The sequence below is a fragment of the Ranitomeya variabilis genome, chromosome 3 (genome assembly GCF_051348905.1).
Source record: "Ranitomeya variabilis isolate aRanVar5 chromosome 3, aRanVar5.hap1, whole genome shotgun sequence".
NCBI classification, from domain to species: domain Eukaryota; kingdom Metazoa; phylum Chordata; class Amphibia; order Anura; family Dendrobatidae; genus Ranitomeya; species Ranitomeya variabilis.
Genome location: NC_135234.1, coordinates 747,736,422 through 747,880,600, shown reverse-complemented (window position 1 = coordinate 747,880,600; position 144,179 = coordinate 747,736,422).

Here is a 144,179-nt window from a genome sequence, read left to right as displayed (position 1 = left end):
CAGCTACAAAGGGAGGTTTTCCACAAGGGAAAACTTGTCTCAAACTGGTGAAAACTCCAATTCCCCCTCCCGGGCAAGACGGTCAGATCTAGGATGTGTATTTCAGGGTTAGTCATGTGTATTTTACTCTAAGTAACCATGGAGATGGGAGATTGGAGAGTAATAGATCCAGCAGGTTGGGAAGTCCCGAGGACACTGGTAACACGCTCCGATATACCTCCTCGGTATACCCATAATTGGTCACACATTCTCTGGTGTCTATAGCATCCATATTGTCATGAAGCCTCTGATGTCATAATAACACTTAACATCGATGGGTTAGGGAACCACGGTGGGATCAAGATAAAAGAAAACGTTAATAAAGTATTTAGGGGGGACTGTTGAGGAGAGCCATAAGATCAAATACTTAATTAACCTCAACACATAAGGTAATTGAGAGAAACAACCCATAACATGTATTGTTTAACCTTACATAAGTTTTCCTCAGACAAAGTAAGACACTTAAGATGGCTGCCATCTCCTATACCAGAGCCATGTGCTCTGGTATCCAAGATGAACAATGAAGACACTGAAGATGGCTGCCATTTCCTGTTTCACCAGACCGTGTGGTCTGGTATCCAAGATGACGCCCATCCTGATGACCTCATGGATCCACCCACAGCGACGCCCACCCTGATGACCTCACGGACCAACCCACCTTGATGACCTCATGGATCCGCCCATGGACTTGCTCATGCCCAACCCACTAACCAATGGAATACATCCGATCACTCCCATTTTAGAGCTAACCGAGCCCCCTTACAGGAGATATATAACATTGTGTTTGACTAATAAACTTCCCTTCTTGGAGCTGTGCCATACATTGATCAAGGAGAGTTACAGCTGACTGTGTCTGGTGTATTTCTTTAGTGCACATGATCAATATCCATTAGGCCAGGAGTAGGCAACTAGAGAATTGAACATTATATTATTTGTTCAACCCTAATACTTATACACCGGAGACCAGAACTGTGCACAGTATTCTAAGTGTGGTCGAACTAGTGACTTGTATAGAGGTAAAATTATGTTCTCCTCATGAGCATCTATGCCTCTTTTAATGCATCCCATTATTTTATTTGCCTTTGTAGCAGCTGCCTGACACTGGCCACTAAATGTGAGTTTGTCATCCACCCATACACCCAGGTCTTTTTCATTGACGGTTTTGCCCAGAGTTTTAGAATTAAGCACATAGTTATACATCTTATTACTTCTACCCAAGTGCATGACCTTACATGTATCCCCATTAAAGCTCATTTGCCATTTATCAGCCCAAGCTTCTAGTTTACATAAATCATCCTGTAATATAAAATTGTCATAATAATGGTAATAATTTTATTTATATAGCGCCAACATATTCCGCAGCACTTTACATTATAGAGGGGACTTTTTTTTTTTAATGGGTCACACAGGGATAGTTAGGTTAATGCGTTGACATGGTAGGCCAGTCTGAACAAATGCATTTTTAGGGCACACTTAAAACTGTGGGGATTGGGGATTAATCAAATTAACCTGGGTACATTCCAAAGAATTGGCGCAGCACGTGAGAAGTCTTGGAGATGGGAGTGGGAGGTTTTGATTATTGAGGATGTTAACCTCAGGTCATTACCAGAACAGAGAGCTAAGACCTTAGGGTCTTCCTCTGTATTGATTATCCGGCAGAGTTTAATGTCATCTGCAAAAATTCTAATTCTACTCTGCATGCCCCCTACAAGGTCATTATAAACATGATAAAAAGAAGTGGATGCGTCATCTACATCAAGAAAGACAGGAGGATGGTGATTGCGGGGGTAGATGAGACACCAAGCAAAAACAGTGACGCCCATTATACTGGATCATGCAGTATAGAGGGATTATAAAATATATTTTTGGGATATGCAGAGAGGGTTGGGGCTTTATATACCAGTTGATGAACTACAGTAATAGAGGTGTAAGAGATGGCGGCCTTCGTTTATATTGCGAAAACCTGGTGACAGGTTCCCTTTATTAAAGCATGCTGACTATTTGCAGCCACCACTAGAGGGAGTCCATGAACTCATTGTATACTGATTTACCATTGCGTTCTATGTATAAACTGTATGCAGTAAGCTTCTAAGCTCCATCTAGTGGTGACTTTGGGTAGCAAGCATCTCAAGACTGTGCTGGAGCTTAGTGTCACAGCTAAAGAATATTCCTTCCATTTGCAGTTCCCTTGCAGCCCGCATTAGGTTTCCCTTCAGCAGTTTTCAGTATTTTACAACATTTTCCTGTAACATAATGCTAACACAACCATACTTAAATCTGAGCATCGTGTACTGACATCATTTTATAGTTAGGCCATAAATTTTCTACTTTTTATTGAATAACTGAGTGGGTTGAAAGAGATTATGAAAAAAAAGTCTTCTAGTTTTCATTCTAGTCCATTGCTCATCATGATAATGCCTTCATTTGAAAAGGAAAGAGATGCAATACCAGATACAGTGTACGGCTATAAGTAATGCCATTTATTTATTTTTTTACTATTATTTGTTTTTTAAAGCCAAAGACATTTAAAGAGAACTCATCAGTGTTTTATCAGCAGCCAATGAACCACGGTGACCTCTCTCCAGTGAGAAAAAGTCTCACGGTGCACTGCAGTTCAAATTCACTACAGTGAAATTCTCCCGGTCAACTTACTGACTTTTTCTCGGTACTGAGGTCACTGCAGTTCAGGGGCCCTGCTGGGGACGCAGCCTCAGTGACCAGAGGTAACCTCGCTGATGTCACTGCTAGTCACTGATGCTGCGCTCGCAGCAGCTCATTCATCACTGGTTCTCAGCCACAGTCGCATCTTGCTACCGTCCAGGTTGAAAACTATTAATCCACAGACATAGATTACGGCATGGGCAGAATGCCTGACAGATGAGGGATATTGTTGTTTTTTTATTTTTGTTTTATTACAAGAGAGGAGATATTCAGTGGAATGGGCGTTAGGTGTGTCTTATACACGCCTCTCCATTACTAAGCTGTGGGCTTGAGGTCACCTGACAATACAAAGGTGACATCAACCCCACAAATATGAACCCCACTTGCCACAGCTACAGGGCAAGTGGGAAGAACCGGGCAAAGCGCCAGAATTGACGCATCTAATAGATTTGTCTTTTCTGTTTGGCTGTAATCTGCTATTTTTAAGCTGGGGTGGCCAATATCCACGGCCCCTTACCAGCCTGTTTTTTTAATTATTTATTTAAATAATTAAAAAAACATTATGGGATTCCTTCTATTCTTAATAACCAGTCTTGCTAAAGGAGACAGCTAAGGGCTGCAGCCTGCAGCTGTCAGTTTTGCCTGATTGGTTATCAAAAATACAGGGGAACCCACAGAGTTTTTTGAAATTATTTATTTGCTTTGTAGGCCCAGCTGATGAATACAATAATAATGGATAGGTGTCATAATTGACGCCTCTCCATTATTAATCTGGCTTAATGTCACCTTACAATAGCAAGGTGACATTAACCCTTCATTACCCCATATCCCACCGCTACACAGGTGTGGGAAGAGTGGCCAAGTGCCAGAATAGGCGCATCTTCCAGATGTGCCTTTTCTGGGGTGGCTGGGGGCAGATGTTTGTAGCCAGGGGGGGCCAATAACCATGGACCCTCTCTAGGCTATTAATATCTGCCCTTAGTCACTGGCTTTAACACTCTGGCGGAGAAAATTGCGCGGGAGCCCACATCAATTTTTTGCGGGATTTAACCCTTTAATTTAATAGCTAGAGACCCCAAATTTTACACAGAGACACTTGTTACATTAGTAAAGAGGAATATGTAATACAAGAAGGGATTTGAGATGGTTTACTGTATGTAACCATGTCTCATATCCTGTCGGGTTTGTGCAGGAGAGAGGATAAGCCGGCAATTGAATTACCGGCTTTTCTGCTATCTAGCACTGAATTAAATATAAATATATATATATGTGTGTCTCACTGACATTATATATATATATATATACCGTATTTTCCGGCGTATAAGACGACTTTTTAACCCCTGAAAATCTTCTTAAAAGTCGGGGGTCGTCTTATACGCCGGGTATTGCCTTGCCGGGTGTATATGGTGGGTGGGGGGGGAGTGGGCCTGATGACGACGAGGGGGCGTCTCACAGGAAAGTGAGTATCCCCCATTACCTCATTGTATCACTGCAGCGTGGGGTCTCTGCTGGGAGCGGCGGCGGCTGTGCTGTGGGGCAGCGGCTCCTCTTCTTCAGTGTAGGGCCTCTGTGCTGCTGGGCGGCGGCGGCGGCTTATCTTCAGGCAGTCGGGGCTCCTCCGGTATCTCCTTAAAGCCCGGAGGCCCTGCCGGCAACTCCATCGGTGCAATGCAGTGGCCTCCGGGAACATGGCCGCTGCTCAGATTCAGATCTGAATCTGAGCATGCGCCGCCCCCAGCGGCCATTTTCCCGGAGGTCACCGCATAGCAGCAATGGAGCTGTCTCCGGGAAAATGGCCGCTGCTCAGATTTAGATCTCGTCTCCCGAGATCTCGGGACGAGATCTGAATCTGAGCAGCGGCCATGTTCCCGGAGGCCACTGCATTGCACCGATGGAGTTGCCGGCAGGGCCTCCGGGCTTTAAGGAGATACCGGAGGAGCCCCGACTGCCTGAAGATAAGCCGCCGCCCAGCAGCACAGAGGCCCCACACTGAAGAAGAGGAGCCGCTGCCCCACAGCACAGCCGCCGCCGCCGCTCCCAGCAGAGACCCCACGCTGCAGTGATACAATGAGGTAATGGGGGATACTCACTTTCCTGTGAGACGCCCCCTCGTCGTCATCAGGCCCACTCCCCCCCCCCCCCAAAAGGCACAAAAGTCACCGGCCCTATAAGACGACACGGTTTATAAGAAGACCCCCGACTTTTAAGAAGATTTTACATTTTAACTGGAAAAGTTGGGGGGTCGTCTTATACACCCAGTCGTCTTATACGCCGGAAAATACGGTATATATATATATGGAGCGCCCCCAGATGCAGGGCCGCGGGGTACTCGGTACCGGGCCCCTCGGTCTCAGTTCTGGGGTTGTCACGGTGGCTAGACCCGGTCCGTGACCCTGCTAAAGGGCGTCCAATGAAAGGTGTGATGATGGTGCGTGGTGCAGGTCGCGATGAATAACGATGACACAGGGTTGCAGTCTCTTTACCTCTTTACTGAAGGCTTCAGGATCCGCAATCCAGTGTACTGCTAACAGGGCTGGCTGAGACCGGCCGGTCCGAAGGCACATCCAGAATTCCCTTTGCAGGTGGAAATCAGTGCCTACCTTCTAGCGCCTGTGTGTTGTAGTACCTCCCTGCTGAGCACCACGGGATAGTCCTCACAACTGTTGTGTCTGTTTCTGATGTTCTCCTCTCACAACTCGTATCTATCCTAATGTTCTTCTCCGTCCCCCAGATGATATGGCTAGGACGCACCCGTATAACGGGTAGGCCTAGAGTTCTTCCGGGACCCTAGAGTCGCCCCTCTCCCACAATTGCCCCCTATGTCTGCTTAGGTGATTTAGGTGAGACAGCCAACCTAGAATTAACTGTCCTGCCGCTGTTTGAAGTAATGCTTGGAGCCCAGTACTTCCTCGGCGTTCCAGCCACCGGCTACGCGCCTCAGTAGGATGTTGCCTCGATCTTATGGCACGACTCCTACTGGCTTTATCTCCTTTTTGCTGCGATCTCGTTTCTCACTTCTCCACAGTAAACCTCGCTTCTTTTTCCTTTCTTAGGATGCCACCGCATTCGAGTGCAGGCGCGGCTCCGTAACGTTCTGTTCTGTTCGCTAGGCCACTGTCAGGATCCCACCCCTGACAGAGACCTCCCTGAATCTTCCCCCGCAACACCCTCTGCCACAGGATGTTGCCTGGTTCCAACCCAGTCAGCTTCTGACTAACTTCCTATCCGGCCTCCAGTTTTACCAAATTGTGAGGAGTGGCCTAATACATAGAACCCTTTGCTCCCCCTGGTGGCCAGAATGTGAAGTGTAAAGTGAGTCTGTGACACCTGGTCAGGTGAACTCCTTAAGTGCCATCAGACGTACCTTCACTCCCCTTAGTGGCAGAGCGTCAGTACTGCAACGACCAGGACTCTGGGGCGCTGCATATACAGTATATAGACTGTATATATGTTTTTTAGAATATTTGAGCCGATGGATCCATGATATGTCCATTTTGCAAGCCGTTCGGAAGCCATACGGATGCCATACGAATGACACACAGATACATTTGTGCATAAAAATCGCATCCTCGCATTGAATACGGAACAGTGTTTTGGGACAGTTACTGTGTATTACGGCCGTAAAGAACGGACCGTATTTTCATACGCCTAGTGTGGCGCCGGCCTAAGAGTCATAACTAGGGTTGAGCGAAATGGGTCGGCTATTTTCAGAAGTTGCCGACTTTTGGCAAAGTCGGGTTTCATGAAACCCGACCCGATCCCTGTGTGGGGTCGGCCATGAGGTCGGAGATCTTCTGAATCTGGTATCGGAATTCCGATACCGAGTTCCGATATGTTTGCGATATCCACATTTAAGTGTAAAATAAAGAATTCAAATAAAAAATACTGATATACTCACCTCTCCGACGCAGCCTGGACCTTACCGCTGGTAACCGGCAGCCTTCTTTGCTTAAAATGAGCGCGTTCAGGGCCTTAGATGACGTCACGGCTTGTGATTGGTCGCGGCCGCCCATGTGACCGCCACGCGACCAATCACAAGCCGTGACGTAATTCTCAGGTCCTAAATTCCTAATTCTAGGAATTTAGGACCTGAGAATTACGTCACGGCTTGTGAAATGTCGCGTGGCGGTCACATGGGCGGCCGCGAGCAATCACAAGCCGTGACGTCATCTAAGGCCCTGAACGCGCTCATTCTTAAGAAGGAAGGCTGCCAGAAAGAAGCAGGGCGCGTCCGAGGGTGAGTATATACCTAATAGGAATATACTCACCCTCGGCTTCTTTCCGGCAGCCTTCCTTCCTAAGAATGAGCACGTTCAGGGCCTTAGATGACATCACGGCTTGTGATTGGTCGCGGCCGCCCATGTGACCGCCACGCGACCAATCACAAGCCGTGACGTAATTCTCAGGTCCTAAATTCCTAGAATTAGGAATTTAGGACCTGAGAATTACGTCACGGCTTGTGATTGGTCGCGTGGCGGTCACATGGGCGGCCGCGACCAATCACAAGCCGTGATGTCATCTAAGGCCCTGAACGTGCTCATTTTAAGCAAAGAAGGCTGCCGGTTACCAGCGGTAAGGTCCAGGCTGCGTCGGAGAGGTGAGTATATCAATATTTTTTATTTTAACTCTTTATTTTACACATTAATATGGATCCCAGGGCCTGAAGGAGAGTTTCCTCTCCTTCAGACCCTGGGAACCATAGTATCCCATTGCACTGCATCGGGTTTCCTGTTTCGGCCGACCCCGACCCCGACTTTTTTATAGGATCGGCCAATTTCACTCGAAAGTCGGGTTTCGTGAAAACCCGACCCGATCCTATAAAAATAAAAGTCGCTCAACCCTAGTCATAACATTTGTAGGAGGGCTTGTTTTTTTGCATCACAAGTTGTACTTTTAAATGATTCCATTCATTTTATCATGTTACTAAAAATGTGACAAGCGGAGAAAAAAAATCCAAGTGTGGCAAAATAGCAAAAACAAAAAAGCTCAAATCATCAATTGCTTTTTTTTCTCTTTTAATTGAGTTGATTATACAGTAAAAGTTACCCAGTAACTGACTCTCCAGGTCAGTATGATTACATCAGTACCAAAAATATTAAGTTTTTTTTATGAAAGTGGTGAAAAAAAAATTAGTCAGAAGAAAAATTTTGCTGGTGTCGCCATTTTCCAATACCTGAAATGCTTTCAATTTTCCGGTAATGTAGCTGTGTGAGGGATTACTTTCTGCACCCTTTGTTATGGTTTGCGGAATGCACCGAATATATTTATTGATGTGATTGGTGCGTTCACAACCCGGGATCCACCGTGCAGGAAATATCCTGCCGCTAAGTAAATGGCAGCACTATATGGCGGTATTAACCAGCTCTGCTAGCTTCACAGAGCGGCCGAGAAAGCAAAGCTCTGTGCCCTGTTAACTCACAGAGACACAGGCTAACTACCCAGAAGAGAGCAGTCAGTGGTCATGCATGCACACAACACTCCTCGCCGGAGGTGCCAGCATTCTAGGGGCTTATTTCAGCCGGGTCCCTGAATACTCTCATACACAATCTCCTCGCCGGAGGTACCAGCATTCTAGGGGCTTATTTTAGCCGGGTCCCTGAACACATTCACGCACATGACCACAGTGGCGCAAAGCATGTAACTTAGAAGATACTAGCGCATGGCCATGTGGCAATGTGAGCCTTAAATAGCTGCAGCACGTACAGGACCTTCCAAAAGAGGACCAATGGGAGACTGCTACAGAGCCTGCATACCTACAGGACCTTCCTAGAAAGACCAATAGATTTGGCTGCAGTACCTGAACATGTGACCCTTGATCTCCACTGAAAGATCTTACCCTGGGCATGCTCAGTGTGTGTAAAGCAGGACTTAGTCCCAGGAAAGCCTGTTCGCCGTAGATCAGTGCAGGGTACAATAGCAGAGCCTGGAGAGGCAGCAAAAACCCTTTGCACTGAACCAGACTCAGTGAGACGCTGGGACCGACGTCTCCGCTGAGCAGGCTCCACTGCGGCCGATGGAGAATGGGAGACCGCAGCAGACACGGATCGAGATTCCCCTTGTGCAGCAGAGGAAACTCGACTCCTAACATTACCCCCCCCGCCCCCTAGGGCCCCCCCCTCCCTGAGCCTCGCTACGCTCAAAAGCTGCAATGAGCAGCGAAGCCCGAATGTGCTCCACAGGCTCCCAGGTTCTATCCTCAGGAACGTGACCCTTCCAATCCACCAGATAAAATTTCTTGCCACGTACCACCTTGCACCCCACGATAGCATTCATTCACCTCAAACTCATCCGTGGATGAACCCGATGTCCCGGCAGATGACTCAGAAACCCGGGACAAAAGAACGGGCTTTAAGAGGGAAACGTGAAAGGTATCGGTGATACCAAGGCGTGGAGGAATAGCCAAACGGTAGACCACAGGGATCACCTGTTCCAGAACCTTGAATGGGCCAATGTAGCGAGGCGCAAACTTAGTGGACTCAACTCGCAGCCTGATGTTACGGGCGGAGAGCCACACTAAGTCGCCAGGAGCAAAGGTCAGAGCGGGGCGCCGGTGAGTATCAGCCGAGACCCTCATTCTCTCCTTGGAGGCCCGGATGGCATCCTGTGTGCGGTCCCAGATGTCACGTGCCTCCACCGCCCAGTCTGCCACCCTAGAATCGGTGGATGACACGGGCATGGGCACAGGGACACGCGGATGCTGGCCGTAATTAAGGAGAAAAGGAGTCTGACCAGTGGAATCGGCTACGGCGTTGTTCAAGGCAAATTCCGCCCAAGGTAGCAAGGATGCCCAGTCATCCTGCCTAGCAGAGACAAAATGTCGTAAGTATGTCACCAGAGTCTGATTGGTTCTCTCTACCAACCCATTCGTCTCGGGATGATATGCAGAGGAGAGATTCAGCTCTATGCTGAGTAAACGGCAGGCTCTCTCCAAAACCGAGACGCAAACTGGGGACCCCGGTCGCTGACAACTTTATCAGGCATTCCATGTAAGCGGAAAATATGTTTAATGAACAACGCCGCCAAGGCCCATGCAGAAGGTAACCGTGGTAGCGGCACCAAATGCACCATTTTCGAGAAATGATCGGTGATGACCCAAATGATGGTACAGCCGCGAGACTTGGGCAAACCCACCACAAAGTCCATCCTGACCATCTCCCAGGGCCTGTCTGCCACTGGCATGGGGTAAAATAACCCAGCAGGCCGTTGCCGTGAAGACCGATTCTGGGTGCAGGAGACACACGCCCGAATATAGTCCCCGACGTCACGGGCCATATGCGGCCACCAGTACGTCCTCGCCAAAAGCTCAGATGTCCTCTTGGTTCCAAAATGTCCACCTACTCTGGATGAGTGAGCCCAAGAGAGAACCTCCGGTCGCAAATTCGCTGGTATGAAAGTCTTGCCCGGGGGCATGGACTCTAGCGAAACCGGAGCCACAGTTCTCAGGCTCTCAGAGGGGACAATAAGCCGAGGCTCCTCATCCTTCTCCTCAGATGACACTACGGAGCGGGAGAGAGCGTCGGCACGAATGCTCTTCTCCCCAGAGAGAAAATGGAGAGTAAAATGGAACTGGGAGAAGAACAGGGACCACCTGGCCTGGCAAGAATTCAGCCGCTGGGCCATCTGTATGTACACCAAGTTTTTGTGGTCAGTGAATACTTGGAAGTGAAAGCGAGCTCCCTCCAAGAGGTGTCTCCACTCAGAAAAAGCCAACTTCATTGCTAGCAACTCCCTGTCCCCGATGGAATAATTCCTCTCCGCTGGTGTGAAGGTCTTGGAGAAGAAGAAGCAAGGATGCTTCCGACCTTGAGCATCCTTTTGGAAAAGGACTGCTCCATTACCAATGGATGAGTCATCCACCTCCATTATAAATGGCTTATCTACATCGGGGCAATGTAGAATAGGAGCGCTAGCTAAGTGTGACTTAATCGAAAGGAATGCCTTGGAGACATTCTCCGACCACAACTTGGGATTTGCTGCCTTTTTGGTGAGGGCAACCAAGGGAGCTACCAAAGTTGAAAAGTGTGGAATGAACTGGCGATAGTAATTGATGAACCCCATAAAGCACTGCACCGCTTTAAGTGAATGGGGTTCCTGCCAGTCCATCACAGCCTGTAGTTTGGCAGGATCCATAGCCAAACCCTGGGCAGAGATGATATAACCAAGGAATGGCAAGGACTCCTGCTCAAACACACACTTCTCCAACTTGGCATAGAGGGAGTTTGCCCATAAGAGATCGAAGACTTTGCGAACATCTCTCCGATGGGAGTCAATATCTGGAGAGTAGATGAGAATATCATCCAGATAGACTACGACCGAGATGGTGAGCATCTCCCGGAAGATGTTGTTCACAAAGTCTTGGAAAACGGCTGGGGCATTACAGAGCCCGAAGGGCATCACCAGATATTCATAGTGCCCATCCCTGGTGTTAAAAGCCGTCTTCCTCTCGTCCCCCTCACGTATGCGAATCAGGTTATAAGCACCCCGCAGATCTAATCTAGTAAATACCCTTGCTCCCCGTAGCCTATCAAAGAGCTCAGATATCAGGGGTAGTGGGTACTTGTTTTTAACGGTGATGGCGCTAAGACCCCTGTAGTCAATGCATGGACGTAATTCTCCACTCTTCTTCTGCACGAAGAAGAACCCAGCCCCAGCAGGTGACACTGACTTCCTAATAAAACCTCTTGCCAGATTCTCTTGGATATACTGAGACATTGCCTCCGTCTCTGGGAGAGATAACGGATAGACTCGACCCCGGGGAGGCTCACCACCAGGCAAGAGATCGATAGGACAGTCATAGGGGCGGTGAGGCGGAAGGGTCTCCGCAGCCCTTTTTGAGAACACGTCTGCATAAGGCCAATAGTGCTTGGGGAGAGAGGAAAGATCTGCGGGTACCTCAGTTGTAGCAACCTGAACGCACTCCCTCTGACACCTACCCTCACAGGATTTACTCCATCCCAAAATTTTCCCTGAGGACCACTCTATATGAGGAGAATGAAAACGAAGCCAGGGTATTCCCAACAGGACCTCACCATCTCCCTCAGGAAGGACCAAAAGATAAATAATCTCCTGATGTGACGGAGATACAGAAAGAGTGAAAGGGATGGTTTGGTGTGTAATCTGTGAAGGTAGTGTCGTCCCATTTACCACTCGAAGGGTTATTGGCTTGGCGAGCATCACCAGGGGTATTGCATGTTGCTGAGTGAAAGTGGATGACATAAAATTACCCTCCGCCCCAGAGTCCACGCAAAGCTCTACCATAAGAGTGGATAGGCCTATGGTAATTGTCCCCTTGAAGGACAATTTTGAGGTAAACGTCGCCGTGTCTATTGTACCTCCTCCAACTGCCACTAGACGCTGACGTTTCCTTGACCGCTGCGGACACTTGGAGGCAAGATGTCCAGACTGCCGGCAAACATGACATACCTTAAGGGCACGAGCGGCCTGGGACTTAGACCCCGCTCGCGACCCCTCTATGGCCTCATGTGACTAGGGCGCCTGGACCGGAGATTCCAAAGGTCTGGCGAAGGTGGGAGCCAGACGAAACCTCTGCTTACACTGGGCTCGCTCCAACCCTCGCTCGTGAAAACGAAGGTCTATGCGAGTTGATATAGATATGAGCTCCTCCAGTGTAGCGGGAATCTCCCTAGTGGCCAAAGCGTCCTTCACATGGTCAGCCAGCCCCCTCCAAAATACTGGGATGAGGGTTTTATCTGACCACTCCAACTCAGACGCTAAAGTCCGGAAGAGAATGGCAAATTGGCTGACCATGGTCGAACCCTGAGTCAATGCCAGCAGTTGGAGCGCCGTATCATGGGTGACTTGAGGTCCTACGAAGACCTGCTTCAGAGTGCCCAGAAACCGAGGAACACTCTGCACCACATGATCGTTGCGCTCCCACAGCGGCGTAGCCCACTCCAAAGCTCTGTCCGACAGGAGAGAAATTACAAATCGCACCTTTGCCCGCTCTGTGGGAAAACGTGCAGCCAGGAGCTCGAGATGTATACCGCACTGGCTCACGAATCCCCTACAGGACTTACTGTCCCCAGATAATTTTTCAGGCAATGGAAGGTGGGATAAGGTCGGAACAGAGGTGGCAGTGGGTAAAGCTGCTGCAGCCATGCTAGCAGCCTGAACAGCAATTGCGGTAACATCCACCGCCGAGGTTGCACGCTCGAGAGACGCCAACCGGCCCTCCAGCAGCTGGATGTACCCCTGCAATCGCTGTTCGTCCGCCATTACTTAGCCAGATCCTGGAGCTAGTATACTGTTAGGGTTTGCAGAACGCACCGAATATATTTATTGATGTGATAGGTGCGTTCGCAACCCGGGATCCACCGTGCAGGAAATATCCTGCCGCTAAGTGAATGGCGGCACTATATGGCGGTATGAACCAGCTCTGTTAGATTCACAGAGCGGCCGAGAAAGCAAAGCTCTGTGCCCTGTTAACTCTCACAGAGACACAGGCTAAAGGCCATGTGGCAATGTGAGCCTTAAATAGCTGCAGCACGTACAGGACCTTCCAAAAGAGGACCAATGGGAGACTGCTACAGAGCCTGCGTACCTACAGGACCTTCCTAGAAAGACCAATAGATTTGGCTGCAGTACCTGAACATGTGACCCTTGATCTCCACTGAGAGATCTTACCCTGGGCATGCTCAGTGTGTGCAAAGCAGGACTTAGTCCCAGAAAAGCCTGTTCGCCATAGATCAGTGCAGGGTACAATAGCAGAGCCTGGAGAGGCAGCAAAAACCCTTTGCACTGAACCAGACTCAGTGAGACGCTGGGACCGACGTCTCCACTGAGCAGGCTCCACTGCGGCCGACGGAGAATGGGAGACCGCAGCAGACACGGATCGAGATTCCCCCTGTGCAGCAGAGGAAACTCGACTCCTAACACCCTTAGGCCAATATTTTTGTTGATAACATTATGGGGTTGATATGATGTTTTATTCATTTTTGCAAGATGTAACACATAATTATGGCGTGTTGATTTTTTTTTTCTGCTGCTTACTGTTTATATTTTGATTTTGATAGATCACTTTTATGGACATGAAGGTACCACATATGTGTATTTTACGCTTTTTTTCTTTCTTAATTTTTAATTGGGAAAACGGCGGGGGGGGGGGGGTGATAGAGACTTTGTTAAGTTTTTCTGATCTCTTAAAAAAAAAATAATTATTTTTTACTTTTTTTTGTAGTCTCCTTAGGGTGCCAGAAACTGCTATGCTCCAATCGCTTATACTATATAGTCAGAAATACCACAGTATTGCTTTATGTAGCAAAAATCACAGTCTCCAATGAATGCCAGCCACTGGTTGGCTTTCATCGGAGTACCATCATGTCAGGTACGCGGGTCTCCAGCAGACCCCCTAGCTGTCAAGCAATTCATTGGCACCCAGTGTTCACCTTGGATGGTTAGAACAGACCCCTGGGACACACGCTGTAAATGTTACTGTCGCGGATTAAAAGGAGCATTTAACAGTTTAACAGCAGTGGATGGAGCTCTGATCTACATGCAACTGTTAGAGGCAGATGATGGCTAAATAACACAGCCATCATCTGCTGGAAAAGATGTGGGCTCATTAAGTCAGGGAGCCTACATTAGATGTTCCATTACTTTCCAGTACGTCAAACATTGGTAAATGGTTAAAAAGTGGAAAGAGAAAAGAAAGAAGACAACAATCACCTCCATCAATTATTCAAAGCGCCTCTTCCAAAGCTTTGTGGGTTCCTGCTCATCTCTGCTTCCATGTTCCATCTTGACAAACAAGATGTGCAATGCAATTTCTACTAAACCAATCACTGGCACAGAAATGACCCACTTTGATCCAGTGTTATGCTCAACAATCATTTTTTGGGTGTTAAGAGGGACCAAGAAGCAGAGATGGCTAGGAATCTACAGAGCATCAGAACAAGAGCAGCGGAGGATCGGTAGAAGTGACTTCTGCTTCGGTTTCTTCTCATTCCACTCTTAGTTGACCAACTGGGAATCTGCTGTAAAGAGGACCTGTTTCTAGGTAACAAATAACCAGTTTTTGCACGCACAGGATCCGCTGGGGAGTGTCTTTAGGCTGCTCAGCATTATTATCATGTGAGCACCGCCCACTTGTTAACCCCTTCACGCCACAGCCCTTTTTTGTTTTTGCGTTTTTGTTTTTCACTCCCCTTCTTCCCAGAGCCATTACTTTTCAATTGTTTCTTCAATATGGCCATGTGAGGGCTTTTTTTTTGTGGGATGAGTTGTACTTTTGAACAACACCATTGGATTTACCATATTATGCACATGAAACAGGAAAAAAAGTTCAAAGTGTGGTGAAATTGCAATAAAAGTGAAACTCCACTGTTTTTTTTTAATTTATTTTTTACCATGTTCACCAAATGCTAAAATTGACCTGCCATTATGATTCTCCAGGTCATTTTGAGTTCACAAAAACTAAACATGTCTAGGTTGTTTTAGATTTAAATGGCAAAAAAATCCAAAGTTTGTTAAAAAAAAAAAACAAATTGTGTAATTTTCCGAGACCCGTATCATCTCTATATTCTGTGATCTCGGGCTGGGTGAGAGCTTCTTTTTGCTCACCGAGTTGACATTTTTAATGATACCATTTTAGTGTAGATGCGATCTTTTGATCGCCCATTATTGCATTTTGACTTTTTTTTTTTGCTACGTCGTTTACCAATCAGGTTAATTCTTTTTATAGCTTGATAGATTCTGAACGTGGCAATATCAAATATTTGTGTGTTTGAGTTTTTTTATTGTTTTATTTTGAATGGGGCAAATGGGGAGTGATTTGAACTTTTTTTTTTTTTACATTTTTTTAATTTTTTGCATGCTTGAATAATCTCCATGAATGATATACTGTATGTACTCGAGTATAAGCCGACCCAAGTATAATCCAAGGCACCTACTTTTGCCACGGAAAGCTGGGTAAGTGTGGTTTCCCACTCTGAGGTAAGGAGGGAACACCACCCAGGACTCTAACACATCAAACACACACCAGTTCATTGGGGGCCCCTGGGCGTACCCTTAGTCTCATCCCAGGCTGGATAGGAATGGGTGATGGGAGTGGGTGGGGTAGGTAGACTAAGGGAGGAGCTAATTAGAGGAGAGTCAGTCAGAAGGAGGGAGGAGATGGAGTGAAGCAGACGTGCAGAGTAGAAGCTCCCTGTCAGAGGGAGCTAGAGAGAGAAAAGGCTAAATAGAGAGAAAGATTGCAGATAGTGATAGAGGAAGAAGGGGTCCTAGGGGCACGGGAAGTGAAGAAGCCACCCGTGGGGGCCTGCATCCAGATGGGAGGGACCAGTTTGCAGTCAGGGGACCAGCCCCAACTTAGTGGAATACTTCAAGTTCATAGCACCAGGTGAGCACCACCTGAAATATATATTTTGAATACCCACCGGATAAGACCCTATTTTGCGCTTATTCCTCCTGCAGTTTTATTCATTGAATAGTCTCCATAGGAGACTAGAAACTGCAGTTGTCTGATCGCCTCTGCTACACAAAGGTGATGATCAGATCGCCTGTGTGCAGCAGAAACGTTCACTTACTATGAGCGCCAACCGCTGGGTAGCACTCACAACAATCGGGCAATGACAACCTCAGGGGTCTCTGCAGACCCCCGGTTCTCATGACAACCTATCGGTGACCCGCCTTCATGTGACATGGATGCCGATGGGTGGGATTAGTGATGCGCTTCCGGTACAATCACATTAAATGCCGCTGTCAGAGATTAACAGCGGCATTTAATGGGTTAACAGCCGCGGGTGGATCGGGATTCCACCCGCGGCTGTTAGAGCGACATTTCAGCTATTCAAAACACAGCTGACATGTCTTGGGAAAGATGTGGGCTAAGTGCCGAAGCCCACATCAAAAGGATGAACATGACATGCGCCGTACATGTACGAAACATGTTGTGAACGGGTTAAAGACCATAAAAGTATCACTGAATAAAAAAAGTCTATATCTCTTAAGCTGTATGGCGGATTTGAATAAAACAAAAAACAGAATACTCAGAGAAGAATCAAGACTAAAACAAGAGCAAAAAAATGATTATTTTTGCCTCATTGACAGGTCCATGTCATCTATAAAGTTTTGCTGTCATGTTAGGACATATCCAAGAAATAAAGGGGTTAACATTACAGCAATTCCATTTAGGGCAAAGTGCAAATTAAAAAAAAATTCCCATTAGCAATTATAGTTATAATAATTTTTAGAGTCATTACTTAATAAAATAAAAAGAGCGCCTCTCTGCTTTCTGTATAGAAGCCAAAAGTTCAAGAGCTACAGTAGTTATGTGGCTGAGGGCTGTCGCATTATTCCTCCGTGTGACCGCGGGCTTGAGCATTTATTTACTGACACATTTCCATAATCGAGAAGTGAATTAATTGTGTTTGTAAAGGGTCTTGATGAGAAAATAAGACAATAAATCAGACCCTTTATTTTTAGAAGCCTTTCTAGGACAGCAAATGTAATAAACAGTAGTCCTATGTACCGTATGCCCTCATATATCAGTGTGACTAACAATCACACTCCACGCCATTAGCAGAATTGTTTGCAGCCTCCTAATCTTTGCCAGGTGTCCTACGCATGATGTAGCCACTTTGTCCATTAAGTCTCGGTGATACATAAACTTGGGTGTGTTATATAAGTACACAGACCAGAGATTATCACAGTCCATTATTGGTGAAGTGAGCTGTCAGGTTCCAATTTGTAAGGTTTAGTAGTTTACACGAAAGTATACAAAAGTTACTAAAGATTTGTCCTATTAAAGGGAATCTGTCAATGGTTTTTGCTTTGTCATCGGAGAACAGAATGATGTAGGGGCTGAGAAGCTGTTTCCAGCAATATATCACTTAATGGTCTGCTTGGTTCAGTTTTCATACAAAATCCATGTTTTCTCTGCTGCAGATCTAGCAGAGCTTGAATGCTGAGCTCTGCATAACCCCTCCCACACCACTGATTGGAAGCTTACTGTGGACATTGTCAGCAAGCAGCCAATCAGTGGTGTGGGCGGGGTTACACAGATTAGACTGACTCTCTTGAACTCAACAATTAGTCCAGCAGTGATAATCTCCTGCTGATATAACACTGCTTATTTTAAAACTACAGCAAGTGACACATTGCTGGATTCAGACTCTCTGCCTCTACATTATGATGTGGTCAGACTAAATAGCAAAACCGGCTGACAGATTCCCTTTAAAGTGTATGGGACTGGGATGCAATACCAGGTACAGCCACCATTAGGTGTATGGTGCCACACTTATTGAACAATGCAGAGGATTGTGGGAATTAATGTTCAAATTTCCCATTGATCTGATATGAATGATCTATCCTAGGAATAGGACATCAATTTTAGGGAACCAGAAATTCCCTCTGTGATTGTATTGTTGAGGATAGACCTCCTGACAAAAGAGACTGCAAGAGCCGAAACCTTTAAGTTAGAGTATATTACATACGCTTGTAAATCAGTTGTCTCTGCTGCCCCCTATTGGAAGTAGCTAGCCTATGAGCCAATGATTGACCCTTTAAGGAGCTTTCCAATATGACTGAGGAATTTCCGCCAAGCCAAAGTCTTCTTCAAAAGGAAAAAAACTCCCATCTGTAGAGAACTGTTTCAGTCAGTGGAGAGAAAGGTAATGGTTGTGTGAGAGAGACCATACTCTGTCCTGACAAGGAGGAAGAAGCCCTGGAACAGCTGTCTACAGAGGGGTCTTTCTTGCTTTTGACTTGTAATCGTGCAGCAAGGCTCATTATGGAGTCACATATTGACTTATAAGGTAACCAGCTCCAATAGGTGACACTATATAGATTACTTTTTTCTATTTGAAAATTAGAACATTTTCATACCTTTTCCCAGAGAACATTGCTAGGCCTGTAAGACCCCCAAAACTAGCTGTCAGCCCCCATCTGAGCACTAATGTATTTGAGTCGCCCATCAGGGCCGTGGGGTACTCGGTACCTGGTCCGGTACTTAAAAGGATGTGTCACAGTGGCGGTGACCCGGTCCGTGGCCCTGGGCGCCCATGTTAAAGGAAAAGTCCTTAAAGGCCAGGGATCCCGTTGAATAGATGGAGGATGGTGAGTGGTGCAATAAAGAACGAAGGACACAGCTGTCCAGTCTTTTTACCTGGTTTACTGATGGTAGCAGGTAGCCACAGTCCAGGGCACCAGATCACAGGTACAGGCAGGGTCCGGCCGGCTTGGAAGCGAGTTCAGAGTCCAGCTTTATCAGGTGGAGTTAAAAGCCTTCCTCTAGCGCTGTGTTGTTATAGTCCCTTACTGCCTATGGCTTTGTAGCAAGGTCCTCTCAGTTATCAGAGTATGACAGGTGACTCAAGCCTTTTTACAGGGTTTCTATCACGACCCGGGCTCTATGTGTCACTGTGTCTCCTGGGTGTTAGGGTGAACAGGTGATGTATATTCCAGCTGTCCTGCAGGTTTCTGCTATGTGTCTTAGAGTCCCACAAAAACCTCGGTCTTCCAGCTACCGGTGTCTGCGCTCAATAAGGGATGTAGCCTAGTCCCAGCTATTCTCCCCTTTTGTCACACTCCTGTGCTTCGCTCTCTGGCATGTTAGCTAAGGGCTGTTCTTCCTTCTGTATCTCGCTATCTAGGAGCTGCAGCACCTCAGGCTGTACGGCCCCTCACCTGTCCTTCTGCCTCAGACTGCTCGAGTCTGCTGTCTGGCACCAACTAACTAAATCTTCCCAACTGCGTAGCAACTGCCTAGCAACTAACTCCTCCTCCCGATCAAAGAGAGAGCAGCTCCCCTGATTTTGGGTGTAGAGCTCCCCCTTCTGGCCTGAAGTCAGAATGGTGTTGTATGTGCTAATTACCTGTTAAAAGGAATCTTCCATCGCTTCCAAGTGTGACATCACTCTCCCCTTGAGGAAAGCAATGCCACTGTGACAACCAGGACCATGGGGAGTCACACTCCCCCCCGTTAAATCCAGTACTCCCGGACTGGGAAAACAAAAAGACAATAAGTGGTTAAAGACATATGCAAACATTATAAAATATGCATTACAATATGTTATGTAAACTTTTCTTCCCTTTATGGGAGGCTGTTTTCTTAAACGTTGCAGGAACATATATACAAGTGCAGAAAATAACTTTGCTTCCCTTTATGGAAGGTTTCCTTCTTGAACGTTACATAACACAAATGCAAACATTTTTCAGGTGCACAACATTACATTAATAACATTTCTGCTTCTTGTTCTAGGGCAGGTCCTCAGGTCTGCATCCTCCTGGACTGGAGGCCAGCTGGATCTTCTCCTTTGGGGCACTTGCCTGGACTGCACAATTTTGGTTAAGGGCATAGTCCCGTATACTGTCCTACACCTTCTGTTTACATCCAAAGAATCTCATTTTTACTATTTCTGCAGTGCGATTGTCAAAAGTGTCTTTCAGTTTGGCTAATATTTGCTCATCAGTTCCTTTTTCAATATCCGGCCAGGATTTTACTTCTTTTTGAGCTGCACCAATTAATTGGTCAGTAAGGATGCTGACTTTTTGTTGTTCCAACAGGGGGTACTGTTGTGAATTCCGTTCTCGAACTCCCTCCTGTGGTCATGAATGGTACTTCAGCGAGTTCTGTCCGTGAACTCCCTCTGGTGGCTGTGAGTGGAACTGCTGGTTCTTGAGGTTGCTTCCTCAGCTGCCCTCGTTTATTGCCAGGCTGGCTTCTCTATTTAACTCCACTCAGATCGTTACTCCATGCCAGCTGTCAATGTCTCAGTACTGGTTCAGATCTCTCTTGGATCTTTCTGATGACCTGTCTACTCCAGCAGAAGCTAAGTCCCTGCCTGTTCAATTATTGTTCATTGTGTACTGAATATATTTCTTAGTACTTGCTAAGTTCTAGTCCAGCTTGCTATCATGATATTGCCTTGCTAGCTGGAAGCTCTGGGGTGCAGAGTGGCACCTCCACACCTTGAGTCGGTGCGGGGGTCTTTTTACACACTCTGCGTGGTTTTTTGTAGTTTTTTGTGCTGACCGCATAGATCCCTTTACTATCCTCTGTCTATTTAGTGAAGACTGGCCTCCTTTGCTAAAACCTGTTTCATTCCTGTGTTTGTGACTTTCCTCTTAACTCACAGTCAATATTTGTGGGGGGCTGCCTTTTCCTTTGGGGAATTTCTCTAAGGCAAGGTAAGGCTTTATTTCCTATCTATAGGGGTAGTTAGCTCTTAGGCCGTGAAGAGGCGTCTAGGGAGAGTTAGGTACGCTCCACGGCTATTTCTAGTGTGTGTGATAGGATTAGGGTTTGCGGTCAGCAGAGATCCCACTTCCCAGAGCTTGTCCTGTCGTTTGGTTTAACCATCAGGTCATTCCAGGTGCTCCTAACCACCAGGTCCATAACAGTAAAGCTGGCCCAAAGTGTTAATGCATCTCAATAGAGGGATAAGAGAAGTTCTGAGACCATTTTTTTTTCTCTGCAGTGTGTTTTGTCTTTCTTTTCCCCTTAACCTCTGGGTGGTTCAGGACTCAGGTGTAGCTATGGACATTCAAGGTCTGTCCTCTTGTATGGATCAACTCACTGCAAGGGTACAACGCATTCAAGATTATGTAGTTCAGAATCCGATGTTAGAGCCTAGAATTCCAATTCCTGATTTGATTTCTGGGGATAGATCTAAGTTTCTGAATTTCAAAAATAATTGTAGACTGTTTCTTGCTTTGAAACCCCGCTCCTCTGGTGACCCCATTCAGCAAGTAAAAATCATTATTTCTTTGTTGCGTGGCCACCCTCAAGACTGGGCATTCTCCCAGGAGATCCTGCATTGCTTAATGTAGATGCGTTTTTTCTGGCGCTTGGATTGCTTTATGACGAGCCTAATTCTGTGGATCAGGCAGAGAAAATCTTGCTGGCTTTGTGTCAGGGTCAGGAAGAAGCGGAGGTATATTGCCAGAAGTTTCGAAAGTGGTCTGTGCTTACTCAATGGAATGAGTGTGCCCTGGCAGCAATTTTCAGGAAGGGTCTTTCTGAAGCCCTTAAGGAAGTTATGGTGGGGTTCCCCACGCCTGCTGGTTTGAATGAATCAATGTCCTTGGCTATTCAGATCGATCGGCGCTTGCGTGAGCGCAAAGTTGTGCACCATTTGGCGGTATCCTCTGAGCAGAGGAGTGAGCATATGCAATGTGATAGGACTTTGACCAGAGCTGAACGGCAAGAACACAGACGTCAGAATGGGCTGTGTTTTTACTGTGGTGACTCCACTCATGCTATCTCTGATTGTCCTAAGCGCACTAAGCGGTTCGCTAGGTCGGTCACCATTGGTACTGTACAGCCTAAATTTCTTTTGTCCGTTACTCTGATTTGCTCATTGTCATCCTACTCTGTTATGGCATTTGTGGATTCAGGCGCTGCCCTGAATTTGATGGACTTGGAGTTTGGCAGGCGCTATGGTTTTTTCTTGGAGCCCTTGCAGTATCCTATTCCATTAAGGGGAATTGATGCTACGCCTTTGGCCAAGAATAAACCTCAGTACTGGACTCAGTTGACCATGTGCATGGCTCCTGCACATCATTAAGATATTCGCTTTTTGGTGTTGCATAATTTGCATGATGTGGTTGTGCTGGGTTTGCCATGGCTACAGGTCCATAATCCAGTACTGGAATGGAAATCAATGTCTGTGTCCAGTTGGGGTTGTCAAGGGGTACATGGTGATGTTCCGTTGTTGTCAATTTCTTCTTCCACTCCTTCTGAAGTCCCTGAGTTTTTGTCGGATTACCGGGATGTATTTGATGAGCCCAAATCCAGTGCCCTACCTCCTCATAGGGATTGTGATTGTGCTATTAATCTGATTCCTGGTATTAAATTTTCTAAGGGCCGACTTTTCAATTTATCTGTGCCAGAACATGCCGCTTTGCGGAGTTATATAAAGGAGTCCTTGGAGAAAGGGCATATTCGCCCGTCGTCGTCACCGTTGGGAGCAGGGTTCTTTTTTGTGGCCAAGAAGGATGGTTCTCTGAGACCGTGTATAGATTACCACCTTCTCAATAAAATCACGGTCAAATTTCAGTACCCTTTGCCTCTACTGTCTGATTTGTTCGCTCGGATTAAGGGGGCTAGTTGGTTCACCAAGATAGATCTTCGAGGGGCGTATAATCTTGTGCGCATTAAACAGGGCGACGAATGGAAAACAGCATTTAATACGCCCGAGGGCCATTTTGAGTACCTGGTGATGCCATTCGGGCTTTCTAATGCTCCGTCTGTGTTTCAGTCCTTTATGCATGACATCTTCCGAAAGTATATGGATAGATTCATGATTGTATATTTGGATGATATTTTGGTCTTTTCGGATGATTGGGAGTCTCATGTGAAGCAGGTCAGAATGGTGTTCCAGGTCCTTCGTGCTAATTCCTTGTTTGTGAAGGGGTCTAAATGTCTCTTCGGAGTTCAGAAGGTTTCCTTTTTGGGCTTAATTTTTTCCCCTTCTACTATCGAGATGGATCCTGTTAAAGTTCAGGCCATTTATGATTGGACTCAGCCTACATCTGTGAAGAGCCTTCAGAAATTCCTGGGCTTTGCTAATTTTTACCGTCGCTTCATCGCTAATTTTTCTAGTGTTGTTAAACCGTTGACTGATTTGACCAAGAAAGGTGCTGATGTGGTGAATTGGTCCTCTGCGGCCATTGAGGCTTTTCAGGAGTTGAAACGTCTTTTCTCTTCGGCCCCTGTATTGTGTCAGCCAGATGTTTCGCTCCCTTTTCAGGTCGAGGTTGATGCTTCTGAGATTGGAGCAGGGGCTGTTTTGTCCCAAAGAAGTTCTGATGGCTCTGTGATGAAGCCATGTGCTTTCTTTTCTAGAAAGTTTTCGCCTGCTGAGCGTAATTATGATGTCGGCAATCGGGAGTTGTTGGCTATGAAGTGGGCATTCGAGGAGTGGCGACATTGGCTTGAGGGAGCCAAGCATCGCATGGTGGTCTTAACGGATCACAAGAATCTGACTTATCTCGAGTCTGCCAAGCGGTTGAATCCTAGACAGGCTCGATGGTCGCTGTTTTTCTCCCGTTTCGATTTTGTGGTTTCGTACCTTCCGGGTTCTAAGAATGTGAAGGCTGATGCCCTTTCAAGGAGTTTTGTGCCTGATTCTCCGGGAGTTCCTGAGCCAGCTGGTATTCTTAAAGAGGGGGTAATTCTGTCTGCCATCTCCCCTGATTTGCGGCGGGTGCTGCAGGAGTTTCAGGCTGATAGACCTGACCGTTGTCCAGCGGAGAAACTGTTTGTCCCTGATAGATGGACTAGCAGAGTTATCTCTGAGGTTCATTGTTCAGTGTTGGCTGGTCATCCTGGGATTTTTGGTACCAGAGATTTGGTGGCTAGGTCCTTTTGGTGGCCTTCCTTGTCACGGGATGTGCGTTCTTTTGTGCAGTCCTGTGGGACTTGTGCTCGGGCCAAGCCCTGCTGTTCTCGTGCCAGTGGGTTACTTTTGCCCTTGCCGGTCCCGAAAAGGCCCTGGACACATGTTTCCATGGATTTTATTTCAGATCTCCCTGTCTCTCAAAGGATGTCGGTCATCTGGGTGGTTTGTGATCGCTTCTCTAAGATGGTCCATTTGGTACCCTTACCTAAATTACCTTCCTCCTCCGATTTGGTTCCATTATTTTTCCAGCATGTGGTTCGTTTGCATGGCATTCCGGAGAACATCGTGTCGGACAGAGGTTCCCAGTTTGTTTCAAGGTTTTGGCGGTCCTTTTGTGCTAAGATGGGCATTGATTTGTCTTTTTCTTCAGCTTTCCATCCTCAGACAAATGGCCAAATCGAACGAACCAATCAGACTTTGGAAACCTATCTGAGATGCTTTGTTTCTGCTGATCAGGATGATTGGGTGACCTTCTTGCCATTGGCTGAGTTCGCCTTTAATAATCGGGCCAGTTCGGCTACTTTGGTTTCGCCTTTTTTTTGTAATTCTGGTTTTCACCCTCGTTTTTCTTCAGGGCAGGTTGAGCCTTCGGACTGTCCTGGTGTAGATTCTGTGGTGGACAGGTTGCAGCAAATTTGGACTCACGTAGTGGACAATTTGACATTGTCCCAGGAGAAGGCCCAACGTTTCGCTAACCTGCCGTCGCTGTGTTGGTCCCCGACTTCGTGTTGGGGATTTGGTTTGGTTGTCGTCTCGTTATGTTCCTATGAAGGTTTCTTCTCCTAAGTTTAAGCCTCGTTTCATTGGTCCTTATAAGATTTCGGAAATTCTCAATCCTGTGTCATTTCGTTTGGCCCTTCCAGCTTCTTTTGCCATCCATAATGTGTTCCATAGGTCGTTGTTGCGGAGATATGTGGCGCCTATGGTTCCCTCCGTTGACCCTCCTGCTCCGGTGTTGGTCGAGGGGGAGTTGGAGTATGTGGTGGAGAAGATTTTAGATTCTCGTATTTCGAGACGGAAACTTCAGTATCTGGTCAAATGGAAGGGCTATGGTCAGGAGGATAATTCCTGGGTTGTTGCCTCCGATGTCCATGCTGCCGATTTGGTTCGTGCCTTTCATTTGGCTCGTCCTGATCGGCCTGGGGGCTCTGGTGAGGGTTCGGTGACCCCTCCTCAAGGGGGGGTACTGTTGTGAATTCCGTTCTCAAACTCCCTCCTGTGGTCATGAATGGTACTTCGGCGAGTTCTGTCCGTGAACTCCCTCTGGTGGCTGTGAGTGGAACTGCTGGTTCTTGAGGTTGCTTCCTTAGCTGCCCTCGTTTATTGCCAGGCTGGCTTCTCTATTTAACTCCACTCAGATCGTTACTCCATGCCAGCTGTCAATGTCTCAGTACTGGTTCAGATCTCTCTTGGATCTTTCTGATGACCTGTCTACTCCTGCAGAAGCTAAGTCCCTGCTAGTTCACTTATTGTTCATTGTGTACTGAATATATGTCTTAGTACTTGCTAAGTTCTAGTCCAGCTTGCTATCATGATATTGCCTTGCTAGCTGGAAGCTCTGGGGTGCAGAGTGGCACCTCCACACCGTGAGTCGGTGCGGGGGTCTTTTTGCACACTCTGCGTGTTTTTTTGTAGTTTTTTGTGCTGACCGCATAGATCCCTGTTATCATCCTTAATGGCCGAGGATCACGAATAGACCAGCAAGTGAATAAACTAAGGACAAGCTCTAGGGAGATGGTAACTGGACTGATCGCAAATCTGAACCTATCCAACACAAATAGAGGTAGCCGGTGAACGTGCCTAAAAAAATCCTAGACGTCTCGAGCCAGCCTGAGGAACTAGCTACCCCTAAAGAGAAAGAAAGACCTCGCTTGCCTCCAGAGAAATAATCCCCAAAGATATAGTAGCCCCCAACAAATATTAACGGTGAAGTAAGAAGAAGGCACATACGTAGGGATGAAATCAGATTCAGCAAAAGAGGCCCACTAGTACTAGAAAGAAGAAAATAGAGCAGGGGTCTATGCGATCAATAAAAAACCCTTACAAAATATCCATCCTGAGATTTCAAGAACCCACGCACCAACTAATGGTGTGTGGGGAGAAACTCAGTCCACTAGAGCATCCAGCAAGCGAGGGAATCACATTTTAGCAAGCTGGACAAGAAAACATGATAAACACTGCTGATCAAAAAATGAGCAAACAAAACTTAGCTTGTCCTGGATGGACTGGGAGCAAGATAGTCAGAAGGAATCTGAGTTGCACTGATTACATCGACAGCCGGCAACAAGTGAAAGCAAAACAGAGCTATATAGGAACCTCCCAGAGGATAATGAACCAGCTGATAGCCAGAGACCAGCAGGATAACAAACAAAGCCACCAGGGGGAGCCCAAAGCAAAAGTCACACCATACCACCAGTGACCACAAGAGGGAGCCTGAAAACAGAGTTCACAACAGATCCCTTTACTATCCTCTGTCTATTTAGTGAAGACTGGCCTCCTTTGCTAAAACCTGTTTCATTCCTGTGTTTGTGACTTTCCTCTTAACTCACAGTCAATATTTGTGGGGGGCTGCCTTTTCCTTTGGGGAATTTCTCTGAGGCAAGGTAAGGCTTTATTTCCTATCTTTAGGGGTAGTTAGCTCTTAGGCTGTGAAGAGGCATCTAGGGAGAGTTAGGTACGCTCCACAGCTATTTCTAGTGTGTGTGATAGGATTAGGGTTTGCGGTCAGCAGAGATCCCACTTCCCAGAGCTTGTACTGTCGTTTGGTTTAACCATCAGGTCATTCCAGGTGCTCCTAACCACCAGGTCCATAACAGGGTACATCTGAAATAAGCTGCAGAGTCTTTTTTTTAAGTCATTAAGGGTGTGGGACTCCCCTGGATATTGTGGCAGCCAGGCTACTCCTGGTATATAGGGCATGGATAGTAGCCTTATAGGAGCTGTTATTGTGGTTGGGTCTGGCCTATTTGCAGGAACTGCGGGGACTGGTGGCCTTATGGGGCCCGCTTTTGCGACCACTGCTGGGCCTGGGGGCATCATGGGACTTGCGGCTGCGACCACCGCTAGTTCTCCTCACAGGTCCGACATTTTCATTCCCCCATGCTAACCTTCAGTTTGGCTGATGTCTCTCTTCCGGAGTCTGCATCGGTTCCTCCTGTGCTCGGTTAGTCACTCTTTCTGGTCCTCCGTCCAGGGCTTTGCAGCGTCTTCACTTGCGATTCTCACTTCAGGCTCTGCCCACAATGGCACACCCCTCTCTTCCTGTGCTCCTCATGGCGCTCTTTCTGGCGGCTGTTGGCAGTTATTTTGAAAACAAAGTGCGCGCACCGTGTGATGGGGTGATGGCGGCAGTCGTGGTGTGACGCAGTTATGGTGATGTTTTGATGGCGATGTCCCAGAAACCCCTCAAAGTCTCTGGCATACAACTTAATAAAGTCTCTCTTTTAAGCACAGTCTTTTAGGCGCACAAGACCCGATTGCTGGGTCAGTTCAACCTGTTCATGATGCCAAAATGAGTCACCCGTCAGGGCCGTGGGGTACTCAGCACCGGGTCCGGTACTTAAAGGGATGTGTCACGGTGGCGGTGACCCGGTCCGTGGCCCTGGGTGCCCATGTTAAAGGGAAAGTCTTTAAAGGGGTTTGTAAAATAATAAATGTTCGTGACCCCACCTGTGGTATTCGGTCAGGGGTGACCAACGCTGCTTAAAGGGGTCTACTGGGATGATGTTATGGCAGCAGGGATGATATGGCTTCCCACAGGTGAAGCTGGGTCCCCAGGGCTCCCGATGAATAGATGGAGGATGGTGAGTGGTGCTGCAAAGAACGAAAGACACAGTTGTCCAGTCTTTTTACCTTGTTTACTAATGGTAGCAGGTAGCCACAGTCCAGGGCACCAGATCACAGGTACAAGCAGGGTCCGGCCAGCTTGGATGCGAGTTCAGAGTCCAGCTTTATCAGGTGGAGTTAAAAGCCTTCCTTCTAGTACTGTGTTGTTATAGTCCCTTACTGCTTATAGCTTTGTAGCAAGGTCCTCTCAGTTATCTCTGTCCTTTGTGTAAGTGGGACACAAACCCGTATGACAGGTGACTCGAGCCTTTTTACAGGGTTTCTATCACGACCCGGGCTCTATGTGTCACTGTGTCTCCTGGGTGATAGGGCGAACAGGTGATGTATAATCCAGCTGTCCTGCCGGTTTCTGCTATGTGTCTTAGAGTCTCACAAAAAGGTCAGTCTTCCGGCTACCGGTGTCTGCGCTCAATCAGGAATGTAGCCCAGTCACAGCTATTCTCCCCTGTTGTCACACTCCTGTACTTTGCTCTCCGGCACATTAGCTAAAGGCTGTTCTTCCTTCTGTATCTCGCTATCTAGGAGCTACAGCACCTCAGGCTGTACATCCCTCACCCGTCCTTCTGACTCACACTGCTCCAGTCTGCTGTCTGGCACCAACTTACTAAATCTTCCCAACTGCGTAGCAACTGCCTAGCAACTAACTCCTCCTCACGTCCAAAGAGAGAGCAGCTCCCCTGATTTTGGGTGTAGTGCTCCCCCTACTGGCCTGAAGTCAGAATGGTGTTGTATGTGCTAATTACCTGTTAAGAGGAATCTTTCATCGCTTCCAAGCATGAGATCACTCTACCCATGAGGAAAGCAATGCCACTGTGACAACCAGGACCCTGGGGCGTCACATATACTGTATGCTCATTTACCCTTATTCTATAGGAGAATGAATATACACTTGACTCCACAGTATATGTTTGAATGAGTTCATGACCGGCCCCAGGTTTTCATGTGCCTCGGGCAAAAGAGTCTCACTGGGCCCCTTTAACATATACTACGATTCATTATGCACAGATTTCACTGACTCCTTTCATTACATGAGTTATATCTATTGTAAATTCTACAATAGTTCAGAAACTGAATAGTATAGTCCTCCATACAGTATTATTGGACACCACATAGTGCTCCATACAGAATAATGAGCCCCATATATTGCTCCATACAGTATAATGGTCACCATATATTGCTCCATACAGTATAGTGAGCCCCATATAATGCTCCATACAGAATAATGAGCCCCATATATTGCTCCGTATAGAATAATGAGCCCCGTATATTGCTCCCTACAGTATAATGGTCCCCATATATTGCTCCATACAGTATAATGGTCTCATATAGTGCTCCATACAGAATAATGAGCCCCATATATTGCTCTATACAGAATAATGAGCCCCATATATTGCTCCATACAGAATAATGAGCCCCAAATATTGTTCCATACAGAATACTGAGCCCCATATATTACTCCATACAGAATAATGAGCCCCATATATTGCTCCATACAGAATAATGAGCCCCATATATTGCTCCATACAGAATAATGAGCCTCATATATTGCTTAATTCAGTATAATGATCCTCATATATTACTCCATACAGTATACTGAGCCCCATATAATGCTACATACAGTATAATGGGACTGATATAATGCTCTTCACACAGTATAATGAGCCCCATATAATGCTCCATTAAGGATAATAAGCCCAATATATTGCTACATCAGTATAATAAGTCCCATACAATGCTCCAAACAGTATAATGGGCCCCATATAGTGCTCCAAACAGTATAATGGGCCCCATATAATGCTCTATACAGAATGGGCCCCATATAATGTGCTATACAGTATATGCTGAGCCCCATATATTGCTCCATATGTAATTGGCCCCATATAATGTTCCATATATATTGGGCCCCATATAATGTTACATACTTATTGGGCCCAATATAATGCTCCAGCATATGATGAGCCCCATATATTGCTCCTTATATAATGGGCCCCATATAATGCTCCATACAGTATAGGATGCCCCATATATTGCGCCAAACATAAAAAAATAATAAAAATGAAGTACTACTCACCTCTCCACGCTGGCCGCAGGTCCAGACTTCTCAGCACTGCCGTCTTTCACCTCCCTGCACTGTGACTGCTCAGAGCAGAGAGCGCGCTGTAATGATGTCATTGCGCCCTCTGACCTGAAACATCACAGAGTCAGAAGACGTGGGAAACACCGCAGAACTGGGAGAGGTAAGTATTGCAAGTACCAAGGCCCTGAGCAAGCAGGGAAGGGCCCACTTGTGGGTACTGGCACCGAGCCCCCATAGCACGCCAGTGTCCTTAACAGCGCATAGGCCCCCTGCCTACTCAGGGCCCCAGCACTTGCCCGAGTGTGCCGGGTGCTGATGCCAGCCCTGGAAGAGTTAGAGAACGTTTGCCCCATAAACTGGGGAGTCTACCTCAATTTGCAGAGCTGAGTGAATGAATGGAGGCCCTATGTCCATTTTTTTCTATGGGATCTGGCATTAACAGTTACACTTATGAATAACTGAGTTATTTTGAGTAACATAAGCTATTCTCGGTGTCTTCTCTTGTAGGATACATTAATTTTAATTACTTTTTTACATTTAATGGTTTCTTACACTATACTATACTACATTAAAAAAGCAAAAATTAAGTCAAATCCATCTTGCAAGCGGCAGCCCATCCCCTCCCTACAACGGGAAGTCCGAGCTCCTTGGAGACAGCAGAACATTTCTGCCACAGCTGATAAATTGTCTGATGAACATCCCAAGTGACAAGTCTTCTTAAGCTTCAATTACTGTACATTCATTCTCGATTTCATGTGATGTCTTTGTACTTCAGAAGCTATCACTGTTTTCTTGGAGATGAATGGTGGCAGACACCTGCTTGGTAAATGCTTTGTCAGTATATACTGTACATTGTAAAGGTAGAGTATATAACTGATGTATACTATCGCTTACAACATTTTTACAGCCCAAAATTCCTCATCTTAACAACAAACTAACAAAAAGTGCATTGTACTTTGTCTCGCTTATGAATAGCGCTCCCTGTGGCCAGACATGGCAGTGCAAACGAAAATATTAATATTATAGACCAAAACCGAACGATCAATCTCGTAATAATGGTACCACATGGACAATTATCCGCAGAACATCAAACCCCGAGATGGGGGAAAAAAAGGAAGATTTATTTATAGTATCACAAATGGTAACCTTATTAAACATTAAATGTATATATTAAGCGCATGGTGCTCAGCTAAAAGGCAATGAGAATACAGGACACTGTGCTGTGTTGAAACCTACAACGTCCCTTACAATATTTCAGGTGTGACCTATGGAAGATGTTAAATCAATCTTAGTAATGCAGGTGTATCCTTTATAATTAGCAGAAGATATATGTCAATATCTACAATATCTGCATTCACAAAGATGAAGGCATAGATAATATAGAACAATGAGCTTAGAAGTACAAATATAACTGATAGTGATGAGCGAATATACTCGTTACTCGAGATTTCTTAAACACGCTCGGGTGTCCTCCGAGTATTTTTAGTGCTCGGAGATTTAGGTTTTTTTGCCGCAGCTGAATGATTTACATCTACTAGCCAGCTTGATTACATGTGGGGATTCCCTAGAAACCAGGCAATCCCCACATCTACTCAGCCTGGCTAGTAGCTGTAAATCATTCAGCTGAGGCGATGAAAACTAAATCTCCGAGCACTAAAAATACTCGGAGGACACCTGAGCGTGTTTGAGAAATCTCGAGTAACGAGTATATTCGATCATCACTAGGGTTGAGCGAAACGGGTCGACCATTTTCAGAAGTCGCCGACTTTTGGCAAAGTCGGGTTTCATGAAACCCGACCCCTGTGTGGGGTCGGCCATGAGGTCGGCGATCTTCTGAATCTGGTATCGGAATTCCGATACCGAGTTCCGATATGTTTGCGATATCGGAAATCGGTATCGGAATCCACATTTAAGTGTAAAATAAAGAATTAAAATAAAAAATATTGATATACTCACCTCTCCGACGCAGCCTGGACATTGCCGCTGGTAACCGGCATCTTCCGTTCCTAAGAATGAGCGCGTTCAGGGCCTTAGAAGACGTTACGGCTTTGTGATTGGTCGCGGCGGCCCACGTGACCGCTCAGCGACCAATCACTAGCCGTGACGTAATTCTCTCAGGTCCTAAATTCCTCATTCTAGGAATTTAGGCCATGAGAATTACATCACGGCTTGTGTTTGGTCGCTGAGCGGTCACGTGGGCCGCCGCGACCAATCACAAAGCCGTGACGTCATCTAAGGCCCTGAACGTGCTCATTCTTAAGAAAGAAGGCTGCCGGAAAGAAGCTGAGGGTGAGTATATTCCTATTAGGTATATACTCACCCTCGTACGTGCCCTGCTTCTTTCCGGCAGCCTTCCTTCTTAAGAATGAGCGTGTTCAGGGCCTTAGATGACGTCACGGCTTTGTGATTGGTCGCGGCGGCCCACGTGACCACTTAGCGACCAATCACAAGCCGTGACGTAATTCTCATGGCCTAAATTCCTAGAATGAGGAATTTAGGACCTGAGAGAATTACGTCACGGCTTGTGATTGGTCGCTAAGCGGTCACGTGGGCCGCCGCGACCAATCACAAAGCCATGACGTCATCTAAGGCCCTGAACGCGCTCATTCTTAGGAACGGAAGATGCCGATTACTACCAGGGCTCGTCAGAGGATGAGTATATCAATATTTTTTATTTTAATTCTTTATTTTACACTTAAATATGGATCCCAGGGCCTGAAGGAGAGTTTCCTCTCCTTCAGACCCTGGGAACCATAGTATCCCATTGCACTGCATTGGGTTTCGCGTTTCGGCCGACCCCGACCCCGACTTTTTTATAGGATCGGCCGATTTCACTCGACCCGACTTTTGAGAAAGTCGGGTTTCGTGAAACCCGACCCGATCCTATAAAAATAAAAGTCGCTCAAACCTACTCATCACTAATAACTGATAATACTAAATATATTCACATGCCCTATGCCTTAGTCATCTTAAATAGATGCAGAGTGCAAATAGTATCAAAAGTAAATGATTAGTTATAATGATCAATACCTTAGGCCATAGTGTGAATAAGGTCAGTATCAGGGATCAACACAGCAGGGATCCACTGCACCTCGACGCACGTTTCACTCTTTGGGTTTCGTCAGGAGGAGTGGCTACTAAACTACTGGGCTCTTTAAACAGTATAAAGTAATTTGAACAAATTAAACCTGCTGTCACGGCGCACGCCCGCACCCTGCAGGCTCGATCCACAAATCCACAATAGCAGAGAAAACTGCACCTGAAGCAGAGTATATGTAAATGACCTGGCCCCCAGTCATTCAAAACAATTCTGTTGCCTAATTATACATGAGGAGGGATCAGTTGAAGTACCATGTGTTACACTAATCCAACTCCTCCCACAGTAAGAACCCATGATCGCAGAGGCAGAATCAAGTCTGCTATATTATAGAAAAGCATATCCAAGTCAAAATAACAATGAAAATCCAAATATTATTCAGCAATCAGACTATGTTTTCCCTTAATTACATATTTTCAGTTTCAATCAGGTCATATACAAGACATAAAAAATGCATAATCAGCTTGACTTTAATCTACAGTATTTCCATCTCCACTTTATATCACTAATCAGATTATGACATCAGCAGTAGAGATGAGCAGATGAGGCAAAATTCGAAATCCCTAGTTGATGTGGTTTTTGCTGGGGAATTCAAGAATTTAATGTCCCTTATTATGCTCTGGGGTCTCCCAGAACATGAGAAACGTTATATGTAAATAAAAATTTAAATACAAAAAGAAATCCTCATACTCACCTTACCACTCACCTCTACAGCCCCTCCATTTACCATCATCCATTCGATTAATAGCATCTTCTAGCGTTCGATAGCATGTTCTTTGTTGGATTGAACCTTCTGATCCCCCGCGGCTCACAATGAAATCTCCAGGCCTTTCACACTAAGCCTGGACTTTCAGCGCTGATGGGGCCAAGGGGGGTTCAACACAACCATGGAAAAGGTCATGATACCATGACATGCATTGTGACCTTGAGCACACATGCACAGAACTGTCCCATGGTAGAGGTGAGGACATGGGACTCCTGTTCTGGTAACTGGTTGGGCCCCAGAAGTCAGACTAACAATTTTCACATATCTAGTGTGCAAACCACTGTAAAGAGTAGCTGTCATTTAAATTTGATTTAATAAATCAATAGTGTGAAAAGACAGTATTTTATCTTAATTAACTAGACTTCTATTTTCAGCAAATCAGGGGAAATAGACTGTTATTTATATGTTGACTTTTGAATGTACGTGTTTCTTTCTGGTTGGTCAAGAAAACACAGACTTTTGTTTGCATGAGCCTGTAATATCGACTTTTAAGCTGACTTTGTTGTAACATATTGTGTGTTAAGGTTACCCCAATGACCATGGGAAAAAAATGCAAAACGGACTAGCTCTCGGGTGATGGAAACTAAGGTCGACCGTGACCTGAACCTGACCCAACACTTACAGTAGCCGAGGGATGTACCTACGATGCCCTAGACACCACGCGCCAGCCGGAGATCTAACTACCCCTATAAGAGGAATATACAGGCCTGTCTTACCTCCAGTGAGGAACCCCCAAAAGATGATAGTAGGCCCCCACAGATATTGACGGTGAGTTCAGAGGAAATGACATACGTAGGATGAACAGCAGATTTAGCACAGTGAGGTCCGCTTACTAGATAGCAGAAGGACAGGAAAGAGTTACTTCACGGTCGACCTAAAAATCACTATTCAAAAACACCATCCAGAAATTACTTTAAACTCCAGTGACAACTCATGCCACTGGAGTAGTAATTTTCTGTCCACAAGAGCTTCCAGCACTGAAGAGTCACATTGCAGATAGCTGGACAAAAATAGCAAAACAAGAAACAAAATTCAACTTAGCTGAACTGGAACTTGAGGCAGGTGAATGCAACAGAATGCTACTAGCACATTGTTGGCCGGCATGTGACTAACAGCCAAGCAGCCTTAAATAGGAAACTCCCCAAGAGGGTGGCGACAGGTAATCAGAGATGGAGGAAGGCACATAAGAGACACTACCATAACAGACCACCGGGGGAGCCCACAAACCGAATTCACAACAGTACCCCCCCCTTAAGGAGGGGGCACCGAACCCTCACCAGAACCACCAGGGCGACCTGGATGAGCACTATGAAATGCACGAACCAAATCGGGAGCATGAACATCGGATGCTGTCACCCAAGAATTATCCTCCTGGCCATAACCTTTCCACTTAACCAGATACTGAAGTTTCCGTCTGGAAACACGGGAGTCCAAGATCTTTTCCACCACATACTCCAATTCACCCTCAACCAACACAGGAGCAGGTGGATCAGCAGAAGGAACAACCGGTACCTCATACCTCCGCAATAATGACCGATGGAAAACATTATGGATATTAAAAGATGCTGGGAGGTCCAAACGAAAGGACACAGGATTAAGAACCTCCAGAATCCTATAAGGGCCGATAAACCGAGGCTTAAACTTAGGAGACGAGACCTTCATAGGAACAAATCGAGAAGACAGCCACACCAGGTCCCCAACACAAAGACGAGGACCAATACGCCGATGACGATTAGTGAACTGTTGAGTCTTCTCCTGGGACAACTTCAGATTGTCCACAACCTGTCCCCAAATCTGATGCATCCTATCAACCACAGCATCCACTCCAGGACAATCCGAAGACTCCAATTGACCGGACGAAAACCGAGGGTGAAACCCTGAATTACAAAAAAATGGAGAAACCAAAGTGGCAGAACTAGCCCGATTGTTAAGGGCAAACTCTGCCAATGGCAAAAAGTCAAGCCAATCATCCTGATCAGCGGACACAAAACACCTCAAGTAAGTCTCCAAGGTCTGATTAGTACGCTCAGTCTGGCCATTAGTCTGAGGATGGAATGCAGACGAAAAAGACAAATCGATACCCATCCTGGCACAGAACGTCCGCCAAAATCTAGACACAAACTGAGTACCCCTGTCAGACACTATATTCTCAGGAATACCATGCAAACGCACCACATTCTGAAAAAATAGAGGAACCAACTCAGAGGAGGAGGGCAATTTGGGTAAAGGTACCAAATGAACCATCTTGGAAAAACGGTCACAAATCACCCAGATGACAGACATCCTACGAGAAACCGGAAGGTCAGAAATAAAGTCCATAGAGATGTGCGTCCAAGGCCTCTTAGGAATAGGCAAGGGCAACAACAACCCACTGGCCCTAGAACAGCAGGGCTTGGCCCGAGCACAAACATCACAAGACTGCACAAACATGCGCACATCTCGAGACAAAGAAGGCCACCAGAAGGACCTAGACACCAAATCCCTGGTGCCAAAAATTCCAGGATGACCTGTCAACGCGGAAGAATGAACCTCCGAGATAACTCTACTGGTCCAATCATCAGGGACAAACAGTCTACCAGGCGGACAGCGATCAGGCCTATCCACCTGAAACTCCTGCAAAGAACGCCGCAGGTCTGGGGAGACAGCTGACAATATCACCCCATCCTTCAGGATGCCGGTAGGTTCAGAATCACCAGGCGAGTCAGGCTCAAAACTCCTAGAGAGGGCATCCGCCCTCACATTCTTGGACCCAGGCAGATATGACACCACAAAGTTAAATCGGGAGAAAAACAACGACCAGCGCGCCTGTCTAGGATTCAGACGCCTGGCCGACTCAAGATAAATTAGATTCTTGTGGTCAGTGAGGACCACCACCTGGTGTCTAGCACCCTCAAGCCAATGACGCCACTCCTCAAACGCCCACTTCATGGCCAGAAGTTCCCGATTTCCCACATCATAATTTCGCTCAGCGGGCGAAAACTTTCGGGAGAAAAACGCACATGGTCTCATTACTGAGCAGTCAGGATCTTTCTGCGACAAAACTGCACCTGCTCCGATCTCCGAAGCATCCACCTCAACCTGGAACGGAAGTAACACATCAGGTTGGCGCAACACAGGAGCGGAAGAAAAGCGGCGCTTAAGCTCTTGAAAGGCCTCCACAGCCGCAGAGGACCAATTAGCAACATCAGCACCCTTTTTGGTCAAATCAGTCAAAGGTTTAGCAATGGCAGAAAAACCCGCTATAAATCGGCGATAGAAATTAGCAAAACCCAAGAACTTTTGCAGACTCTTCAAAGAAGTAGGTTGCATCCAATCACAAATAGCCTGGACCTTGACAGGGTCCATCTCCATAGATGAAGGGGAAAAAATATATCCCAAAAAGGAAATTCTCAGAACTCCAAAACTACACTTTGAGCCCTTTACAAAAAGAGAATTAGCTCGCAAAACCTGAAAAACTCTCCTGACCTGTTGAACGTGAGATTCCCAGTCCTCCGAAAAAACAAGAATATCATCCAAATACACAATCATAAACTTATCCAGATATTCACGGAAAATATCGTGCATAAAGGACTGAAAAACGGAAGGGGCATTTGCGAGACCGAAAGGCATTACCAAATACTCAAAATGGCCTTCAGGCGTATTAAATGCGGTCTTCCACTCATCCCCCTGCTTAATCCGCACCAAATTATACGCACCACGTAGATCGATCTTAGTGAACCACTTAGCCCCCTTTATACGAGCAAACAGATCAGTCAGTAAAGGTAACGGGTACTGGTATTTAACTGTAATCTTATTCAAAAGTCGATAGTCGATACAAGGTCTCAATGAACCATCCTTTTTACCTACAAAGAAAAATCCTGCCCCTAGTGGAGACAACGAGGGGCGAATATGACCCTTTTCCAAGGATTCTCTGATATACTCCCGCATAGCAGTATGTTCAGGTACAGACAAATTAAACAAGCGACCCTTAGGAAACTTACTACCGGGGATCAATTCAATAGCGCAGTCACACTCTCTGTGGGGAGGGAGAGAATCAACTTTAGGCTCTTGAAAGACATCATAAAAATCTGACAGAAATGCTGGGATCTCAGAGGGAGTAGATGAAGAAATAGGAACCAAAGGTGCATCCCCATGAATACCCCGACATCCCCAGCTCAACACAGACATAGATTTCCAGTCCAAGACGGGATTATGAATCTGTAACCATGGTAATCCAAGCACTAAGACATCATGTAGGTTATATAATACAAGGAAACGAATAATCTCCTGATGGTCTGGGGTGAGACGCATAGTCACTTGTGTCCAATATTGTGGTTTATTGCTAGCCAAAGGTGTAGAATCAATACCCTTCAGGGGAATAGAAACTTCCAACGGCTCCAAATCAAACCCACAACGCTTGGCAAAGGACCAATCCATGAGACTCAGAGCGGCGCCAGAATCCACATAAGCATTCACAGTCACAGATGATAAGGTACAAATCAATGTCACGGACAAAAGAAATTTTGACTGCAAGGTACCTGTAGAAAAAGATTTATCAACCTTTTTATCAACCTTATTTATACGTTTAGAGCATGCTGATATAACATGAGCTGGATCTCCACAGTAGAAGCACAACCCATTTTTGCGCCTGTAATTTTGACGTTCGCCTCTAGACAAAACACGATCGCATTGCATATGCTCCAATGCCTTTTCAGAGGTCACCGCCAAATGGTGCACAGGTCTTTGCTCAGAAGACACCGCCATATGGTGCACAGGTTTTTGCTCAGAAGATACCGCCATATGGTGCACAGATTCTTCCTCAGAAGACCCCGCCATATGGTGCACAGATTTGCGCTCCCGCAAACGCCGATCAATCTGGATAGCCAATTTCATGGCATCATTCAGACCTGTAGGCACAGGGAACCCCACCATGACATCCTTCACGGCATCAGAGAGACCTTCTCTGAAATTAGCTGCTAAAGCGCACTCATTCCATTTAGTAAGCACCGACCATTTACGGAATTTCTGGCAGTATATCTCAGCTTCATCTTGCCCTTGGGAAAGAGCTATCAAGGCTTTCTCAGCCAAAATCTCTAAATTAGGTTCTTCATAAAGCAACCCCAAAGCCTGAAAAAACGCATCTACATTTAACAACGCAGGATCCCCTGGCGATAATGCAAATGCCCAACTTTGTGGGTCGCCGCGCAGTAGAGAGATAACAATTTTAACTTGTTGAGTCTGATCACCAGCAGAGTGAGATCTCAGAGACAAAAACAATTTGCAATTTTCTCTGAAACTCAAAAACCGGGATCTGTCTCCGGTAAAGTATTCAGGCAGAGGAATCTTAGGTTCAGACATTGGAGCACGTATAACAAAATCTTGTAGGTTCTGTACTTTTGTCGCAAGGTTATTCAAACCCGCAACTAAACTCTGTGGATCCATGTTTCAGATGGGTGTAACCCAAGCATTCAGAGGTTAAGAGGAGAGGAGAAAAAAAAAAAGGCTGAAGACTGCAGTTTAAGCAAGGAATACAAATGATCAAACTAAGGTGCACTTTCAAACACAGAAAAAAAAAAAAAAAAAAACCTTTTCTTCTCCTTCCTGCTTTAGTGCATATTTTAACACATAGATTTTTTATAGGCCGGCCAAACTGTTAAGGTTACCCCAATGACCATGGGAAAAAAATGCAAAACGGACTAGCTCTCGGGTGATGGAAACTAAGGTCGACCGTGACCTGAACCTGACCCAACACTTACAGTAGCCGAGGGATGTACCTACGATGCCCTAGACACCACGCGCCAGCCGGAGATCTAACTACCCCTATAAGAGGAATATACAGGCCTGTCTTACCTCCAGTGAGGAACCCCCAAAAGATGATAGTAGGCCCCCACAGATATTGACGGTGAGTTCAGAGGAAATGACATACGTAGGATGAACAGCAGATTTAGCACAGTGAGGTCCGCTTACTAGATAGCAGAAGGACAGGAAAGAGTTACTTCACGGTCGACCTAAAAATCACTATTCAAAAACACCATCCAGAAATTACTTTAAACTCCAGTGACAACTCATGCCACTGGAGTAGTAATTTTCTGTCCACAAGAGCTTCCAGCACTGAAGAGTCACATTGCAGATAGCTGGACAAAAATAGCAAAACAAGAAACAAAATTCAACTTAGCTGAACTGGAACTTGAGGCAGGTGAATGCAACAGAATGCTACTAGCACATTGTTGGCCGGCATGTGACTAACAGCCAAGCAGCCTTAAATAGGAAACTCCCCAAGAGGGTGGCGACAGGTAATCAGAGATGGAGGAAGGCACATAAGAGACACTACCATAACAGACCACCGGGGGAGCCCACAAACCGAATTCACAACAGTTGTGCTGTTGTCCTGGATGACTAGAGACACAGGATAATTGAACAATGATGTTTGCTGATATGTTGATTACATATTGCCCAGGCCAGCTAGTTTGTTTACTTGTAAAACAAAGGACTAAAAATTATGCAAATAGATTACATAATCAAATAATGTGAGTTGGTCTCGTCACCATTCTTCCCCTTTACCGGTGAATGATGGTTTGAAGAATAGTTGTGAATTATAAAAAGGGCATGTATGCCTCTGTAGCATGAGACATATATACATAATATCATCCAGACATACAAACATCCAAAGAACCAGAGACTCTTTACAAGACGGCAGCCAAGACATCATGGCTCCATCACGAGGATCACAGATTTGTCATTCTACTGGATGTCAGCTTAGGGAACCATGGCGTAGGCAGTAAAGAATACAGATGTGCTCCATTGACCATCACTGAACTATGGGTATGTTTGGGGGTAGTCAGGAATTAGACCCACCAGTCGCCTGAGCCCGATAGATACATTTGTGAAAGCCAGGAATGGGACCCACCGGTCATCTGGCTCCATGGAGATGTTTGGAGAAGCTAGACCCTATGGTCAACTGGCCTTGTACCTCAAAGGACTGTCATCTTCCTAAGCTTGTGTTTACCTCCTCTTTGTGTGCATACCACAGGTGGGGTAGTTGACCCTGGAAGCTCTGAAGTAACTGATGCTCTTATCCTGGCGAGTCAGCGGATGAATGAGATTCTGTAATTTGCACCATATTGGATATTTTGCTGGGATTGTTCTAAGTGTTATTTGCCTGTTTTGTGGTTCAATAAAGTATTGCCACACTGTTTTACCTTAACCCTGTGTTGTCTAAGTAGTATTGTACCCACAATAAAAAGAGAATGGGCGCTCGGTTGGAAGATCCCTGATCCATGTGGTTTCGGCTAGCGGACTAGGGCACCCCTGGAACCCCCGTGTCTCCACAAATAGCACATATGACAATACTGTAATAAACTTTGCAATAAATCTTATCAGAGAAATTTGCTTCTTTCTACTTCTCAACTAATCATTTATTCTCAATTGAGAGGTAAATTCTGCAAAATCTCTCTTTGGCTGGTTTCATATTTGCGTTTTTTGGAGCTGCGTTTTAGCGCAAAAAAACGCATGCGTTTTTTTTCCTATATTTAACATTAAAAACGCATGCTTTTTTTGTATGCGTTTTGCCGCGTTTGACGACGCATGCGTCGTTTCTATGCTTGCGTTTTGTTGCAGAAATGCAACATATAGTAATTTCTAGAGGCGTTTTTTTGCTGCAAAAAAAGCATGTGTTTTTTTGCCGCAAAAAAACGTATTGCTGTCTATGTAAACGCATGCGTTTTTAAGCACATGCGTTTAGTTGCATTTTAAACTCATGCGTTTCAATAGAAAAAAACAAGAATACACACTGATAAGCCACCCCCACCATCAAGGTGATAAAGGGATCCAAACCCTAACCCTAACCCTAACCCTAACCCCAGGGATCCTAACCATAACCCTAACCCTAACCCTACCCCTAACCCTAACCCTACCCCTAACCCTAACCCTAGGGATCCTAACCATAACCCTAACCCTAACCCAAACCCTAGCTATTTCTATTTATAGTGGGAAATCTAGATGATTTTGATGATTGGCAGCTGTCACACACTTCTCATCATGCGTTTCAAAAACGCAAACGCATGAAAAAACGCATGTAAACGCGTCAAAGCGCCGCATTTTTTTACCGCATGAGAAGACGCATGCGTCTAAAAAATGCAGCGTTTGCACGCATTTACATGCGTTTTTTTCACCACCTGTGTTTGCGTTTTAAACGCTGCATTTTTAAACACAAATGTGAAACTAGCCTTTAATGAATAAAGACTTTCCCATTACTGAGATAGGAGATGACTGTTGATGTCCATAAAAATGAATAGTGGGGGGACAAAGTAGGAGGAAAGTAATGTGTGGTGGACCGAACACGTTTGCCCATATAGTGAAGATATTTAATTCGCAAAGTGCTCGTACATTTCAGGTCCTCCAAAGGTAGAGTCACTCTTTATAGTTGATGAATGGGAACCCCCTCTATTAGCCCCAAATTTATCCATTAGGTATTTTAATATAGATCTTCTAAATTAGAAAACCATTTAAAGTTTTCTCTATTTAAAGTGAATTGCAAATCTCTTTACAGTTAAAAAACTTTTTACATTTTTAGCAACAGAACTTGCATATTGTAATTTAATTACCTTTAACCAATGTGACTCCTGATAAATTGGATCTTCAGAAATAAACTTGTTTCCTGGGCTACCTTTTATAAAAAATTGTTTTCCTCCACTATATGAAAGAAAATGGATAATGAAACATTATTACTCTTGCAAAAAAATGAATTGTGAGTCGTAATTTCGCATTATTTTCTATGTTCTCATTTTCAATTGCTTGTATGTTATGAAAAGAGACAAAAGCAGCAAAGAAAGAGAACACAATGGTAAAATTATAAATTACGTCAGAAGTTTAATCTAACATTAAAGCTGAAAGGTAAAAAGTATATATACGGTCACTTCATAGTGTCGAGCTCATAGCCATTAATGCTAGGATAAAGCACTCAGGTCATGACTTTTGTAATGGCCTATTAGTTCTTGCCTAAATAGTTAAAGGGGTTGTATAGTTTTGAAAAACTCTTTTACTTACCATGTTAATAGAGATGAGAAAAACCAGTTTGAGGCTAAACAAATTCCCCTTTAACTCTTACAAAAGATTTTTGATTTTCCGGAATCCAAATTTTTGTAATTTGCTCCAAGCGAATATAGCAGAAAGGCAGCTAGATAGTATTCTGCTGGCTTGTAGAGTGCTGGAAAAGAAGTACAAAAATGGAGAACTAGTATACTCACCACACTTCTCCTCCTGCCTGGTCCAATTACCTCTGGCTCTGGTCTCTTCTGATCTGCATGGCAGGCGGTCATTTTCTGCATGTTCCTTTACTCTGCGCCAATACTTTCTGTGCTGAGTAATAGTTTAGTTTAGTACTGACTCAGACGCAGGAGGTGTAGGAGTAGATACGGATTCAGACACTGCAGATTTAGTACTGATTCAAACATGGCATGTTTTAGAGATAGGTACAGATTCAGACACTGCAGGTTTAGACATAGGTCCTGAGTCAGACATGGCAGACTTTGAGAGAGGACCTGATTCAGACTCAATAAGTTCAGGGAGAGATTCAGATTCATGCACAAAAGGTACAGGGATAAGCCCTGATTCAGACACAACAGGTTCTGGAAAAGTTCCTGATTCAGACACAACAGGTTCAGGGATAGGTTCTGATTCAGACACCACAGGTTCAAGAATAGGTAATGATTCAGATATAACATTGCTACTGTCTCTAATGATCTACTAACAGCTAAATCTAATGGTCACTATTCCATGCTAATTCTCTTGGATCTCTCTGCAGCATTTGACACTGTGGATCATCAGCTCCTCCTCACTATGCTCCGCTCCATTGGCCTCAAGGACACCATTCTCTCCTGGTTCTCCTCCTATCTCTCTGACCGCTCCTTCACTTTTGCTGGTTCCTCCTCCTCTCACCTTCCCCTTACTGTTGGGGTTCCTCAAGGATCAGTCCTAGGCCCACTCCTCTTCTCTTTGTATACTGCCCCTATTGGACAAACAATCAGTAGATTTGGTTTCCAGTACCATCTCTATGCTGACGACACCCAATTATACACTTCTGCTCCTGATATCACGCCTGCCTTTTTACAAAACACCAGTGATTGTCTTACCTGGTCATTTCCTCTGGCTATAAAATCTGGCCGGACCTTCTCTTCTTTGCTAGTGATAATGTCATGCCAGTAATAATAATAATAATTTATTTTACATAGCACCAACATATTCCGCAGCGCTTTACAACTTATAGAGGGGACTTGTACAGACAATAGACATTACAGCATAACAGAAATCACAGTTCAAAATAGATACCAAGAAGAATGAGGGCCCTGCTCGCAAGCTTACAACCTATGAGGAAAAGGGGAGACACGAGAGGTGGATGGTAACAATTGCTTTAGTTATTTGGACCAGCCATAGAGTAAGGCTCGGGTGTTCATGTAAAGCTGCATGAACCAGTTAACAGCCTAAGTATGTAACTGTACAGACACAGAGTGCTATTAACTGCATAAAGTGTATGAGAACATGATGCGAGGAACCTGATTATGGTTTGAGGTTTTTGTTTTTTTTCTGATTGGGCCACACAGGTATAGTTAGGTTAATGCGTTGAGGCGGTAGGCCAGTCTGAACAAATGCGTTTTTAGGGCAGGGAGGTAGGCTGAGACCAGGGAGGAGATGTAGGGTGGTGCTGAGCCATGGAGTGCTTTGTGGATGAGGGTAGTAGTTTTGTACTGGATTCTGCAGTGGATGGGTAGCTAATGTAATGACTGGCACAGGGTAGAGGCATCGGTGTAACGGTTGGTGAGGAATATGATCCTGGCTGCAGCATTCAGGACAGATTGGAGAGGGGAGAGTTTGGTAAGAGGGAGGCCGATTAGTAGAGAGTTACAATAGTCCAGACGAGAATGAATAAGTGAGACAGTAAGAGTTTTTGCAGAGTCGAAAGTAAGAAAAGGGCGAATTCTAGAAATGTTTTTGAGATGCAGATAGGAAGAGCCAGCCAGTGATCGGATGTAGGGGGTGAATGAAAGCTCGGAATCAAGGATGACCCCAAGGCAGCGGGCATGTTGCTTGGGAGTAATGGTGGAACCGCACATGGAGATGGCAATGTCAGGCAAAGATAGGTTAGTAGAGGTAGAGAGCACGAGGAGTTCAGTTTTTCACAGGTTCAGTTTCAGATAGAGGGAGGACATGATGTTAGAGACAGCGGTAAGACAATCACTGGTGTTTTCTAAAAAGGTCGGCGTGATAACAGGAGAAGAGGTGTATAATTGGGTGTCGTCAGCATAGAGATGGTACTGGAAACCAAATCTACTGATTGTTTGTCCAATAGGGGCAGTATACAAAGAGAAGAGGAAGGGGCCTAGAACTGATCCTTGAGGAACCTGTCATGATCTCTGCAGGCAGAGATCATAGCAAGCCTATAGAGGGACAAGCTCTCGGAAGATGGAACTATACTGACCATGAACTAAGCCTGCCGCGCAACTAGAAATAGCCAGGTAGCATTTCCTATTTATAGCTAGATGCCCAGCTCTGGCCTAAGACCTAAATAGCTAGCAGAGGGAAATATAAGACCTGGCTCACCTCTAGAGAAATATTCCAAAGAAGACAGTAGCCCCCCACATATAATGACGGTGAGTTCAGATGAAACAACAAACGCAGCAGGAAAATAGTCTTAGCAAATTTGAGGTCCGCTTACTAGATAGCAGAAGACAGATAGTATACTTTCATGGTCAGCAGAAAAACACTAACAAAACACCATCCAGAGATTACCTTAAACTCTGGCATTAACTCATAACGCCAGAGTAGCAATCCCTGATCAACGAGAGCTTTCCAGACACAGTAACAAAACTTCAGCTGTGAACTGGAACAAATAGGCAAAACAAAACATGGACAAAAGTCCAACTTATCTAGTAGTAGTCTAGAAGCAGGAACAAGCACTGAGAGGCATCAGATAACATTGTTGACCGGCAAGAAACCACCAGAGAAATGAGCTTAAATAGCGACACCCACTACTGATGGAACCAGGTGAAACAGGAAAGAGGATGACAAGTCCAATTCCACAAGCGGCCACCGGGGGAGCCCAGAATCCAAATTCACAACAGTACCCCCCCCTCAAGGAGGGGGCACCGAACCCTCACCAGATCCACCAGGGCGACCAGGATGAGCCCTATGGAAGGCACGAACAAGATCAGAAGCATGAACATCAGATGCATTGACCCAAGAATTATCCTCCTGGCCGTAACCCTTCCAGTTGACCAGATACTGGAGTCTCCGTCTGGAAACACGAGAGTCCAAAATTTTCTCCACAACGTACTCCAACTCACCCTCAACCAACACCGGAGCAGGAGGCTCAACTGAAGGTACCACAGGTACCTCATACCTGCGCAATAACGACCGATGAAAAACGTTATGAATGGAAAAGGACGCAGGGAGGTCCAAACGGAAAGAAACAGGATTAAGAATCTCCAATATTCTATAAGGGCCGATGAACCGAGGTTTAAACTTAGGAGAAGAGACCCTCATAGGGACAAAACGAGAAGACAACCACACCAAATCTCCAACACAAAGCCGAGAACCAACACGACGATGACGGTTGGCAAAACGCTGAGTCTTCTCCTGGGACAACTTCAAATTGTCCATAACCTGCCCCCAGATGTGATGCAATCTCTCCACCACCGCATCCACTCCAGGACAATCCGAGGATTCCACCTGACCGGAGGAAAATCGAGGGTGAAACCCCGAATTACAGAAAAACGGGGACACCAAGGTGGAAGAGCTGGCCCGATTATTGAGGGCGAACTCTGCCAATGGCAAAAAAGCAACCCAATCATCCTGGTCAGCAGAGACAAAACACCTCAGATATGTCTCCAGGGTCTGATTAGTCCGCTCGGTCTGGCCATTAGTCTGAGGGTGAAAAGCAGATGAAAAAGACAAATCTATGCCCATCCTAGCACAGAATGCCCGCCAAAATCTAGACACAAATTGGGTACCTCTGTCAGAAACAATATTCTCAGGAATACCGTGCAACCGGACAATATTCTGAAAAAACAGAGGAACCAACTCAGAAGAAGAAGGCAACTTGGGCAGAGGAACCAAATGGACCATTTTAGAGAAACGGTCACAGACCACCCAGATGACAGACATCTTCTGGGAAACAGGCAGATCTGAAATAAAATCCATCGAGATGTGTGTCCAAGGCCTCTTAGGAATAGGCAAGGGCAACAGCAGTCCGCTAGCCCGAGAACTACAAGACTTGGCCCGAGCACAAACGTCACATGACTGCACAAAGACTCGCACATCTCGTGACAGGGAAGGCCACCAGAAGGATCTTGCCACCAAATCCCTGGTACCAAAAATTCCGGGATGACCTGCCAATGCAGAAGAATGTACCTCAGAGATGACTCTGCTGGTCCAATCATCCGGAACAAACAGTCTATCAGGCGGACAACGATCCGGTCTATCCGCCTGAAACTCTTGCAAGGACCGCCGCAGATCAGGAGAAACGGCCGACAAAATTACTCCCTCCCTAAGGATACCTGTGGGTTCAGAATTACCAGGAGAGTCCGGGTCAAAACTCCTAGAAAGGGCATCTGCCTTAACATTCTTAGAACCCGGTAGGTATGACACCACAAAATTAAAGCGAGAAAAAAAATAAAGACCAGCGCGCCTGTCTAGGATTCAGGCGTCTGGCAGTCTCAAGATAAATCAAATTTTTGTGGTCAGTCAATACCACCACCTGATGCCTAGCCCCCTCAAGCCAATGGCGCCACTCCTCAAACGCCCACTTCATGGCCAAAAGCTCCCGATTCCCAACATCATAATTCCGCTCTGCGGGCGAAAATTTGCGAGAAAAGAAGGCACAAGGCCTAATGACGGAGCAGTCGGAACCTTTCTGCGACAACACTGCCCCAGCTCCGATCTCCGAAGCGTCAACCTCAACCTGAAAAGGCAGATTCACATCAGGCTGACGCAACACAGGGGCAGAGGCAAAACGGCGCTTAAGCTCCTGAAAGGCCTCTACAGCATGAGGGGACCAATTAGCAACATCAGCGCCTTGTCTGGTCAAATCAGTCAGTGGTTTAACGACATCCGAAAAACCAGCAATAAATCGGCGGTAAAAGTTGGCAAAGCCCAAAAATCTCTGAAGACCCTTAAGAGAGGAGGGCTGAGTCCAGTCACAAATAGCTTGCACCTTGACGGGATCCATCTCAATGGAAGAGGGAGAAAAAATATACCCCAAAAAGGAAATTTTCTGGACCCCAAAAACGCACTTAGACCCCTTCACACATAAAGAATTAGACCGCAGAACCTGAAAAACTCTCCTGACCTGCTGGACATGAGAGTCCCAGTCATCAGAAAAAATCAGAATATCATCCAGATATATTATCATAAATCTATCCAGAAAATCGCGGAAAATATCATGCATAAAAGACTGGAAAACTGAAGGGGCATTAGAAAGACCAAAAGGCATGACCAAATACTCAAAGTGGCCCTCGGGCGTATTAAATGCGGTCTTCCACTCATCCCCCTGCCTGATCCGCACCAAATTATACGCCCCACGAAGATCAATTTTAGAGAACCACTTAGCACCCTCTATACGAGCAAACAAATCAGTAAGCAATGGCAATGGGTATTGATACTTAACAGTGATCTTATTCAGAAGCCGATAATCAATACATGGTCTCAAAGAGCCGTCTTTTTTTGAGACAAAGAAAAACCCAGCTCCCAAGGGAGAAGAAGATGGACGAATATGTCCCTTTTCCAAAGACTCCTTTATATATTCCCGCATAGCAGCATGTTCCGGCACAGACAGATTAAACAAACGACCCTTGGGATATTTACAACCCGGTATCAAATCTATGGCACAATCGCACTCACGGTGCGGAGGTAACGACCCAAGCTTGGGTTCGTCAAAGACATCTTGATAATCAGAGAGGAACTCAGGGACTTCAGAGGGAATGGACGACGAAATAGAAACCAAAGGTAAGTCCCCATGAATACCCTTACATCCCCAGCTCAACACAGACATTGCTCTCCAGTCCAAGACTGGGTTGTGAGACTGCAACCATGGCAATCCCAGTACCAAATCGTCATGTAAATTATACAGCACCAGGAAACGAATAATCTCCTGGTGATCCGGATTGATACGCATGGTTACTTGTGTCCAGTATTGTGGTTTATTATTAGCCAATGGGGTGGAGTCAATCCCCTTCAGAGGAATAAGAGTCTCCAAAGGCTCTAAATCAAAACCACAACGATTGGCAAAGGACCAATCCATAAGACTCAGAGCGGCGCCAGAGTCAACATAGGCGTCCGTGGCAATGGATGACAAAGAGCAAATCAGGGTTACAGACAAAATAAACTTAGACTGAATGGTGCCAATGGAAACAGACTTATCAAGCTTCTTTGTACGCCTAGAGCATGCTGATATAACATGAGTAGAATCCCCACAATAGAAACACAATCCATTCTTCCGTCTAAAATTCTGTCGCTCGCTCCTGGACAAAATTCTATCACACTGCATACTTTCTGGCGTCTTTTCCATAGACACCGCCAGATGGTGCACCGGTTTGCGCTCCCGCAGACGCCTATCAATCTGAATAGCCATTGTCATGGACTCATTCAGACCTGCAGGCACAGGGAACCCCACCATAACATCCTTAACGGCATCAGAGAGACCTTCTCTGAAAGTTGCCGCCAAGGCGCACTCATTCCACTGAGTAAGCACAGACCATTTACGGAATTTTTGGCAGAAAACTTCAGCTTCGTCTTGCCCCTGAGATAGTGCCATCAAAGTTTTTTCTGCCTGAAGTTCCAAATGAGGTTCCTCATAAAGCAAGCCCAAGGCCAGAAAAAACGCATCCACATCGCGTAACGCAGGATCCCCTGCTGGCAATGAGAAGGCCCAATCTTGAGGGTCACCCCTGAGCAAGGAAATCACAATCCTAACCTGCTGAGCAGGGTCTCCAGCTGAACGAGACTTCAGGGACAAATAAAGCTTACAATTATTTCGGAAATTCTGGAAGCTAGCTCTATTCCCTGTGAAGAACTCCGGCAAAGGAATTCTCGGCTCAGATACCGGAGCATGTACCACAAAATCTTGTAAATTTTGTACTTTCGTGATGAGATTATTCAAACCCGCAGTTACACTCTGGAGATCCATTATTGTCAGGTGCACACAGAGCATACAGAGATTAGGAGGAGAGAGAGAAAAAAGACTGCAGCAAGGCAGACTGGAGGAAAAAAAAAAAAAAAAATTCCAGCAGACTTCTTATAACTCTCCTTTCTCAACCTGGGTCTTTAACACTTTATTGGCCGGTCAAACTGTCATGATCTCTGCAGGCAGAGATCATAGCAAGCCTATAGAGGGACAAGCTCTCGGAAGATGGAACTATACTGACCATGAACTAAGCCTGCCGCGCAACTAGAAATAGCCAGGTAGCATTTCCTATTTATAGCTAGATGCCCAGCTCTGGCCTAAGACCTAAATAGCTAGCAGAGGGAAATATAAGACCTGGCTCACCTCTAGAGAAATATTCCAAAGAAGACAGTAGCCCCCCACATATAATGACGGTGAGTTCAGATGAAACAACAAACGCAGCAGGAAAATAATCTTAGCAAATTTGAGGTCCGCTTACTAGATAGCAGAAGACAGATAGTATACTTTCATGGTCAGCAGAAAAACACTAACAAAACACCATCCAGAGATTACCTTAAACTCTGGCATTAACTCATAACGCCAGAGTAGCAATCCCTGATCAACGAGAGCTTTCCAGACACAGTAACAAAACTTCAGCTGTGAACTGGAACAAATAGGCAAAACAAAACATGGACAAAAGTCCAACTTATCTAGTAGTAGTCTAGAAGCAGGAACAAGCACTGAGAGGCATCAGATAACATTGTTGACCGGCAAGAAACCACCAGAGAAATGAGCTTAAATAGCGACACCCACTACTGATGGAACCAGGTGAAACAGGAAAGAGGATGACAAGTCCAATTCCACAAGCGGCCACCGGGGGAGCCCAGAATCCAAATTCACAACAGGAACCCCAACAGCAAGGGGAAGGTGAGAGGAGGAGAAACCAGCAAAACATACAGTGAAGGATCGGTCAGAGAGATAGGAGGAGAACCAGGAGAGAACGGTGTCCTTGAGGCAGATGGAGCGGAGCATAGTGAGGAGGAGCTGATGATCCACAGTGTCGAATGCTGCAGAGAGATCCAAGAGAATTAGCATGGAGTAGTGACCATTAGATTTAGCTGTTAGTAGGTCATTAGAAATTTTAGTGAGGGCAGTTTCAGTAGAGTGTAAAGAGCGGAAGCCAGATTGAAGAGGGTCGAGAAGAGAGTTATCTGAGAGATAGCGGGTAAGACGGGAGTGGACCAGGTGTTCGAGGAGTTTAGAGATGAAGGGAAAATTAGAGACAGGTCTATAATTAGCGGCACAGTTTTGGTCGAGGGATGGTTTTTTAAGTAATGGATGTATGATGGCATGCTTAAATGAGGAGGGAAAAATACCGGAAGTGAGAGAAAGCTTGAATATTTTTGTTAGGTGAGAGGTGACAGCCGGGGAAAGGGACTGGAGGAGATGTGACAGAATGGGGTCACTGGTGTAAGTAGTCGGGCGAGAAGATGCAAGGAGTCCGACTACTTCTTCTTCTGAAAATGGCTCAAAGTCAGAGAGTGAACTAGATGCAGTGGGGGAGGGAGGACAGTGCATGGTATGAAGAGATTGGGAGATGATTTCCTGTCGAATATGGTCAATTTTTTCTTTGAAGTAATTGGCCAGATCGTCAGCGCGGAGATCCATGGTTGGGGCCTGCTCTCTTGGGTTGAGTTGGGACAGAAAAGTGTCAAAGAGACTTTAGGGTTATTTGACAGTGAGGTGATGAGGGTGTTGAAATAGGTTTGTTTGGAGAGGTGAAGGGCAGAGTTGTATGTTTTTAGCATGAATTTATAATGGATTAAATCTTCGGGTAGATTAGATTTTCTCCACAGACGTTCGGCGCACCTGGAGCACCGCTGCAGGAAACGTGTTTGCAGCGTGTGCCACGGTTGTCGCCATCTGTGCTGAGTTGTTCTATGTATAGGAGGTGCAGCTTCATCCAGGGCACTTTGCAGGGTTTCATTGTAATGCTTCAGAGCAGAATCAGGTCATGAGATGGAGGAGATTGGGGCCAATGAGGACTGCAAGTTCTTCATAAGTTTCTGGGTGTTAATGGCCTGTATGTTTCTATAAGTGTGGAAAGTGGGGGTGACCTGAGCAGGATGGCAGTTCTTGATAGAAACGCAGGCAGACACTGAAGGCTGTTATTGAAATGTATAAACATACTAACAAGTATAATATATAATATAACCAGTAGTGTTGAGCGATACCGTCCGATACTTGAAAGTATCGGTATCGGAAAGTATCGGCCGATACCGGCAAAATATCGGATCCAATCCGATACCGATACCCGATACCAATACAAGTCAATGGGACTCAGGTATCGGACGGTATTCCTGATGGTTCCCAGGGTCTGAAGGAGAGGAAACTCTCCTTCAGGCCCTGGGAACCATATAAATGTGTAAAATAAAGAATTAAAATAAAAAATATCGCTATACTCACCTCTCCGACGCAGCCGGGACCTCGGCGATTGTAAGCGGCAGCGTTGTTTCTTTAAAATTCGCGCTTTTACTTGCTTACGTGAATTCCCGGCTTCTGATTGGTCAGGGCGGCCATGTTGCCGGGACTCGGACCAATCACAGCAAGCCGTGACGAAATTACGTCACGGCTTGCTGTGATTGGTCCGCGTCCCGGCAATATGGCGCCGTGACCAATCACAAGCCGTGACGTCACGGGAGGCTGGACACGCGCGCTTTTCAAAATAAGCGCGTGTCCAGCCTCCCGTGACGTCACGGCTTGTGATTGGTTAATGGCGGCCATGTTCCTGGGACGCGGACCAATCACAGCAAGCCGTGACGTAATTTCGTCACGGCTTGCTGTGATTGGTCCGCATCCCGGCAATATGGCGCCGTGACCAATCACAAGCCGTGACGTCACGGGAGGCTGGACACGCGCGCTTTTCAAAATAAGCGCGTGTCCAGCCTCCCGTGACGTCACGGCTTGTGATTGGTTAATGGCGGCCATGTTGCCGGGACGCGGACCAATCACAGCAAGCCGTGACGTAATTTCGTCACGGCTTGCTGTGATTGGTCCGCGTCCCGGCAACATGGCCGCCCTGACCAATCAGAAGCCGGGAATTCACGTAAGCAAGTAAAAGCGCGAATTTTAAACAAACAACGCTGCCGGTTCCTTCGCTGAGGTCCCGGCTGCGTCGGAGAGGTGAGTATAGCGATTTTTTTTATTTTAATTCTTTCTTTTACACCTTTTTACATTAATGTTGTTTCGATACCGATATCCGATATTACAAAAATATCGGATCTCGGTATCGGAAATTCCGATACAGCAAGTATCGGCCGATACCCGATACTTGCAGCATCGGAATGCTCAACACTAATAACCAGCCTATATATGGAAAAGTGTGGGACACACTATTGCTAATCTGCAAAACCACTAAAAAATAGTGCCATAGTCCAAAACCATAGAAGAAGTTTATTGAATAAATATAAAAATAGACATAAACAAGTTCAGCAAGGTAGGGAGCGTGGGACAATCAGACCTCATGGAAACAAAGAGCAAAGAAGTGTTCCCCAAGAGCTAATAAATAGATAGAACCATACATGGTATACATATAGTATATGGTGGGCTCACATATAGACATACACCACAGTCTGTAATTATATCAAGATCACATTACAAACAATGAAAAAGTAACAAAACATAGTCGTGTATAAGTATATATAATGCACCCATAGCCATGTGAACATACCGCTATGCAATGGGGAATCACGCCAGCTCCTGCCCACCCTGACGCGCGTTTCGGTAAAATCCTTCCTCAGGGGGCTTGATAGAGAATGAAAGAAGGTTGTGGTCAGAGAGCAGGAGAGGGGAGTTTGTGAACTCGCCCACTGAGCAAAGCCAGGAGAAGACCAAGTCAAGGGAGTTTCCATCTTCATGCGTTGGAGAGTTAGTATGCTGGGAGAGGCCGAAAGAGGAGGTTAGAGATAAAAGGTGAGAAGCAGATGGGGAGAGGGGAGAAGCAATGGGGATGTTAAATCACCCATGATAAGGGTGGGGGTGTCACAGGAGAGAAAGTGTGGAAGCCAGGTGGCAAAGTGATCCAGGAACTGATGAGAGGGGCTGGGAGGACGATACACCACCGCCACTCGCATAGAGAAGGGGACGTAGAGTCTGACAGCATGGACCTCAAAGGAAGGGAATACAAGTGAGGGTACTTGGGGGATAATTTGGAAGGTACATTTGGGTGAAAGGAGCAGACCAACGCCTCCACCTGCTCTGTTGTCTGATCTTGGGGTATTAGAAAAGTGTAGTCCACCATATGAAAGAAAACACCAAATAATATCCCTTACAGGGTCATGAAGGGTAAGATATGACAAAAACCAAAAGAAAGAACCTTCACTCAAAGACCAAAAAGTTGTAGAAAAATAACAATTGTTTATTAGAAACAGACATACACAGAAATAAAATCATGGTAGAGATCACCAGTGCAGAAACAACGGTGGGACACACACACGGGCCTAACCTCAATACAAGCATATACACAGCAGTAATACAAAGTAACCTACAGCCTGAAATAGTGAATACATATATCATAAAAGAGCTACATGTGAGATATGTAATTACGTACAATAAGGTGCTGATGTGCAATAGTGCAATAAATGCTACTATATTGTGCTAATGTGCACTAGTGCAATAAATACTGTTACACATAATAAGCTCAGAAACATAACAACCTAGGCTGAGGTAGATAACCAGAAGACATATTGTAAGTATATACTTGGCACAAATGTGCAATACAATGTGTAAGTATAGTTGCCAGGAGGATGAACCCGGGGACCCACCACACCCGACGCGCGTTTCGCACGGAAATGCTTCGTCCATATGAAAGAGCAGCAGCAGCGGTGGTGTCTGACTACTGGATCCAGGTTTCAGTAAGAGCCAGGAGATTAAGAGAGTTAGAAAGGAAGAAGTCATGAATGTAGGAGAGTTTATTACACACAGAGCGAGAATTCCAAAGGGCACAATTGAAAGAGACAGAAGGCATGCATGGAATATTAATAAGGTTAGAGGGGTTTCCGAGTGTAGCAGTTGGGAGGTTTGACTGGCTATAACATGGGGGGCCGGGGTTGGGAGAGATGTCTCCAGCAACTAGGAGAAGGAGGATAGAAAGAGTGAGCAGATGGTTAAGTGATTTGTAAGAGCGTCTCTTGTGTTGGATGGTGGGACTGAATGGATCTGCGCTGTTAAGCAATGTGAACAGAGCAAGAGTGCTATACATAGGAGAGGAGAGGACAGAGGGGCCGATATGGATGGAGTGTAAAGAGTTTATGCAAGGGCGGTGAATGTGAGTGAATGCAGCAGCCAGGATATAGATTATACAAATACATATGGTGAGTATTTGTTCTGTTTCAAATCAATAGGGAATAGATTTAGTTTTTCTTACCTGTCTCCTGCCCTGTCTAACTGCCATGTTATAACTGCCGAGTACTTAGAAAAAGTACTTTGAATAAATGTACACGAATAATAGTGCACGAATGCATCCCCAAAGTATGTCTACATTTATAGAAGGCTAGCTCTTAGATCTCACTTTTTTTTTTTCCCCTCTCGTTACCAATCAATCTAACTCAGTTGAGACAGCAGGACACAATAAATGTAGTGATCAGATAAACAAATGTCCAGGTCTACATGGATCATAAACCGCTTTGAAACAGTTATGTGATCTCTCTGCATAAGGACAAGCAGAAGTGAGTTAAATATATATAAACAAAAACAATTGCGTAATAAAATGGCTAACATATATAGATATATGCAGGATTCAATGCCAAAGATAGAATGACTCAGATACCATTCAGACTGCTTGCTGTCGGGGAATGGAGCAGTAGACATGCAGGATATTTCAGTTCAGAGACTGAATGATAAGTTTACCATTCAGACTGCTTGCTGTCAGGGAATGGAGCAGTAGACATGCAGGATATTTCAGTTCAGAGAATGAATGATAAGTTTATCGTTCAGACTGCTTGCTGTCAGGGAATGGAGCAGTAGACATGCAGGATATTTCAGTTCAGAAACTGAATGATAAGTTTACCATTCAGACTGCTTGCTGTCAGGGAATGGAGCAGTAGACATGCAGGATATTTCAGTTCAGAGAATGAATGATAAGTTTACCATTCAGACTGCTTGCTGTCAGGACTCAGCTGATGTATTGACAGACAAGTACTGGCGGACATGGGTGATGTACAGGCGGGCATGGCTGACCCTCTGGCAGGCAGGCGGGCATAGTTCAGACTGGAGGGACAGGAACAGTTTCGGGAAGAACTGGGATACGGGCAGGTATGGATAGGATACAGAGACGGGTGGGACCCAGTCCTCACTGGATGAACAGGAACAGTTTCAGGAAGGACTGAGACACAGACAGGTATGACTGGAATACAGGGATGGGTTCAGACTAGGAACTGTTTGGGTTCCTGCAGAACTGGGCCGACTTCTCAGTGGGATACAGGTTCTATGCTAGGGATGGGCTGCACCTCAATGGGGAAGGTGCAGCTGTGCTGGGGGAGAAAATGGCTAGAAGGTTGGATGAGTGTTTAAACTAGGGATTGGGGGGGCGGGTATTCAATTTACAGGAGGGGAAGATAGTGCAGATAGAGACCTGGGCACAAATAAGGAAGTTGAGGGTGGCGGTGGCATGGGGGGTGCGGTTAAAACAATTCATAATTTAAGTAAGAATAGAGGTGCAGAGAGGAACATCAAGTGCATGTATACTGTTGTGAACTCTATTTCTGGGCTCCCTCTTGTGGTCACAAGTGGTACTGTGTGAGTGCTGTCTTTCTGCAGGTTTGTGACTGGCATCAGCTGTCTCGTTATATGTGGGCTGGTTTCCTATTTAAGCTCACTTGGACTCTCAGTCGATGCCTGCTGTCAATGTATTCAGTGCTATTCTGATTCCTTCTGATTACCTTGCTACCAGTCTCTTCAAGAGAAGCTAAGTTTCCGTTTTGTTCATTTTTTGATCATCAGTGTTCAATATGTTTCTTGTCCAGCTTGCTAATATGTGATTTCCCAGCTTGCTGGTAGCTCTAGGGGGCTGAGTTTCTCCCCCCACACCGTTAGTTGGTGTGGGGGTTCTTGAATTCTCAGCGTGGATATTTTGGTAGGGTTTTTTACTGACCGCAAAGTTCTCTATCTGTCTTCTGCTATCTAGTATTAGCGGGCCTCATTTGCTGAATCTGTTTTCATTCCTACGTGTGTCTTTTCTCCTTACCTCACCGTTATTATTTGTTGGGGGCTTCCTATATCTTTGGGGTTATTTCTCTTGAGGCAAGTGAGGTCTTGCTTTCTCTTTAGGGGTAGTCAGTTTCTCAGGCTGCATCGAGACGTCCAGGATTTTAGGCACGTTCACCGGCTACCTTTAGTGTGTTTGGATAGGATCAGGTTTGCGGTCAGTCCAGTTACCACCTCCCTAGAGCTTGTTCTATGTTTAGTTACTTAGCTAGTATTTCCTGTGATCCCCAGCCACTGGGATCATAACAGTATACTAATGCCAGAAGCCTCGCCAACAAAATGGACGAATTAGAATTAATGTTGCTGGAGCATAATTATGACATGGTGGGGATATCTGAAACATGGCTGGATGAGAGCCATGACTGGGCTGTTAACTTGCAGGGCTATAGCCTTTTCAGAAATGACCGTACAGATAAGCGAGGGGGAGGGGTGTGTCTATATGTAAAATCGTCCTTAAAACCCATCCGGCATGATAATATAGGTGAATTTAATGAAAATGTAGAGTCCCTGTGGGTGGAGATAAGGGGAGGGGGAAAAATAATAAATTACTGATAGGGGTTTGTTATAAATCTCCAAAAGTAATGGAAGCAATGGAGAATATCATCGTAAAGCAAATAGATGAAGCTGCGACTCAAGGAGAAGTCATTATTATGGGGGACTTCAACTACCCTGAAATAGATTGGGGAACAGAAACCTGCAGTTCCAGCAAAGGTAATCGGTTTTTGACAACTATGAGAGACAATTACCTTTCACAACTGGTTCAGGACCCAACAAGAAGGGGGGCACTGCTAGACCTAATATTAACCAACAGGCCAGACCGCATAGCAAATATAAGAGTTGGTGGTCACTTGGGGAATAGTGATCACAAAATAATAAGTTTTCATGTATCCTTTAATAAGATGTGTAGTAGAGGGGTGACAAGGACACTAAACTTCAGGAGGGCAAATTTCCAACGGATGAGAGAGGATCTTGGTGCAATTAACTGGGACGATATCCTGAGACACAAAAATACACAAAGAAAATGGGAGACGTTTATTAGCATCCTGGATAGGACCTGTGCACAGTGTATACCGTATGGGAATAAACATACTAGAAATAGGAGGAAACCAATATGGCTAAATAGAGCTGTAAGGGGTGCAATAAGGGACAAAAAGAAAGCATTTAGAGAATTAAAGGAAGTGGGTAGTGATGAGGCATTAAATAAATACAGAAAATTATATAAATTCTGTAACAAGCATGTTAGGGCATGTTAGGCTATGGGTTGAACTAGATGGACTTAAAGTCTTCCTTCAGCCTTAATAACTATGTTACTATGTTTCTGGAAGGACAGGGATACAGACAAATACTACTTAAATATGGGAACAGATAGGACCCTTTTCAAACTGGACAGACAAGGAACCGCAGGTGCAGTACAGATGCAGAGATGCAGGTGCGGTACAAATGATTAGCCGCAGGTGGGGTACCGGTACAGGGCCGCAGGTGCGGTACAGATGCAGAGCCGCAGGTGCGGAACAGATGAAGAGCCGCAGGTGGGGTACTGATACAGGGCTGCAGGTGAGGAACAGATGCAGAGCCACAGGTGCGGAACAGATGAAGAGCCGCAGGTGGGGTACTGATACAGGGCTACAGGTGAGGTACAGATGCAGAGCCACAGGCGTGGTACAGATGCAGAGCCACAGTTGCAGTACAGGCATGAAGCCACAGACACGATCAAGCATAGGACAATAACGAGGACAAGTACACACAGAACAGACAGGATAGAGTTTACACTAGACAAATACCAGGACAGGTAAGAGCAGGACAGACAGGACCAGATTCACACAGGTACTTACAATGAAGTAGCAAGTTTACACAAAGATCATTAACGTTGTACAGAGACAACAGAATAGAAATAGGTACTGACTGAGATACTGCAGGGTTTTTTTAGATAAGTGTCAGTACAGATACTGCAGGTTTTTAGAGATAGAAAGAGATTCAAACACTGCAGATTTAAGGTGTAGGAACAGGGACAGACATGGCATGGAAGGGAAAGATGCAGACTTAGATATCAACAGGTTCAGGAATAGGTACTAATTCAGACAAGGACAGACACAGGTACAGGTTCAGGATTCAGGACTTAGACCTGGGTACTTAGACCCCAGGGTGGCTGAAACAGGAAAGGTCAGTTACAGGTACAGACGCAGGGTACAGGCCTAGGTATACAGCCCCCAGGGTGGCAGAAACAAGAACAGAAACACTACAGGACCTGGTAACTCAGTAGATGCACACAGACTGAAAGAGAGTGTTGCTCAAGCACCTTCTCATTGGTAGAGGTGCCTTAAGTACCAAGTGCCTCTTAGCAATTGGCTGGGGAAACATTAGAAATGTGCACACTGTCTCTTTAAGAATAAGGAAGGGCAGGAGCAGCCGCCCTACGCATTCAGCCAGGAAGTGTGCACACAGCAAGAAGAGGGCATGGAGCTCACAGCAAACAGAGAACAGAACTCACTGCATGGCCAGGTGAGGTAAGTCAGTATATCTGCTGGTGGGGATGGAAAGCCATGCCATTATGCTGTGTCCCCCTCATTTTTGACAACCAGCCAAGCTAAAGCAGACAGCTGGGTGATGGTATTTTCAGGCTGGGAAGGGGCCATGGATATTGCCCCTCAACCTAAAAATAGCAGACCGCAGCTGCACCAGAAAAGGCGCATCTATTAGATGTGCCAATTCTGGCGCTTTGCCTGACTGTTACCACTTTCCCTGTGGTGGTGGCAAGTGCACTGTAGTTAATATTTGTGGGATTGATGTCATCTGTTTTATGGCCACAAATTAGTAACAAAAAGTTATCTATAAAAGGTGTTCAATCCATTACTAGCCCCATAGTCAGATAAAGTGTAAACACACAGTCAGATTAAAGTGCTTTATTTGCAATAAAATACACACCATTTTACTTAATAATAATAATAATAATAAAAACAACAATAACCCTCACCTGTCCGACATTCTATTCCATGCTGTAATCCATGTCTGCGATAAATAGGTTTCAACCTGGATGGTGCAAAGATGCGACCGTTCAGGCTGAACACCATGGGAGTGTGAGCTGCTGCGAGCACAGCATCAGTGACTAGCAGTGATGTCATCTAGGCTACCCCAGGTCACTGAGGCTGCAATCCCAGCTCACTTCTCTCTGAGCAGGGCCCCTGAACAAGTCTCATAGTGCAGCGCTGAGCTCATTGAGTTCACCGCAGTTCACCATGAGAAATGAACAGTAGAGATAAACAGCAGGGACTGATGTAACAGTACTGAAACCATGGAAGAGTGGAAACTGATTAAACAGTACTGGAACCATGGAACAGTAGAGCTGAATATCAGAGACTGATGTAACAGTACTGGAACCATGGTACGGCGGAGCTGAATAGTGGAGACTGATGTAATAGTACTGGAACCATGGAACAGTGGAGACTGATGAAACAGTACTGGAATCATGGAACAGCTTAGACTGATGTAATAGTTCTGGAACCATGGAACAGTGGAGACTGATGTAACTGTACTGGAACCATGGAACAGCTGAGCTGAGCAGCAGAGACTGATGTGACCGTACAGGAACCAAGGAACAGCAGGGTCTGATTTAACAGTATTTGAACCAGCGAATTGTACAGTGGTAACTCATGAAACAGTATTGGAACCAAGTAACTGGAGAGCTGAACAGCATAGAAGACACATGTAGAAGTGCAGACACAACATTTAACAAGATAGCACAGTGATTGCTTGCAGCACTATATGAATACTAAGGAGGTGTTCCAAAGCCTAAGCCGGGCTGTATTGCTGAGGGAGATGGCATCACAAGGGCATGTGATTTGTTAGGCTGGGTTCACATTAGCCCTCGGGGGCTTTGCGGAGGGCTGCGGACGTCCTCCGCTAAGCCCCACCTACTACCTTATAGTTCTGCATGCGTCCTGCGTGCCTATCTTTAACATTGGGTATGCAGGACATGCAGATGTATTCGGATGTATGCGGATGCTTCATTTTGATGGCGCATCAAAACAACGCATCCGCAAACATTGGCATACATCCGCATGTCCTGTGTACCCAATGTTAAAGATAGGTACGCAGGACGCATGCAGAACTATAAGGAAGTAGGCGGGGCTTAGCGGAGGACGCACGCAGCCCTCCGCAAAGCCTCCGAATGCTAATGTGAACTTCGCATTACAGCTGCAGCCAGGAGGGTGAGTTATATATATATATATATATATATATATATATATATATATATATATATATATATATATTTCAAAGGTTCTTACATTTGTTTCTACTTTTCCTTTTTACATCTATTGAAATGATTGGGAATTTGGGACCATTTAAATCCATCTGAGTAAAAAAAAAAACTGTTCCAATGAAATCTTTATTATTTATAGAATAAGCCACCTAATGTCAGTGTTAATCCCAGAAACGATACAAAAGCCATCGAATAACCTAGAGAATAAATATATTACACCCAAACCGGAATATAAACAGAAAAACAATATCTCCATGTTTCAATTTATATTCATAGCGTTGAAAGTGCGTAATTAAAAGTGATTAAAGCCAATTGTGAAAATTGATATTGCCTACAAAATTGTCAGCCTTATTATTGAAGTAATTAATTGGGCATCTGGATATATACAATTAAATGCAGCATGGGCTCTTCAATCTACCTCGGCAGCATTTTTTGACACACTTCCCGGCTATTGAATGTAATCTGTTTTTCTAAACCGGCAAAAAAAAAAAAAAAAAACATATCCAAATTCTTTGCCAACGTAGTAATTATCCAGCATATAGCTATCTATCTATTTCACAATGCACCTGACGCCCACCTGCAGCCTGGCAAGCAAAAAATATCATCTACCATCTAAAATGGAAAGCTTGACTGTCCAGCTGTGCTTACCCTGTATTCATATTCTACGTAGCGTGCGTTCGGATAAGTCCGTCTAATCACTGTGCACACTCCAAAATAGAAATGCTGAAGATACTTCCAGAATCTTTAATAAAAAAAGACACATTTATAAACTGTGTGAATACGTAGCCGAGCTGCTCCGGTTCCAGAAAATAAGTAGCCGGGATCAAAAAGGTCTCAAATAAGGGATTTTGCACTTCTGCAGTAAATGTAGTTCCGCAATGTTTTGTGTTGTATCAAAAATAAAAGATTTTAATTAGTCTGTGAAAGCATTTACTGTACGACCTTGGACTTTCCAATGTTTTCTAATCCCGGTGGATTAAATGAAATGTTTTTAAACAATGAACAAAAGATAAAAAAAAAATGTAAACAATTAGCACTAATTAAACTAATTAAATAAATGTCTTTTCAGATAATCCAGGCACGTTTATTGATAGACTATTTTCACACCAAACTTTTCAAAGAGGTTTTTTTTTTTTTTTAACATATCTGCTCTAAAATACTCAGCAAAAAAATAACTTAAAACCTGTTTGGAGAACTCTTTCTGCTAATTTGGGAAATCTGCTCTGCTGTTCATATGTAAGGACATGGCGGGGACCCTCATGTTCCTTCTCTTCCATTAACGCTGTTCACCTGTGTCACATGCGGCACCCTGATATTTTACTAATATTTTGCTGTTGTGTGCACTGTAATGTATTTGTCATGTACTGTAATGTGATGTAATGTACTTTAGCTTAGGGATAAATTAGTAAGTAGTGCAGGACCATAGGGGGATTAGAATAGAGGGGGCACAGTAGACATAGAGCATATAATAGATAGAAGTGTTAGTTAGATACAGGCAGCATAGGGGTTAAGTAGATGGGATGAGTCACACAGCAGAGCAGCACAGAGCAGGGAGGTATAGGACAGATACTTCCTGGTTCTGTCAGACGCCCGGACAGCTTGCCCTTGGGCAGGACGTGTGAGCAGAGTGTGTTGAGGGAGGATCTGAATTGATCCTTCATGGTTAACTCAGTGATTTCCGAATTAATCTACAGGGCATTGCCGGCAACTGAAAATGACCAGACGGAGACGTGTGCCTCTGTATAGGTTATCGAGCAGATCCCTGGCCCCCGTTTTATTGTGTATCGCTTTTCATAATCATAGAAATTATACTTTAACCAATCAGCATAAGATCACGCTCACAGTTCTTAACCTATAAGAATGCAGGTAAAACTTAACCTATGAGGATACAGAAAAACCGGAAACTACATTTATGGTCATGTCTTCTTGGCATAGAAAAACACATACTAACAGGTGCCTCAGTCTTGTATAGCGATACACCCCCGAGTCCCGTCCCTGGCTCGAGTCAGAAGACTCAAGGTCTTTATACCAATTATGAACCATAGCCTAGTTGAATACCAGGCTTGTGAACAACAAGATAAAGTTATTTCATGGCCGCTGTAACCTTTTACCTAATTAAATAACAGAATTTATCTTTAAACAACAAGAAAAAATGGAGTCAAAAGCACAAAATGGAGAACCTTTCATAATTTGTTCCTTCACAAGTGTAACAGGCCATGGAGGATAAGTCTGCAGATACTGTAAGGGGCCTCCAGGCTGAGAATCATGCAGGCGATCGCCAGCTTACTAAAGAACCATTCCAAGGAAGGATCCAAAGCTAGCGGCTGAGATTAGGAGGCAGCTGAGTCGGCGTGCCCATTACCCTATAACTCATAGCCAGACCAGGGAAGCGGCAGGAAGCTGATGGGCCTGGAGCACGAGTGGGACAGAGATTGTCCAAGGAAACTGGTTGATCCAACTGGGACTTGCTCAGCCATGTATGAGCAGCCAGGGTCTATTTAGTTAAGTTTTTGCCTGGATAAGGCTAAGGATTTTGTGTTTATGTTTTTCTTTTTGGGTGCCGTGCAACCTGTGGAAATAAACGTCCCATTGTTTTAACACAAGAATCCAGTGCCTGTGTGAACGCTACCTAGATCCTACCTAAGAGCGTGAATTCCTGTAATGCTTAAGGATATGGAGGAGATCGAGCTCAATATGGATTAAAAAATTTATTGAAATGCATTAAAATAGTGATAACATCACAAAAAATATACCAATCAGCATGCAGCACCCACGTGTTTCTGGTGCGTATAGCACCCTTAATCATGGTGAATATTGAATTTTAAAGTCATCTTGGATGAAAACCTCTTCCAGAGTGCTCTGGGTCTCAGACTTGGCCGAAGGTTCACCTTTCAACAAGACAATGACTCTAAGCACAAAGCTAAAATAACAAAGGAGTGGCTTCAGAAGAACTCTGTGACCATTCTTGACCGGCCCAGCCAGATCCCTGACCTAAACACAATTGAGCATCTCTGGAGAGACCTGAAAATGGCTGTCCACCAACGTTCACCATCCAACCTTACAAAACTGGGGAGGATCTGCAAGGAAGAATGGCAGAGGATCCCCAAATCCATGGGTGAAAAACTTGTTACATCATTCCCAAGAAGACTCATGGCTGTACTAGCGCAAAAGGTGCTTCTACGCAATACTGGGCAAAGGGGCTGAATACTTATGACCATGTGATATTTCAGTTTTTTTTTTTAATAAATTTGCAAAAATTACTACATTTTTTTTTTCAGTCAAGATGGGGTGCAGAGTGTATATTAATATGAAAAAAATGAACTTTTTTGAATTTACTAAATGGCTTCAATGAAACAAATACTGAAAAATTTAAAGGGGTATGAATACTTTCCGTACCCACTGTATATGAGTTGCAGGTTCGGTGTCAAGTTCTGGTACCCGAATCGAACTTTGGACTCAAATTTGGTGGAACCCGATGAACTTGAACTTCCATGGGTCCGCTCACCCCTACTGTGCACATGTTCCAACTCTTGTTATGTTTTCTAAAAGCTTCAGGCTACGTTTCCACAATCCGGAACGAGCATCACTTTGGAAGCTTCCAAAATGCTGCCTTGTACTGCATGCAGGAACTATGCAGATTTCCCGCCTTCAATACATTCTATTGATTACATTTCTATTGTGGAGACTTGTGTCTCTGGAAAAATTGACATGCTGCGGTCCTAGAAGATACGGCGCATGTCAGTTTCTGCGGGTGATCCACAGCTGCACATAGATGCATAGTGGATATGGGATTCCTAGAAATCCCATTCACTATGCTGTAGCAATTCCTGAACTTGGGCACATATCCTCAAGGTTCTGAAAATGTGCAGTGGTTAAAAGAAGAAGCATTTTCATTCCCCAGGAAACCACCTGCTAGTTATAGATTGAACTGTAGAAGAAAGACACAAAAAAAGGGGAAAAAAAACAGCTCAACAATACAACGATATGTCCACCGGAACTCGGAATATAGTCATTGCCATGGATATCAAATGATTAAGGATATAAAGGAGATCCAGCTCAGTTTTTCTTTTTTAATAAATTTGCAAAAATTTCTACATTTCTGTTTTTTTTCAGTTGAGATGGGGTGCAGAGTGTACATTAATGAGAAAAAATGAACTTTTTTGAATTTACCAAATGGCTGCAATGAAACTAACAGTGAATAATTTAAAGGGGTCTGAATACTTTCCGTAATCACTGTCATTCATTGGGGACCCGAATTTTAGTGGTATAAAATGGCTGTAAATTGGTTATAGTAAGGGCTAGGGGGGCTGAAAAAAAGCAAAATGGGGGAAAAAGTAGGACATTTGTCATGCAAACAAATGTGAATAGGAAAATTACTGAAAATAACAAACAATAAAAAAATAATAATCTTGAACCAGGAGGCAGAGGTCCAAGTGGTGGAGTGGAGTGGAGTGGTGCCTTGCATGTGTACTTTACTGTATTTGTTAATAAATAAAAAAAAAATGAAAAAAAATGTCTCCCCAATTTTGAATAATTAACCAAGGAAAGGCAGACAGCTGTGAGCTGGTCTTATTATGCTCGTAAAGGGCCAATATCCATGGACCTTCCAGGAATTTTAATAGCAGCCCTCAGCTCTCTGCTCAGCCTTTACTAGTTATTAAAAATGGGGGAAGCCAAAAAATGACGTGCATTAGATGTGCCAATTCTAGCGCTTTGCCTTGGCTCTTTCCAATTGCCCTGGTGCTGTGGCAATTGGGGTAATGGGATTATGGGTTTGAAGTCAGCTGTGTAATGTCAGCTGACATCAAGCCCATGGGTTAGTAATGGAAAGGCGTCCGTCTGTCAGACACCCCCATTACTAACATAGCAAGTAAAAAGAGAAAAAAAACACAGAAAAAATCTTTATTTGAAAAACCAGAAAGAAAAAAAAATCTTTACTTAAATAAAAACTCAACAATTTCCCTCTTTTACTCATTTATGGAAAAAAAACACGTAACTTATGCAGCCTCGTTCTCAAGGCTACATATGTCACTTACAGTCATGTCTCACGGGCGATAAGGTGATGAGATGATTCAGCATGAGAAAACAACGACAGGATGCTGTGAGTGGCTCCAATATTTGGATCACGTTGACCCATAGTACAAGTCTATAGGTGCGTGTGAAATATCGGATTGCACTCACATGTCATCCAAGTGCAGGACGATGTACGGTGACAGAGACAACGGAGAAGATGGAAAAATGTACACTCTCCATCTTCTCAGCACCTGTGATACGATTCTTTCATGCGATATCTCCCTCCTCAAAATTCAATACCTAGAGATCAGCAAATTGCCCAAAAATTTATTCCAATTACATTTTCTCAAATTGGCCTCCAACTTCAATTCAGTCTGAAAAAATTTGCTCCAAATCAAATCTGCCCCCAAAAAGACATTTCTTAACCTCTGAGGTCTTTAAGGCTTTGTGCACACGTTGCGGATTCGTGTGCGTGTTTTTTCTTTGCAGAATCAGAAAACACCCTGCGTTTTACCTGCAGATTTACTGCGGTTTTTGTTCGGATATCACCTGCATTTTTACACCTGCGGATTTCTATTAGGGAAAATGTGTAAAACGCTGCGGAATCCGCACAAAGAATTGACATGCTGCAGAAAATAAACCGCAGCAAATCTGCGTGGAATTTTCCGCAGCATGTGCACAGCGGATTTTGTTTTCCATAGGTTTACATGCTACTGTAAAACGCATGGAAAACAGCTGCGGATCCGCAGCCAAATATACAACGTGTGCACATAGCCTTAGACCGTAAATGATACTCACCTGTACTGTGCTAGGCTCGCCCCTCACATCCTCTCCCACAGCAGCTCCTGCCCGCGTCTTCCACTTTTGTCTTCTGACTTTGGGACACATGATCACGTGGCGTGTCACACATGTGAATGCCGCACATCGTCCCACTCTTTTACATGGGGCTGGCCACCATGTATGCTGGATGTATGAAAATTGAATACCAAATTTTCAGATTCTAAATTTTCAGGAAATTCTTGACTATATTAATTACCGTATTTCGCGGCATATAAGACGCACCGGACCATAAGACGCACCCCAAATTTGGGGTGAAAATTGCAGAAAAAAAGATTTTTTATAAGATGGGGGTCCGTCTTATTGTCCGAATTTACAGTATCTTACCTGAGGGCTGGTGGTGGCAGAGCAGGGTCACAGGAGGCATGGTGGCGGCAGAGGTGGGGTGAGGCGGTACGGCGTGCACCTGAGCAGGGTCCCTTCCTGCTTAGGTGGGCGACGCCACGGCCTGGTGTCCATGGTAGGGTGGCAGCAGTGGTTACCGACAGAGGTGCTGGGATGAGGAAGCACAGTGAGAGGTATAGCGTGAGAGGGGTCCCTTTCCCCGGTGAGGTGATGGAAGGATCTCGTGGGCACATGGACTGGAGATGATGGAGGTAGTGGTGTACATTGTGAAGCGAGTATTCCACAGGAGCTCATATGTCTGAGCGCCGGGAAGCGGCAAGGACTCAGACATCTGAGCGCCTGTGGAATACTCGCTTCACAATGTACACCACTACCTCCATCATCTCCAGTCCATGTGCCCACGAGATCCTTCCTGAACCTTGCTGCACCCATCCTGGGAAGCAAAAGGATACAGGATACAGAGTCCAAAGTCCCGGTGAGGTGATGCAGCAGCCGGTAATGCTTACCGTGGACCGTGGCGGCAGAGGTGCGGTGGCAGAGGTGCGGCGGCAGAGGTGTGGCGGTGGAGATGAGGAGGCGCAGTGAGCGGGGTCCCTTTCCCCGGTGAGTTGATGCTGCAGCCCCGGTAATGCAGCAGAGCCGGGTGAATCCTGTTGATATCGGTGGGCACGGCCATCTTCCTGAGGCCGCGCGTTCGCAGATGGAGCTCTGCTGCCCGGGGCTTCAGGAAAATGGCCGCCGCGATCCCCATCTGCGCACGCGCGGCATCCCGCGGCCATTTTCCTGAAGCCCCGGGCAGCAGAGCTCCATCTGCGAACGCGCGGCCTCAGGAAGATGGCCGCGCGCACCGATAACAACAGGATTCACCCGGCTCTGTGCATTACCGGGGCTGCAGCATCAACTCACCGGGGAAAGGGACCCCGCTCACTGCGCCTCCTCATCTCCACCGCCACACCTCTGCCGCCGCACCCCTCCCACCGCACCTCTGCCGCCACGGTCCACGGTAAGCCTGCATTGCGCATATAAGACGCACCCCCCATTTTCCCCCCTTTTTTGGGGGGGAAAAAGTGCGTCTTATATGCCAAAAAATACGGTAGTTATGAACTGATTCCTCATCTCTACTTACAACCTATAAATTTATATATGACAGATGGATGGATAAATCATTAATGATCTAGATATATAGATATATAGATAGATATATAGAGGCATCAGTCCGTCCACCCAGCTGGTACGTTGTGTTTGTGAGGGTGGTTAGCGCATGATGCCGCTCCTTTAAGGAGATAGGAACCCACTGAGAGGTTTGCCATGACGTGGCAGTGGGCTTCATACAGTCTGATCAGAATGTTAAACTAAGAACCTCAAATTTAGTAATATATATTTTTATATTTTCTAGCGGCATTAGATCACCGTATGATTTTTTTGGAGGCGCTGTCCATGCTCTTTTTTTTTTTGAGCTATAGATTATTATCCATTTGTGGAAGCCAGCCTCTTTTCAACTTCAACTTTTTTACAGATGTTTGCATCAGGAATTTGATGACATTTCATTGAATCCATTCTTCCCTCTACCCGTGAAATGTTCCCCGTATCATTGGCTGTAACACAACCCCAAAGCATGATTGATCCATCCCCATGCTTAATGGTTGGCGTGATGTTCTTTTCCTGAAATTCTGTGCCCTTTTTTTATCGACATATACCTTTGATTATTGCGGCCAAAGAGTTTTATTTTACCTCTATTGGTCCACAGGACTTGTTTCAAAAAATGCATCAGGCTTGTACAGATGTTCGTTTTTAATGCTTCTGTCAGTGAATTTCAGTGAGGACGCAGGAGAGGTTTTTTTCTGATGACTGTTCCATGGAGGCCATATTTTTACGGGTGTCTCTGAACAGTAATAATCTTTAATTCATAATCTTTATTTATATAGTGCAAACATTCTGCAGCACTTTACAATTAAGCGGAGACATGTACATAAAATAAAACAGTACAATGTAACACATTTCAACAGTTACTAAGTCTTTTTGTAGGTCTTTTGTAGTCTAACGGGGGGGGAGTGTTCTGATTTGTCTCTCTCGAAATCCTATGAGCAGCTCTCACTGAAATTTTGTTTGGTTTTCCAAACCATATCTTGACCTCCACCGTTCCTGCTAACTGTAATTTCTTAATTACATTTAAAGCTGAGGAAAGGGCATTTTGACAACACTTTGCAATCTGGCCTTCCCTAACAATGATAGTAAACAAGCCATAACCCTAACGGGCTAATTAAGGTCTGAAACCTTGGTCAAAGTTATCTGAGCACACAAATCTCCAAGGATGCCCAAACTTTTGCATCGGACCATATTCCTTTTTGTCATTCTTAAAATGTAAAAAATGACAATATATTTCTTTTTTTTTCCAAAATACAAAGGAAATGTGTCATCTTAAACTTTAGGCCTATTAGAGATCATTTCATCTTCATCTTGCTTAACTGTTCACAATAGCAGTAATTTTGACCAGCGGTGCCCAAACTTTTACATGCCACTATAGATAGATAGATAGACTTATTATTACTTTTTATATTTATGTAAATCAGAAATTCTCTCAATAATAATATTATGTTAATGTCCCGTAGAGAAGTCAATTGTGATGCATCTTTCTATTTTCCGTGCGTTTCTCTTCTGGTTTGGTAACACAGCAGTAGAGTAATAACATTATTTCCTTGCCACTGTGGCTCATTCATCCACCACCGAGTAAAACTATTTACTATATTCTAATTGTAGTGAAGCGGCAGCTCACATGCAGGTTACAATCCTCCGCAGGACTGGAGCAGGGGTATTAGGAGGCAGGAATAAGTATTAAGAATTTTGTAAGGAGCTGTAATTAGTCTTCTATAGAGATACCGGAGATCCATTATGCACTCAATTAATACTGAGATATACCAAGGGAAATAAAATTGCGCCGTGTTCTTTCTTACTCTATGAATAGGAAGCATTGATTTTAGGGAAAATATTTGCCTACATTCGCCAGCTAACACAGCCTTTATGGCAGCAGACAGAGCCCATGTGGCTCAGTAATATGGACCCGTACAGCTTCCTGTTATACCAACTCATGGTGTTACAGGCTTGGGGAACATAGCTTGATATTGTGACTACTGAACAGTGGAGCCCCGCGGTTTCCTCGCTGTGCAGTGAAGAGGCAGTGACCCAGTAAAAGTTCAAAGTAAAGTCTCATTTAATATTTAGCGTACACACAAATAAAACATAATTCGGATCCTCCGGATGGCAGGTGGGAAAATTGCAATCCGCCTTGTACGTTCAGGGTGCCAGGCATTTTGGCTCCGCTTGCCCCTGTGTTACCTCACACAGGTAGTGCTCTGCAGAGTCCTCTGCTCTGCCTGCTTCCAAGGCCAAAACTCACACACCCAAATCCTTCTTGCAAACTGGAATGTGTAGCCACAGGCACCTGCAAGACCAGGCCTGGAGGAAACGGACCGGCCCCACTTCCTTCCTGCAGTCCAATCTATATATATAAGAGGCATCGTGATTACTCGCTAATCCCGCCCCCTGCACAGTAGCTCCACCCCCACCACATTACCACACACAATCCCGCCCCCCACCACATTACTACACACACAATCCCGCCCCCCACCCCATCACCACACACAATCCCGCCCCCCACCCCATCACCACACACAATCCCGCCCCCACCCCATCACCACACACAATCCAGCCCCATCACATTACCGCACACAATCCCGCCCCCCACCACATCACCACACATAATCCTGCCCCCCACCACATCACCACACATAATCCCGCCCCCCCACCACAATACCACATATAAACCTGCCCCCCACCACATTACCACACATAATCCCGCCCCCCACCACATCACCACTTAATCCTGCCCCCCACCACATCACCACACATAATCCTGCCCCCCACCACATCACCACACATAATCCCACCCCCCCACCACATTACCACATGTAAACCTGCCCCCCACCCCATTACCACACACAATCCTGCCCCCCCACCACATTACCACACACAATCCTGCCTGTCATGATTCCCAATGGCAGGGACATGGGCAAAAACGGACTAGCTCTAGGAAGATGGTATCTCAGGTAACCGCGATGCTGAACCTAACACGCAAATAAAAGTAGCCAGGGGGTGTGCCTACGATTATCCCTAGACACCTCGCGCCAGCCGGAGAGCTAACTACCCCTAGAAGAGGAATACACAGACCTGGCTTGCCTCCAGGGAAACCCCAAAAGTTATAGTAGCCCCCCACATGTAATAACGGTTAGGTAAGAGGAAAACACAAACGCAGTATGAATATAGATTCAGCAAAGTGAGGCCCTCTGACTAGATAGATGAAAATACAAAAGAGGACTTCGCGGTTACCTCAAAACCCTAAGCAGCCATCCTGAAACTACCTTAACTCCGTTATCAACTCATGACACCGGAGTAGTAATTTCAGATCACTAGAGCTTCCAGCAGCACGAGAAATATAAATGCATGCTGGACAAAACAAACACAAAAAAGCCAAAGATTTCAACTTAGCTGAATTGCAGACTTGGAGCAGGTAGCAAGCAACAGAGATGCTCTGGTAACATTGATTGCCGGCACTAGAGTGACTGAGAAGCCAGACTAAATAGGAAACTCCCAATTTCCTGAAGAAAACAGGTGCACTGGAAACACAAGACCAAAGTCAACCAGTACCACCAGTGGCCACCAGAGGGAGCCAAAAACAGAATTCACAACAGTACCCCCCCCTTAAGGAGGGGGCACCGAACCCTCATGAGAACCACCAGGGCGATCTGGATGTGCCCTATGAAAGGCACGAACCAAATCAGAGGCATGAACATCAGAGGCAGTCACCCAAGAATTATCCTCCTGACTGTATCCCTTCCACTTAACCAGATATTGAAGTCTCCGTCTGGAAACACGAGAGTCCAAAATCTTCTCCACAACATACTCCAATTCACCCTCCACCAGCACAGGAGCAGGAGGCTCAACAGAAGGAACAACCGGTACCTCGTACCTCCGCAACAACGACCTATGGAAGACATTATGAATGGTGAAAGATGCTGGAAGGTCCAAACGAAAAGATACAGGATTAAGAATCTCCAAAATCTTATAAGGACCTATGAACCAAGGTTTGAACTTAGGAGAAGAGACCTTCATAGGGACAAAACGAGAAGACAACCACACCAAGTCTCCAACACGGAGATGATGACCCACACGACGATGACGATTAGCAAACTGCTGAGTCTTCTCCTGAGACAACTTCAAATTGTCCACCACATGACTCCAAATCCGGTGCAGTCTATCCACCACAGAATCCACTCCAGGACAATCCGAAGACTCCACCTGACCAGACGAAAAACGAGGGTGAAACCCTGAATTGCAAAAGAAAGGAGAAACCAGAGTAGCAGAACTGGCCCGATTATTGAGGGCAAACTCTGCCAACGGCAAAAAGGCGACCCAATCATCCTGATCAGCAGACACAAAACACCTCAAATACGTCTCCAAGGTCTGATTAGTTCGCTCCGTCTGGCCATTAGTCTGAGGATGGAACGCAGACGAAAAAGACAAATCAATGCCCATCCTGGCACAGAACGCTCGCCAGAACCTAGACACAAATTGAGATCCTCTGTCAGACACGATGTTTTCCAGGATACCATGTAAGCGAACCACATTCTGAAAAAATAAAGGAACCAACTCCGACGAAGAGGGCAATTTGGGCAAGGGTACCAAATGAACCATCTTAGAAAAACGGTCACACACCACCCAAATGACGGACATTTTCTGAGAAACCGGGAGATCCGAGATAAAGTCCATAGAGATGTGCGTCCACGGCCTCTTCGGAATAGGCAAGGACAACAACAATCCACTAGCCCGAGAACAGCAAGGCTTGGCCCGAGCACAAACATCACAAGACTGTACAAAGGTACGCACATCCCGAGACAGGGAAGGCCACCAGAAGGACCTGGCCACCAAATCTCTGGTACCAAAAATTCCAGGGTGGCCCGCCAACACAGAAGAATGAACCTCTGAGATGACTCTACTGGTCCACTCATCAGGAACAAACAATCTCCCAGACGGACAACGATCAGGCCTATCAGTCTGAAACTCCTGCAAAGCACGTCGCAAGTCTGGGGAGACAGCAGACAAAATCACTCCATCCTTAAGGATACCCGTAGGCTCAGAATCACCAGAGGAGTCAGGCTCAAAACTCCTAGAAAGAGCATCTGCCTTCATATTTTTCGAGCCCGGCAAGTATGAAACCACAAAATTAAACCGAGAGAAAAACAATGACCAGCGCGCCTGTCTAGGATTCAGACGCCTGGCGGACTCAAGGTAAATCAGATTCTTGTGATCAGTCAAGACCACCACCTGATGTCTAGCACCCTCAAGCCAATGACGCCACTCCTCAAATGCCCACTTCATAGCCAAGAGCTCCCGATTACCGACATCATAATTTCGCTCGGCGGGCGAAAACTTTCGAGAGAAGAATGCACATGGTCTCATCACTGAGCAATCGGGACTTTTCTGCGACAAAACCGCCCCCGCTCCAATCTCGGAAGCATCAACCTCAACCTGAAAAGGGAGCGAAACATCAGGCTAGCGCAACACAGGGGCAGAAGAAAAGCGGTGCTTAAGCTCCCGAAAGGCCTCCACAGCCGCAGAGGACCAATTGGCAACATCAGCACCCTTCTTAGTCAAATCAGTCAGAGGTTTAGCAACACTTGAAAACCCAGTTATAAATCGATGATAGAAATTAGCAAAGCCCAAGAACTTCTGAAGACTCTTCAGGGAAGTAGGCTGCGTGCAATCACAAATAGCCCGAACCTTGACAGGATCCATCTCAACAGAAGAAGGGGAAAAAATATACCCCAAAAAGGAGATCTTCTGAACCCCAAAGATACACTTTGAACCCTTTACAAACAGAGAATTGGACCGCAAAACCTGAAAAACCTTCCTAACCTGTTGAACATGCGACTCCCAGTCATCCGAAAAAATCAAAATATCATCCAAATACACAATCATAAACTTATCCAGGTATTTACGGAAAATATCGTGCATAAAGGACTGAAAGACTGAAGGAGCATTAGAAAGACCAAAAGGCATTACCAAATACTCAAAATGGCCCTCGGGCGTATTAAATGCAGTTTTCCACTCATCTCCCTGCTTGATCCGCACCAAATTATACGCACTCCGAAGATCAACCTTAGAGAACCACTTTGCCCCTTTAATACGAGCAAATAAATCAGTCAATAGTGGCAAAGGATACTGGTATTTGACTGTAATCTTATTCAACAGGCGATAATCAATACAGGGCCTCAGGGAGCCATCTTTTTTACCCACGAAAAAAAAACCTGCTCCTAAAGGGGATGAGGATGGACGGATATGTCTCTTTTCCAAGGACTGCTTAATATACTCTCGCATAGCAGCATGCTCAGGCACAGATAGATTGAACAAACGACCCTTGGGAAACTTGCTGCCCGGAATCAAGTCTATAGCACAATCGCAATCCCGGTGAGGGGGGAGAGAACTAAGTTTAGGCTCCTCAAAAACATCACCATAATCAGACAAAAATGCCGGAATTTCAGAGGGAGTAGATGAAGCAATGGAAACCAAAGGTACTTCCCCATGAGCCCCCCGACATCCCCAACTTAACACAGACATTGTTTTCCAGTCAAGGACTGGATTATGAGTTTGCAACCATGGCAATCCAAGCACTAAGACATCATGCAAGTTATGCAACACAAGGAAGCGAATCACCTCCCGATGGTCAGGAGTCATACACATAGTCACTTGTGTCCAGAACTGTGGTTTATTCCTAGCCAAAGGTGTGGAGTCGATACCCTTCAGAGGGATAGGAACTTCCAAAGGCTCTAGGCTAAACCCACAACGTCTGGCAAAGGACCAATCCATAAGACTCAAGGAAGCGCCAGAATCCACATAGGCATCCACAGTAATAGTTGATAATGAACAGATCAAAGTTACAGACAAAATAAACTTAGACTGTAAGGTGCCAATTGCAAAAGACTTATCAACCTTTTTTGTGCGTTTAGAGCATGCTGATATAACATGAGCAGAATCACCACAGTAGAAGCACAACCCATTTTTACGCCTATAATTCTGCCGTTCACTTCTGGACAGAATTCTATCACATTGCATAATCTCCGGTGCCTGCTCAGAAGACACCGCCAAATGGTGCACAGGTTTGCACTCCCGTAAACGTCGATCAATCTGAATAGCCATAGTCATGGATTCATTCAGACCTGTAGGCATAGGAAACCCCACCATGACATCTTTAACGGCGTCAGAGAGACCTTCTCTGAAATTCGCCGCCAGGGCGCACTCATTCCACTGAGTAAGCACAGACCATTTTCGAAATTTTTGACAATATATTTCAGCTTCATCATGCCCTTGAGAGAGGGCTAGCAAGGCCTTTTCAGCCTGAATCTCCAAATTAGGTTCCTCATAGAGCAACCCCAGTGCCAGAAAAAACGCATCCACATTGAGCAGCGCAGGATCCCCTGGTGCCAATGCAAATGCCCAATTCTGGGGGTCACCCCGCAACAAGGAAATAACAATTTTAACCTGCTGAGCGGGGTCTCTAGCGGAACGAGATCTCAGAGAAAGATACAATTTACAATTGTGCTTAAAATTCAAAAAGCGAGATCTATCTCCAGAAAAGAACTCAGGTATAGGGATCTTGGGTTCAGACATAGGAGCATGTATAACATAGTCTTGGATATTTTGAACCTTAGAGGCAAGAGTATTAAGATTAGAAGCTAAACTCTGGATATCCATTTCTCAACAGCAGAGATCTGAGCCATTCAGGGTTAAGAGGAGAGAAAAAAAAACAAAAAAACAGCAGATTGCAATTATGGCTAGACAGAACCTCTGAGTAAAAAAAAAAAAAAAGTGTCAGAAACTTCTTTTTCCTCTCCTTCTTTAGCCAATACCTTTAATACATTCTGGCCGGCAATACTGTCATGATTCCCAATGGCAGGGACATGGGCAAAAACGGACTAGCTCTAGGAAGATGGTATCTCAGGTAACCGCGATGCTGAACCTAACACGCAAATAAAAGTAGCCAGGGGGTGTGCCTACGATTATCCCTAGACACCTCGCGCCAGCCGGAGAGCTAACTACCCCTAGAAGAGGAATACACAGACCTGGCTTGCCTCCAGGGAAACCCCAAAAGTTATAGTAGCCCCCACATGTAATAACGGTTAGGTAAGAGGAAAACACAAACGCAGTATGAATATAGATTCAGCAAAGTGAGGCCCTCTGACTAGATAGATGAAAATACAAAAGAGGACTTTGCGGTTACCTCAAAACCCTAAGCAGCCATCCTGAAACTACCTTAACTCCGTTATCAACTCATGACACCGGAGTAGTAATTTCAGATCACTAGAGCTTCCAGCAGCACGAGAAATATAAATGCATGCTGGACAAACAAACACAAAAAGCCAAAGATTTCAACTTAGCTGAATTGCAGACTTGGAGCAGGTAGCAAGCAACAGAGATGCTCTGGTAACATTGATTGCCGGCACTAGAGTGACTGAGAAGCCAGACTAAATAGGAAACTCCCAATTTCCTGAAGAAAACAGGTGCACTGGAAACACAAGACGAAAGTCAACCAGTACCACCAGTGGCCACCAGAGGGAGCCAAAAACAGAATTCACAACACCTGCCCCCACACCACATCACCACATAATCCCACCCCCACCACATCACCACACATAATCCCGCTCCCCCACCACATCACCACACATAATCCCGCCCCCCCACCACATCACACATAATCCCGCCCCCCACCACATCACACATAATCCCGCCCCTCCACCACATCACCACACATAATCCTGCCCCCCACCACATTACCACACATAATCCCGCCCCCCACCACATCACCACACATAATCCCGCCCCACCACATTACCGCAGATAATCCCACCCCCACCACATTATCACACATAATCCCGCCCCCCCACCACATTACCACACATAATCCCATCCCCCCACATTACCACACGAGGCTCCGTCCCTCCACATTACCACACGAGGCTCCGTCCCCCCACATTACCACACGAGGCTCCGTCCCCCCACATTACCACATGAGGCTCCATCCCCACACATTACCACAAGAGGCTCCGTCCCCACACATTACCACATGAGGCTCCATCGCCACACATTACCACACGAGGCTCCATCCCCACACATTACCACACAAGGTTCCGTCCCCACACATTACCACATGAGGCTCCGTTCCCCCACATTACCACGCGAGGCTCCATCCCCACACATTACCACATGATGCTCAGTCCCCCCACATTACCACACGATGCTCCGTCCCCCCACATTACCACACGAAGCTCCATCCTCACATATTACCACACGAGGCTCCGTCCCCACACATTACCACACGAGGCTCCTGAGCGTGCCGAGCGTTAGCTGGCTGGAAACAGCTAGTTCTAAAATAAAAGCCCACGCCGGCTTTTCCTGAACGATGACCAAGCCAAATAGCTTGACCAGGTTCACGCTTACTTTTAGTTTGCCTTGCACAATGTACTAATAAAAGTGCCATACAGACGGGGTCATACAATGCACTAATAACAGTTTCATACAGAGGTCATACAATGTAATAATAACAGTGCCATACAGACAGGGTCATACAATGCACTAATAACAGTGCCATAGAGACAGGGTCATACAATGCACTAATAACAGTGCAATAACTCCCATTCTAAATGAGCAGACACAGCTATTAAAGGGACAGCTTCATAATCAAATATAACATGTCTCTGCTAGATTACTCAAAGCATCTTAAGAATTGCTTCTGTGCCTACAGTAGATATTGCTCTTTTTCCTCTCTGATCCATCCTGTAGGCAGCAGCCAGTGTTGTATTTCTATCCATCCACTTCACCAGTGCCTCCACCCTGTGCCAGCCATTGCACTGGTTGCCCATCCACAAACTTATCTTTCTCACCCAAAAAGCCCTTCACAGTACTGCACTACCAAACATTTCTACAGAAATAAAATTATTGTTATTACTGTTGATATTGGATAATTACTATCGTGCCTCCTGATGTTCAATGCCAGTGAGAAGAAAATTGCTCTTAGAACACTGATTCTTGTTAGTTGGTCTTAAATATAGCTGCAATTCCTTTGTTACCTGCGTATAAGAGAGTATGAGTGATGGACTGAGCTATACAGCATGTGTTACCACACTGCAGATTTACCATCACAGAATAATAATAATGTGTCCTTTTTGTTGATCTTCAGTTTCCCATTTCTGTATTGATAACGATCCACATGATGGATCGCTGTGATCGCTGCAACCAATCACTGGCCTAAACAGTCTTGTGCCATATATACTCTGCGACCAGCATCATTGGTCAAGTGAGGAACATGGGTTATCACGGCTGAGAAAAAGGAGGCCAACGGTGAGGATTGGGGATGCATAGCTGCAGGAATGAAATGGCTCTGTATTTATTATTAACAGGGTTGTCCGGGCTAAAGTTACTTGCTTCCTGTGGATCGGATTATTTAAAAAAAAAAAAACTAGATAAATCTTACTCACCTGCTATCACTCTCGTGGATCCAGCATAGGCAACTCATTGACTTCGTCACTGAACTAGCCAAGGGGCCGCCACTGCTTGTGATAGGCGGCAGCAGTCAAGCGAACCATGTGCCATCAGAAAAATATCAAGTGATAGGTTATTCAAGTCACCTGACTGTTGCAGCCAATCAGCTGCCCCTTCGGTCTTGTGCATGGATGAACAATGATGTCATCACTTCCAGTGCCAGCACAGACCATGGAGCAGCCTGCGCTGGATCCAGAAGGTGACAGCAGTATGACGAGCATGATTTATTTTGTTATTTTTACAAAATAGATTCAAAGAACCTTGTGCAGAGGTAACCCCTTTAACCTCTAAGATTGACCATTATTAGAGAAAACAATAAGGGGGTGGATAAAACAGTAAGGAAACAATTAGGATACAATTTCAGCCAATAGCTGCCTAGGAGGAAGTGACGTCAGAGAAGGGGAGGTTTTTCGCTTGTGCAGACCAGTAGCACATAGATGGTTTCTTCTCCTGTATGGAGGCATCCTAATTTTCCATCATGATATTGCAGCAGTGGTTCATGGTCTGTCATACTGTGCAACATAAAAATGCATTTTGCCTAAAAGTTTGAATCAGATACTTCTCAGTGTAATTATAGCATTTGTCAGCGAGGACACAAACCGGCTGCCAATAAAGCGAAAGAACTAGAGAGGTAAATATTCCACAGCTTGTACTGAAAATGGAAATATAATGATTTAATGGGTGCAGAGAACATAAAGGCCCTTCATTCTGAAGGTTCTCAAAAAGTTCTACTTGATTTTTGCTTTCCTTTCAATTATAATATATCTCCAGGTAACAATAAAAACTTGACTGCTGCAGAAAAAAAAGAATGCAGCCTGCTCTCCATGTCACATATTGAAGAGGGGAGAAAGAAAGTTTTAGTAAATCAGCAGGCCTCACCATGCCAGATCCAGACACCCACTTCCATCGCTCAATGCCACCACACAGTAACAGTTTTGTGTCTTCATGTATTCCCAGACAGACTCAATGATGTTAATATTAGGGCTCTGTGGGCGCCGTACCATCAGTTTTAGGACTTTGTTCTTCCTTCATATCACAGGTCATATACCATGGCAAGATTAAGCACTGCATCCCGACACAAGGTAGTTATACTGCATCATCAAGGTATCTTCCTGGCAATGATTTCAAAGAAACTTAAGATTTAAGATATGCTTTTCAAGGTCTTTTGAAGATGCACCAAGAAATGGTCAACGCTGTGGACGATAGTGCAACAGACAAAACATACATCATGTTTCCTTCCTTGTGAAATTGGAAAATGTCTAGCAGTGCAATCAGTCCAGAACTGAAGGCAACCAGTGGGAATAGAAGAAGGGGGATACCGAGGAGTCAGTATCTGCATGTGAGGAGGAACTGTTCAACAGACTCGGGCTTTTACCAACAGGCCAAAGATCTGAGGGGCAAGTTCAGGGACAGGGGGTATCTGGTTGGGGTCCTTAGCGAGGCCTTTAAATCTTCATACGCTAAGGAAAGGAGCTCATTGCTAGTGAACAGGAAGGAGGATGATAATAATGATTTAGGATAATAGGTACTTTCAATGACAAATCCTATGAGGTAACAAATATCATTCAAAAGTATTGGGGCATTCTCAAGATGGACCCTGACCTGTGTGACATTGCAGCGCCCCAGAGTCCTGGTCGTTGCAGTACTGCTGCTCCGCCACTAAGGGGAGTGGTGGTACGTCTGATTGCACTAAAGGAGTTCATCTGAGCAGGTATCACAGACACACAGTACACTTCACACTCCGGCCACCAGGGGGAGTGGTTCTATCTAGTAGGCCACTCCTCACACTCTGGTAAAACTGGGGGTTGGACAGGAAGACAGGGAGAAACAACTGGGAAGAGCTAGTGAGAGGACATGTCAGGGATGGGATCCTGACAGAGTCCTAAGAAAGGACAAAAAGTGAGAAAACGGGAATACAGCAAAGAGGCGATAGGACCAGAAGGAGTCGTGCTGTAAGATCGAGGCAACATCCTTCTGAGGCGCAAACAGTCGGTGGCCGGAACACCGAGAAAGTAAGAGACTTTAAGCATTACTGCAAACCATGGCAGGACAGCCAATTATAGGTTGGCTGTCTCACTTAAACACCTAAGCAGACAACGGAGGCAGCTGTGGGAGAGGGGCGACTCTAGGGTCCCGGAAGAACTCCAGGCCTACCCCGTCATACGGGTGCGTCCTAACCATATCACCTGGGGGACGGAGAGGATGAACATCAGAGACAGACAGAATCAGTTGTGAGGACTATCCTGGGGTGCTCAGCAAGGAAGGACTACAACACACAGGCGCTAGAAGGTAGACACTGATCCCCACCTGCGAAGGGAACTCCGGATGTGCCGTTGGACCGGCCAGTCTCAGCCAGCCCTGATAACAGTGCTCTGGATAGGGTACCTCCAAACCTTCAGTAAAAAAAGGTAAAGAGACTGCAACCTGGTGTCCTTGTTATTTACTGCGACCTACGCTGCACCACAACCTCACCACCATCTACACTTTTCATTGGACGCCCCTCAGCAGGGTCACGGACCGGGTCTAGCCACCGTGACAACCCCAGAGCAGAGACTCAGAGGCCCGGTACCGGGTACCCCTCGGCCCTGCGGCAGTGGGGGCACCGCAACTTGGCGTCACGAACAGGAACTACTTAAGCCTGAAGAATCAGGTCATGTGTGCCTTGGAACTGTGATTTGTTGTGCTTGGACTGTGACTTATTGCAAAGCCTGTGTATTGCCAATTGCTGCCAAGAGTTCCCGCCACAATTCGCCATTGCCGTGCACGGAGGGAGGCGCCTTAGCTTCGTGGGCGGAACCGGTCAAAAGAAGCGCGGAACGAGAAAGCACGGTAACGTGCCAACCCCGGAAGAGAAACTCCAACCTCCAGCAGGTTAGTGGGAGGAAGGGACAGCCATGTCCGAGTCGGGAGGAGCGGAGGTGGCGGTCGCAGCCGTGGACGCAGGGGTAGCTCCGGTCCCCGCAGCGGGCGAAGCTGCGGCCCTAATACCACCACCGGTTGCTGCAGAACCCGCTGCCCCCCTCAGCCAGTCAGACGCTGCCGCTACCACAAAAGCCATAATGCCTTTCTCTATGCCGTACCTGCCCGGAGCGGCCTGGCTCCCACGATACTCTGGGGAGTCGCATACATTCACTGACTTTAAAGAAGGGATCTGCAGCCTGCTCGAGTTATATCCCCTGACAGAGCCTCAGAAGGTTCATATGATAATCGGCCAACTCTTTGGGGCGGCTCTGAGAGAAGTGAAGTCCTGGCCCGCCGCGGATAAGGGAACGGCACAGCAGGTTTTTGCAAAGCTTAAAGCCACCTTCGATACCCGTACTGCTACAGAAATTAAATTGACTTTCTATGGATGCAAACAGAGACCGCAGGATAGCTTACGGGACTATGCCCTTAATCTCCAGGAGGCGCTGCGGGCAATTAAGCAGAGTGACCCCGGCAGCATGCAAGATGAGGATAAACTCCTGAAAGAGCGGTTCATTGAGGGGCTCCTGTGCAGTCACCAAAGGGGCCAATTACACTTCCTGGCCATGCAGAATCCAGACTTGACTTTTGCGCAATTCAAGGATAAAGCCATCCAGGCGCTACAGGAGCGGCAGCCCAGCCGTGCAATGCCACCCAGGCGTCCCGCTCTCACATACCACCAGGAGGTGGCGCCGGATGCCCCAGTCGCTGCCGAGGCCCACGCCCAGAGCCTAGAGGACGACTCCCCTGCAGGACTGCGCCTCCAGATGCAGGAGCTGACCAAGAGCGTTGCTGCCCTAGCCCGGACGGTGCAGTCCCTACAGGAGGCCCCCAAGGAAAAGATCCAGCTGGCCTCCAGACCAGAAGATGTCCCCTGGATGCGACAGAGGAGGACCCCACCGACCAGAGGCCGGGACAACGATCGCTTCCATCAGGACGGACGATCCATCTGCCGCCGCTGTCACCAGGTGGGCCACCTTGCAAGGTACTGTCCTTTAAACGGGCAACCCCTGGGGCAAAGGGCCAACCCCCAGGAGTAGGACGATCAGACCCACAGCATTGGAGAGCCAAATACGTTGGAGGGCGACCAGTTCTTCCTGTTGTGATCGACGGTATCCCCATGAATGCTCTGCTGCCACCGGTTCTCAGGTGACGACTATGCCTTATGTGCTTTATAAACGGTATTGGGAGGACACCGATATTTCTCGTGGCCCCGATGACGATTTCACCATCATAGCCAGTAATGGTCAGCCATTGCCACAAGTGGGATATAAAGAGGTCACCATCAAGGTGGAGCGGGTGGAATTGAAGGCCCAAGGGATTGTAATTGTTGTTATTGACCGCCGTGAATGTAATCCCATGATGACCATCGGTACCAATGTTATAGAAAATTGTCTTGCAGAAGTTATTGTCTTGTTACAACAGGTAGCAGAAACCGCTGGCTACAGTGAACAACGCGCCCTGCAAAAAGAAATCAGAGCTCTGATGCAGCGACAGCAGGTAGAGCTGACTGGTGGTGAAATTGGTCATGTCACTGTGAGTGATTCAAACCCTATTGCGGTACCCCCCAGGAGTGAGATGTTAATATGGTGTCGGGCAGCCATAGGCCTCCGGGGAAAGGACTACCAGGCCCTGGTAGAACCCGTGTATTCAGACAATAGGCCTACTCTCCTGACAGCCAGGGGGGTGGTCGACGTCCGCCAGGGGAGGGTACCCGTACGTGTCCTTAATTGTGGGGAGGAAGAGGTCCACCTCCCCAAGTATGTCACGCTTGCCAAACTGTTCGCCGTCAATAATAGTGTGATACAGACACCTGGACCCTTGGCCCCGTCTAACCTGGTGGAGGACAACGGTTCTGCGGGGCACTCGAAAGATTGGTGTCGGGAATTGCATGTGGGCACTGACTCCACCCCATCCCATCAGAAACAGGGGGCCTACAGGGTGGTTCACGAGTACGAGCGGGTATTCAGCAAACACCCCTTAGATTTTGGGCAGGTGAAGGGGATTCAACATCATATCCCCACGGGAGATCACCGACCCATAAAAGAGAGATACCGCCCTGTACCCCCAGCTCACTACCAGTGTGCCAAGGACATGTTGCGAGAATTGAAGGAGGCTGGGGTGGTGAGAGACAGTTGTAGCCCCTGGGCAGCTCCATTAGTCCTTGTTAAAAAAAAAAGATGGCACAATGAGGATGTGCGTTGATTACAGGCAGTTGAATCGCATTACACATAAGGATGCATACCCACTGCCCAGGATAGAGGAGTCTCTGGCTGCCTTAAAATCTGCTAACTACTTCTCTACCTTAGATCTCACCAGTGGGTACTGGCAGGTTCCCGTGGCAGAGGCGGACAAAGAGAAGATGGCCTTCACGACGCCGATGGGTCTCTGCGAATGCAACTACATGCCCTTCGGATTGTGCAATGCCCCGGGGACGTTCCAGAGGATGATGGAGTGCTGTCTGGGGAACAAGAACTTTGAAACCGTACTGCTGTATTTGGATGATGTCATTGTCTTCTCTAAGACCTACGAAGACCATCTGAAACACCTGGCTGAGGTGTTTGAAGCCCTGTCCAACTTTGGCTTGAAGGTGAAACCGTCCAAATGCCATCTGCTGAAACCCAAAGTGCAGTACCTGGGCCATGTGGTGAGCGCTGAAGGAGTGGTCCCAGACCCCGACAAGGTCACGGTGATCCAGGACTGTCCGAAGCCCAGCAACCTCCACGAAGTCCGGCAGTTCCTCGGGCTGGTAGGCTACTACCGGAGGTTCATTAAGGACTTCACCAAGAAGGCAGTGCCCTTGCAAGACCTGTTGGTGGGCCAATGAAAAAAGACCAAGGGGAAGAACGCCCCATTTGATTGGAACGAGGGGCTGGAAGGATCTTTCACGTGCTTGAAGTCGGCACTGACGGGAGAAGAGGAACTGGCCTACCCTGAATACGACCAACCGTTTGTGCTGTATACGGATGCCAGCAATGTAGGATTGGGGGCCGTGCTGTCCCAGGTCCAGAAAGGCAAGGAGAGGGTAATCGCTTATGCCAGCAGGAAGCTCCGTCCCACGGAAAGGAACCCTGACAACTACAGTTCCTTTAAGCTGGAATTCCTTGCCATCGTCTGGGCAGTGACAGAGAGGTTCAAACACTACCTGGCCTCGGCGAAATTCACCGTCTTCACGGATAACAATCCGCTGACGCACTTGGATACCGCCAAACTCGGGGCCTTGGAACAGCAATGGATGGCCCGGCTGTCCAACTACGACTTCACCATCAAGCACCGGGCAGGACGCAAGAACGCGAACGCCGATGCCTTGTCTCAAATGCCCCATTTGCCAGAAACGGGGGAGGACCCGGAGGCTCTTGAAGAGGTAGAGTTGCCTGCATTCCATCGTCCCAAAGCCGCTCAGCACTCCCATCATGTGAAGAATAGGCACAAGAACCAACAGGATGCCACGCTGAATCCCCTGCCCCATCATGGATGGGCGGAGACCCAAGATGGTGACCCCGCGGTCCGTCGGGTGAAAGAGCTCCTGACGCAGGCAGGGTTGCATCCCGGCTCCGATGACCCGCAGGAGACACGACAGTTGTGGAAAGGGAGAAGCAAACTGTTTATTCATGATGGCAAGCTGTGCCGGAGGAGCATCGACCCACGTACTCATGAATTGGTGTGGCAGATAGTGGTGCCAAGACGAGATGCGCCCATGGTTCTGGGAGCCTACCACAATGGAGCCGGACACTTCGGATGGAGGAAGCTAGAGAGGCTACTCCGAGGGAGGTTCTATTGGATTGGCATGAAGAGAGCCATTGAGAAGTGGTGTCGGGAGTGCGGTCCATGTAGCCTACGCAGGAAGGACCGTGGTAGCCAATGGGCTCCCCTGCGGCCTATCATCACCAAACGGCCGCTCGAACTGGTCGCGCTGGATCATGTGAAGCTGACACCTAGCCGGTCAGGCTATATCTACGCTCTTACCATCGTAGATCACTACTCCAGATTTTTGGTGGTTGTACCTGTCAAGGATCTAACGGCCAGGACTGCCGCCAAGGCCTTCCAGCAGTACTTTTGTAGGCCCCATGGCTACCCGGAGAAGGTACTGACCGATCAGGGACCAGCATTCGAAGCAGAAGTGTTCCAAGAGTTCTGCCAACTGTATGGGTGTAAGAAGATCAGAACCACACCGTACCATCCTCAAACCAATGGGATGTGCGAAAAGATGAACCAAGTGGTGATCGACTTATTGAAGACCTTGCCCGTAGAGGAATGGAACCTGTGGCCGTCAAAGTTGCCTGACTTGGTGGATATATACAATCACATTCCAGTAAATTCCACCAACTGCACTCCAGCGTACCTGATGCGCGGAAGGTCTAGCCAGTTACCCGTTGATCTGGACATGGGGGTCCTAGTCCCCGAAGATACCTCGCCGGATGCAGATTGGGATGCAGAAAGGCAGCGAAGGTACCGCAAAGTACAGGAGTGCGTGGAAAGAAGTCTCGCCCAGGCTAGGCAAAAACAAGAAAGGGACTACAACCAGCACGCTCCTGCGATTCCTCTGTCACCTGGTGAGCAAGTACTCAAACGAAAGAGGAGACTACACAAGCTCGATGACCAATGGGAAGCGGAACCGTATACCATCCTGCCATCCGAATTCGACAACACGAAGGTCTGTCTCATCAGCAAGGATGGAGGGGAGACCTCGACAGCGATATCCAGGGATCACCTTAAGGTCTGCCCTGATAAGTTGAGAGCGAGGGAAACAGCTCCAGGAATCTCCCCGCCTGTGGAGGAGGAGAAGATGATACACACTGTTCTTGGTGATTTTCCCCAGTCCTGGACTCAGATAAATCAGGCCATCGTGGTACCTGTCCTAACGTTCTGTCAACCAAACCCACCAGAACTAATTGTGGTGCCAGATCATCCCGGTCCGCAAGCTCAGCAGATCCGACCTGAAGATGCCATGCCAACCGTTGAACCGGCAAATCCTCTCTCTGCTATCGGTGAATCTGCCGTACCCACTGTTAGTGGCAGCAGCCCTGAAAGCCCCAGAATGCCAGTGCTACCCAGGCTCACTAGAAGCGTAGCTAGAAAACAGTGCACTACACCAGCGGTAGCAAGCATAGCGGGCCCTGTTAGGTCAATAGCGACCCCTGCGCTGCGAAGGTCCACACGCAGCACTCAGAATCAAACTCCTCTCCGCTACAAAACTTGGAGGTATTAATAAGGGCTGCTATTTAGTTGAAAATGTTTGTGTGCATATCTTTTGTTGCAGGATTTAAAAATGGACAACGGAGTAATGGACAGTGAATTGCTCCAAAAACTTCTAAAAGGGGACCCCTTTGTTTACCTGGGGTCCCCGCGGTTTCAACCACTGAACTGAGAGTCATAAACTGTGCATGACCTAACTTTCGCAACGCTCAAGAAGTCCTCACCTCCCATCAAGGGAAGCACTGTTATGTTTAATTGTTTATGATATTTCAAATTGTTGTGTGTTTCCTGTTAACATGTTTTGTTATTCTTTCTTCCCAGTCCGGGAGTACTGGATTTAACCGGGGGGGAGTGCAGCGCCCCAGAGTCCTGGTCGTTGCAGTACTGCTGCTCCGCCACTAAGGGGAGTGGTGGTACGTCTGATTGCACTAAAGGAGTTCATCTGAGCAGGTATCACAGACACACAGTACACTTCACACTCCGGCCACCAGGGGGAGTGGTTCTATCTAGTAGGCCACTCCTCACACTCTGGTAAAACTGGGGGTTGGACAGGAAGACAGGGAGAAACAACTGGGAAGAGCTAGAGAGAGGACCTGTCAGGGATGGGATCCTGACAGAGTCCTAAGAAAGGACAAAAAGTGAGAAAACGGGAATACAGCAAAGAGGCGATAGGACCAGAAGAAGTCATGCTGTAAGATCGAGGCAACATCCTTCTGAGGTGCAAACAGTCGGTGGCCAGAACGCCGAGAAAGTAAGAGACTTTAAGCATTACTGCAAACCACGGCAGGACAGCCAATTATAGGTTGGCTGTCTCACTTAAACACCTAAGCAGACAACAGAGGCAGCTGTGGGAGAGGGGTGACTCTAGGGTCCCGGAAGAACTCCAGGCCTACCCCGTCATACGGGTGCGTCCTAACCATATCACCTGGGGGACGGAGAGGATGAACATCAGAGACAGACAGAATCAGTTGTGAGGACTATCCTGGGGTGCTCAGCAAGGAAGGACTACAACACACAGGCGCTAGAAGGTAGACACTGATTCCCACCTGCGAAGGGAACTCCGGATGTGCCGTTGGACCGGACAGTCTCAGCCAGCCCTGTTAACAGTGCTCTGGATAGGGTACCTCCAAACCTTCAGTAAAAAAAGGTAAAGAGACTGCAACCTGGTGTCCTTGTTATTTACTGCGACCTACGCTGCACCACAACCTCACCACCATCTACACTTTTCATTGGACGCCCCTCAGCAGGGTCACGGACCAGGTCTAGCCACCGTGACAACCCCAGAGCAGAGACTCAGAGGCCCGGTACCGGGTACCCCTCGGCCCTGCGGCAGTGGGGGCGCCGTAACATCATTCCCGATGTCCCGCAAATCACGTATAGAAGAGGGAGGTCGATACGTGACCAGTTGGTTCATAGTGTTTTTTCCCCTCCAATGAAGACTCCGACTTGGTTGGAGAATAGACAAACTGGAACTTTTAAATGTGGAAAGTGCAAATTTTGTAGGTATGTCTCCAGAAGCCACTCTTTTACTAGCTCCCACAAAGGCAAGAGGTATGAGATGAGACATTTTGCTAATTGCAGGACGGAGGGGGTTATTTACCTCTTTCAATGTAATTGCCCTAAGGACTATGTGGGCAAGACGAAACTGGAGCTACGTAGAAGGGTGGGGGAACATGTGGGAGATATACTTAACAAACGTCATACCCCTATTGCAAATCATGTTAGGGATGTACATGGAGGACACCTAAATTGCTTTAGTTTTTCCGTGATGGAGGTGGTTACACCATCAAAGTGAGGGGGGATTGGGATCGCCTAATTCTTCAAAAAGAAGCAAAATGGATTTTTTGTATGAAAAGTATTAAACCACAGGGCCTTAATGACCAACTGCAGTTTAGTTGCTTAGTGTAAGAGTTGGGGTGGCCCATTTCCCTAGAAGAATCCCTTGTAGATATAATTCCATTGATCCATTGCTCCTAATGGGGTTAGATTATTATCATATGTCAATTATTGTATCATTTTTATATATATTTTTTGTAATGACCTTGGTCTTAGGAGGTTCTGCTCCCCCCTTTTATTTTGTTTCTTGAAGCTGTATTATAGGATATATAGGAGCAGACTGAAATGAAATTGCTGCAGTATATGCTATAAATTTGCTCTTTATACAGCTTATTCAGGATAGAGGGGGCGCGCTGATAGGCGCACTAATGTCTGTACTAGCACGGGAGTGTATAGCAGATAACTCCTGTGTGTGGTCTGTACAGGTGCGCCCCGGTATATTTATTGCGACATAGAGGTTAGGGCTACTGTGCACTCACATTGGGTGCGCGTGCGCTCCACGTAGGATACAGAGCGCATGCATGATGTGGAGCACATAGCGTTCCATATCAGAGAGGGGCCAGGTAGCACATGGCGCTTGCACGCTGTGGATCGTATTTGCGTTCCATACACTGGAAGTGAGGTATGTCTTATGGCACGCCGAGGTGTAAAACCCCAACCCGGAAGTAAAGGAACCGGTGAGTTCCGGAAAGAGCGGGGACACAGGAAACATGAGAAGGTAACTAATATATAAGCCTGTCACGGCACAGGGAACATAAGGCTGATAGATACCTGCGGGATTGGGACGGATATTGTTCTCCACTGCATTTTGAGGGCGCATCTTTTATTCCTCCTAAATCATCATTCAGATAAGTTTTTCTGAGTAATAATTAGTATGTCACCTGATGAACCGATCTCGGGGAAACACGTCAAGAACTGCATACTTTAAATATATGTTAACAGAGAACTGCGTACTTTAAAATATATGTTTTCAATATGGGAATTGTCACTGGTGTGAGGTTTTTTTGAGCACTTTCTGCCTGTTTTGTTTTAGGTATAACTCCTTCTACCTGTTATTGTTGGTATATCCTATCCTCCCTCTACAAGTAGTATAGGGTCACTCTAGGGAGAGACGACGCTGAGTGGGGGCGCCAACTGCACAGGATATAGGGTGCCAACCTCCGCAGCAAGGCAGGGGATAGATAGTGTACAGATTAAGGACATTGTGCACCCTGTATCTTTTAGTCAAACAACTGTTTATAGTCTAAGGTTGTGTGTGGTCTGAATTTTTTAGATATATTATTAAATGTTAAGTTTTACTGTGTATAACAAGTTCAATCATTTTGATATATGGTTTTTTGACGGTGAATTCAACCAGTGGGAAGCAGCTACAACTATCTAGTCTGGCCTCAAGGAAGAATTGTGGGGAAAAAAGCTTTTACCTGCAAGAATTGATGCCATTTTGAAGGCAAAGCGTGGTCGCTAAATATTTATGCGATTTAGATTTCTCTTTTGTTCAATCATTCACTTTGCATTTTGTTAAATTATAAAATGAAATTATGAACACTTCTTATTCAAAAAGCAACCTTAATTTGCAGCATGTTTTCTATACCTGCTTAAATCTTTTGCACCTTACTGCAGGTCATAACATGTGTCGTATGCCAAGTGATCATGTCAGTGCCAGAAAATCCCAGGCAGAGAAGACCGAAGACAAGAAGGTCCGATAGGATCCTCCTTCTTGCCATTATTTTGCTAGATTCATGTAAATCGAAATTATGTAACATTGTGATTCTGGCAAATGTAAAATTTAATGGAAACTCACGATGAATTCGATTTTTTATGAGTTTATTTGCGCAACTCTAATTTAGATTTCCCTTGAATTACATGTGCTTATGCATAGGCACCGTGACTCATTTTCTAGAGTTTTCCCTGGAATATCCATAAATGGACCCATGCTTATGGCACATACTGATGATAAGTCGAAAATGTGAATAGCCCTTTAAGTTTTCTTGCAGTCCTTGGGAATGGTACAATTTGGCCTTCGGACTTAAAAAGTTTGTGCACTCCTAATTTATTGTATCACATGTAAATAATGCAGAATTGAAAATTTTGAAAGAGGAGAGAAGACTGTACTTTTGGAAGAATTGGCAAATTTGCCAGCATGACCAAGGCCTCCAAAACCTCCAGGAAAGAAACACCTACTGAAGGCTTCCTGTGCGTGGTACATCCTGTTTATTTAGGCTGAATCCTGGAAACCAGATGCATCTTTATGGGATGTAAAATAGAGATATGGAAGGGCTTTGGGCTTTAAGAATATTTAGTATATTTTAATTGCATGTAGTAGTCCTGCTAGTAAAGGTCCACACAAAGCAATGGTGAAAGCATGGAGTAGTACAGTTATGTTTACGAGTTTTGAGGCTGACACAAGCTTCAGTTTTCACAAAGTTTGCTACTTCAGTGTTTTTAGATCTTTTTGGTGGTAGTGAAGTACATTTATAACCATTTCATAATTTTTAAAACTTTCACTGACAAAGACATCAAGTTTATGTAAAGACTCAATTTTTACAGTGCTGCCCCTCATTTTTTCAGTTCTTCTACAATTCTCCCTAGTTGCTGGATATCATCTTCTGGGGCAAATTCTGACTGACATCAACCCATTCTTACCAAACCCACCTGTCTTGTTGTCAGAGACCCTTAACCAGTCCAGCTTTTTTCTGCCTCTTCTTTAGCTCTGCCACATCTTCTTCATCCATCTTTACTCTGCGCCGAGTTTCCGGCACCAAGTAGACCTCTGATTTCACACGCTGTACGGAAGTAAGGCAGTGGCCAAAGGAAGATGTGCTTATGACCAGGCAGAGAGCTGTGGTCTTGGGACAAGTGAGCAAAAATACATTGTTTTCCTACCCTTTCCTGGGCCAAATTGATAGCCATCCACTGTATTACTGAGTGAATCACAGAAATTTGGATTCAGTAGAACCAATTCACTCTTCTCTACTGATTAGCTTTAATGGCACACAGTAGATGGGGTCCTGTCACAGATTTTGCACTGGGGGCCAAGAGCAAGTTATATCATTGACAATGAGATAAAGATTCATCTCTGCTAAATCTGGTGCTGCTATGTTTGGATTTAATAGCAATTATAAATACACATATTCCCTGATTTTATTTACCAACAACTTAAAAGTGAACGACGCTTGGAAAAAAAATGTTTAGTTCCTGTTATGACGGAAGTGTACGATGAGAGCAGAAGGGGCACATCATTATGGATTCCTAACACAACAGATGGCATATACAGTTTGGTGTCTCATTAAATCTTCGTTTTTTCCTAGTCTACATTTTCAGCCTATGAAACATGTCCTTCATCTTGAGATATTCTCACTCCTTTTATACATCAAGTGAACTTTTTTCTATCTATAGGCTATTTTGAAGTTCCATCTGTTCTGAGTTCCTTCATTACACAAACGCAAATTCTTTTACGACTATGAAAAGATTGTGCAAGCATAAAAAAAAGCTTTTTTTCCCAAGAACTAGAATCCTTTTTGTCCATGGACTGTGTCCATTAGTGCAGCTCAGAGCCATGAAACCAAGGGGGCTACCGGTAAATGATAACTGGTATTCTGCGCAACCAATTGCACCATGTGACAGAGAGGAGAGAGAAAAAACTCCACTGATCATAAGAGCTTACATTCTACAGGAGAGAGAGAGGACCCCACTGACCATAAGAGCTTACACTCTACAGGAGAGAGGACCCCGCTGACCATAAGAGATTACACTCTACAGGAGAGAGAGGACTCCACTGACCATAAGACCTCTACACTCGAGAGGAGAGAGGCCCCCGCTGACCATAAGAGCTTACATTTTACAGAAGATAGGACCCCGCTCACCATATGAGCTGACACTCTGCAGGAGAGAGAAAGATCCCCACTGACCATAAGAGCATAAACTCTATAGGCGAGAGAGGACCCTGCTGACCATAAGAACTTGCACTTTACAGGAGGGACAGGACCCCGCTGACCATAAGAGCTTACACTCTACAGGAGAGAGAGAGAGAGGACCCTGTGGACCATAAGAGCCTTCACTCTACAGAAGAGAAAAGACCCCACAGACCATAAGAGCACTACACTCTGCATGTGAGACATGTGAGAGAGAGAGGACCCCACTGACCATAAGAGCTTACACTCTGCAGGAGAGAGAAGACCCCACTGACTATAAGAGCTTACACTCTACAGGAGAGTGAGAAAACCCCACTAACATAAGGGCTTACACTCTACAGGAGAGAGAGATAGAACGCCACTGACCATAAGAGCTTACACTCTACAGGAGCGAGAGAGGACACCACTGAATATAAAACCTTACACTCTACAGGAGTGAGGAGGACCCAACTGACCATAAGACCTTATACTCTACAGGATAAAGAGAACCCCACTGACCATAAGAGCTTACACTCTACAGGAGTGAGAGAGGACCCCGCTGACCATAAGAGCTTGCACTCTACAGGAGTGAGAGGACCCCACTGATCATAAGAGCTTACACTCTACAGGAGAGAGAAGACCCCGCTGACAATAAGACCTTACACTTTACAGGAAAGAGAGGACCCCACTGACACTGAGAGAGAGATAGAGTTATTTTTTTCAGTTCTTCAATACAAAAAGTGAAACTCATATATTATATAGTCATTACAAAGAGTGATTTATTTCAAGTGTTTATTGCTGTTAATGTTGATGATTGTGTCTTACAGCCAATGAAAACTCTCAAGTCATTATCTCAGTAAATTAGAATACTTTATAACACCAGCTTGAAAAATGATTTTAAAATCCAAAATGTTGGCCTACTGAAATATATATTCAGTAAATTCACTCAATACTTGGTCGGGGCTCCTTATGCATCAATTACTGCATCAATGTGGAGTGGTATGGAGGCGATCAGCCAGTTGCACTGCTGAGGTGTTATGGAAGCCCAGGTTGCTTTGATAGCAACCTTCACCTCATCTCAATTGTTGGGTCTGGTGTCTCTCATCTTTTTGTTGACAATACCCCATAGATTCTCTATGGGGCTAAGATCAGGCGAGTTTGCTGGCCAATCAAGCACAGTGATACTGTTGTTTTTAAGCCAGGTATTGGTACTTTTGGCAGTGTAGACAGGTGCCAAGTCCTGCTGGAGTGTGAAATTTCCATCTCTAAAAAAACTTGTCGGCAGAGGAAAGTGTGACACCCCAGGGTCCTCGTCGTCACAATGGAATTGTTTTCCTCCTGGGGAGAGTGATGTGACGCTTGGAAGCGATGAAGGATATCTTTCACCAGGTAATCACATACGCACAACACGTTCATACTCCAGGCCAGAAGGGGGAGCTCTAAACCTGAGGGTGAACTCCCCTATAAATACATTCTGGTCTGGAGGGAAAAGTCAGTGAGTGCCAGACAGCAGTCTAAAGCAGACAGTGGAGGAGGAATGATTCTGTCAGAGGACAGAGACGAAGGCAGATGGACATAGAGTGTCAGAAGGTCTGAAGGGGACATGTAGTCAGAGGTACTACAGCTCCTGGAGAGAGGAAACTTAGAAGAAAAGAACAATTTGTGGAAAGTGTACAGGAAAGAAAAGGCACAGGAGAGTGACACCAGGGGAGCAGAGCAGTGATTTGGCCACAGCCACCGTGACATCCCCCTTTGAGCCGAACGGACCCGGTACCGAGTACCCCACGGCCCTGGTGGGTGACTCAGAAGCATGAAGCACTCTATAATTTCCTGGTAGATGGCTGCTCCGACTTTGGTCTTCATAAAACACAGTGGACCTACACCAGCAGATGACATGGCTCCCCAAGCCATCACTGATTGTGGAGACCTCACACTAGACCTCAAGCAGCTTGGATTGTGGCCTCTCCACTCTTCCTCCAAACTCTGGGACTTTGATTTCCAAATGAAATGCAAAATTTACTTTCATCTGAAAACAACACCTTGGACCACTGAGCAACAGTCCATTTTTTTTCTCCTTGGCCCAGGTAAGATGCTTTTGGTCTTGTCTATTGGTCATGAGGGACTTGACACAAGGAATGTGACACTTGTAGCCTATGTCCTGGATACGTCTGTGTGTGGTTGCTCTTGAAGCAGTGACTCCAGCAGCAGTCCACACCTTGTGAATCTCCCCCAAATGTTTGAATGGCCTTTTCTTAACAATCCTTTCAAGGCAACAGTTATCCCGGTTGCACTTGTACCTTTTTCTACCACACTTTTTCCTTCCACTCAACTTTCCATTAATATGCTTGGATACAGCACTCTGTGAACAGCCAGCTTCTTTAGTAATGACCTTTTGTGGCTTACCCTCCTTGTGGAGTGTGTCAATGACTGCCTTCTGGACATCTGTCAAGTCAGCAGTCTTCCCCATGATTGTGGAGCCTATTGAAACAGACTAAGGGATCTTTTTAAATGCTTGGTAAGCCTTTGCAGGTGTTTTTTGCTAATTATTCTAATTCATTGAGATAATGACTTTTGAGTTTTCCTTGGCTGTAAGCCATAATCATCAACATTATCAGAAATAGCACTTGAAATAGATCACTCTGTCTGTAATGACTATATATAATATATGAGTTTCACCTTTTGTATTGAAGACCTGAAATAAATTAACTTTTTGGTGATATTCTAATTTTGTGAGAAGCACCTGTATGTTAGGTTCATGCACACAAACATAAATCGTATATTATCCGTAATATTGATCACTAATGTTGTGTTGATCACTAATGTTAGGGATTATGTACATGACAATATAAATTGGACAAGTGCTATCCATGGCTTTCATGTTATTCTACGGGGCCGTGCACAAGGCCTATTTTTTTCTTGGACCGAGTGGTCTGAAGAGAAAATTATTGTCATTTCTGGTTTTGATCTAAGTGTCAGATCAAAATCAGCAATGCAAGTCTAGGGTTAGGTGGAAAACATTGGACTGTACTCGAAAGACATCCAAGTGTGGTCTGATTTTCACAGACTGCCTGAATGGAGAAGGTGGAGAATTGTTTTTTTCATCATCTCCTCATTAAAGAAAATCAGATCACACTGTGATCAAACTCTGATCAGGGTTTGATTAGAATAATCGGATCATTGTTCTCAGATGGAGAGAAAACGATTGTGTGCCCCTACACTGCTCCATAATGACCAATTGGAGTGCAAGGGCCCCTACACTGCACTTGCAAGGTGGTCCGCTGCAGTATTTATGTTCCAATGCTTATTTGGGGATGCCTAAATGCTTCACGCTATTCCAAATGTGTATGTATGAATATAATTTTAAGTAACTAGATGGCCATAGACTGCTCTAGAAAATGTCGGAAAATTGTTCCCTCAGTTGTACAAATAAAAGAGTATCTCCGTAGCAGAAACTGATGCTTTGACAAATGAAGGTGGCTGCTTTTCTTATTACTATGTACGATGTTTCTGTGTTATTAACAGATCTTGTTTGCATTGTAAGTAAGACATTTTAAGCAGGCCCAAACATTGCTAATCTTTATAAAGTACAATGCCATACACTTTTCGATTCAATTCAGAGCATACCTGAATGTAAATGGTCCTTAATGAAGGTAAGAATAGATATTGATCATGCACTAAATCATCCAAGGAAAATACTCGACAGAAGCTAAAAGTGAAGAGCAGAGCAGAGCAGATGAATCTGTTACATCTCCATGTTCTTATATTCCGATGATTGGAATAGGATCCGTCATTCTCTCTTGGCTCTCCGGGAGTGATGAGTCAAGCAGTTTGAGCAAATTCCAATCAATACCATCTTCCTCTGGACAATATCGATCGCTCCGCGCTCAAGCCTTTAAATGAACTTGTTTAGCGTTGGATCTGATTGACTTGCAAAACGATGTCACGGACCATTAAGGCCCGGCACTGAATATCCACGGTGACTGAGGATAAAGAAGGGATTATCTTTACGGAATGGGGCGAGGAGACAATTACATGGTATCTAGGTCTGTTTCTCAGCAATACATTCTGGAGTTAATACGATAAACATATGAATAGACTGGTAGTTATCTCAATAGACCTTTACGATTGGTGCCATCATCATTGTTATACATTTATACAGCTCTGGAATATTATTTATACTTGGAGAACATACAAGGTAATTACAATAACTCCAGTAGATTGAACAGTCGATATTATCGTTTTCTCGTAATACTTCATGGTTTAGAATGCTTACTGTGATAACAGAAATAGAAATTAGTATAAAACTGCATTGCCAGGGTGGACATGTGATATTTGCATCCTTTGTGTTGGTTAAACATCTCTGGGGACTGGGCCCCCATCTTTGTTTATACTCACTGGGCCCCATACAGCAGTAAGGGCTGTAATGTCTTGATGGAACTGCATGGGTGCAAAGGCAGTAATTGAACCTGGAAGCTGTGTAGGTCAAATGCCTAAGATTCCTGAGTGTCCAAGTCTTTGCTTCCCATGTGCCTTCCTGCCTGCTGCACCAGCGCCCTGGGTCCAGGAGCCCACCCAGACCTGAAGTTTCATAGATCCACCTCACCAGGTTAGCCTAACAATAGGAATAATATCCTCTGTGATATGAAAGCACCATAAATAAATGGATAATGCACACCATGTTTCATAGAACAGTAGTAACGTGTAACAGCATATTTCAGTAATGTCACAGCAAAGGAATGATGCACATAGTAGTAACCATGGCACGATCTAGCAAAACTTTGCATGGGTCAGCACTCAATTTTCTACCCCACCTTGTCATCACTAAGTGTTATGTTTTCAGTGGAATCGGAGTAATATTGGGCCCCTTGTTACTCTGTCCTCAGGCAGCTGCTATATTCGTTTACCTTGTAGCTACGGCCACCGTTGGTTTAAAGAGAAAAATAAATTAGGATCATGAACGCCCCCTTCTTGTAAAAGGCAGATTCTCATGCAGATCTACAGTGGGTACGGAAAGTATTCAGACCCCTTTTACTTTTTCACTCTTTGTTTCATTGCAGCCATTTGGTTAATTAAAAAAAAAGTTCATTTTTCTCATTAACCCCTTTCTGACATCTGATGTACTATCCCATCAAGGTGACCCGGGCCCGTGTGACCATCGACGGGACAGTACGTCATAAGCGATCAGCCGCGCTCACGAGGGGAGCGCGGAGCGCGGCTGATCGTGGACGGGTGTCAGCTGATTATCACAGCTGACATCCGGCACTATGTTTGTTCCGGGGCACTATGTTTGTATCATGTTTGTTCCGGGGGTTAATGTGCCGGGAGCGGTCCGTGACCGCTCCCGGCACATTAACCCCCGGAACAAACATGATCGCAGCGTTCCGGTGGCATAGGGAAGCATCGCCCAGGGAGGGGGCTCCCTGCGTGCTTCCCTGAGATCCTCAGATCAACGCGATGTGATCGCATTGTAACGAGGGTCTGCTACTTTCTCCTCCCTGCATGCCATGGATCAAAGATGGCCACGGGGGTCCTTCCAGGTCCTGCAGGGAGGTGGCTTATGAGTGCCTGCTGAGAGCAGGCACCGGCAAGCTTCCTGCACTGCCTGTCAGATCGCTGATCTGACACAGAGCAGTGCAAAGTGTCAGATCAGTGATATGACACTATACAGTAATGTCTCACTTTGGGACAATGTACAAAAGCAAAAAGAAATTACACTGTGTAAAAATATTTGTTTAAAAATTCCTAAATAAAGAAAAGAAAATATTGTTCCAATAAATACATTTCTTTATGTAAAAAAAAACAATAAAAGTACACATATTTAGTATCACCGCGTCCGTAATGACCCGACCTATAAAACTGTCCCACTAGTTAACCCCTTCAGTGAACACCGTAAAAAAACAAGGAAAAAAACAATGCTGTATCATCATACCGCCAAAAACAAAAAGTGGAATAACACGCGATCAAAAAGACGGATATAAATAAACATGGCACTGCTGAAAACGTCATCTTATCCCACAAAAAATGAGCTGCAATACAGCGTCATCACCAAAAAAATAAAAATGTTATAGCTCTCAGAATAAACCGATGTAAAAACAATTATTTTTTTATATAAAATTGTTTTTATTGTATAAAAGCGCCAAAACATAAAAAAAATATAAGTGAGGTATCGCGGTAATCGTACTAACCATAGGAATAAACCTGCTTTATCAATTTTACCAAATGCGGAACGGTATAAAAGTCCCCCCGAAAAGAAATTCATGAATTGTTGTTTTTTGTTCATTCTATCTAACAAAAATCAGAATAAAAAGCGATCAAAAAAGTCATGTGACTGAAAATGGCACCAATAAAAACGCCAACTGGTACCGCAAAAAACAAGACCTCACATGACTCTGTGGACCAAAATATGGAACAATTATAGCTCTTAAAATGTGGTGATGCAAAAACTATTTTTTGCAATAAAAAGCGTCTTTTAGTGTGTGACAGCTGCCAAACATAAAAACCCACTATAAAAACCCACAATAAATAGTAAGTCAAACCCCCTTTATCACCACCTTAGTTAGGGAAAAATAATAAAATAAAAAAATGCATTTATTTCCATTTTCCCATTAGGGTTAGGGTTGGGGCTAAAGTCATGGTTGGGGCTAAAGTTAGGGTTAGGGTTGGGGCTAAAGTTAGGGTTAGGGTTGGGCTAAAGTTAGGGTTAGGGTTGAGGCTAGACTTGGGGTTAGGGTTTGAATTACATTTACCGTTGGGTTAGGGGTGTGTCGGGGTTAGGGGTGTGGTTAGGGTTATGGTTAGGGTTTTGATTAGGGTTAGGGGTGTGTTGGGGTTAGGAGTGTGTTGGGTTGGGATTAGGATTAGAGGTGTGCTTGGGTTAGGGGTGTGGTTAGGGTTATGGTTAGGTTTGGAATTAGGGTTAGGGGTGTGTTGGGGTTAGGGGTGTGGTTAGGGTTGGGATTAGAATTGAGGGGTTTCCACTGTTTAGGCACATCAGGGGCTCTGCAAATGCAAAGTGATGCCGGCAGACCATTCCATTAAAGTCTGCATTCCAAAACGCCACTTCTTCGCTTCCGAGTCCCGACGTGCGCGCAAACAGTGGTTTACCCCCACATATAGGGTATCAGCGTACTCAGGACAAATTGGACAACAACTTTTTGGGTCCAATTTCTCCTGTTACCCTTGGAAAAATACAAAACTGGGGGCTAAGAAATAGTTTTTGTGGAAAAAAAAGGATTTTTTATTTTCACGGCTTTGCGTTATAAACTTTAGTGAAACATTTGGGGGTTCAAAGTTCTCACAACACATCTAGATAAGTACCTTTGGGGGTCTAGTTTTTAATATGGGGTCACTTGTGGGGGGTTTCTACTGTTTAGGTACATCAGGGGCTCTGGAAAGGTAACGCGACACCTGCAGACCATTCCATTAAAGTCTGCATTCCAAAATGGTGCTCCTTCCTTTCCGAGCTCTGCCATGCACCCAAACGGTGGTTCTCCCCACAAATTGGGTATCAGTGTACTCAGGACAAATTGCACAACAACTTTTGGCGTCCAATTTCTCCGGATACCCTGGGAAAAATAAAAAAATGGGGGCGAAAAGATCATTTTTGTGAAAAAAATATTTTTTATTTTTACGGCTCTACATCATAAACTTCTGTGAAGCACCTGGGGGTTCAAAGTGCTCACCACACATCTAGATAAGTTCCTTAGGCGGTCTAGTTTCCAAAATGGGGTCACTTGTCGGGGGTTTCTACTGTTTAGGTACATCAGGGGCTCTCCAAATACGACATGGCGTCTGATCTCAATTCCAGCCAATACTGCGTTGAAAAAGTCGAACGGTGCTCCTTCCCTTCCGAGCTCTGCCATGCGCCCAAACAGTGGTTTACCCTCACATATGGGGTATCAGCTTACTCAGGACAAATTGGACAACTTTTGGGGTCCACTTTCTCCGGTTACCCTTGGTAAAATAAAAAATTGGGGGTAAAAATATCATTTTTGTGAAAAGAATATGATTTTTTATTTTTACGGCTCTACATTATAAACTTCTGTGAAGCACTTGGGGGTTCAAAGTGCTCACCACACATCTAGATAAGTTCCTTAGGGGGTCTACTTTCCAAAATCGTGTCAGTTGTGGGGAGTTTCCACTGCTTAGCCACATCAGAACCTCTCCAAATGTGACATACAGGGGAGGACAATTTTATATTACAGGATGATTTATGTAAACTAGAAGCTTGGGCTGATAAATGGCAAATGAGCTTTAATGGGGATAAATGTAAGGTCATGCACTTGGGTAGAAGTAATAAGATGTATAACTATGTGCTTAATTCTAAAACTCTGGGCAAAACCGTCAATGAAAAAGACCTGGGTGTATGGGTGGATGACAAACTCATATTCAGTGGCCAGTGTCAGGCAGCTGCTACAAAGGCAAATAAAATAATGGGATGCATTAAAAGAGGCATAGATGCTCATGAGGAGAACATAATTTTACCTCTATACAAGTCACTAGTTCAACCACACTTAGAATACTGTGTACAGTTCTGGTCTCCGGTGTATAAGAAAGACATAGCTGAACTGGAGCAGGTGCAGAGAAGAGCGACCAAGGTTATGAGAGGACTTGGGGGTCTGCAATACCAAGATAGGTTATTACACTTGGGGCTATTTAGTTTGGAAAAACGAAGACTAAGGGGTGATCTTATGTTAATGTATAAATATATGAGGGGACAGTACAAAGACCTTTCTGCTGATCTTTTTAATCATAGACCTGAGACAGGGACAAGGGGGCATCCTCTACGTCTGGAGGAAAGAAGGTTTAAGCATAATAACAGACGCAGATTCTTTACTGTAAGAGCAGTGAGACTATGGAACTCTCTGCCGTATGATGTTGTAATGAGTGATTCATTACTTAAATTTAAGAGGGGACTGGATGCCTTTCTGGAAAAGTATAATGTTACAGGGTATATACACTAGATTCCTTGATAAGGCGTTGATCCAGGGAACTAGTCTGATTGCCGTATGTGGAGTCGGGAAGGAATTTTTTTCCCCAATCTGGAGCTTACTCTTTGCCACATGGGTTTTTTTTGCCTTCCTCTGGATCAACATGTTAGGGCATGTTAGGTTAGGCTATGGGTTGAACTAGATGGACTTAAAGTCTTCCTTCGACCTTAACCCCTTCACCCCCGCAGCTTTTTCCGTTTTCGTTTTTCGCTCCCCTCCTTCCCAGAGCCATAACTTTTTTATTTTTCCGTCAATTTGGCCATGTGAGGGCTTATTTTTTGCGGGACGAGTTGTACTTTTGAACGACATCATTGGTTTTACTATGTCGTGTACTAGAAAACAGGAAAAAAATTCCAAGTGCAGTGAAATTGCAAAAAAAGTGCAATCCCACACTTGTTTTTTGCTTGCCTATTTTGCTAGGTTCACTAAATGCTAAAACTGACCTGCCATTATGATTCTCCAGGTCAGTACGAGTTCATAGACACCTAACATGACTAGGTTATTTTTCACCTAAGTGGTGAAAAAAAGTTCCAAACTTTGCAAAAAACAAAACAAAACAAAATTGCGCCATTTTCCGATACTCGTAGCGTCTCCATTTTTCGTGATCTGGGGTCAGGTGAGGGCTTATTTTTTGCGTGCCGAGCTGGCATTTTTAATGATAGCATTTTGGTGCAGATACGTTCTTTTGATCGCCCGTTATTGCATTTTAATGCAATGGCGTGGCGACCAAAAAAACGTAAATCTGGCGTTTCGATTTTTTTTCTCATTACGCCGTTTAGCGATCAGGTTAATGCTTTTTTTTTATTGATAGATTGGGCGATTCTGAACGCGGCGATACCAAATATGTGTAGATTGGGGTTTTTTTTATTGATTTATTTTGATTGGGGCGAAAGGGGGGTGATTTAAACTTTTATATTTTTTTTATTTTTTTCACATTTTTTTTTACTTTTTTTTTTTACTTTTGCCATGCTTCTATAGCCTCCATGGGAGGCTAGAAGCAGGCACAACGCGATCGGCTCTGCTATGCAGCAGCGATCATAAGATCGCTGCTACACAGCAGAAATGCCGGTGTGCTGTGAGCGCCGACCACAGGGTGGCGCTCACAGCCACCGGCGATCAGTAACCATAGAGGTCTCAAGGACCTCTATGGTTACAATGTACAAGCATCGCCGACCCCCGATCATGTGACGCGGGTCGGCGATGCGCTCATATCCGGCCACACGGCCGGATGCGGTAGTTAAATGCCGCTGTCTGCGTTTGACAGCGGCATTTAACTAGTTAATAGTGGCGGGTGATCGCGATTTCACCCGCCGCTATTGCGCGCACATGTCAGCTGTAAAAAACAGCTGACATGTCGCGACTTTGATGTGCGCTCACCGCCGGAGCGCACATCAAAGCAGGGGACCCGACATCTGACGTACTATAACGTCAGATGTCGGGAAGGGGTTAATAACTATGTAACTAGGTAACATGGCGTCCGTTCTCAATTCCAGCTAAATTTGCATTGAAAAGTCAAACGGTGGTCCTTCCCTTCCGAGCTCTAACATGCGCCCAAACAGTGGTTTACCCCCATATATGAGGTATGGGCGTACTCAGGAAAAATTGTAGAACAACTTTTGGGGTCCAATTTCTCTTATTACCTTTGATAAAATAAAACAAAATGGATCTGAAGTAATTTTTTTTGTGAAAAAAGTTAAATGTTCATTTTTTTTAAACATTCCAAAAATTCCTGTGAAGCACCTGAAGGGTTAATAAACTTCTTAAATGTGGTTTTGAGCACCTTCAGGGGTGTAGTTTTTAGAATGGTGTCACTTTTTGGTATTTTCTATCATATAGACCCCTCAAAGTGAATTCAAATGTGATGTGGTTCCTTAAAAAAAAATGGTGTTGTAAAAATGAGAAATTGCTGGTCAACTTTTAACCCTTATAACTCCCTAACAAAGAAAATTTTGGTTCCAAAATTGTGCTGATGTAAAGCAGACATGTGAGAAATGTTCCTTATTAAGAATGTTGTGTAACATAGTGTATCTCTGTGATTCAAGGGCATGAAAATTAAAATTTGGAAAATAGTGAAATTTTCGCCAAATCTCCGTTTTTTTTCACAAATAAATGCAAGTCATATCAAAGAAATTTTACCACTATCATGAAGTACAATATGTCCTGAGAAAACAGTGTCAGAATCACCAGGATCCATTGAAGCGTTCCAGAGTTATAACCTCATAAAGGGACAGTGGTCAGAATTGTAAAAATTGGCCCAGTCATTAACATGCAAACCACCCTTGGGGGGTAATGGGGTTAATGTACACTCTGCAACCTATCTTGACTGAAAAAAACTGAAATGTAGTAATTTTTGCAAATTTATTAAAAAAGAAAAACTGAAATCTCACATGGTCATAAGTATTCAGCCCCTTTGCTCAGTATTGCGTAGAAGCACCTTTTGAGCTAGTACAGCCATGAGTCTTCTTGGGAATGATGCAACAAGTTTTTCACACCTGGATTTGGGGATCCTCTGCCATTCTTCCTTGCAGATCCTCTCCAGTTCCGTTAGGTTGGAAGGTGAGCGTTGGTGGACAGCCTTTTTCAGGTCTCTCCAGAGATGTTCAATTGGGTTTAGGTTAGGGCTCTGGCTGGACCAGTCAAGAATGGACACAGAGTTGTTCTGAAGCAACTCCTTTGCTATTTTAGCTGTGTGCATAGGGTCATTGTCTTGTTGGAAGGTGAACTTTTGGCCAATTCTGAGGTCCAGAGCACTCTGGAAGAGGTTTTCAACCAGGATATCTCTGTATTTGGCCACATTCATGTTTCCTTCAATGACAACCAGTCGTCCTGTCCCTGCAGCTGAAAAAACACCCCCATAGCATGATGCTACCTCCACCATGTTTCACTGTTGGGATTGTATTGGGCAGGTGATGAGCAGTTCCTGGTTTTCTCCACACATACCACTCAGAATTATAACCAAAAAGGTCTATCTTTGTCTTATCAGACCAGAGAATCTTATTTCTCATAGTCTGGGAGTCCTTCATGTGTTTTTTAGTAAACGCTATGCAGGCTTTCAAATGTCTTGCACTGAGAAGAGGCTTCCGTCAGGCCACTCTGCCATAAAGGCCCGACTAGTGGAGGGCTGCAGTAATAGTTGACTTTGTGGAACTTTCTCCCATCTCTCTACTGCATTTCTGGAGCTCAGCCACAGTGATCTTGGGGTTCTTCTTTACCTCTCTCACCAAGGCTCTTCTCCCATGACTGCTCAGTTTGGCAGGACGCCCATGTCTAGGAAGACATCTGGTGATCCCAAGCTTCTTCCATTTAAGGATTATGGAGGCCACTGTGCTCTTATGAACCTTGAGTATTGCAGAAATTCTGTTGTAACCTTGGCCCGATCTGTGCCTTGCCACAATTCTGTCTCTGAGCTCCTTGGCCAGTTCCTTTGACATCATGATTCTCATTTGGTCTGATATGTACTGTGAGCTGTGAGGTCTTATATGGACAGGTGTGCGCCTTTCCATATCAAGTCTTATCAGTTTAATTAAACACAGCTGGCCTCCAATGAAGGAGTAGAACCATCTCAAGGAGGATCACAAGGAAATGGACAGCATGTAACTTAAACATGAGTGTCTGAGCAAAGGGGCTGAATACTTATGACCATATGATATTTCAGTTTTTCATTTTTATTAAAATTTGCAAAAATTCAACATTTCTGTTTTTTTCAGTCAAGATGGGGTGCCGAGTGTACATTAATGTGAAAAAAATTAACTTTTTTGAATTCATCAAATGGCTGCAATAAAACAAAGAGTAAAAAATGTAAAGGGGTCTGAATGATTTCCGTACCCACTGTTTGTCCGGTCCACAACTTGGAATAGCTCAGTTACATGTAAGAAAAACATGAATTTCTCTGGAATAATACATTCGATCATATATATATATATAAAGGTATCTTTTATTCAGCTTCCTTTGACCTACCTGCCCATATAGACGGCTTTGCAGGCTTGATCCTAGTGACAGATTTCCTTTACATTATCTCCAAAAGTCTTCAAGTGCCTTGATATTATGGTTTTTAAAGGCCATTCCTCTTTTATTCCATATCAAATATTTTATAGCAGACACAAGACTAGTGTTGAGCGATACCTTCCGATATTTGAAAGTATCGGTATCGGATTGGATCGGCCGATATCCAAAAAATATCGGATATCGCCGATACCGATACCCGATACCAATACAAGTCAATGGGACACAAATATTGGAAGTGATCCTGAATGGTTCCCAGGGTCTGAAGGAGAGGAAACTCTCCTTCAGGCCCTGGGATCCATATTCATGTAAAAAATAAAGAATAAAAATAAAAAATATGGATATACTCACCCTCGGACGAGCCCTGGCTGTCACCGCTGCAAGCATCTGCCTCCGTTCCTAAGAATGCAGAGAATGAAGGACCTTTAATGACGTCGCAGTCACGTGAGCGGTCACATGAGCGGTCACGCGACCAATCACAAGACCGCGACGTCATCGCAGGTCCTACACTCACTGCATTCTTAGGAACGGAGGCTGCCGGTTGAGGTCCAGGGTCCGTCGGAGGGGTGAGTATATCCATATTTTTTATTTTTATTCTTTATTTTTTACATGAATATGGATCCCAGGGCCTGAAGGAGAGTCTCCTCTCCTCCAGACCCTGGGAACCATACGCACCGCACATGCCTGGGAAGTTATAGGAACTTCCGATTCCGATTTCCGATATCACAGAAATATCGGAACTCGGTATCGGAATTCCGATACAGCGAATATCGGCCGATACCCGATATTTGCAGTATCGGAATGCTCAACACTACACAAGACCCTTAAGTTCCTCCACACAAAACTTCTTATAACTTAAGTGCTAACCATAAGATCATATAAGCTGAAGCCAGAAAAGGACAATAAGGTTCTGATCATTTTTTGAGTTGCCAATTTTGTCAAATTTGACTCTAAAAAAAGCAATGCAAAATGCAAGATTCTTGTTATCAAGAAAAAATCACAGTAGAACATGGTTGGACTATATTATTTGATCAAGAGGTTACAAAAGAAGGGAGCCATTGGTATTCATCGCCCTACGATTCAGAAAGTGTATTGTAGCTTCCATTATAAATGGAAGCGACTTAGCCGATATGAAAGTGAATCGTCTGAGTTATATTTGGATTGGCAATGGCTAAACTGAGCTTGGATTCATTGGTCACTATTAGTGATGGGCGAGCATGCTCGCCACTACTCTTACTCGCCCAAGCATCTCACTGCTCTAGATGCTCGGAGCTTGCCGAGTATTTGCTAGGGTTGCTAGGCGAGAGCTTGGGTCCCTGCCCTGCATGTTTGGTGCTCCTTAGAGAGCCAATGAACATGCAGGGATTGTCTGCCACACACTGTAATGCCACAGCCATGTTGGTTGTGGCATTACAGTGATTGGCTGGCCGCACAGCGTCATCAGGTCTATATTAGACCTGGCCTCGCCATGCTCGTCACAGTCTACTACAGAATCAAGCAGTGTAGGGAGTGTTGCTGCTGAGCTAGGGAGAGATTTTCTTGGATCTTAATTAGTGTGGGTATACCATATATTATACACATATCTATTGTCACGGAGTTACCGCGACAGAGCAGTACCAGAAGACCACGGCGTCTGATGGCTTCTGCTTCATCTCTGAGAAGAAGCACTTCTCCTGGGTATTAATGATGTTTTGTTTTCTTTCAGCAGGACAGGGGTTAATAGGCCATGTGGAAATTCCTGCTTTCAGCTGTGCTCGGTTAGCCACTCCTCTCTCCTATATTAGTTAGGCCTTCTGGTCAGACCTTTGTCTGAGATAGCACTTGCTTGATAGACCTGGAGTAGTGAGGAGCTGGTGTTTGGAGAGCTGGTATTGTGCGACAGTTGTATGGTTTGTACGCTTGGAAAATTCCTCATCCTTACCTGCCTTATTTACTCTCCCCGTCCTTCACACCCTGGTGGATACCTCTTTTATTTGTGAGAGCATATTTTGTGTGAGTGGACTTTTCTTTTTACCCTTGTTTTCGTTCCCCTGTTTGTCGGGTTGGTGTACTGTTGTACACGGTAGCGCCTCTCTTCCCCGGGTGGGGAGGGGGACAGACGCAGGGCGGCAGTCAGGAGACAGGGCAAGGGCGGAGGCCCCGGTATCCTCGCCATCTGAGGTATCCCGGGGAACAGGGCGAGTAAGGGCGCCCCCTAGAGCTAGGGCCAGGAAAGGTGCCCCTGGTCCCAGTTTACTCGCCAGTCCAATCGTGACATCTATCTCAACTAACAGTCCTTCTGAGGACTAATAAAGCTGCATAGATATCAGTGCTAGGCAGGCAGGCAGTGTATATGGCAAACTGCAGTGCATATAGCAACAGGGTCCATTCCATTCTGTCTGCTGCTGCTATTACAGATATTTGTAGACATAGCCCCAGGTACCAAGGGCCTCAAATAATTTTTTTTACAGGCCAGCTATTTAAAACTGTGGTTTGTCCATCACACGGATCAGAGATAAAAAGTGTGCTTCAAATTCTGCCATTTCTGGCCTCCCTTTAAATTTTGTTGCCGTGTGTTAGCGAAGTTATTGACACCAGTTTGCTGGTAAACATAGTTACCTACAGGCCAGCTATTTAAAGCTGTGCTTTGTCCGTCACACACGGATCAGAGATAAAAAGTGCACTCCAAATTCTGCCATATCTGGCCTCCTTTTTAAATTTTGTTGCAGTGTGTTAGCAAAGTTATTAACACCAGTTTGCTCGTAAAATTAGTTACCTACAGGCCAACTATGTAAAACTGTGCAACCCTAATAAAGGCCTAAGTAAGAGGCACTTCCATATGTGCACTTTTTGCCATATACTTTATTATTATTTGGACCCTTTCACTTTGGGTTACAGCTCATATATATTGCTGCTTAAATCATACTTTAGGCACATTAATAATCTATTGCCTCCTTGTCTTTAGAAACCATAGTGCTTTTCTTATAACATATACTCCTTTATTGTCCACTGTGGCATACTACTTTATAGCACAATTGGATGCATATTTTGAGTGTGCACTATATATCTCATCTCATGCTTTTTGGAAGTGCATTTGAACAGCAAGGTGGATTGCTTTTGAGGGGAAATAGAGAAAAAAAAAATCTATAAATCTTCAGCATAGCGAGTGTGAGCGAGCTGAGTGTGACCTGAGCGTAAGTGTGAACGGCGGTAAATGTGACTTGTGATTCAGTGACTTTGGAATCAGGGAGTTTCCAAGGGAGGAATTGCTGTCTTTTTTTTATTAATACTTTGTATTTATTTTTTATTTAACGTTTCTGTGTGGTGCAATCCCCATTGGGAAATGTGCTCCGCTATTGTTAATGCCATCCAGTGCACATCTTGCCACATGTATGCAGTCCTTGATCAGCCGGTCGAGGGTGCATACTGCTGTGCGAGATGTGAGCACGTTGAGCATTTGGAAGCCCAGATTCTGGATCTAAATGTGCAGCTGGCAACACTGAGATCCATTGACAACATGGAAAGGAGTCTTCTGCTCACTGAGCAGATGCTCAATGGGATAGATGAGGGGGGGATGGTAGGATGGAGCTGCAGGACAGTGAAGTAGCAAGCTGGGTGACATTTAGGAAGCGGGGTAGAGGGAAGAGTGCCAGGAGGCTAGTCCTGATCTGGCACACCCCAATAAGTTTGCTAAGTTGGCAGATGAGGGGGTGCCAGTACAGGGGTAGCACTGCTGCAGCCAGGCATGTCCTCTGAAAGCCGGAGGAGTGACTGCTCCAAATAGGAATAGGAAATAGGAGAGCAAGGCAGGCCAGACAGGTGCTGGTAGTGGGGGACTCAATTATTAGGGGAACAGATAGGGCAATCTGTCACAAAGACAGGGATCGTCGAATGGTGTGCTGCCTACCTGGTGCTCGAGTCCGACACATCGCTGATCGGGTGGACAGATTACTGGGAGGGGCTGGTGAGGACCCAGCGGTCATGGTGCACATTGGCACAAATGACAAAGTTAGAGGTAGGTGGAAGGTCCTTAAAGATGATTTCAGGGAATTAGGCTGCAAGCTGAAAGCAAGGACCTCCAACGTGGTATTTTCTGAAATACTGCCTGTACCACATGCCACGCCAGAGAGGCAACGGGAGATTAGGGAGGTTAATAAGTGGCTCAAGAATTGGTGTAGGAAGGAGGGGTTTGGGTTCCTGCAGAACTGGGCCAACTTCTCAGTTGGATACAGGCTCTACGCTAGGGACGGGCTGCACCTCAATGGGGAAGGTGCAGCTGTGCTGGGGGAGAAAATGGCTAGAAGGTTGGATGGGTGTTTAAACTAGGGATTGTGGGGGAGGGTATTCAATTTATAGGAGGGGAAGATAGTGCAGATAGAGACCTGGGCACAAATAAGGAAATTGCGGGTGGCAGTGGCATGGGAGGTGGGGTTAGAACAGTTAATAATTTAAGAAAGAATAGAGGTACAGAGAGGAACATCAAGTGCATGTATACTAATGCCAGAAGCCTCGCCAACAAAATGGACGAATTAGAACTAATGTTGTTGGAGCATAATTATGACATGGTGGGGATATCTGAGACGTGACTGGATGAGAGCCATGACTGGGCTGTTAACTTGCAGGGCTATAGCCTGTTCAGAAATGACTGTACGGATAAGCGAGGGGGTGGGGTGTGTCTATATGTAAAATCATCCTTAAAACCCATCCTGCGTGATAATATAGGTGAATTTAATGAAAATGTAGAGTCCCTGTGGGTGGAGATAAGGGGAGGGGGAAAAAATAATAAATTACTGATAGGGGTTTGTTATAAATCTCCAAAAATAATGGAAGCAATGGAGAATATTCTCGTAAAGCAAATAGATGAAGCTGCGACTCAAGGAGAAGTCATTATTATGGGGGACTTCAACTACCCTGAAATAGATTGGGGAACAGAAACCTGCAGTTCCAGCAAAGGTAATCGGTTTTTGACAACTATGAGAGACAATTACCTTTCACAACTGGCTCAGGACCCAACAAGAAGGGGGGCACTGCTAGACCTAATATTAACCAACAGGCCAGACCGCATAGCAAATATAAGGGTTGGGGGTCACTTGGGGAATAGTGATCACAAAATACTAAGTTTTCGTGTATCCTTTAATAAGATGTGTAGTAGAGGGGTGACAAGGACACTAAACTTCAGGAGGGCAAATTTCCAACGGATGAGAGAGGATCTTGGTGCAATTAACTGGGACGATATCCAGAGACATAAAAATACACAAAGAAAATGGGAGACGTTTATTAGCATCCTGGATAGGACCTGTGCACAGTATATACCATATGGGAATAAACATACTAGAAATAGGAGGAAACCAATATGGCTAAATAGAGCTGTAAGGGGCGCAATAAGTGACAAAACCAAAAAGAAAGCATTTAGAGAATTAAAGGAAGTAGGTAGTGATGAGGCATTAAATAAATACAAAAAATTAAATAAATTCTGTAAAAAGCAAATCAAGGCAGCAAAGATTGAGACAGAGAGACTCATTGCCAGAGAGAGTAACAATAATCCCAAAATATTCTTTAACTACATAAATAGTAAGAAATTAAAAAATGATTGTGTTGGCCCCATTAAAAATAGTTTGGGGGAAATGGTGGATGAGGATGAGGAAAAAGCCAATATGCTAAATGACTTTTTTTCATCAGTATTTACAAAATAAAATCCCATGGCAGACAAAATGACTAGTGATAAAAATTCCCAATTAAATGTCACCTGCTTAATCCAGCAGGAAGTACGGCGGCGTCTAAAAATCACAAAAATTGACAAATCTCCGGGCCCGGATGGGATACACCCCCGAGTACTGCAGGAACTAAGTACAGTCATTGATAGACCATTATTTTTAATCTTTAAAGACTCCATAATAACAGGGTCTGTACCACAGGACTGGCGTATAGCAAATGTGGTGCCAATATTCCAAAAGGGGACAAAAACTGAACCCGGTAATTATAGGCCAGTAAGCTTAACCTCTGCTGTGGGTAAAATCCTGGAGGGCATTCTAAGGGATGCTATACTGGAGTATCTGAAGAGGAATAACCTCATGACCCAGTATCAGCACGGGTTTACTAGGGACCGTTCATGTCAGACTAATTTGATCAGCTTTTATGAAGAGGTAAGTTCCGGACTGGACCAAGGGAGCCCAGTGGATGTAGTGTATATGGACTTTTCAAAAGCTTTTGATACGGTGCCACACAAAAGGTTGTTACATAAAATGAGAATAATGGGGATAGGGGAAAATATGTGTAAGTGGATTGAGAGCTGGCTCAGGGATAGGAAACAAAGGGTGGTTATTAATGGAGCACACTCGGACTGGGTCGCGGTTAGCAGTGGGGTACCACAGGGGTCAGTATTGGGCCCTCTTCTTTTTAACATATTTATTAATGACCTTGTAGGGGGCATTCAGAGTAGAATTTCAATATTTGCAGATGACACTAAACTCTGCAATTTTATATTACAGGATGATTTATGTAAGCTAGAAGCTTGGGCTGATAAATGGCAAATGAGCTTTAATGGGGATAAATGTAAGGTCATGCACTTGGGTAGAAGTAATAAGATGTATAACTATGTGCTTAATTCTACCATACCATCCTGGTCTGCCATACCAAGATAGGTTATTACACTTGGGGCTATTTAGTTTGGAAAAACGAAGGCTACGGGGTGATCTTATGTTAATGTATAAATATATGAGGGGACAGTACAAAGACCTTTCTGATGATCTTTTTAATCATAGACCTGAGACAGGGACAAGGGGGCATCCTCTAGGTCTGGAGGAAAGAAGGTTTAAGCATAATAACAGACACGGATTCTTTACTGTAAGAGCAGTGAGACTATGGAACTCTCTGCCGTATGATGTTGTAATGAGTGATTCATTTCTTAAATTTAAGAGGGGACTGGATGCCTTTCTGGAAAAGTATAATGTTACAGGGTATATACACTAGATTCCTTGATAGGGCGTTGATCCAGGGAACTAGTCTGATTGCCGTATGTGGAGTCGGGAAGGAATTTTTTTCCCCAAGGTGGAGCTTACTCTTTGCCACATGGGTTTTTTTTGCCTTCCTCTGGATCAACATGTTAGGGCATGTTAGGTTAGGCTATGGGTTGAACTAGATGGACTTACAGTCTTCCTTCAACCTTAATAACTATGTAACTATGTAAAGGTTGGGCTCTGTATGGTATGCTATTTAACATCATGTAAGTGATTTACAGATACATTGCTATATATATTTTGTGAGCTTATTTAGGCATTTTTGGATCATTTGATTACTCATAGGATTTTTGTGGTGTATTTCCCCATGCAGACAGTATATTCTGTCATATGTATCTCCACTGACTGTTACTAGTTTTTATCTTTTTGTGATTAATAAAATATAATTGGTTTTATTGGCATAAAGCTTCCGTTGTTCTTATATAAAACTGTGGTTTGTCCGTAATACGGATCAGAGATAAAAAGTGCGCTCAAAATTCTGCCATTTTTGGCCTCCCTTTAAATTTTGTTGCAGTGTGGTAGTGAAGTTTTTTACACCAGTTTGCTGGTTAAAATATTTACCTATAGGTCAGCTATTTAAAACTGTGATTTGTCCATCACACACGGATCAGTGATAAAAAGTGCGTTCAAACTTCTGCCATTTCAGGCCTCCATTTTAATTTTATTGCAGTGTGCTAGCAAAGTTATTGACACCAGTTTGCTGTTAAAATAGTTACCTTAAAGCCAGCTATTTAAAACTGGTTTGTTCGTCACATGGATCACATATAACATCGCGCCAAACTCAGCCATTTGTAGTGAATGTGGAAAATATTGTCCTCCATTTAAAATGGGCAAGGCGCGTGGCAAGGGACGGGGAACTGGACATGATGTTGATGGTGCATGCAGAGGCTGAGGCCGTGGGCAATCTGAAATTGTGCCACATCAGACACCCACATCTTTTCGCCCAACCTTCCTGTTCCAATTACTAGGGGACCGCAGCACTCCACTATTGAACCCAGAGCAGTGTCAAAAGGTTGTTGGTTGGATAGCGGATAATGCACCCAGTCACTTTGCCACCACCATATCTTCCACATGGTCAAGTCTGAGTTGCCGTGAGTCTGGACTGGATATTACTCACCCTGATCCTCCTTCCTCCCACCATGCCGAGTGCCCAGAGACAGCTGATCCCACACTTGAACACTCCAAAGAGCTGTTCACTTTTCTAGCTACAGATTCGGGCCTCTCACCCAGTCCACTTGAAGCGGGGCAAGAGGAGATCTCATGTAGCAATGCCCAAATATTTGAGCATCCACAGTCATATGAAGGCAACAGTGGGAAAGCGTCACAAGAGATGGACAATGATGAGACACAATTGCCAGAAAGTCAGGAGGAGGACCAGAGTGCGGAAGTGGAAGACGATGTGGTGGATGATATAGTAACTAACCCAACCTGGCAGGAGGACATGTAGAGCGAGGACAGCAGCACACAGGGGGAGGGAGGAGTAGCACCCCAACAGGCAGGAAGAAGCAGGCTGGTGGCAGCAGACAGAAGGCGAGCAACCATTCCCCGTAACGCCCTGCCACTCACTGCATACGCAATAACAGTATAGGAAACCCACTATTTCATAATGGGAACAACAAAGCATAGATGGCTGATTGATCTCTAAGAATAGTGAGGGCCGACTGCTGGCCCTTTATGAATAGTAATGGCCGCCTGATGGCCCTATAAAAATTGGCTTTGTCGCTTTCAGAGTCCCTCCTTCACAAATGAAACAGGATGTGTCTGATGATGTGTCACACACCACATGGCCAGATAAGGTTGTAAAATGTTAAAATGACATTTCCCAGTGAATGCATTTGTCTTGGTTGAAAGTTCAAACACGCATCAAAAGCGCTACATGTGAACATAGCCCAACGTGTGGAGGAACGTTTTTGTTTTTGGTTATTTATTTTGCCTTAAATACACGTCATTACCCTGGAAAGGATGTTCCTTAAACATATTTCCCAGGAAAATCCATTTTGGTTTCATTTTTCTATGTTTTATTGTGAGTCAGTCTGTATAAGTGGCGTAAGACTCTGACAACATTGTTCACAGCAGTGACCTGAGAGTCAGAAATGCTTCCAGTGGTCTTCCCCATGCTGTTCCCATGTCATTTGAGCAAGGTTCCTATCGATTGCCGCAATTTCTAGTCCCTCTGCAGACTACCGGGGGACTGCCAGAAAAATGCTCAAGTTTCCCATAGACTTACATTGGGCTCGTTGCTCAGGTCGATCACCCAACTATTCCAATTTGCTCGACCCAAACAACGAGCACCCGAGCATTTTAGTGCTCGCCCATCACTAACATGTGTCTTATAGATTCCTCTCCATTAGTAAGCCTTGGGCTTGATGTCACCTGACAATACAAAGGTGACATCAACCCCACAAATATTAACCCCACTTGCCACCACTACAGGGCAAGTGGGAAGAGCCGGGCAAAGAGCCAGAATTGGTGCATCTAATAGACGTGCCTTTTCTGGGCAGCTGCGGGCCGCTATTTTTAGGCTGGGGAGCTAATATCCATGGCTCCTTATCAGCCTGAGAATACCATCCCCCAGCTGTCTGCTTTAGCATGGCTGGTTGTCAAAAATGTGGGTGTCAAAACACTGTCAAAACACAGCAGGTGTTCCGTACGGATGCCAAACTTTACTGTTCAGGTTCGCACATTTCTAATGATGATATAATTTAAATATGCTGACACATACTTCTGATGGGGCTCTAACACTATGTCCATCAGCCTCTGGAACGTGGCTGGGGCCCCATGTAGTCCAAAACGCAAGACAACATAGTGTGTTATGACCCCAATGGCAGGGGGTCTCAAAGACAAATAGCGAAGTCTGCAAACATAAAACCCAGCTCATAGGGCAGTGGTAACTGGGCTGACCATATACCTGAACCTAGCACACAAATAACAGCAGCCGGGGAACGTACCTACGTTGATTCTAGATGTCTCGCGCCAGCCGGAGAACTAACTAACCCTAGCAGGGAAAAGAAAGACCTTTCTTGCCTCCAGAGGAAATACCCCAAAAAGTAGGATACAAGCCCCCAACAAATAATAACGGTGAGGTAAGAAGAAAAGACAAACGCAAGAAATGAACTAGGTTTCTAGCAAAGAGAGGCCCACTAACTAATAGCAGAATATAGGAAGATGACTTATATGGTCAGCAAAAACCCTCACAAAAACTCCACGCGGAATATTCAAGAACCCCCGAACCGTCTAACGGCACGGGGGGAGAACATCCGCCCCCTAGAGCTTCCAGCAGTATCAGGAATCACATTTAGTACAAGCTGGACAAAAATAAGAGCACAGTAAATAACCAAAAACAAGAAAGCAGGACTTAACTTAATTTTGCAAAGAACCAGGACCAGCAGAAAGGAGCAAACAGAAGGATCTGATTACAACGATGCCAGGCACCAGACTGAAAATCCAGGAAGTTCAAATAGCGACACCCCTGGACTAACGAGGCCAGGTGGGTACCAAGCAAGGGAAGGAATATCAAAGTGTCATATCACTAGTGACCACAAGAGGGAGCCAAAAAGTCTAATTCACAACAGTACCCCCCCCCCTTAAGGAGGGGTCACCGAACCCTCACCAAGACCACCAGGGCGATCAGGATGAGCAGCGTGAAAGGCACGAACCAAATCGGCCGCATGCACATCAGAGGCGACCACCCAGGAATTATCCTCCTGACCATAGCCCTTCCACTTGACCAGATACTGAAGCCTCCGCCTGGAGAGACGAGAATCCAAGATCTTTTCCACCACGTACTCCAACTCGCCCCCAACCAACACCGGAGCAGGAGGCTCAACAGAAGGAACCACAGGCACAACGTACCGCCGCAACAAAGACCTATGGAACACGTTGTGAATGGCAAACGACACAGGAAGTTCCAAGCGAAAGGACACTGGATTAAGAATTTCCAAAATCTTATAAGGACCGATGAAGCGAGGCTTAAATTTAGGAGAGGAGACCTTCATAGGAACAAACCGAGAAGACAGCCACACCAAATCCCCAACACGAAGTCGGGGACCCACACCGCGGCGGCGGTTGGCAAAACGCTGAGCCTTCTCCTGTGACAACTTCAAGTTGTCCACCACATGATCCCAAATCCGCTGCAACCTATCCACCACAGAATCCACCCCAGGACAGTCAGACGGCTCCACATGTCCCGAGGAAAAACGAGGATGGAAACCAGAGTTGCAGAAAAATGGCGAAACCAAGGTAGCGGAACTAGCCCGATTATTAAGGGCAAACTCAGCCAACGGCAAGAAGGTCACCCAATCATCCTGATCTGCAGAAACAAAACATCTCAAATAAGCCTCTAGAGTCTGATTTGTTCGCTCAGTTTGGCCATTAGTCTGAGGATGAAAGGCAGATGAAAACAACAAATCAATGCCCATCTTAGCACAAAAGGATCGCCAGAACCTGGAAACAAACTGGGATCCTCTGTCAGACACGATATTCTCAGGAATGCCGTGCAAACGAACCACATTCCGAAAGAATAACGGAACCAGATCAGAAGAGGAAGGCAGCTTAGGCAAGGGCACCAAATGGACCATCTTGGAAAAGCGATCACATACCACCCAGATGACAGACATGCCCCGAGACACTGGAAGATCCGAAATGAAATCCATGGAAATGTGTGTCCAAGGCCTCTTCGGGACAGGCAAGGGCAAAAGCAACCCGCTGGCATGAGAACAGCAAGGCTTAGCCCGAGCACAAGTCTCACAGGACTGCACAAATGACCGCACATCCCGTGACAAGGAAGGCCACCAAAAGGACCTAGCCACCAAATCTCTGGTGCCAAAAATTCCCGGATGCCCTGACAACACCGAGGAGTGAACCTCGGAAATGACTCTACTGGTCCATTTATCAGGAACAAACAGTCTGTCAGGTGGACAAGAGTCAGGTCTACCAGCCTGAAATCTCTGCAACACGCGTCGCAAATCAGGAGAAATGGCTGACAAAATAACTCCCTCTTTAAGAATACCAACAGGTTCTGCGACTCCAGGAGAGTCAGGCACAAAGCTCCTTGAAAGAGCATCAGCCTGCACATTCTTTGAACCTGGTAAATACGAGACCACAAAGTCAAAACGGGAGAAAAAAAAATGACCAGCGGGCCTGTCTAGGATTCAGGCGTTTAGCAGACTCGAGATACATCAAATTTTTGTGATCAGTCAAGACCACCACACGATGCTTAGCACCCTCGAGCCAATGACGCCACTCCTCAAATGCCCACTTCATGGCCAGTAACTCCCGATTGCCAACATCATAATTCCGCTCAGCAGGCGAAAATTTCCTAGAAAAAAAAGCACATGGTCTCATTACTGAGCAACCAGGGCTTCTCTGCGACAAAACGGCCCCTGCACCGATCTCAGAAGCATCCACTTCAACCTGAAAGGGAAGCGAGACATCAGGCTGACACAAAACAGGCGCCGAAGTAAACCCGCGCTTCAGCTCCTGAAAAGCCTCCACGGCTGCAGGAGCCCAGTTAGCAACATCAGAACCTTTCTTGGTCATATCCGTCAAAGGTTTAACAACGCTAGAAAAATTAGCGATAAAACGACGGTAGAAGTTAGCAAAACCCAAGAACTTCTGAAGACTCTTAACCGACGTGAGCTGAGTCCAATCATGAATAGCTCGGACCTTGACTGGGTCCATCTCCACAGCAGAAGGGGAGAAGATAAAACCCAAAAAGGGAACCTTCTGCACACCAAAGAGACACTTTGAGCCCTTAATAAACAAAGCATTCTCACGCAAAACCTGAAACACCATCCTGACCTGCCTTACATGGGAGTCCCAATCATCAGAAAAAAACAGAATATCATCCAGATAAACAATCATAAATTTATCCAGATACTTCCGGAAGATGTCATGCATAAAGGACTGAAACACTGAAGGAGCATTAGAGAGCCCAAAAGGCATCACCAAGTACTCAAAATGACCTTCGGGCGTATTAAATGCAGTTTTCCATTCATCTCCCTGCTTAATGCGCACAAGGTTGTACGCACCACGAAGGTCTATCTTGGTGAACCACTTGGCACCCTTAATCCGGGCAAACAAGTCCGACAACAGAGGCAAAGGATACTGAAATTTAACAGTGATTTTATTCAGAAGTCGATAGTCTATACAAGGTCTCAAAGATCCGTCCTTCTTGGCCACAAAGAAAAATCCCGCACCAAGAGGGGAAGAGGATGGACGAATATGTCCCTTCTCCAGAGACTCCTTAATATACGAACGCATTGCGGTATGCTCAGGTACAGACAGATTAAATAATCTTCCCTTAGGAAACTTACTACCTGGAATCAAATCTATAGCGCAGTCACAGTCCCAATGAGGAGGAAGAGCACTGGACCTGGACTCGCTGAATACATCCTGATAATCAGACAAATACTCAGGAACATCCGAAGGAGTAGAGGAAGCAATAGACACCGGCGGGGAATCACAATGAATTCCCTGACAGCCCCAACTTGACACAGACATAGCCTTCCAATCCAAAACTGGATTGTGAGTTTGTAACCATGGCAGACCCAAAACGACCAAATCATGCATTTTATGCAAAACAAGAAAACGAATCACCTCTCGATGTTCAGGAGACATGCACATGGTCACCTGTGTCCAAAACTGCGGCTTATTTTCCGCCAATGGCGTAGCATCAATACCTCTCAGAGGAATAGGATTAACCAAAGGCTCCAGAACAAAACCACAGCGCTTGGCAAACGACAGATCCATAAGACTCAGGGCAGCACCTGAATCCACAAACGCCATAACAGGATAGGAAGACAATGAGCAAATTAAAGTCACAGACAAAATAAATTTAGGTTGCAAATTACCAATGGCGACCGGACTAACCACCTTTGTTAAGCGTTTAGAGCATGCTGATATAACATGTGTAGAATCACCACAGTAGAAACACAACCCATTCTGACGTCTATGATTTTTCCGTTCAATTCTAGTCTGAACTCTATCACATTGCATTAAATCAGGTGTTTGTTCAGACAACACCACCAGAGGATTAGCGACTTTGCGCTCCCGTAAACGCCGGTCAATTTGAATAGCCAACGCCATGGAATCATTCAGACTTGTAGGAACGGAGAAACCCACCATCACATTCTTAATGGCTTCAGAAAGGCCATTTCTGAAATTTGCGGCCAGAGCACACTCATTCCACTGAGTAAGCACGGACCATTTCCGAAATTTTTGGCAATAAACTTCAGCTTCATCCTGGCCCTGAGAGATAGCCAGCAAGGCCTTTTCTGCCTGAATTTCAAGATTGGGCTCCTCGTATAGCAACCCAAGCGCCAGAAAAAACGCATCAACATCTGCCAAAGCCGGATCGCCTGACGCTAACGAGAAGGCCCAATCCTGAGGGTCGCCCCGTAAGAAAGAGATAACAATTTTTACTTGCTGAGCTGAGTCTCCAGACGAACGAGGTCTCAGAGATAGAAACAATTTACAATTATTCCTGAAATTTCTAAATTTAAATCGGTCTCCAGAGAACAATTCCGGAATAGGTATTTTAGGTTCTGACATAGGACTGCTAGTAACAAAATCTTGAATACTCTGCACACGAGCAGCAAGCTGATCCACACTAGTAATCAAGGTCTGGACATTCATGTCTGCAGCAAGGCTCCAGCCACTCTGAGATAAAGGGGAGGAAAAAAAGAAAAAAAAAAAAAAACCTCAGAATTTCCTTTCTTATAATCCCACTTCTGCAATGCATTAAATATTCACTTAAGGCCTGGCATACTGTTATGACCCCAATGGCAGGGGGTCTCAAAGACAAATAGCGAAGTCTGCAAACATAAAACCCAGCTCATAGGGTAGTGGTAACTGGGCTGACCATATACCTGAACCTAGCACACAAATAACAGCAGCCGGGGAACGTACCTACGTTGATTCTAGACGTCTCGCGCCAGCCGGAGAACTAACTAACCCTAGCAGGGAAAAGAAAGACCTTTCTTGCCTCCAGAGGAAATACCCCAAAAAGTAGGATACAAGCCCCCAACAAATAATAACGGTGAGGTAAGAAGAAAAGACAAACGCAAGAAATGAACTAGGTTTCTAGCAAAGAGAGGCCCACTAACTAATAGCAGAATATAGGAAGATGACTTATATGGTCAGCAAAAACCCTCACAAAAACTCCACGCGGAATATTCAAGAACCCCCGAACCGTCTAACGGCACGGGGGGAGAACATCCGCCCCCTAGAGCTTCCAGCAGTATCAGGAATCACATTTAGTACAAGCTGGACAAAAATAGGAGCACGGTAAATAACCAAAAACAAGAAAGCAGGACTTAGCTTAATTTTGCAAAGAACCAGGACCAGCAGAAAGGAGCAAACAGAAGGATCTGATTACAACGATGCCAGGCACCAGACTGAAAATCCAGGAAGTTCAAATAGCGACACCCCTGGACTAACGAGGCCAGGTGGGTACCAAGCAAGGGAAGGAATATCAAAGTGTCATATCACTAGTGACCACAAGAGGGAGCCAAAAAGTCTAATTCACAACAATAGTGATCCTCCGTTGTTATAAAGGCGGTCTTTTCTTTCGCTGACCCTGTAAGAGGCACCTGCCAGTAATCCTAGGGCAGATCGAGCGTGGTGAAGTACCTGGCCTGACCCAGTCGCTTAATCAGCTCATCCACCCGTGTGATTGGATAAATCTCAAATTTCAACATTTTATTCAACTTCTGGAAATCATTACAGAATCGTAACGATCAGCCCGGCTTTGGAATCAGTACAATGGGGATAGCCCACTCACTCTTGGACTCCTCAATTACTCCTGGAGCATTTTTCTTACCTCACCCACGATGTCTTGCCTCCGGGCTTCTGGCACATGGTACAGTTTCATTCGTACCCTTACATGAGGCTCGGTGACAATGTCATGTAGAATTATGGAAGTACGGCCGGGTAGTTCCGAGAATACATCCGTATTTTCTTGCACTAACCTCCGAGCCTGTCATTGCTGCTGTTTAGAGGGAGTGTCGCCTATCTTTACCTCTCTCTCGGCCTCCTTCCAGGCCGATATGGAAAGGTCCGCAGATGATATAACTGGAGACACATCCATAATCATACATTCCCGGTCCTTACACATTTTTAGCAGATTTATATGATGCAACGGTTCCGGTTTTCTTTTCCCGAGCTGATATACTAAGTAATTCATCTCCCCAACCTTTTCGCGGACTTCATACACCCCTTGCCACTTGGCCATAAGCTTACTTTCGGCGGTGGGTACTAAGACTATTACCCGATCTCCTTCTTTAAAGGACCGTACCGTGGCCTTTCTGTTATATGCTCGGCTCTGCGCTGCTTGAGCATCCACTAAATGTTCTTTTACTATAGGCATGACCTCTGCGATCCAGTCCTGCATACTGACCACGTGCTCTATTATACTCTTATGCGGCGCAGGTTACAGCTCCCACGCCTCTTTGGCTACGTCCAGCAGACCCCTAGGATGCCTGCCATACAGTAGCTCAAAGGGTGAAAATGGCGTGGAAAACTGCGGTACCTTGCAAATGGCAAACATTAAGTAGGGCAGTAATATGTCGCAATCCCTTCCATCCTTGGAAACCACCTTTTTTAACATGGATTCGAGAGTTTTGTTGAACCGTTCGACTAACTCGTCGGTCTGGGGGTGGTACACAGACATGCACAACTGTTTTATTTGGAGAAGCTTGCACAGCTCCTTTGTCACCTTGGCCATAAAAGGATAAAAGGAGTCCCCTGATCAGTAAGGATCTCCTTAGGTAGCCCAAGGCGACAGAACATGGAGCTATGTACACATACTCTTATAATGGCAAAAACCATTAATATCAAACTATAAATAAATCAGACACATCTTTCTGCAATTATTTATGAAAAATGTCTGAATTCGATTTCTCCTATTAGGGTTCCTCTACGTGTTAATGAACTGCTTAATTTGGATATTTTGTCTAATTCATGAGATAATTAATTTTAAAATAACCTGGCCTTGTATGCAGTTCAATTAGAAAAACGCACATTTAAGATAAAGTAAATTATTCATTTTAGATTCCTCAAATCATTTACTTTGTAAATTCATTTTTAATTATAGAAATGCTTCCGCTTATGATTATTTTCTTTCTTTTTTTTTTTGCATGAAGGCAGGTAATTCCAAAGCTGAATTTTAATGAGAATATGTGGGTCAAAAAGCTACAGGGGATCAGAATGTCGGCATCTAGGTAAGAAGTAAGTGATAAAATTAGGGTGATACGACACTGGGTTTTGTATTAATTCTGGGGAGTGCGGGGGGTGAATTTAGTGACTGTAATTTTGGTTACAAATCCTACAAGTAATTACATTCAGTACAGATGTAGCAGAACCAAATTTAATGAGAAATGATTTTTTTCAAAGAGTTTTACAGTTAAATAATATTGTAAGTAGATGAGCTGAAATAAGTAACTTGTTCAATTTACTATTATGCTCCGGGTCGAAAGGCTTCCCAATCTTCATGCACCTTCTCTTGATCCACTTACGGTTTGTGTCCGAAAAGGAAATATGACCAGTAGCTTATAAACATGAGCCAATCTAGAAACATAGAAACATGGAAAGGTAGAGTTGGAAGGATCTCCTGGGTCTTCTGGTCCAACCCCCATCTCAAAGCAGGTGTCACTAAACCATCTCATACAGATGTGTGTCCAGCCTCTGTTTGAAGACTTCCATTGTAGGAGAACTCACTACCTCTCGTGGCCGCCTGTTCCACTCATTGATCACCCTCACTGTCAAAAAAGTTTTTTTCTAATATCTAATCTGTATCTTCTCCCACTCAGCTTTATTGCTTCTAGTATTTCTTTGTGCAAATCAGGATAAGGCTGATCCCTCTACAGTGTGACATCCCTTCCGATATTTGTAGACAGCTATTAAGTCTCCTCTCAGTCCTTTGCAAGCTAAACATTCCCAAATCCTGTAATCGTTCCACATAGGACATTGTTTGCAGACTGGTAACTGATCAGACATAAGGGCCTTGATGGTGTACATGTCCTGCTGCAAACAGGGGAGAGGGGGGAGGTTCCTGCTGCAGCCAGTTATCATTTACAATGTCCGAAGAAGGATATGGTAAACTCCTGAGTCACACAGAAAAGTTTTTTTTTTTAAATGTTCTAATTTTTAATTAGAATATGAGACAAAATTTAATGAAAGAGGACCTTTCCTAAATTTCTGTATGTTCAACTGGACACAGAATGTAATAGTGGCCACAGAGCGGAATAAAACAGTTTGTTTTTTTTTCTTTTAATTTGACCTGTTTGTTGCAGAGATATTAGCAATGAAAGTATTTGGCACCTAATGATTTACATTTTTTTTTAATTCAAATGGATGTTATTATACAGTTTTCACTGGAAGGGGCGTGTACTTCTTCTCCCTGTATGATGCTGACCAATCATAAGCAAGCAGCCACACCAGAGGAAAGAAGAATACGCCCCCACCATAGCTTACACCAGTGAAAATTGCCTGATTACACACGCTTGGACTTAATAAAAGTATCAAATAATTGTATTACTAATAACTCCGCAAAGTAGAGGTGAAAAAAAAAATGTTTTATTCTGCTCTGCAGCCACTATTAGATTGTGTGTCAAGTTGATTATGAAAAATTTGGTGGCAAATCCTCTTTAAAGAAGAGTCTCCCCTTTTCCTCATAGGTTGTAAGCTTGCGAGCAGGGCTCTCATTCCTCCTGGTATCTGTTTTGAACTGTGATTTCTGTTATGCTGTAATGTCTACTGTCTGTACATTTCCCCTCTATAAGTTGTAAAGCACTGCGGAATATGTTGGCGCTATATAAATAAAAATTATTATTATTATTATTATTATTATAAGGGAGAAAAAGCTGTGCATGTCCTAGGCTGAGATACCTATATAAAATTTAACTCAAGCTAAAAGCATTGAGGTGCTCTTTTCACGACATTTAGTGCCTCCTGCAACCTTCCTCTTTTCCTTCCAGAATGGTTTCTTCTGACTTTCACAGCATAGTGACTGCTAATTTAACATATCCTACAAATATGTAATTAATATATGGATATACATGTTTTTCTGTGTATTTATATACAGCTTTTCCCTTTAGCTGGTTCACTTTACCTTGCATCCTTTTAGGCAAAATCCTAAGGCTGTGTGCACACGTTCTGGATTTTTTGCGTTTTTTTCGTGTTTTTTCACTATAAAAACGCGATAAAACCGGGAAAAAAATGCCTCCATTAAGCATCCTATTAATAGAATGCAATCCGCAATTTTTGTGCACATGTTGCTTTTCTACCGTAAAAAAACGCATCGTGGTAAAAAGCGCAGCATGTTCATTAATTTTGCTGAATTTTTCGCGTTTTTGCCCTGGGGAAGCTCCTGAAAAAAGCTTGAAAAATCTGCAAAAAAACGCCCCAAAAATGCGCAAAAAAAGGCATGCAGATTTTCTGCAGAAAAAGTCTGGTTTGGGTCAGGAAATTTCTGCAAAGATTCCTGATGTGTGCACATAGCCTAAAGCCTCTTGTGATATAGACTGCGTGTTTTGGGGGGCGCTCCTTGGTGTATGCTGCTTATTACAAATAGTCAGCGTGGTAAGCAGTAAAAAAAAAACACACATTCTCTCTCTAAAAATTCATAAACAATATAACAACAACTATAGTCAGGAGGTATTTTATCATTATTATTGCCACCTTTGTCTTCAGGACTGGTTGACATTGACCTAAGGTGTGCACCACGTTGAGATGGCACAACTCTGCTTCAAACGGCAGCGGATTGCATTATTCTACCAGTATTAATTATGCATTCCCGAGTTCTCTCAAGAGAAACATTCATTTTCTATATTCATTAATCAATAAAACTAATGTGTAAGACCTTGGCAGCCCTTCCATTAATACAATTAGCTTTATTCTCAGGATTTTTAGCTGCCGTTGCCATCAATAGGAGTCATTGGAGCGGCAACGTAGATTCATCCAACCTGAAAACAATCCACTGTATAAAATCACTAAGATAATGCGATCTCTTAATGCTAGCTGTATATAATTTGGCACAAAACTGATGAACACGTCATGACCTCTATCAGGTACAGCAGAATTTATTGCAGTATTTTCTGTCCCCATGTTGGGACTCGAGGTGTTGTTTCAATTCTCTGGCCCCAGTACAAACCTCCAACTATTGCAAATCTTTTATACTACTGGTCTTCTCTCTTTATGAAGAGGGACCTACTGGACCTCAGCAGGCATCAGGGTACGAATGTGTAACATTATCTCGCAAAGAGAGGAGACAAAGTGTGCAAGTGGCTCTTAAAAATAGTGGTTGACTATTTTAGGATTAGCGGAATGCCCTTACTGAGTCCATATATACAGGTGCTTCCCCCAAAATTAGAATATCATCAAAAAGTGAATTTATTTCAGTTCTTCAATACAAAAAGTGAAACTCGTATATTATATAGAGTCATTACAAAGAGAGTGATCTATTTCAAGTGTTTATTTCTGTCAATGTTGATGATTATGGCTTACAGCCAATGAAAACCCAAAAGTCATTATCTCAGTAAATTAGAATAATTAACAAAAAACACCTGCAAAAGCTTCCTAAGTGTTTAAAAAGGTCCCTTAGTCTGTTGCAGTAGCTCCACAATCACAGGGAAGACTGCTGACTTGACAGATGTCCAGAAGGCAGTCATTGACACACTCCACAAGGAGGGTAAGTCACAAAAGGTCATTTCTAAAGAAGCCGGCTGTTCACAGGGTGCTGTATCCAAGCATATTAATGGAAAGTTGAGTGGAAGGAAAAAGTGTGGTAGAAAAAAGGTGCTCAAGTAACTGAGATAACTGCTGCCTTGAAAAGATTGTTAAGAAAAGGCCATTCAAAAATTTGGTGGAGATTCACAAGGAGTGGACTGCTGCTGGAGTCACTGCTTCAAGAGCCACCACACACAGATGTATCCAGGACATGGGCTACAAGTGTCACATGCCTTGTGTCAAGCCACTCATGGCCAATAGACAACGCCAGAGGCGTCTTACCTGAGCCAAGGAGAAAAAGGACTGGACTGTTGTCAGTGGTCCAAGGTGTTGTTTTTAGATGAAAGTAAATTTTGCATTTCATTTGGAAATCAAGGTCCCAGAGTCTGGAGGAAGAGTGGAGAGGTCACAATTAGTGATGAGTGAGTGTACTCATTGCTCGGGTTTTTCCGAGCACTCTCGGGTGACCTCCGAGTATTTATGACTGCTCGGAGATTTAGTTTTCATTGGGGTAGCTGAATGATTTACAGCTACTAGCCAGGCTGATTACATGTGGGGGTTGCCTGGTTGCTAGGGAATCCCCACATGTAATCAAGCAGGCTAGTAGCTGTAAATCATTCAGCTGCCGCGATGAAAACTAAATCTCCGAGCAGTCAAAAATACTTGGAGATCACCCAAGCAACGAGTATACTCGCTCATCACTAGTCATAATCCAAACTGCTGGAGGTCTAGTGTGAAGGGTCCACAATCAGTGATGGTTTGGGGAGCCATGTCATCTGCTGGTGTAGGTCCACTCTGTTTTATCAAGACCAAAGTCAGCGCAGCCGTCTACCAGGAAATTTTAGAGCACTTCATGCTTCCCCCTGCCGACAAGCTTTTTCGAGATGGAAATTTTATTTTCCAGCAGGACTTGGCCCCTGTCCACACTGCCAAAAGTACCAATACCTGGTTTACAAGCAACAGTATCACTGTCGTTGATTGGCCAGCAAACTCGCCTGACAAGCAACTTGGGCTTCCATAAGGCCATGTTCACACATAGCGGTTTTTACCGCGGATCCGCGGCGATTTTGATGCTGCGGGTCCGCAGCAGTTTCCATTGCGTTTACATTAACATGTAAACCCTATGGAAACCGCAAACCGCTGTGCACATGCTGCGGGAAAAACCACGCAGAAACGCAGCAGTTTAAAACCCGCAGCATGTCACTTCTTTGTGCAGAATCGCAGCGATTCTGCACCCATAGGAATGCATTGAACCGCTTACTTCCCGCATGGGGCTGTGCCCACGTTGCGGGAAGTAAGCGGTTAATGTGCAGGTGGTACCCGGGGTGGAGGAGAGGAGACTCTCCTCCGGGCCCTGGGAACCATATTTGGGGTAAAAAAAAGAATAAAAATAAAAAATCATGTTATACTCACCTCTCAGCGCTGCACGCGGCCGTCCCCGGTCTCAGTTGCTGTGCGAACAGGACCTGCGGTGACGTCGCGGTCACATGACTGTGATGACGCCCGGGTCACATGACCGTGACGTCACGAAGGTCCTTCTCGGCACAGCATCTTTGGAACCGGAGCGCCGAGTGCAGCGCCGAGGAGATCCGGACATCAGAGGGTGAGTATAACCAATTTTTATTATTTTTAACATTACTATTGATGCTGCATATTGCTGCATATGCAGCATCAATAGTATTACCACATAGTAACATAACATTACATAATAGTAAACCACGATAAATCTGCAGGGATAACCGCAGCGGTTTTGCCCTGCAGATTTATCAGTTCCGCTGCGGGAGAACCCGCAGAGGGACGCCGCAAAGTGTGAACATGGCCTAACACCTCAGCAGTGCCACAAGCTGGATTACCGCCATGCCACGCCGCATTGATGCAGTAATTGATGCAAAAGGAGCCCCGACCAAGTATTGAGTGCATTTACTGAACATACATTTCAGTAGGGCATGTATGGTGGATGTAAATACACATGGTACACCTATAATACACATGGTACCTAAAAGTTATGCTTCTTGTGTGCTCAGACAGCAAAAGCTGTCTGATCTGGCCCTAAAAGGCATTGGGTGATGATGTCAGAGACTTTTGCAGGGACTAATGGAAGAGGTAGTCGATCTTTGGGGACAGAAATAAGTTCTAGTGCTTTTAGCCAGGACAGGAGAGTGACACAATATTTGACCATGCCAGACTACCTGCACTGCTACCACATGATATGATAGTGTGGTCTGGAACAGACAGTGACAGAGACTGTGATCATTTGTAAAGAAGTGTAATGGCCTGAGAAAGAGAGAGGAAACTATAATGTTGTGGCTGGTGGTAACAAGCCGCCTCTCCTAGAAGTGTAAACAACATGTTCTGTGCCTCTTAGTATTGTAACTTTCAAGTCTACAGAGTGTAACTATTAATCTGCTGTTTACTGGAGCTGTGCAGGACTTTGATATTGATGGCCTTCCCTTGACATTGGCCATCAACATCAGAAGGGAGCAGTTCTGACATCCAGCACCCACAGAATCAGTTGGAAGCAAGTCCTGTGGTGAGTGGAAATACAATGTATAGGTCCATACACTGTAGTGGCCTTCTGGGTACTGCACCTCAACTCAATGATGCATGTTATTTGACCTGCCTGCAGACTGCGCAGAGCAGTTGTGTGATGGTTGCCTACATTGTTAACTGCTGGGAGCCATGTTTAGCAATAACACACAAGTCTCGATGCACACCAACACATTTTGGAAAGCAGAAATTGTTACAGTTTTTCAACAGGGGAGCATACGTGTATGTTCGCACAATCAGCAACTGCTGCGGGTTTGATCCTGCGTATTTATGCAGCGTCAAACCAGCTGCGGTCAGCTGTGACATGCATAGTCGCCTGCGGATCACCCGCGGACACTGATATCTATCAAGACATCTATCTATGATGTCTATCTTGCAGCATGTCAACTTCCCTTGCGGAGAAGGGGTCACCCGGCCTAAGACTTCTCCATCACTTCCTCACCAATCAGATATTAACAGTTCCCATCAAACACCAGATCGCATTCATAACCATCAACTTTTGTTCTGGCCAAAAGAATTTTTAAGCCGTCACCACGACACAGTAGACTCTTTTGGCCGAGTCCTACTCTACTCTATTAAACATATTTTTATGTATTTTTCTTTAAGGAAATCAGTTACATAGATTTTTTTTTTAAATCACCATTAATACCACATACTGTACATGGGAAAAATACCATCAAACCATGACCACACCACATATTACCACCATTACACCACATAGTAACCAAATAATACCATATACAAGGAACAAATACTGCCACACCATGGCCAGACTATGTATTCTCACCACATAGTGACTGAATACTACAATACTGATCATTAATTTAAAAAAAACAATACTAAGTGACACTATACACAGGAACTCTGTATTTACCGTCAGTGTACAGGTAATACAGTGATAACCAGTGACATTATATATATATATAGTGTCAGTGTAAAGGTAATACAGAGATCCCCTGTGATATTATGCACAGGAGCTCTTTATATAGTGTCATGGTACAGGTAATACATGGATCCCCAGTAACATTATGTATAGGAGCTCTGTATATAGTGTCAGTGCACACATAATACAATGGTCACTAGTGACATTACAATACAGTGGCAGTGTACACATAATAGTGATCACCAGTGACATTGTACACAGGAGCATTGTATATAGTATACAGTGTATAGTGTCAGTGTACAGGTAAATCACTGACTCACCAGTGATATCTGTAGCTGAAGTCCTTCATCTTTGCTTTTCTTTTTCATGCAGCGCAGACCGCCAGCACTTGTTCCAGCTAGGACTCATCTCTGCATAAAATAACACAGTTATCTAGATCACCACTTCCAGAGCACATTCCCCACTTTTTCCCTCTCTTCTACACTTTGCCCACCTCATAAATAAATTAATCAGAACCTGTACTCTTTCCCCCAGTTCATTACCAGTCACTGTATCGTCAATGCCCCCAGTATGTACCTCCCACTCTAACCCTAACTCCAATTCATTATAGTTATATGCCCCTTCCGCCCCAATTCATTGTCATGTCTTTCTCTCACATTCATTATCAACAGCTCTACCCCACATTCAATACATCATTTTCTCCCCCACCCACAAAATTCATCATTATTTGCTCATTCCCCAGAACATTATTTGCTTTCCCCACCCCTACCTTAAATTCATCATTTGCTCTCCCCACCTTCAATTCAATTGCTTTCCCCCATTTCCAGTCCCCCTCACGCCCCACTACATCATTTAAAGTCCCCCTTTCCCCACTTCATCATCTGCAGTCCCCCTTTCCCCCACTTCTTCCTGTGCAGTCCCTTTCCCCCACTTCATCATGTGCAGTCTCCCATATCCCCCACTTCATATGCAGTCCCCTTCCCCACCCACTTTATGATGTGCAGCCCCCCTTATCCCCCACTTCATGTGCAGCCCCACTTACCCCCCCATTTCATGTGCAGTCCGGATCACACCCCACTTCATCATGTGCAGTCTCCCTCAGCCTCCACTTCATAATGTGCAGTCCCCCTCACCCCCCACTTCATCATGTGCACTACCCCTTACCCCCCACATCATCATGTGCAGTCCCCCTCTTCCCTCCACTTCATCATTTGCTGTCCCCTTTACCCACACCACTACATCATTTGCAGTCCCCCTTTCCTCCTCTTCATCATGTGCAGTCACCCTCACACACCCACTTCATCATGTGCAGTCCCGCTTTCCCCCACTTAATCATGTGCAGTCCCCCTCACCCCCCACTTCATCATGTACAGTTCCCCCTCCTCCCCTCAGCCGTCTAATTAATTTTATAAAGAAAACAAAAAGTTTTTCATACTTCACTCACAGGCGATCCCCAGCAGGCGTAGCTTTGCTTCCCGCATCTGGTACATATTGGCGCATATGCGATTACGTCATCGCTTACGCACCATCACCTGACCAAAAGCACAGAGAAGAAGGAGAGAGTGGGAGCTGCACAGCCATCAAAGTTAGACAGCCGTGCACAGCTCCAAGAAAGCTCCAAGGACCAAGCGCCGACATGTGCGCCGCAGCACACAGCACACAGCACTTTTGTCCATGATGGGGCACAGTGAGCAGAAGCACAAGAGCAGGGCCCCGGACCTGAAGGCCCCCCTCTGCTGCTCACCAGGCCTCATACAGCAGGAAGGGCAGTAATGCCTTGATGGCAGCCCTGGTAGGAAATACACAAAAATGCTTTTTTTTCTTCCTCAGGCTCAGCTGCCACAACATTTACCCAGTGGCAAGTTAGAGAGATATAATGACAATGGGCTTGCTTAATGGTCCATGTATCGGTGGTTATGTGGACCTTTACACTCATGGTATGCATAGTGCACACCTGATTTTGTCCACCACATGTTCGTGCAGGGCAGGGATGGGCCATCCTGAAGAAGTAGTGGCGGCTGTAAAAAACGTACTGTGATTCCCATGATTCCAACGTATTGTTAGCCCTTTAGAAATCACTTGTGAGGCCACATGTAGAATATGGGATCCATTGTTTGGGGGATGTACAGCTGAACACTTTAATGGGATGGTGTGGAGCTGCTCTGTGATACTGCCACTGATAGTGCTGTCACATCCTCTCTTTGTGGGGAGCCAGGTGGTCCTGTTGCTCGGAAGGGGGAGGAGGCTGAGATCACAGCAGATGAGGGAGCAGGAGGAGGCTCAGAGCTTTCCTAGTTTTTCAGGTGTGTACTACACTGCAGCTCGTGTCTTGCATTCAGATGCCTCGTCATGCAAGTGGTACTCAGTTTAAGAACATTTATGCCTCGCTTCAGTCTGTGACTGCATGCAAACTACCCATGTGTTGTCTGAGAGCTCCTTTGAGCTGCTTTCGTGTGCTCAGTTTGTAGGTGCAATGGCCAGTAGCAGCTGATGTACTGCCTAGGGGTCGCTTACTGTGGTTTTGCACCCTGCTTCCTTGTATGCTGTGCAGCTGGAGCAGAGTGACCATCACCTTTTTGTCCAAACTACCTATGTTACTTGGATGGTCTTGACTCCATGTGGTGTCTAGGATCTCATTATCCCCTATTACATCATTGCAGCTCTCTAGTCTGTCCTTAAGTTTGCTGCCCTACTAATCCACTTCTGTTCTCCATACTCCTCCAGTTCTCCCCTCTGCAAATGTCTTCATTGTCTCATAATTCTAAAAAAGTATCCACTGCAAGCTTCAACTACTGATCTAGAAAGCCGTCCATAATCCGTCTCTCCCATATACAGTGGCATGTAAAAGTATTGGCACCCCTGGTCAAAAATACTGTCATTGTGAAAGTAAGTTAGGATGAAATGATCTCTAAAAGGGCTAAAGGTGACACATTTCCTTTGTTTTTGATGCAAAATTATATTTATATATTTTCATCTTCTACTCACCATTGTCCCAGCGGTACTCGACCCTTCAAAATTGCACAGCACGTCCTGTCGACTGCCTACACAAGAGGAAGATGTTTCATTTGGGTGAGTAGCAGCCTGGGGGCAAATGTTTTTAGCCAGGGGGGGCAATAACCATGGTCCCTCTCTAGGCTAGTAATATCTGTCCTCAGTCACTGGCTTTCCCTCTCTGGCGCAGAAAATTGCGCGGGAGACCACGCCACTTTTTTCCGTGAATGCATTCTTTTAGTAAATACATACAGGTCCCAAATTCTACACACACATAGTATAACAGTGTTAGACACTTACATCTATAAATCTAACTGTTCTGCAATGGTTTACTGTATGTAAACCATGTCTCATATCCTGTTGGCTTCTGCAATTATTTCACAGAAGCCAACAAATGAATTACCGGCTTTTCTGCTCTCTCTCTATGAAATATAAAGATACTGGATATATATGTGTGTGTGAGTCAATGACATATATATTCTATTGTAAGCTGTCTGTGATTTTACTGTACACGGCACTGAATTGCCGGCTTTTCAAAGGGCACGAGTGCGTATTTCTCACAAGTCACACTGATGGTCCGTGTGGTGTGCGAGTTTTTCTCGCACCCATAGACTTGCATTGGCGAGTCTCGGCCAATATACGGTGCAAATCGCAGCATGCTGCAATTTCAGTCGCACATATAATACGGCCGAGAAAAAAACGGATGATGGGAGCTGCCCCAAAGATTGGTTCGAGTGCTATGCAATTTTGTTTCGCATAGCACTTGTCCGTATTCCACTCTAGTGTGACTCCAGCATTATGAGGTGTTCTGGAACTGCAGTGGCCCCATATTCTGCTCTTGCACAGAGGCCCTCTTCTGTCTGTGTCGCCAGCGCCAGGGAATATTAGATATATAGACATGGAAGGGAGAGATAGAGAGAGAGAAAAATCAACAACAAATTCATGACATTTGGAACTCTTGGCAGAAGCTGTCCACAGTAGAGAAGACGCAACGCCCCCAAACCGACTTGACGATACCCAGTTGAGGTAGATGATAAGAGTGGTCAACAGAAAATTTCTCCGGGCGATGATGTTGGGGCATTTCTGAATATGTTCAATAGGGTGGCAGACCATAAGAGACTACCTCTGGAGCAGTGGGAGGAGGTCTTGGAGTCATATCTGACTGGGAAGTTGCAGAATGTGTATTATGACCTGACCATTTAGGATGCCAAGGAGTACGGTAAGCTCAAGACTGGTATCTTGGTTCATCTTGGCATAACCATGGCAGTCAGGAAACAACAGTTGCAGCACTAGGACTATCACAGAGACAAGCCTCGCCGGTCTTAGATGTTCGACCTCCTGCAGTTGGACATCATTTCACACAAATCCCCAAAACGGGATGGACAAAATTGTTGGCACCTTTCCAAAATTATGGGTAAACAACTTTGTTTCAAGCATGTGTTAATTCTCATTCAAACTCACCTGTGACAAGTAACAAGTGTGGTCAATATAAAAATCACACCTGAAACCAGATAAAAAAGGGGAGACGTTGACTCAATCTTTGCATAGTGTGTCTTTGTGTGCCAAACTAAGCATGGAGAACAGAAAAAGGAGAATAGGACTGTCTGAGGACTTGAGAACAAAAATTGTTGAAAAATATCAACAATCTCAAGATTAAAAGTCCATTTACAGAGATCTTGATGTTCCTTTGTCCAAGGTGCGCAACATAATCAAAAATTTTACAACTCGTGGTATTGCAGCTAATCTCCCTGGAAGTGGACAAAAAAAATGATGAACGGTTGCAGGATAGTACAGATGGAAGATAAGAAGCCCAAGTCAAAGTCTGTTATGACCCCAATGGCGAGGGTCTCAGAGGTACGTGGAAGTCTGCAGAATACAAAAATCCAGCTCATAGGGCAGTGGTAACTGGGTTGACCATATATCTACTCCTAATGCCAACACTAGAAGTAGCCGGGGATCATTCCTACGTTGATTCTAGATGACACGCTCCAGCCGGAGAATCTAGCTACCCCTAGTAGAGGAAAACAAAAGACCTTTCTTGCCTCCAGAGAAGGGGACCCCAAAGCTGGATAGAAGCCCCCCACAAATAATAACGGTGAGGTAAGAGGAAATGACAAACACAGAAATGAACCAGGTTTAGCACAGAGAGGCCCGCTTACTGATAGCAGAATAAAGAAAGGTAACTTATATGGTCAACAAAAACCCTATCAAAATCCACACTGGAAATTCAAGAACCCCCGAACCGTCTAACGGTCCGGGGGGAGAACACCAGCCCCCTAGAGCTTCCAGCAAAGGTCAGGATATAGATTTGGAACAAGCTGGACAAAAATACAAAACCAAAACAAATAGCAAAAAGCAAAAGGCAGACTTAGCTGATATAACTGGAACCAGGATCAGTAGACAAGAGCACAGCAGACTAGCTCTGATAACTACGTTGCCAGGCATTGAACTGAAGGTCTAGGGAGCTTATATAGCAACACCCCTAACTAACGACCCAGGTGCGGATAAAAGGAATGACAGAAAAACCAGAGTCAAAAAACTAGTAACCACTAGAGGGAGCAAAAAGCAAATTCACAACAGTACCCCCCCCTTAGTGAGGGGTCACCGAACCCTCACCACGACCACCAGGGCGATCAGGATGAGCGGCATGAAAGGCACGAACTAAATCGGCCGCATGAACATCAGAGGCGACCACCCAGGAATTATCCTCCTGACCATAGCCCTTCCACTTGACCAGGTACTGAAGCCTCCGCCTGGAGAGGCGAGAATCCAAGATCTTCTCCACCACGTACTCCAACTCGCCCTCAACCAACACCGGAGCAGGAGGCTCAGCAGAAGGAACTACAGGCACAATGTACCGCCGCAACAAGGACCTATGAAATACATTGTGAATAGCAAACGACACAGGAAGATCCAGACGAAAAGATACAGGATTAAGGATTTCCAATATCTTGTAAGGCCCAATAAAACGAGGTTTAAATTTGGGAGAGGAGACCTTCATAGGAACAAAGCGGGAAGAAAGCCATACCAAATCCCCAACGCGTAGTCGGGGACCCACACCGCGGCGGCGGTTGGCAAAGCGCTGAGCCCTCTCCTGTGACAACTTCAAGTTGTCCACCACATGATTCCAGATCCGCTGCAACCTATCTACCACAGAATCCACCCCAGGACAGTCAGAAGGCTCCACATGACCCGAAGAAAAGCGAGGATGGAAACCAGAGTTGCAGAAAAAAGGCGAAACCAAGGTGGCGGAACTAGCCCGATTATTAAGGGCAAACTCAGCCAACGGCAAGAATGTCACCCAATCGTCCTGATCAGCAGAGACAAAACACCTCAAATAAGCCTCCAAAGTCTGATTGGTTCGCTCCGTCTGTCCATTAGTCTGAGGATGGAAAGCAGACGAAAACGACAAATCAATGCCCATCCTACTACAAAAGGATCGCCAGAACCTAGAAACGAACTGGGATCCTCTGTCTGACACAATATTCTCAGGGATGCCGTGCAAACGAACCACGTTCTGGAAAAACACAGGAACCAGATCGGAAGAGGAAGGCAGCTTAGGCAAAGGAACCAAATGGACCATCTTGGAGAAGCGATCACATATCACCCAGATAACGGACATGCCCTGAGATAGCGGAAGATCAGAAATGAAATCCATGGAGATATGTGTCCAAGGTCTCTTCGGGACAGGCAAGGGCAAGAGCAAACCGCTGGCACGAGAACAGCAAGGCTTAGCTCGAGCACAAGTCCCACAGGACTGCACAAATGACCGCACATCCCTTGACAAGGAAGGCCACCAAAAGGACCTGGCCACCAGATCTCTGGTGCCAAAAATTCCCGGGTGACCTGCCAACACCGAGGAATGAACCTCGGAAATGACTCTGCTGGTCCATTTATCCGGGACAAACAGTCTGTCAGGTGGACAAGACTCAGGCCTATCAGCCTGAAATCTCTGCAACACACGTCGCAGATCCGGAGAAATAGCTGACAAGATAACTCCATCTTTAAGAATACCAACAGGATCAGCGACTCCAGGAGCATCAGGCACAAAGCTCCTAGAAAGAGCATCGGCCTTCACATTCTTTGAACCTGGTAAATACGAGACAACAAAATCAAAGCGGGAGAAAAACAATGACCAGCGGGCCTGTCTCGGATTAAGGCGTTTAGCAGACTCGAGATACATCAGATTTTTGTGATCAGTCAAGACCACCACACGATGCTTAGCACCCTCGAGCCAATGACGCCACTCCTCAAATGCCCATTTCATGGCCAACAACTCCCGATTGCCCACATCATAATTTCGCTCGGCAGGCGAAAACTTCCTGGAGAAAAAGGCACAAGGTTTCATAACAGAGCAACCAGGGCCTCTCTGCGATAAAACGGCCCCTGCTCCAATCTCTGAAGCATCCACCTCAACCTGAAAGGGAAGTGAGACATCGGGCTGGCACAAAACAGGCGCCGAAGTAAACCGGCGCTTCAACTCCTGGAAAGCCTCCACGGCAGCAGGAGCCCAGTTAGCTACATCGGAGCCCTTCTTGGTCATATCCGTCAACGGTTTCACAATGCTAGAAAAATTAGCGATAAAACGACGGTAGAAGTTAGCGAAACCCAAGAACTTCTGAAGACTCTTAACCGACGAGGGCTGAGTCCAATCAAGAATAGCTCGGACCTTGACTGGGTCCATCTCCACAGCAGAAGGGGAAAAAATGAACCCCAAAAAGGGAACCTTCTGTACACCAAAGAGACACTTTGAGCCCTTGACAAACAAAGAATTTTCACGCAAAATTTTAAAGACCAACCTGACCTGCTCCACATGCGAATCCCAATCATCAGAAAAAACCAAAATATCATCCAGATAAACAATCAAAAATTTATCCAGATACTTCCGGAAAATGTCATGCATAAAGGACTGAAAAACTGAAGGCGCATTGGAGAGCCCAAAAGGCATCACCAAGTACTCAAAATGACCTTCGGGCGTATTGAATGCGGTTTTCCATTCATCACCTTGCTTAATGCGCACAAGGTTGTACGCACCACGAAGGTCTATCTTGGTGAACCACTTGGCACCTTTAATCCGGGCAAACAAGTCAGACAACAGCGGTAAAGGATACTGAAATTTGACAGTGATCTTATTTAAAAGCCGATAATCAATACAAGGTCTCAAAGATCCGTCCTTTTTTGACACAAAAAAGAATCCCGCACCAAGGGGGGAAGAAGACGGACGAATATGTCCTTTCTCCAGAGACTCCTTGATATATGAACGCATAGCGGTATGTTCAGGTACCGACAGATTAAACAGTCTTCCCTTAGGAAACTTACTGCCTGGGATCAAATCTATAGCACAGTCACAGTCCCTATGAGGAGGCAGTGCACTGGACTCAGACTCACTGAAGACATCCTGATAATCAGACAAATACTCCGGAACTTCCGAAGGCGTAGAAGAAGCAATAGACACAGGCAGGGAATCCCCATGAATACCACGACAGCCCCAACTTGAGACTGACATAGCCTTCCAGTCCAGGACTGGATTATGGGTCTGTAACCATGGCAGCCCTAAAACAACCAAATCATGCATTTTATGTAAAACCAGGAAACGTATCACCTCGCGGTGTTCAGGAGTCATGCACATGATAACCTGTGTCCAATACTGCGGTTTATTTGCTGCCAATGGCGTAGCATCAATACCCCTAAGAGGAATAGGATTTTCTAATGGTTCAAGAGTAAAACCACCATAACATTCTTAATGGCTTCAGATAGGCCATTTCTAAAATTAGCGGCCAGTGCACACTCGTTCCAATGTGTCAGCACGGACCATTTCCGAAATTTTTGGCAATACACTTCAGCCTCGTCCTGCCCCTGAGACATAGCCAGCAAGGCCTTTTCTGCCTGAATCTCAAGATTGGGTTCCTCATAAAGTAAACCGAGCGCCAGAAAAAACGCATCAATATCAGCCAATGCCGGATCTCCTGGCGCCAGCGAAAAAGCCCAATCCTGAGGGTCGCCCCGTAAGAACGAAATAACTATTTTTACTTGCTGAGCAGAGTCTCCAGATGAACAGGGTCTCAGGGACAAAAACAATTTACAATTATTCACAAAATTCCTAAACTTAAACCTGTCTCCGGAAAACAGTTCAGGAATCGGTATTTTAGGTTCTGACCTAGGATTTCTGATAACATAGTCTTGTATGCCCTGCACACGAGTAGCCAGCTGGTCCACACTTGTAATCAAGGTCTGGACATTCATGTCTGCAGCAAGCATAGCCACTCTGAGGTAAAGGGGAAGAAGAAAGAAAAAAAAAAAAAAAACTCAGAATCTTCTTTCTTATAATCCCTCTTCTGCAACGCATTAAACATTTAATACTGGCCTGGCAAACTGTTATGACCCCAATGGCGAGGGTCTCAGAGGTACGTGGAAGTCTGCAGAATACAAAAATCCAGCTCATAGGGCAGTGGTAACTGGGTTGACCATATATCTACTCCTAACGCCAACACTAGAAGTAGCCGGGGATCATTCCTACGTTGATTCTAGATGACACGCTCCAGCCGGAGAATCTAGCTACCCCTAGTAGAGGAAAACAAAAGACCTTTCTTGCCTCCAGAGAAGGGGACCCCAAAGCTGGATAGAAGCCCCCCACAAATAATAACGGTGAGGTAAGAGGAAATGACAAACACAGAAATGAACCAGGTTTAGCACAGAGAGGCCCGCTTACTGATAGCAGAATAAAGAAAGGTAACTTATATGGTCAACAAAAACCCTATCAAAATCCACACTGGAAATTCAAGAACCCCCGAACCGTCTAACGGTCCGGGGGGAGAACACCAGCCCCCTAGAGCTTCCAGCAAAGGTCAGGATATAGATTTGGAACAAGCTGGACAAAAATACAAAACCAAAACAAATAGCAAAAAGCAAAAGGCAGACTTAGCTGATATAACTGGAACCAGGATCAGTAGACAAGAGCACAGCAGACTAGCTCTGATAACTACGTTGCCAGGCATTGAACTGAAGGTCTAGGGAGCTTATATAGCAACACCCCTAACTAACGACCCAGGTGCGGATAAAAGGAATGACAGAAAAACCAGAGTCAAAAAACTAGTAACCACTAGAGGGAGCAAAAAGCAAATTCACAACAAAAGTCCAAAGAAAATTAAGCTGTCCTGCAGGCTCTGGGTGTATCAGTGTCAGCACAAACTATTTGTCAACATTTGAATGAAATGAAATGCTATGCTATGGCAGGAGACCCCACTGCTAGCACAGAGACATAAAAAGCTAGAGTGCAGTTTGCCAAAATGTCCATAAGTCAAAATTCTTCTGAGAAAGAGTCTTGTGGACAGACGAGATTAAGATACAGCTTTTTGGTAAAGCACATCATTCTACTGTTTGCTCCAAACAGAATGAGGTCTACAAAGAGAAGAACACAGAACCCACAGTCAAATATGGTGAGGGTTCAAGGACATTTTGAGGTTATTTTGCTGCCTCTGGCACTGGGTGCCTTGACTTTGTGCAATATCAAAGAAATATGATGGTGTGCACTCAGCCTTTGACGAGGTGCTGGTGTAATAGACTAGAGGTCTCAGCTACAACAAAATTTTAGATTCACCGCACACTCTGAGGAAGTGTAAGATTTGTAATGAGAATTTATTGTATAAACAATCTGGAAGCGAAACAGAATATACAGTATTTTGCGATCTTTTAACAACGTTTCGGCTCAACCTGAGCCTTTATCACGTGATCGCTTCTAATGGTATCCCCAATATTCTGGAGCGGTAAGGTTTTAGTGAAAAAACCTACACTAATAGGATGTAAATGTCCACCTGGAGTAGTCAAAGCTAATCAATCTGTATGGTCCTTAGTGGTAAGCGGCGCTCCCGCGCCCTGCTGTGTTCGGACAATGACCCCAGACATACGTCAAGAAGCACCTAGAAATGGATGAAAATAAAGCACTAGAGAGTTCTGAAGTGGCAGCAATGAGTCTGGATCTAAATCCCATTGAACACCTGTGAATAGTGTTGAGCATTCCGATACCGCAAGTATCGGGTATCGGCCGATACTTAGCGGTATCGGAATTCCGATACCGAGATCCGATACTTTTGTTGTATCGGGAATTGGTATCGGGATCGATATAATGTGTAAAATAAAGAATTAAAATAAAAAATATTGCTATACTCACCTCTCCGACGCAGCCTACACCTTACCAAGGAAACCGGCAGCCTTGTTTGCTTAAAATGCGCGCGTTTACTGCCTTCCGTGACGTCACGGCTTCTGATTGGTCGCGTGCCGCCCATGTGACCGCGACACGACCAATCACAACAAGCCGTGACGTAATTTTCAGGTCCTGAATGCCTAATTCTAGGCATTCAGGACCTGAAAATTACGTCACGGCTTGTGATTGGTCGCGTGCCGCCCATGTGACCGCGACGCGACCAATCACAAGCCGTGACGTAATTTTCAGGTCCTGAATGCCTAATTCTAGGCATTCAGGACCTGAAAATTACGTCACGGCTTGTTGTGATTGGTCGCGTCGTGGTCACATGGGCGGCACGCGACCAATCAGAAGCCGTGACGTCACAGAAGGCAGTAAACGCGCGCATTTTAAGCAAACAAGGCTGCCGGTTTCCTCGGTAAGGTGCAAGCTGCGTCGGAGAGGTGAGTATAGCAATATTTTTTATTTTAATTCTTTATTTTACACATTAATATGGATCCCAGGGCCTGAAGGAGAGTTTCCTCTCCTTCAGACCCTGGGAACCATCAGGGATACCGTCCGATACTTGAGTCCCATTGACTTGTATTGGTATCGGGTATCGGTATCGGATTAGATCCGATACTTTGCCGGTATCGGCCGATACTTTCCGATACCGATACTTTCAAGTATCGGACGGTATTGCTCAACACTACCTGTGAAGAGATCTTAAAATTGCTGTTTGGAGAAGGCACCTTCAAATATGAGAGATCAGGAGCAGTTTACAAAAGAAGAGTGGTCCAAAATTCCAGTTGAGAGGTGTAAGAAGCTTGTTGATGGTTATAGGAAGCAATTGATTGCAGTTATTTATTCCAAAGGGTGTGCAACCAAATATTAAGTTGAGGGTGCCAACAATTTGTCTGGATGATTTTTGGGGTTTTGCATGACATTATGTCCAATTTGCCTTTTTTCAGTATATTTTGTTCTTCCAATACACACAAAGGAAATAAACATATATTACAAAATGTGTAATTTCAATAATTTTCTGGGAGTAATACTTCAATTTCTGGATTAATTTCAAGGGCGTCAGCTCTTTTGTCCATGACTAAGGTGTTGCGTGGAGTTATATACTGATTATAGGAGGCTACCTGGGAGCTTAAACTACATATAGAAGGCTGTGCTGGGGTTCACTCTACATATAAGAGAATGTGTGGGACACGGCTGCTATATGGGGACCAGGATGGGGGACATGGCTGCTATATGAGGACCAGGCTGGAAGACATGGCTGCTATATGGGGACCAGGATGGGGGACATGGCTGCATTATGGGGACCAGGATGGGGGACATGGCTGCTATATGGGGACCAGGCTGGGAGACATGGCTGCTATATGGGGACCACGATGGGGGACATGGCTGCATTATGGGGACCAGGATGGGGGACATGGCTGCTATGTGCGGACAAGGATGGAGGACATGGTTGCTATATGGGGACCAGGCTCGGGGACATGGCTGCTATATGGGGACCAGGCTGGGGGACATGGCTGCTATATGGGGACCAGGTTGGGGGACATGGTTGCTATATGGGGACCAGGATGGGGGACATGGCTGCTATATGGGGACCAGGCTGGGAGACATGGCTGCTATATGGGGACCAGGATGGGGGACATGGCTGCTATATGGGGACCAGGATGGGGGACATGGTTGCTATATGGGGACCAGGATGGGGGACATGGCTGCTATATGGGGACCAGGATGGGAGACATGGCTGCTATATGGGGACCAGGATGGGGGACATGGCTGCTGTATGGGGACCAGGCTGGGAGACATGGCTGCTATATGGGGACCAGGATGGGGGACATGGCTGCTATATGGGGACCAGGATGGGGGACATGGCTGCTATATGGGGACCAGGATGGAGGACATGGCTGCTATATGGGGACCAGGATGGGGGACATGGCTGCTATATGGGGACCAGGATGGGAGACATGGCTGCTATATGGGGACCAGGATGGGGGACATGGCTGCTGTATGGGGACCAGGCTGGGAGACATGGCTGCTATATGGGGACCAGGATGGGGGACATGGCTGCTATATGGGGACCAGGATGGGGGACATGGCTGCTATATGGGGACCAGGATGGGGGACATGGCTGCTATATGGGGACCAGGATGGGGGACATGGCTGCTATATGGGGACCAGGATGGGGGACATGGCTGCTATATGGGGACCAGGATGGGGGACATGGCTGCTATATGGGGACCAGGATGGGGGACATGGCTGCTATATGGGGACCAGGATGGGGGACATGGTTGCTATATGGGGACCAGGCTGGGAGACATGGCTGCTATATGGGGACCAGGATGGGGGACATGGCTCCTATATGGGGACCAGGATGGGGGACATGGCTGCTATAATGGCAGCAGGTTGGGGGACATGGCTGCTCTATGGGGACCAGGCTGGGGGACATGGCTGCTATATGGGGACCAGGATGGGTGACATGGCTGCTATATGGGACCAGGATGGTGGACATGGCTGCTATATGGGGACCAGGCTGGGAGACATGGCTGCTATATGGGGACCAGGATGGGGGACATGGCTGCTATATGGGGACCAGGATGGGGGACATGGCTGCTATATGG